At 39.7% G+C, this 144,179-nt stretch overlaps 3 protein-coding genes and 2 long non-coding RNA genes across 9 annotated transcripts; 2 read left to right on the plus strand and 3 right to left on the minus strand.

Moving 5' to 3' along the window:
* Positions 1-17,712: 17,712 nt before the first annotated feature.
* On the minus strand, positions 17,713-26,899 carry LOC122001832 (DNA-3-methyladenine glycosylase 1-like). Of its 5 annotated transcripts, none has more exons than XR_006117498.1 (4): positions 25,708-26,898; positions 21,458-21,550; positions 18,525-18,721; positions 17,713-18,253 (listed from the first exon to the last, which is right to left on the minus strand). XR_006117498.1 is itself a non-coding variant. In XM_042556789.1 (2 exons), the coding sequence occupies exon 1, from the start codon at positions 26,808-26,810 to the stop codon at positions 25,713-25,715; it is 1,098 nt and encodes a 365-aa protein (XP_042412723.1). In that variant the 5' UTR covers positions 26,811-26,899; the 3' UTR covers positions 18,995-19,297; positions 25,708-25,712. The 5 variants fall into 5 exon arrangements, 2 of the variants coding, with proteins under 2 accessions (XP_042412723.1, XP_042412722.1); XR_006117499.1 differs by having other exon boundaries at positions 17,728-17,927; XR_006117500.1 differs by lacking the exon at positions 21,458-21,550 and having other exon boundaries at positions 17,717-18,253; positions 25,708-26,899.
* Positions 26,900-50,821: 23,922 nt separating this feature from the next.
* LOC122001833 (putative pentatricopeptide repeat-containing protein At1g02420) lies at positions 50,822-52,701 on the minus strand. Its single transcript, XM_042556790.1, has one exon. The coding sequence runs from the start codon at positions 52,621-52,623 to the stop codon at positions 51,109-51,111; it is 1,515 nt and encodes a 504-aa protein (XP_042412724.1). The 5' UTR covers positions 52,624-52,701; the 3' UTR covers positions 50,822-51,108.
* Positions 52,702-59,157: 6,456 nt separating this feature from the next.
* Positions 59,158-61,213, minus strand: LOC122001834. The gene is made up of 2 exons (XR_006117501.1): positions 60,933-61,213; positions 59,158-59,447 (listed from the first exon to the last, which is right to left on the minus strand). It is a non-coding gene; the product is annotated as an uncharacterized LOC122001834 (long non-coding RNA).
* A 5,627-nt stretch (positions 61,214-66,840) lies between these two features.
* LOC122000286 lies at positions 66,841-69,497 on the plus strand. Its single transcript, XR_006117059.1, has 4 exons — positions 66,841-67,400; positions 67,462-67,573; positions 67,946-68,009; positions 69,439-69,497. It is a non-coding gene; the product is annotated as an uncharacterized LOC122000286 (long non-coding RNA).
* An 8,803-nt stretch (positions 69,498-78,300) lies between these two features.
* Positions 78,301-106,213, plus strand: LOC121999545 (probable glycosyltransferase At5g03795). Its single transcript, XM_042554210.1, has 6 exons — positions 78,301-78,384; positions 78,495-78,551; positions 103,558-104,040; positions 104,138-104,268; positions 104,702-105,050; positions 105,144-106,213. The coding sequence occupies exons 1-6, from the start codon at positions 78,301-78,303 to the stop codon at positions 105,831-105,833; spliced, it is 1,794 nt and encodes a 597-aa protein (XP_042410144.1). The 3' UTR covers positions 105,834-106,213.
* The last annotated feature ends 37,966 nt before the right edge of the window (positions 106,214-144,179 follow it).

Genomic DNA, 144,179 nt, shown 5'->3' on the forward strand with positions numbered 1-144,179 from the left:
TATTGTCTGTTGGTGCGGGAAGCATCCGACGATCGAACCTAAGTTTTGATAATGGCAAAGGATTCAAAGTTAAGGTGCTTTGTTTTCTGACAGCCTTTGCTGAGTGTTTCAGGAAAGTCCTAACTGCGGTTAGGCAAAGTAAAACCCTAGGGGGTCGTAACCCTAGGTCATAGGGGGTGGTAACCCTATGCGGAAAGTCTTGGCAGGTCGATGGCTTCAGGCAAAAGTCCTAGGGGGTGGTAACCCTAGGTGGAAAGCCCTGGTGTCGCGAACCAGGTGAAAGTCTGAACTGGCCGGTGAAGCGGATGTTCAGCAGAAAGTCCGGAAGCATCGAGTGTCGAGCAAAAGTCCAGTCGATCTGGAGGATCATACTGGCAACAGGTAAATCTCCTGAGTGGAGTAGGTGAGGACGCGTTCCCCGTAGAGGGAACAGTAGGCGTCGGGTCGACCTGAAGTCAGACTCGAACAGTCAAGAGACTGTTAAATATTTCAATAGTTATATCATTGTTTTGTGCTAACTTTGTGCTGCAGGGTATTTTTGGGATTAACATATCTTGCGGGACCAAAGTACAAAAAAGACCTCGGATGAACAGTGCCGAGGTGCCTCCATGGAGCTTGGAGGCGCCTCGGGTGCGAGTCAGGAAAAGGCCAGCGCAGCAGATTGGAGGCGCCTTGAATGGAGTTCAAGGCGCCTTGGACCGGAGGTGGAAGGCGCCCTGGATAGGCTGAAGGCGCCTTGAACCAGATAGAGTTCGACCAGGTCCGTGCTGATCCACGCGGGTGACTCGGCTCGTTCAAGGTGCCTTGGTGAACAGTATAAGGCGCCTTGAACTCCCTTTATAAGGGGTCTCGACCAGCAGCTTTGAAACACAACTTTTCAAGTGATCTCACTGCTACAAGCTGCTCACGAGACGATTCCGAAGTGCTGTTGCGAGACATCGACGACCCGGAGCCCTGAATCTTCAGATTACGATATTGTCATCGGTATAACTGTATTCTTTTCAATACTTAACTGTAATACTTGTACTCTTGTCGAGCTTATAGTTGTTGCCCACGGAAAGCGATCAAGGATCGCGGGCCTTCGAGTAGGAGTCGATCAAGGCTCCAAACGAAGTAAAATCGACCTGTCTCTGTGTGATTATTTCTTTTATTCCGCTGCATATTTAACTCCGATAGTTTTCCGATACGAACGATTTAGCCACGAGCGCTATTCACCCCCCCTCTAGCGCGTCTCGATCCAACAATTTGTATCAGAGCGGGGTCGTTTTGAATTGGTGCAACCACCTTTCAAAACAAATTTTTCGCAGTTTTTTCCGTTTTCGGAGTCGAATTAGAATTTAGCCTTATAGCTATATTCTAATTTTTTTCCCTCGAATCGATTTTTGCTCGAAGTAGGTGCAACACCACTCAAGTTCGTATTTTTATTATTCTTTATTCCAGCACTACTAATCCAAGACTTAGTCTTGGAACATATTCTGTCGTTTTCTTTTGTTACATAATGGTCCAACAAGAGGGTTTCAGCACTGTACGTCCCTCGCTATTCTCCGGAGAGGATTTTGGCTACTGGAAGGGAGGAATGGAAACGTATCTAAAGATACAATTCGAAACGTGGATGATCATAAAGACGGGATTGAAACTGCCAATCGATGACGACGGCAAAACTACACCCTGCGAGAAGTGGGACGCTTCTTTAATAAAAAAGGTGGAAGCCGACGCCAAAGCTACCTGCACCCTCCAGTGTGGTCTTACCAAGGAAGAACTCAACAGAGTTGGCCCGTTCTCCTTTGCAAAGGAGCTCTGGGAAAAGCTAATCGAACTCCACGAAGGCACTGACGACACCAAGGTAAGTAAAAGAGATCTTTTACTTAATAAATTATATAATCTAAAAATGAAGGAAGGCGAAACGGCGAGTTCTCTTCACGCGAGAATACAAGACATCCTTAACTCTCTTCACGGAATTGGCCAGAAGATAGAAAATCGGGACGTAATAAGGTATGCCCTAAACTCGTTTCCAAGGAATACATTGTGGGCATCAATGGTAGATGCCTACAAAGTTTCCAAGGATTTATCTTCTTTAAAACTAGATGAACTTTTTAGTGAATTTGAACTTCATGAGCAGACTAATGCACAGCCTACCGAGAAAGGTATTGCGTTGGTTGCAGGTACAAGTCGAACCCGGGAACCGAGACCACGACGGAGAACCGAACCAGCATCGGAAGCTGAACCAGACTCTGACGATGAAGAAGGTGACATTACAACCGAGCTGGTAAACCTCGTGAAGAAGCTCTACAAGACGAAAGGATTCGACAAAAGAGATCTAAAGAAGGCAGTAAAATCAAAGGAAGGCCCACAAAATACAAAGATGAAGTTTGAAGTTACATGCTACGGGTGTAACAAAAAAGGGCACATCAAAACCAACTGCCCTAACCTGAAGGAGGTCAAAAAGCAAAGAAGGAAAAAGGTCCTTAAGGCAACATGGGACGAATCTTCATCGGAGGACGACGACGACGAGCTCGAACAAACGAGTCTACTCGCATTAATGGCCCGGGACCAAGTCGTCGAATACGGATGCGAGAGCGAGTCTGAGGCAGAGTCCGAGCAAAGCCACGGATCCGTATCCGTTTCCGAAGGACCAGACCCCGCTGTAAGTATCTCCCGGTTGAACATTTTAGTTAGCTATTTATTGCGCAAATTAGCTAAGTCAAACCTGAAAGTTAAGTCACTTCTAAAGGAAGTAAGTGTCCTTAAAGAAGTGGCTAACACCAAACCCTTACCTGACCAGAGTCAGACTGAATTTCCAACTCAAGTTCAAAAACTTGAGGAAGAAAATTCAAGTCTAACAAATCAGGTTAAAGATTTAGAAAATACCTTAGAACGGTTTACTTTGGGCTCCAAGAATTTGAACTTGATTCTTGGGACACAAAGAGCCGTCTACAACAGAACTGGGCTGGGATACAAAAGTAAATATAGATCTTATTTATCATTAATAAACAAACAAAGTATTAAATCAGTCCAAGCATGGGTCTCCAAGTCTAACTTGGTCAATCAAGTTGGACTTGACCAATACTGGGTTCCGAAGGATCAAATATACTACCTCGATAGACCATATCGAGGCCATGATCCAGGGGGAGCAAAAAGAAAAACAATCCTAAAAATTTAAAATTCAAAATTCAAAATTAAATTCAAAATTCAAAATTCGAAATTGAAATTCAAAATTAAATTCAAAATTCAAAATTCGAAATTGAAATTAAAAATTAAATTCAAAATTCAAAATTCGAAATTGAAATTAAAAATTAAATTCAAAATTCAAAATTCGAAATTGAAATTAAAAAAAAAAATAAACTCAAAATTCAAAATTAAAAGCAACTTCAAAATTTAAAATTAAGTTATAAATTCAAGATTCAATTAAAACTCAAAATGAAGATAGAGGATCCAGACTCGCTGGCACCCCCAACTAAACTACCCGGCAGGGTAACTGAACCTAATCTACCCGAAATGGGTAAAACAAGAGTAGACCACCCGGCAGGGTAATCAAGGTTAGATTAAAACGGACTAAGGTTAACTTGAACCACAGTACTGATGAAGTTTTTGGATGATAGTACGTTAGGGAAGCTTGGGCATCGCATGTCTAGGAAGATATGGCTTCGACCTGGTGCATTTGGCCAAGTGGAACTACCGAAGCTACCCTTAAATGGATCCTAACTAGTTAGACCAAGGTTTAGTACTAAGCTCAATGGGTAGGACTATTTGGAAAACCTCGAAGGCATGGTTACTTTAATGAGTTCCTTGTGACTCACCATAGCCCAGAAGTTTATCCAAAGAATGCTTACTTGTTGAACCCAAAACTAAACCTGAATCTAACACAAAGTTAACCCAAACCTTAAAATTGAATTATAATTCATCTCACAACAATTATAGGATTCCCTGATTGAAAATTTAGGTCGGGTGAGATGATTAAGAAATTTAAAATTCAAATTCAAAATTATTTTAAAATCAAATTTCAAAATTATTTCAAAACTAAATTTCAAAACTCTTTCAAAATTTATCTCTAACAAGTTTACTTCAATTTAACTATCGTGAAATCCATTAAAACAATTCAACCACTTCCTATGTAGGAATTGGATCAATGGATGTTGGATAGTGGCTGCTCCAGACACATGACTGGAGATAAATTGAAGTTTACTAAACTCACGTACAAGAACTTAGGATCAGTTGCATTCGGTAACGAAGGTCAACTTAAGGTAATCGGAAGAGGTAATATCGAACTCAACTCCGATTTTATTATTCGAAAAGTCCTTTTAGTTGAAAATTTCAAGTTTAATTTACTAAGTATAAGTCAATTGTGTGATAGCGGATACTTAGTAACTTTTGACAAAACCAGGTGTTTAGTTAAAAACATTGAAAATCCTGAAATCTTACTTAAGGGACTTAGGATAAATAATATGTATTCAATTAATCTACCGACATCCTCAACAAAGTGTTTTCTAACACAAGAAGAGGAAACTGATTTGTGGCACAGAAGATTGTGTCACACTCACACTAGACTCATTTCAAAAATGAGTCATAATGGTTTAGTTAAAGGTTTACCAAAACTAAAATTCATTGAAAATTCTATCTGTAATGCTTGTCAACAGGGAAAATAAACTAAGTCAACACACAAATCAACAAATCTTGAAAGAACCAGCTCCTTACTTGAGCTCCTTCACCTTGACTTATTTGATTCACATGGAGCTAAGTCACTAAGCAAGAACCAGTATTGCTTAGTAATAATTGATGACTACTCTAGATTTTCATGGGTAAAATTCCTAAAAACTAAAGATGAAACCTATGAAATATTTAGTAACTTCTGTAAATTAATAGAAAATGAAAAAGATACTAAAATTAAAAGAATAAGAAGTGATCACGGAGGGGAATTTGAAAATCATAAATTGACCCAATTTTGTAAAATAAATGGATATCAACATGAATTTTCATGTCCTAGAACCCCCCAACAAAATGGTCTGGTGGAATGTAAAAATAGAACTCTACAAGAAGCCGCTAGAACCATGTTAAATGAATATAATTTAAATCACCAATTTTGGGCAGAAGCAATAAATACTGCAAACCATATTCAAAATCGAATCTTGATCAACAAATTTCACAAGAAAACCCCTTATGAACTATATTACCATAAAATTCCTAACTTAAATTATTTAAAAGTATTTGGATGTAAAGTTCACATTTTAAATACTAAAAATTATTTAAGAAAATTCACACCCAAATCTAACAAAGGAATATTTTTAGGATACTCCTCAAACAGTCGAGCCTATAGAGTCTACAATCAAAACACCCTAAAAGTTGAAGAAACAACTAATATAATATTTGATGAAGAAAATAATCTACCAAATATAAATGAGAATGTTGAAATTGATCCAAGAAATATAGAAGATGATGAAATTCAACCAAATCTTAATAAACCAGAGGAACCAGCCCCTGACCCACTTATCAGACCATCTAGGGCCAGTACCTCTCACCCATTTGATCAAATTTTGGGTGATCCAAATCTAGGAGTCAGAACTAGATCCTCCTATAGAATCCACAGTCAGATTGCCCTAATTTCTAAAATCAAACCAAAAACAATAGAAGAAGCACTACCTGACCCGGACTGGATCATAGCTATACAGGAAGAGTTAGCCCAATTTGAGAGAAATCAAGTCTGGGAACTTGTATCTAAACCCTCAAATAAATCAATAATCGATACAAAATGGGTATTTAGAAACAAGCTAGATGATCAAGGCGAAATAATTAGAAATAAGGCTAGGCTTGTAGCTAAAGGATTTAGCCAAGTTGAAGGTTTGGACTATGATGAAACCTATGCCCCAGTAGATAGACTCGAATCCATTAGAATGTTGTTAGCCTATGCAGCAAACAAAGGATTTAAACTATACCAAATGGATGTCAAGTCAGCATTCTTAAATGGATTTATTAAGGAGGAAGTATATGTAAGCCAACCCCCAGGATTTGAGGACTTAGGATATCCTAATCATGTATTTAAGTTAAAAAAGGCCTTGTACGGACTTAAACAAGCCCCTAGGGCATGGTATGAACGATTATCAAATCACTTAATATCCAAAGGTTTCAACCAAGGTCAAATAGATCTAACTCTATTTGTAAAAACTGTAGAAAAAGACATCTTCATAGCTCAAATTTATGTTGATGATATAATTTTTGGATCAAATAACTCTAAATTTTTAAAAGAATTTATTAAATTAATGGAAAATGAATTTGAAATGAGTATGGTTGGTGAACTTAATTTTTTCTTAGGCTTACAAATAAAACAAACTAAAGATGGAATATAAATTTATCAAACTAAATATGCAAAGGAATTAATTAAAAAATTCTGCATGGAAAATTCAAAAATAATAAATACTCCAATGGCAACCAACATTAACATAGACTCTGACCCTGAAGGAAAACCAGTAGATCCAAAGTACTATAGGAGTGCCATAGGAAGCTTGCTTTACCTAACTGCAAGCCGACCCGACATATTATTTGCGGTTGGTATGTGCGCAAGATACCAATCTTGTGCAAAAGAGTCACATTTAACCTATGTTAAAAGAATACTTAGGTACATTAAAGGTACTCTAAATATAGGACTCTGGTACCCTAGAACTTGCACCTTTGACCTTCTTGGCTATTCTGACTCGGATTACGCCGGATGCAAGTTAGATAGAAAAAGCACAAGTGGTAGTTGTCAATTTCTAGGACAATGCCTAGTAAGTTGGTCAAGTAGAAAGCAACATTGTGTGGCTTTGTCTACCACTGAAGCTGAATATATAGCCTTAGGTGAATGCACATCTCAATTGCTTTGGATGATGCACACTCTTAAAGACTATCAACTGAACTATCATAACACAAAAATCTCAATTGATAATATAAGTTCCATAAATTTAACAAAAAACCCAATTCATCACTCAAGGACTAAAGATATAGAAGTGAAACACCATTTTGTAAGGGATCATGTAGCTAAGGGTGATATTATACTCAACTATGTTAAGTCAAAATCAAATCTAGCTGACATCTTCACAAAACCCTTACCTGAACTTGAGTTCAGCTCACTTAGAAGACAAATAGGAATGTGTTGGGTAGAATAGACAATGTTTTAAAAAAAAAAAAAAATTGGTTATGATTTGCTTTTAAAATTTCTAGGAAAATACTTATTTCAAAATTCCAATTTCTTAGAATTTTCAAAAATTCTGGATTTAGCTTAGGTTTTCCCCTAGATATCATGTACCCCTAGATTAAAGCCAGAGCATCTCACAATCACCTAGGTATACCTTGCTTGTGTTTGACAAACTTAGAATGGCGTGAGGTGCATAGGGTACAGCCTGGACTCAGGAATGCTTATATTTGTGCATCAATATGAGTCTGGGCGTTAAACACATCATAAATAATAATCAAGTCAAGTCTTCCAGCTCTAGCCAACTCTAGCTGGACCAAATGGACTTAATTTGACTAACCATGTGAAAGCTACTGCCCTCTAGGCAATCAGCAAGTAGCTAAAGGTTAGACAATTGGGAAAAGTGTGTTTCAATTTTTTTTAAGGCCCTAATCAAATTACTTTACCTGATTATTTTAAGGCTCTGATACTTAATCAAATTAAACTCAGTAATTTAATTTGACTCATGCTTGGACTAGAAAACAAACTACTGCTACTCCCTGTGTCCTAAAACTAAATATTTTTTTAATATCAAAGTTTCTTCAAAATGCATATTCAAAACTTAATTACAGTTTTTTCGAAACTTGTCCATGTAATTGAGTATTCAAATACTTTCAAATCTAGTCAACTTTTTTTTCAAGTGACCTCATATTTTATAACTTCTAAGCAAATCCCTTTATTGAAAATTCAAATACTCATATTTTCAAACTTAGTTAATTTTAAGACTATTTTAACTAGACTTAGTTAGATTGTACTCTAAACTTAGCTATTTGGCAAAATATTTTCTCAATACAAATCATTTCGAAGCTAAATATATAGCTAAGTATTTTCAAATTTGGCAATCTAAGAAGAAAATTTATTGTTATCTCTCTTTGAAAATTTTCCTTCGGAAAAATACAAATCTACTTTCAAACTGGTTTATTTTTTATATATGGCAAAGGGGGAGAGTAGGTAAATTAAAGTTAAAAGAAAATTCAAAATATTTAATAAAAGGAGGGCTTTTATTAAGGGGGAGTCTAATATTACCAAGTTAAAAGTTTCCAGCTTAACTGTTATTGCATTTGAAGTTTATTTACTTAAGCTTGGTTAACTTTATGCATATGTTGTTTTTCTTAACTTTGAATTATGTATTGCCATAATCAAAAAGGGGGAGATTGTTGGTGCGGGAAGCATCCGACGATCGAACCTAAGTTTTGATAATGGCAAAGGATTCAAAGTTAAGGTGCTTTGTTTTCTGACAGCCTTTGCTGAGTGTTTCAGGAAAGTCCTAACTGCGGTTAGGCAAGGTAAAACCCAAGGGGGTGGTAACCCTAGGTCATAGGGGGTGGTAACCCTAGGTCATAGGGGGTGGTAACCCTATGCGGAAAGTCTTGGCAGGTCGATGGCTTCAGGCAAAAGTCCTAGGGGGTGGTAACCCTAGGTGGAAAGCCCTGGTGTCGCGATCTGAACCGGCCGGTGAAGCGGATGTTCAGAAGTCCGAAGCATCGAGTGTCGAGCAAAGTCCAATCGATCCGGAGGATCGCACTGGCAATAAATCTCCCGAGTGGAGTAGGTGAGGACGCGTTCCCGTAGAGGGAACGTAGGCGTCGAGTCGACCTAGGGTTTCCGGTAGGAAACCTGAAGTTCGACCAGAGACTGTTAAATATTTCAATAGTTATATCATTGTTTTGTGCTAACTTTGTGCTGCAGGGTATTTTTGGGATTAACATATCTTGCAGGGACCAAAGTACAAAAAAGACCTCGGATGAACAGTGCCGAGGCACCTCCATGGAGCTTGGAGGCGCCTCGAGTGCGAGTCAGGAAAAGGCCAGCGCAGCAGACTGGAGGCGCCTTGAATGGAGTTCAAGGCGCCTTGGACCGGAGGTTGAAGGCGCCCTGGATAGGCTGAAGGCGCCTTGAACCAGATAGAGTTCGACCAGGTCCGTGCTGATCCACGCGGGTGACTCGGCTCGTTCAAGGCGCCTTGGTGAACAGTATAAGGCGCCTTGAACCCCCTTTATAAGGGGTCTCGACCAGCAGCTTCGAAACACAACTTTTCAAGTGATCTCACTGCTACAAGCTGCTCACGAGACGATTCTGAAGTGCTGTTGCGAGACATCGACGACCCGGAGCCCTGAATCTTCAGATTACGATATTGTCATCGGTATAACTGTATTCTTTTCAATACTTAACTGTAATACTTGTACTCTTGTCGAGCTTATAGTTGTTGCCCACGGAAAGCGATCAAGGATCGTGGGCCTTCGAGTAGGAGTCGATCAAGGCTCCGAACGAAGTAAAATCGACCTGTCTCTGTGTGATTATTTCTTTTATTCCGCTGCATATTTAACTCCGATAATTTTCCGATACGAACGATTTAGCTACGAGCACTATTCACCCCCCTCTAGCGCGTCTCGATCCAACATTGTCGACCAACGAAACCAAGCTCTGAGTAGAAAGTACAATCAAAGCTAAGACAATCTCTGACCTGACATAAAAATCACCCCGTTGGAGGAACTCAAGGTTGCTCATGCCTCGGGATCAACTGAGCACACTAAAGAACTGTCGACCCAAGATCTATTAATATTAGAGCAGCAGAGAAACTTAGACACACAGGAAGCATGAATGGACTTGATGCAGGCCGAACTAGAGTTCGTTAAATTAGAGTTGGCAGCTTACAAGACCAGAAAGGACAAGTGTTTTGAGATTAGGTGGAAATCCTATCTCGAATCTTGCGAGTTTAACCTGAAATTTGCCTCATCACTGTAAGGATGCTCACTATTGGAGATGAATGGGTGGTCCAACAACTATGTGAGGGTGGCTACCTATCGACAAAATCACCCAAACAATTCATAGATCGCCAATGACTCCTAAAATATCTCTTAAATAAACTTGGTTGAACATATACTATGCTTATCTTTGTGCCTTGTGATCGCTGAAGGGAGGAAATGGAACTTAAATACAACATATGTATTGACCGTTATTAAATCATACTTGTCTTTGTGCATTTTTTACAATTTGTTAATACCTCCTTTGTAAGATGAAATCCAAATGAATGCTTCCCCATAAGAAAGGTACAATAAATGAAGATTCAGAGGTTAGGCGCGTAAGTGATCACAATCATAATTAAGCCAAGCTGAATAATAGGTTGGTGGGATAATTACGTTGAGTGGAATAATCAAACCGACAATAATAATAAGCCCAGGTGGAAAAATTATTCTGACTGCAGTAGGAGTTTGATATTTAGACCGTAGGCTAGCCCGCTTGTAATTTGATCAACAACATAATTAAGCTGGGAGAAATAATTTCTCTGCTCTCCAAGTGGCATAACCGAGCCAAGTGAGAAATTAACCTGAGTGGAATATGAATATGATACATACGAGAACAAGCTCACTTATAATCTAGCTAAATGGCTCAAGAGTCTAAAAAATATAGGTATGAGAGTCTGCTCACTTATAATATGACTAAGTGGCTCAAGAGTCTAGAATATATAGGCACGAGAGTAAGCTCACTTATAACCCAACTGAACGACTTAGGAGTCTGGAATAGATAGGTATGAGAGAAAGCTCACTTATCACCCGATCAGATGGCTCAGGAGTCTGGAATAGATAGGCTTGAGAGCATGCTCATTTATAACCTAATCGAACGGCTCAAGAGTCTGGAATACATCAGCGTGAGAGCATGTTGGCTTATAATCCAGTCGGACAACTCAAGAGTCTGAAATATATAGGCATTAGAGAAAAAATTCTTATAATCCAGCCGAATGGCTTGGGAGTCTAGAATATACAAGCATGAGAGCATACTCGGTTATAATCCGATTGGACGACTCAGGAGTCTGAAATATATAGTCACGAGAGCATGCTCGCTTATAATCGACTGAACGACTCGGGAGTGTAGAATATATAAGCACAAGAGCATGCTCACTTATAACCCGATCGAACAGCTCAGAAATCTGGAATATATAGGCACAAAAACATACTCTCTTATAACCTGTCTGGACAGCTTGAGAGTCTGGAATATATAGGTGTGAGAGTAAGCTCGTTTATAGCTCGACCAAATAACTCAGGAGTCTGGAATATATAGGCGCGAGAATATGCTCGCTTATAACCCGACCAGATGACTCGGAAGTCTAGAATATATAGGCATGAGAGTATGCTTGCTTATAACCTTGCCAAATGGCTCTAGAGTCTAGAATATATAGGCTTGAGAGCAAGCTCACTTATAACCCGGCCGAACAACTCAGGATTCTGGAATATATAGGTGCAAGAGCATACTTTCTTATAACCCGGCCAAACGGCTCAGGAGTCTGGAATATATAGGCACAAGATCATGCTCGCTTATAATTTGATCGAACGGCTTGGGAGTCTGGATATATATAAGCACGAGAGCAAGCTCGCTTATAACCCGGTCGAACGACTTAAGAGTCTGAAATATATAAGCACGAGAGCATGTTTGCTTATAACCCGGTCGAAAGCGAGAGTATTCTCACTTATAACCCAGCCGAACAACTTAGGAGTATGGAATATATAAGTGTTATAGCATGCTTACTTATAACTTGGACAAATAGCTCAAGAGTCCAAAATATATAGGCACGAGAGCATATTCTCTTATAACTCGGCCAAACAGCTCAAAAATCTGAGACATGGTGCAAGAACATGCTTGCTTATAACCTAGTTGGACAGCTTGAGAGTTTAGGACATGGCACGAGAGCATGCTTGCTTATAATCTGGCCGAACAACTCGGGAGTCTAAAATAGATAGGCTTTTTTAAGATAAATTTGTCTGCATTTTTATTAAGTGCAAATATTTATGATAAACTAATTCATTATAGTCGTACTCTTGAATTCAGAGGCTCCTCCAGCATGGCGCCCACTTCCATCTATTAGGTTTTCAGTACTGCTCGAGCCTCAATTTTGATAATATCAACATAGCACTTACGCGGCACCAGTTAGTTTCCTTTAGCTTTCCCTATTTGATCATCCACAAGGAATTTTATTTTCTGGCAATAGGTTGATATAACCGCTTGGAACTCATTTAAGGCTGGTCGGCCTAAGATCACATTGTATACAGAGAGCGTGTCAACCACAATGAAGGTCGATCGACGCGTCCTCATCAAGGTATCTTCTCCCAAATATATGACCATTTTAATCTATCTGAGCGGTTGAACTTCATTGTTTGTGAATCCGTATAGTGGCGTCATCATGGGCCAGAGTTCTCTCTTATCAATCTACAGCTACTCGAACACCTTCTTGAAAATAATGTTGACCGAGCTATCTGAGTCAACAAAAGTATGATATATGTTATAATTTTCTATGATAGCCTTAATAATTAAAGCATGATTATTGGGTACTTTGACCCCTCCTAATCCTTGGGCCCAAAACTAATCTTGGGCCCTTGTGCTTGCTTTTGGCTACAGCCGATTGCATGGATCTCCAGTCGATGGGCGTATGACTTTCTTGGCTAGATGGAATCTCCATCGGTCGAATCTCCTGCGATCATGCCAATATCCCCCAAAGCGGCGTTATTGTAGTTTTACTCTTACCGAGTCGAGGGATGCTCCTACTGCACTAGGGTGGGGGCTTGGGCCCGGTTCTCTTGCTGCTGGGGGATCTTTAGCGATGCTTGGCACCCTGGTATTCTCTTCGAGGCGGGCTGTTTGGCCACTGATAGTGCTAGAGGTTAGGAGATGGCGAGCATCAGTGGAACCCTTGGTTACCCGCCTGGTGCTTCTCTAAATTGTAATGATAGCAATCTTGAGTGTTGTGTGTCTCTAATTGGTGGTATGTATAAAATTTGGGTGGAGCTCATCTAGGGGCTCATGGAAGCTCCTCCGTTCGACCTCCACATATTGTACATCTGGACGTCACAATTCTTGGTTATGAGGCTGAGGGTCCGCTCGGGGTCCTTTATGAGGAAGAGGCGGGGGAGGAGCACAGTGCTCTGGATTAGGTGCTAGAGCAGGCATGGTAATTTCCTTCTTCTGGGCAGACTACGCCTCTTCAACATTAGTGTACTTGGTCGCTCGGTCAAGTAGATGATCAAAGTTCCTTGGGGGGTTCTTAATTAGGGAGTGAAAAAGCTCACTGTCTGCCAACTCTTGAGAAAAGACACTTACTAGATCTCAAGGATGGCTGAGGAGATATCCATGGCCACCTGGTTGAATTTTTTAATATAGACCCTGAACCTCTCCTTGGACCCCTGTTTGAGAGAAAAGAAGCTCAGGGTGGTTTTATGGTAATAGCGGCTGTTAGCCAAATGGTGAAGAAAAACCTTGCAAAAATTCTTAAAACTGTAGATTGATTCGACTGGTAGTAGGTTGAACCACCTCTATGCCGAGCCAAAGAGTGTGGTGAGGAACACTTTGCACTTTACGCCATCCATGTACTGATGAAAGATGACAATATTTTTAAACTTGAGGAGGTGGTCTTCTATGTCAGTTGCCCCTCCATATTCCCCTATTATCAAGGGTCAGAAGTATCTTAGCAGCTTATCCTCCAATATTTCATGGGAGAATGATATGTTTATTCTCTCGGGAGAACCGCTACTCATCGAGGCCTTCCCTTTGTGCAAATCTCGCACGGGCGCATCTCTAGAAGACGATACTTGAGGCCTTTATTCTCGACCCATCTCCTCGAAAGGAGTGTGGAATAGTGATCGATGATGTGCTATCGGGGATGGTGGCACAAGCGGTAGGGTGATTGATTGGATGGGCGGTTGTACAAAACTAGTCGCTGGTGGAGGAGGAACTGGCTGAAACCCAGTTGGGCCTTCTACTCGGGTTCCTCTTCTAGTATGAGGACCCGTCCTTGACGAGGCTGAATCGTGCAGCAACCTACCGGTGGCAATCTCTTGTTGCTGTAGCATTAACCTTTATGCTTGGGCAACTACCAACAATTCAAAATCCTCTTGAGACTGGGTGACAGTGATGAATCATCCAGTTTCTTCCATCTCTATATTTCAGATTCAGGTAAAAGTTTCCACAGACGATGCCAAATTTGATCTTATCTGAAAGTTGAGGAGATGGTGTGCAGGGAAAGGTGACTCTCACGTTGACTTGGAGAAGAAGACTTAGTTACGAAGAAATGATGGCATCTAGCGTTCCTTTTGGCTCCTTTTTGCGCACAGTCGAAAGAGCCAATAGAACATTAAGGAAAAAATCAAAGAAAGGGTCCCTGACATAGATCCTCCGACGCTCAAGTCAGTATAGTGGTCGAGGGAAATATGAAGGAGAAGAGCAGTAAAATTAAGTGAGCATAGTAAAGAGTAATGTTGCAAGGTGGAAATAACTCCCTTTTTATATCACCTTTCATAACTCTACAATAATGAAGTGACAAGAAATATTCGATGTCAGAAGATGTCGGATAATGAAAGGTATATAATCTTGAATTTTTATAGTTATCCTCCGAGAAATCTTCTGTTATATGTATATGAATAGTCTCATGTAACCTCCACAATAATGATAGAAGTTCTATAGTCACATTCGTAAGAAGGTTCCATTGAATGCATATGTTGTAACTGAACAATATTTTCCGACAAATGGTGGTTACTCTCTGATAGGTGGTTGTGATTCTCGGACAATGTTGGCCCCTAAATATATTTCGGTCGGACCTTTAGCCGACCGACTATATATTATGCTAGCATATCGATATGTAAGTAGGGTATTGAGTCCCATAAGACCATTCAGCCTCTGGGCTATATATATTGTGTGATGCCAAGTCCCCTAGGTCTGGTCAGTCCTATAATAGGAGACTTACCTTTGAAAGACGGGGAACTGAGTCCCGAAAGATCCGATCGATACATTTATCCAATCGAATTTGTAATGAGAATTGCTTGGCGTTTGTCTTGCGTATATATATGAGACAAGAATGTTGAGCTATATAAACCTGATTGACATTGTGATCAATTGGCTATATGAAGGAGGGTCTTATGCTTGTCTGGAGTAAGGCTGTTCAGGTTATGTGTATGTATTGGTATTGATTATCCTAAGTTTGATCGGTTTAAGGGCCACCCGACCATACACTGTATTATGAAAATGGGAAGCTGGGTCCTCTAAATCCAGCCTAACTTATGACAAACCGGATTTGTGGTAGGTCGACCATCCCTTAAACTTGATCGACTATTAGTTGATTGGATATATAATAGGTGTCTTAGCACATGAATGGAGCACTAGGTCCCTTGGGTCCGACCGGCTCTTTGGTCGGTCGTCCTCATACTGAAGGCCTTAGCGCTGGACGAGGAGCAAAAGCCCTATTAAGAGTGACCCACTGGCTACCACCTCCCCTTGATTTTGACCGTCACCTCACTTTGACTTTGACTGTCATATCATATCTAGATCTGCTCGTAACATCTCGATCACTAGATAAATCAAGAAGTATTCACGGAGGGTCATTCAAATGGTTAGTCTTCTTAAACTTGTTATCGTACTATTGAAAAAACCCTATTATACATTGCAACTGAAATTTGATTCTTAATGTCTGATTAATCATTTGGAGAGTCTACTAGTTACACCTTAGTCTTGGGCAAAAAAACTCTCTCCTCTTACTATAGATGTGGCAAAAGGTGATTCGTTCACTTTCAACGGTCTATCAACCCATTCCTAGGCTAACACAGAGGAAGTAAATTATAAATGAATACTAACCATTAGTGTAATGACTAAAGCATGAGAAAAGGTATGATGGGGCATTCCGAATTTTAACCCTATAACCTAGTATACCATCGTACCGAGAGGACCTCCTATCACTATAGATGGTGGCAAAAGACGAATACGCTCGCCCCCAGCGTCCTCGCCAACCTGTCCCAAGGCCAATACGGAGGAGGTAAATCACGGACGGTTACTAGCCTTTGGAATAGTGACTAACACATAAGGAAGGTATTTATCTTGACTTTGTCAAAATTCGAACTTTAGATGTCATGATGATAATATTTCATGTACTAACAATTAGATCATCATGAGAAGACCCTCCTCTCACTGTAGATGAGTCATGAGAAGCAGGTCCACATCCACAATAATTCTCTGCTCAATGAATTTTCCTTGTTGGCAATAAACAGATGAAATCCAGTAATAATCGTTCAGTGAATTTAAGATTTTGATGCTCAGAATTGTAAAGGCAATTAAGGATTTTTTTTATATAAATAATTCAGGTTTTCAGATTGATTAATTTTCAAATGCTTGATTCAATCTTACGCAAATTTTCCATCTATCATAAATTAAAAATTAAATCAAAAAATATTTATATCGAACACCACTAACAGCTAATCTTTACAATTGACCAATAGTTGTAGGCCGCTATGCTCCACCAAGTATTAGAACTGTGGGTCTTAAATACGATCGCTCTGTCAAGTGGAGGCTACTCAACTCCACCTGAGTAATCATACTTTATGTTATTTCTAATAATTTTTCCTCCAAATAAAATTATGTATGTTTCGATCGAGAATCGGACCGTAGTATTCTCAATATCCACCAAGCACTTTATCGTTGCACCGTCTCTCGAGATAAAAGATTAAGGATCTTGATCAAGGTAAAGGAACATATGTTTCAACTAAAATTAAAAAGTAATTTTTTACACTTTTAAATTTATCCTAATAACCAATAAAATTTTTTTATATAATCAAATAAGTCATCTTTGACATTAATCGATTGGACGAGTGATATTTGCTCTAACTACACAATGTCAAATGGTTTAACTAAATGAAAGATGTCACTGTGAAGTGATCGAAAGTTTGTATGCGAAAAGAGTGATATTTGTAAGCTACTTTGTACAGGAGTAAATGGATCTAGAGTGGGAGTAACAACATAAAAATAAAAGGAAGGCCTTCACTTTTTTTTTTTAGAATATTAAAAGGATGTTTTTTTATATATTTATTATCAAAAGGTATACCCTTGACTCTTTGTCCATTGAATTAATTACCTAGGTAGTCAAATTTGACTAATTCGTAGGACAGCATCTCCTGCGCATGTGAAAGGGTGAGATTAGCCCGCGGCGGAGTATCTTTTGTAATGTTTTAGATATTTAAAAATTGAACGTCAGTCTTAATAAATTAATAGATTTTTTTTAATAAAGAGGTATCTAAGAATATTAAATTAATAGACCACAAATTATAAACACTTTACAATTTATAACCAGTAAAAATTTTATATAAAACTAAATTGATCATCCAAAATTAATTAATGTAAATTGAATATTCGATACTAATAAAAAAATAAAATTAATTGAATATTCTGAAAGTTAATTTTTAAGTGTACATAAATCTTCTCAAATTCACATTTAGTTTATAAATATAGCTCAAACTTTTGCAAATCCTCACGTTAGCATTGTATCAACATAGTATATATATCCTCGATAATCGCTTCTCTCAAAAAAAAAAAAAAAAAAGACGAAGAAAAAAAACAAAGGTGGTCCCAATAGCCTTAATGGAGACTAGACAATTCGAAACTGCATAGATTTTGGTTAAATTGTCCAATGTCATAATTCTACGCATAATTATAGTTCAAACTTTCATAGATCCTCGTTCTAGCATCCACTTACGATAATGTAAGCGTTGCCGACGATTTGTATTTGAGAAATTTGTTTACGATAAAACTGGGACAGTTTTGATGAAACTGTTCACTTTTGTTTAAAAGAGATTGAGACACCCTCTCATGTTTCCCTAAAGTATTGTGCCTAGTTCATTCCTACCTTCTGTAATACAGTGGAGGTCGCTGCAAGACCATTAATTCTGAAGATAACCGGTCTCCCTCCTTGCACAGGATAAATCTGAAGAACTGACACACAATCAGAAGTCAACTTCTAAAAATGTCTCATTTTGAGCTCATCTGACTATATTCTCACTGCATCACACCCCCACCCAAGCAATTCTCACTTTGTTTGCATCAACCTGGAACTTATTTAATCCCAGCAACATGCTTGTCGGATGAATACAATTCAGAGCTGCACTAGAACTGAACTCCTGTAGCTCATGTGCATGATGATTGTCATATTTTGTTTGACATGTTGGCAAAGTGAACATTTCACTGGTTTTTTGGATGCAGAGTTCAGTTTTAGGTAGCATCCATGTTGATTGATTTGCTTAATCTCCAATGCTGATTAAGATATTTAGTAATGGAAATCAATCAGTATGATACATAATGCACACATTTTCTCCCCCATTTTTTCCTTTTAGTAACAGGAAAATCTCTTTGTTAACAACTGTTCTAGTTGAAATTTGGATATACAAGTCCATATAATACTTTTGGCATTATAGGTCATTTGAGAAATGCTTTGAACAAATCTTTTTACATAATCATTTAGTTATTTTGAACTTGAATATATAAATGCATTTTAAAAAGGACACGGGGATGAATGAGAGAGTACCTGGAAGGTTACCATCCTCCTAATCATGCACGCTCACCGTCTCTTCAGCCATTGACAAGGATCACCTGGAAACTTTGCTCATTTGTTTTACATGTCCACTAAAGTGAGTCATACTCTTTAGTTTAACAATAGCTACATGTCTGATTCACAGGAAGACCGGCTTATCGACTATGTGATACTGCTTCCTCATTCTGCAACTAGTTACAGAAATGCCACATGATAAATGCAATTAGTTTAAACCATTATTTCAAAGTTTCAATCAGTATTGTTCAGTACAGCCAAAGTCGTATATACAATTTCAGTTGTACCAATTGGGTAATGCTTATCCCAATTGTACACCCAGTAACATCCTTCAACTCTGTTTTGTTGATCAGTCACAGAAAGGAGATGAAACACTATCAAAAGTGACTCAATTGAAAAGTCAAAATGCAGCTATATTCTTTGCCTATGTTTGTTTTTCAATTGGCCAAGTCAAAGTCACAGTTCACATTACAAACCAAATTGCTTACAGGTGATTACTATTCATTTGGATAGTTAAGCAGCCATACTTAGCATCAATATGGACCGTCAACTATCTATTGAATCTCATGTTTTCAAATAACCATATGATAATCTAAAAGAACCAACCCCTGGATATCTTCATAGTGCATGCATAACATCGGTGCCAGAGGCAACATGATAGTTTCACTCGAACATCACTTCAAAGCTGACACAAAAGCTAGGAACCTACCAGTTCTGAAACAGATCTCAACCACTAAACTCGACCAGTGTACCTATATGATAGGAACACTGGATTATTCAAATTTATTAAGCTCGAAATAAATATTAATGTACTCATCTAAATCTACAGATATCCTGCCTTAATGCACAACTCCAGTGAGGTTAAACTCAATCATGGTGGCATAACCTTGGCCAACTCCAAGCATCATTATTGCCGAGAGAAGCTAATTCTCAAAACAGAAAACAGCACTTGTCTCTCTTACTAGAGATGTTCAGTAGAGTCACCAGGAAAGAGATTCTTCTCTTTGAAGACGCATGCAAGCAAGTAATATGGATCATATCGAGTTAGTGCAAGATTCTTGTGATTCTTCTCTTGGAAGACAGATGCATGCGACTAGTGTGGGTCGGATCAATTAAAGAAAAAATGTTACCCAGATGGATTTTTTTTGCTTATAGTCAATATGTCAAAACGTCTCAAATAAATGCAAGTTATGTGATAGAAATCTAAATGGTTGTCCAAGTCACATCTTGTGGATTTCATTAGAGTTTAAGAAATATTCAGCAAAAATGATAACAAAGATCATCAAGCAAACTAGTAGAACTAAAATTAATAGTTGAATGAACACATAAATGAAACTTTTTATCAACATCTTCGAATTTTAGCAACTGATTAACATCCAGGAAGCTGAAACAAGCAATGTGCTGATATTTAGCAGGTAATTTATCTTATAATGCTCACTAAAATATTTTTCATGAGGATGAATTAGGCTTGTTTTGGAAAGAAATAAAACAATGGAAGAACAAACAAAAACATTAGTGAATCAGATCAACTTAGTTAACTGTTTCCACGTAATCAATTAATTAATTCATTGCCTCTTCTCCAAAACCAAAACTAAGTGCCATGGGGTCATAAAATGGTCCAATGTTAACCTATAAATTTCTGACATTGGAACCTGCAGAAGCTAAATTCAAAAAATGTGGTTGAATCCTAGGATTTCGGTTTTGCGACTTCAATCTTGCAATTGCTCAAATTGTTTCCTTGCCTGTAATCTTACTTCAAAATGTGGCAATTTAACAACCTTTGAAATGTCATCAATCTACAATTGGTACATAGAAGGGTGAAGCTCTGTCATTGGCATAGGATTGTGGGTCCAAGAACCGATACATGAAATCTAGTCAGAGTATCACTGCAGGTACATGCAGCAGAACCTGGTCCATAGGTAGCAGACAATGTTACCTCATTTATGTGTCTTAATTTCAATTGTAGCAAAAGGTGATTATGCTCACCCAGGCACCTCTCACAGTCCGTCCCCAGATTATTCAAGAGTGATAGCAGAGTGGGTTGAATTAGGTAAATGTTGCATGGTAATGCAAATAACCATTTTATGACTACAACAAAATTTCTACAAATGGTCAAGTAATTGGTTAGAACTCTAGAAGAGAAAGATTGTGCTGAACATAGTCAAAAGGTGTTGCTGCTATAACATAATTAGCCTCAGGTCAGCTAGTGTTATTTACATAGGCTAAAATGCTCTAGAAAAAAAAACTAAATCAATGTTATGCAAATAAAACTCAAAGTGGATCCAAGTAATAAGAAGCCGATTCCTGGCAAATCTAGTCAAGCATCAACATTTGTAGATATGGCCTTATTGTCCCGCATATTCAGATAAATAAACCACCAACGTTTGATATGTATTAGCTTGATAGGTGTATTGACCCAGGAAGTTAGAGATATGGAGCTTTGACCCCACAACTCTATGTACTTATTCATTCAACTACTACTAGATACATATGTCATTGTCATTAGTCTCGACTATCTGGGGTTTGCTATATGAATCTTATTTTGCATTAAACTTTATGTAGTCAAGGTCTGAAATTTCATATTTCAGTCTCCAACTGAAACAATATGCGCTGTTGGTACAGATAGCATGCTAAGATGATGTTGGTCAGCACTGATCAGTAGGAGGAATCGATGACAGATGAAGAAGAAATGAGGGAAGACATCGTGGAAGACCTCACAAAAGAAGCATTGAGGAAGCATCTAATGAAACCCAAGCTCACGGACGATCTCACAGACAACCTCCAGCTCGCATATGCCTCACAGGTTCCCCTAATGTAACCCTATCTCGTAGAAGTTTTGCAAATGTAGTGCTACTCCGAGCAAGCCTTGTGAACCAACAACAACATAAACAAGGCTTAGAATGGAAACTTACCTTCTTTTTTTCCTCCCAAGAAAAGACAAACTAGGAAATCATTTCTCTCTCCTGGATTCTTTTCCCTATGCTCTTTCTTTCCTCAATTGTTCCCTGCATTAATAGGAAAACCAACCTGGTTGATTCACTTAGCTAACTAAAAAATTTTCATATTTAAACATGTTCATTTTGTCTAAATATTCTCTCTTTTCTTATTATCTATTAGTGTTGCACCTAATTGCTCTTGGGTAGTAGGTTGTTTTAAATTAACTTTTCTATGAGTCTCATATATCTTAGCATTTCATCTTTGTTATATTAACTATTAACTTATTGTACGTATCCCAAAGTTGTTTAATGCTATGATCCATAAAGCATGAAGTTGTACCACAGTCATAACAAATAAAAATAAATAAAACCAAAGGGCCTACAACAATCACAAGACTTAACAAAAGCTCCTCTCCATCATAAACAAAGCATACACGTTTTTTTTTTAATACAACCTATAAACGAGGGGGATATTTAGGGAATTGATTGTTATCGTCGTTAATATCAACGTCATCTAATATTATTCCTTAGAAGAAATCATGAGACCCATGGTCAATGCTGCTTTGTTAATACTTTTGAAATTGTTCGCAAGGATGTCCTCATCCACTTTTGGAGTAGATTTAGTAACTTAACATTTTGGAACCAACAAAGAAGACCCATAATGCTTAAGAGACTAGATGACCAAAATTGTTCAAAAAGTGATCCAGGCATCACCTATGTGGTTTGCTCCAGCCCTTGAATCAGTGAAATCCAGTTGCTGATTCAAGTGCTGCCAAAGAGGCCAAACAGGATCAACTACAACAGTGAACAGGCTTAGCCAACAAGGCTTGAAGAAAAAACCAAGGGCCTTCACTCAGTGAAGCCAAAGGTGGCTCTAATGCCTTCATAGAGGGTGAAGGCATTCAGCTGTTACATTGTACAATAATTCATGTTTGCTATGAATCCCCTTCCTCACCTCTCTACTTGCAAGAAAAAGGAAGAAAACTGAGTAACAGAACAAGGCAAAGAGAGGCGAAGAAGATGAGGAAAGGGTCAAGAGATAGAGAGAGGATTGAAGAGTGGACCTCACCCAAGGGGATTACCTATATTTAAAAAACCCTAACTTTTTAGAATAGGTGATTTAATGTATGTAGAATTAGGGAAAACAAAAAATTGTATTGCTTATCATTATTGAGATAATTATTTCTCGGGTATATATAGACATGATAAATCCCAACTTAAAATACCAATACAAGATTCAACCCACTACACATTAATACTCCTATCAATCTAATACCTCTAACAATCCCAACAAGGCCCCTCACCTCTATGCCATTCTTATCTTCTACCTCATATTCCCTACTGCTCCTTCATTGATCCTCCAACAATTTAAGATCCAACCACCAGTACCCAAGGTTTAGTTGTTAAACCAACCCAAACATGTCGCTTTGAACTACCACTTTTCACGGCAAAGTCTCTCCCTCCTAGCAAAGTATCTATCTCTTTCTCTCATCTATTTGTCCAAAGTACTATCAAATTTTAAATGTTGCCATAATTTTTGTCTTCCATTTTTGTATCCAATTTTTTTCCCTTCAAAGCAGATATTGCAATTATAATCTCAGAGTAGATGTTGTAAGTATAGCATCCTCTTTCTCTTGAATAGATGGCATCATAGTTATTTAAGGCATGAGACGTCAAAAGTGCATATGTGTTATGAGGCCTAAGACGCATGTCTTACCGAAGTAAGGCGCTCTAGGTATAAATTTTTACAATTCAAACATATAATTTCTTCCAAAATATTTCACTAACAAAATTATAGTATATAAAATACAACAACAACAACCAAGCCTCATCTGACTAGGTGAGATCAACTATATAGATCCTTCTATGCCATTGGTCTCTATCCCCCTCCTATATCACCATCATCTATATTTAAATAAATTTTATCTTGTTTTATTGTTGCTAGTCAAGTCTTTTTTGATCTTCCTTGTTTGATGTGTATATTTGTTATAGATTCACATTGTCTAACAGGGGCATTTATTGACCATGTACATGTCAGTACCATTTTAAACGTGTCTCTCGAATTATAGTACATAAAATATTAAACAATAATGTAAATATAAAATTTATTAGCAAATAAATAAATTATACGCATAATTTAAATTTTAAAAAAAAACTTTAAATATCTAAATCATCAAAATCTTCATCATCTTCTTCAATCATATCATCAATTTCCTCAAGACCGATTTCTTCCTCCTCTTCATAATAAGTTGACTTGTAGAAGATCTACTCTTAGTTCCTTTTGATGTAGTTACTCTTTCTTCTTTTGAAAAAGATGAAACTCAATATCTAAAACTATAGGCATCTTCATCAACTCTAAAAGCTCGTGCAACTTCACTTCAAATTGACATCATGAAATACTAAATCATTTTCTTCATCAGTGTTATCATTCAATCCCATCATCAATCATTCATTGCTATCGTCTATCTCATCCAAAGAAATAGGATCGATAGTATCACACATATTATATCGGCATCTCAAAACCTATTATATTTAATAAAAACTAAATCATTTAGTTTTTTTTGTTCAGCATGTTTCTTCTTTTGGAATGAAGCTTCACACAAAACAAAAAATATTTTAATTTTATTTTTTTATAATAAATTAATTTAATATTTTCTTAAATATTTATACTTACATGTCCAGAAACGCTCTAGTTTCATTCACAAGCAAAGAAATAAGTGTCGCAAGCATTCTTACGTAATTAATTAAAGGGTAATTAAAGATATGGACCAGACTTTAAAAAGTCTTTTTTTTAAGCCTCATTTGCATCTATACGTCTCGCTTCAATAAGGCGAGAAAAAATGCATCTGTAGCCACTCACATAATGCTCGCTTAAGGTGACAAGGCGCAAGAGGCTCGCCTTGTTGCGCCTTGCACCTAGGCACAGCCAGGCAAGTGCCTTTAATAACTATAGATGACATAACTTTACCCTATCACATCTCTAATAATTTATCCTCGTCTCTCAAAGTAATATTAGACTATCTTAGTTTCTTTTGGTATTGATTCGCTGTCTCAAGAGTAAATATCAAAGCCTTAATCCTCCTTCGCTCAATAACCTTTCATAAATCCACTTTCACAAACCTCACAAACTATGACACCTTCGGTTTGAGAAAATATTAAGAATATTATAATAAAGAAGCTTTATATATTTGAAGATTTGAATATCGTATCAACCCAACAAAGGTTCTTTTAACATTCACCATCAAATTCAGTTAATTGTTAACTCTTCTAAAGATCAATTTAGAACAATATGTCATCAAATTTCTCAACCATTGCACTAGTGATTCAAATTTGGCATCTTAATTTAGTGCATTTTCACTTTATTTTTATTTGTGATGTTTTTATTATATGCAAAACATAGGATAGATAATATATATTTTGTACCTTGAGGGGAATCGTCAAAATTAGGCTATATTTGCAATTAGTTAACTAGTGGTATTGTTAGAAATGGTACGTTACATCTTTGATTGATTATTTAGACCTAGAGGTTACATACATAGGCTAGAATCTCTTCTTGTATATAAAATGAAATATTAATTTATACCTCTCAACTAAGGGTCACATAGCAATTACAAAAAACTCCTAAAATTTTTATCCATTTATCTATTCGATCTTTATACTAGTAATGATATCTTCACAAGATCACCTTGTTGATACAAATCAATGTAGCAAATATACTGAAAAGCACTAAGGAAACATAAAATCTACAAAAACTAACAATGCAACACCTCGATAAGTTCATTTTCACTGAGATTCAGTTGTTTGTGGTATATGTTGAGGAAATTTAAACTTCTTGATTCCTTATTTCTGATTTAGCACAAGATTAACATGACATCATTGAAAGGTAGATGCAAATCAATGATAACAAGCAACTGTCTCTTATTTAACCAATATTATTTTATCACCAATTTTCGCTAGGGTTCAAGTGTGGACATAAAGTACAAATGTAAAGTTGCATAAACATATTAACATAAATATGAAAGGGTATAAGAAATCCAACACCAAGGTGGTGGAGATTGATGAGTCAATGAGCAAACATAAAATAGGCATAATGTAAATTACACAATAAGAAAGTTGAGAATTTCAGTACAGACGACAGCTCAGCTTACTGAACATAAGAAAGGATAAATGACTGTTCTAATAAGCTAGATTCAGGGAAAAATCAAAAATATTAGAAGACAGCGTACAGTTTTCATCCAAGACCAGGAAGCATCTGAACTGGATCAATTAGCTGTGGTTGCTGCATCGTTCCACCTCCCATGTCAGCCATATCAAGTGTTCCACCTTCAGCACTTGATGAAGCCAGAGTGGGTGTGCCCTTCGCCTCCACAAGGCGCCACATGTACCAAGACCCAACAGAGCGATACGGTCTCCAGTGCTCACAAAGCTGCTCCATTTGCGAAGGCCGTGGAACCTCCTCGAGACCATAAAGCATCTGCACTCCCTTTCGAACACCAAGGTCTCCGACAGGAAGGACATCCGGCCGGTGGAGTGAGAAGATCATGAACATGTGAACGGACCAGGCGCCAATGCCCTTGACCATGGTGAGCATGGTGAAGAGGGACTTGTCATCCATGGATACAATGGCAGCGTCGGAAAGGATGCCGCTGTGGTACTTTCGGGCGAGGTCGTGGAGGTAGGAGGCCTTGCGGGCGGAGACACCGATCTGGCGCAGTTGATGCGGGGTGAGGGCGAGGACAGCCTCAGGGACAACGCTTTCCTCTCCGCCACAAAGGGACAGAAAGCGGGTATACACGGACGATCCGGCCTTGAAGGCGAGCTGCTGGTAGAGGATGCTGCGTGTGAGGGCGTGGAAGGGCGGATGGAGACACTGGAGGGAGGGAGGCTCATGCGAGTCGATGACGGGGGCGAGGTGGGGGTCAGCTGCGCGTAGGTGGCGGAAGGCGACGTCGATTTCGCCGTCGGCGGAGAGCGGACGGGGGATGACGCGGATGGGGAGGCGGGGAGCGGAAGAGGGTGTTTTCCTGGAAGCGTCGTCGGAGGAAACCCTTCGGGCCTTTCGGGGGCGGGTGGAGATTGCGGAGTCTGTGACGGTAGGGTTGGTGATTGTTAGGGCTGAAGAGGCGGCGGCGGCGGATGGGTCGGATGACAGTAGGTGGTTAGGGGAAGAGGAAGAGGGCGATGTAGATTGGGCGGAACGGCGAGGCACGTCTTCCATGGGAGTGGTGAAGGCGGAGAGGAAGCGATCGGCAGCGGAAGAAGCAGAGGCGGAGGCGGAGGCGGAGGAGTTTGGGAATCGGGTTGCAGGCGGCGGCGACGGTGGGGGCATCTTGATTCTTCCAAGGAAATCAACCAGATCCGTGGTTCCACGTAATCGCACACTCCCTGTTTTTAACTTTTTCACCCATTCAACACCCACCCGTAACCACTTGACACGCGACGTGCCCGTTCGAAAATATCAATTTAGCTCGACCGACAACACTGATTAAGTTTAACCTGTTCGAGCCAAATGAACCAACTATAAAATCACAAGTCGACAGCTTCAGGGACAAATTTATCATATATTTTTAAAAATAATAAATCTATTATGTACTATAACTATAAATAAAATAAAATAAAATAAAAAAGTTACTAGACAGTATGCCTTTAGAAAAATCTACAAGGAAAATTGAAAACTCTGCACCAAAAAAAAAATGCACTAAAGAAGGTTACAGAAAATATAGTTCATATAAAAATCGCTTTGTTCTGGTCTATATCTAAACGACCCAGTTAGAACAAATCACAAGTCGAACCAACTTAAATCTAGACGACTAAAATCAGTGGAGGATCTAGGGTGTGCTTAACCATACAAGATTGGACTCAACTCTCACAGGCGAAGAAATTATCAACCGAACCCCTCGATGAACCATCCTTATCATAATTTGCACTCCGGATGTGATAGGATTTCAACCAGATTTATAGTCTGCAATCTTGCATTTTTCATGGCACTTTACAAGTTCAATGCTACAGTACCTTAACAAGAAAAGTAAAAAGGAAAATATTATATGATCGTGTCTGAAATTTGCGAAGACGTGTGTTAGTTTCGGTGAACGACGATCTTTGATGAAGATAATTTTTAAAAGACCTGAAAGAACCTCTTTACGATCCTACGCACAGTGTGACAGACCAATAAAACGTTAGATATACATTATTGATGGAAATCCATGTATAATTTTGTTATCTCGTCTCTCCACTATTTGACTTTCCATTGAATTAAACAGACTTAAAGATCAAAAAAAAAAAAAAAAAAAAAAAAAAATTGAAAAAACAGATTTAAACAGTAGACTGATTTTTTTTTCCCAAAACCTACTAACTGTAATCTTAATATTTATTTATTTACAGTTTTGTGCAAAATATAAATGGTCACATATGTATGTTATTTTCACATTTTTAGTTTTCAAATTTAGTTTCATTAGTAAATAGATTTGAAGATCTATAAATGTTATTTCAATATTACTTATTATTAAGCTGAATAATTTAGAGTATCTTTTTCCAAAAATATATGGTTTGTTTAGTTGATCCAGGTCTATCAAATTAGATGCTCAATCATGTAGATGTCTCAATTGCCATGTGTAGAATGAACTACTCTAAGCTGGAACTTGATTAGTTGATATCCATTTTGATAAATGTGGTACAAACAACTAATTTACACACTCTCATTGGGTATTGCCAATCAATTGACAGACATTATGCAGGTATATCTAGATGTCCAACCCTTCTGGCTTAACTTCCAATTGCCTGACTAGACAAAAGGCAAGGATAGAAAGAAAATTGGCAGATATATTTCTCCAGGAAGTGTGAAATTATGACAGATTTCTCTGTGTTCCATGGTTCCATAACCTAGAATCTTGGGCAGACATCACAATGAGTTTGTATCAGACTATCCAATCCAAAATAGTGTAGATAGATAATAACATTTGTTTCACGAAAAATTGTCTATTGATCCTTAAATTAATTTGACAGATAAAACTAATGCATCTAAATCGTGACAAACAGTTGTAACCTCAGCATCGAAGTAACTTGTTCATTCCTGAATTAAAAACCATCTATTGATTTCTTGCTCTCATATCAGTCACAATTTTATTGTAGTTGTATTCCAAATGAATGGTCAAAGAAACATGTAGTAAATATGTTCTAAATGCATATAGACGAATTAATTAAATGCGATAAAAACTTACAGCGATCTCCCGCAGATCCCCAATCGGCAATGACGAAGCTCGCTATCGGAAGAGCGATCATAGGATCGGAAAGCCCTCCGCAATTCCACAAACCAAATCCCGCCGCCTTGGATGTTTTCCTTTGACTCTCGTCGCACGCTTGCGATTTCCACACACCCCAGAGCCTTGGACGTACCCCCTTTATATAGGGAAATCCACTAGGGGTATAATGGACCTTTCCATTATGTGTAGTGGGGAACATGGGCCACGTTCCCCACTATTCCCATTTCCAACATCTCCCACTCGTCCAAGGTAAGTCACTAAGACTAGTTCATTCAGGTAAGTCACAAAGACTTAATAAGTCACATAGACTATTAGAGAGTTTGGTCACATAGACTATATGAGAACATTCAATCCATACTTAGAGAAAATGGTTGGTTCGTGCGACAGCAAGCACACTGAGCGATAGTTGCTAAGAAGATTGTTACACCTTGACTTAGCCGCTCTTTGAGTAATCAATGCTAATAAAGTTGTTATACTTTACTTAGCTACTCAAATAAATTAGAGACACACTCTTTATGGCACTTAGCCACTTTCCAGGTGGCACATAGCTTTTATCCAGGATTCATCCAATCTTCAAGTGACACATAGCCATTATCTTGAAGATATCCATGTCTTGCTATTTACCCAGATTAAATAATTTTCATTTACATCGATATGAACATCTCTAATCCCTTATAATGACCATTATGTCATGAGCATGTTCCATATCCAATATTCACATTCATTTCCGTACATAACAGAAATGGGTCGACCAGTGAATAACAACAAAAAGATGTAAATATATTTAATCTTCCTTTTTAGCTAGAATCAATTCATTTTAATCAGTCGCTTTCCTAGTTATGCTCCATAGACTGAATCATCCATAGCCATAGGATACACGCTAAAGTAGCAGACACTGATTAAAACTTCAAGTAGACAGCTAAATAGTCACTAAGGCAAAAATTGATATTAACATATAATCTAAAAGGTCTCACATAGTAGAGAAATAGGGATTCATTCTCCTACTACCTTTATTGTCGCAATAGCACATGTGGTATGAATCACATGCTACGATGTTATTCTCTTTACTAAAAAGAGTGCATGTTGTCTTCAAAATTAGCATCGTACAGATTTTGATCTAGACATACCTAACGTCTAATCCTGAATTCAACGTATGAATTCTAATCTGGCTTTCAACAGGTTTAGTAAATGGTGGGTTCATTTACTTCGATCATTATTTACACATAAATGATCTCATCTTGACACAATTATCAAGGCGACCTCAACTTATGAATCTGTCTCTAATTTCATAATTTCAGCTACGTAAGCTGTTTCATAAGTAACGGTCTTACCCCTATTTGTACTTAACAAACAGAGATGATTGTCCATGTGAGTGGACCAATCTCCACCTGCCAACATGCTCACCGAGATCTTACATGAATGTAACAAATACAACATATACACTGAATAAATTATGGCAAATTACACAATCATAACACAAAGTTTGATTGTTATTTCAATATTGTTACATTCTACGAAGTCCCAAAGACTTTACATGTTCTTTAAATGACTCTTTAGTCATTGGCTTAGTAAAAGGATCTGCAAGCATAACACGTGTAGGGACATACTCAAGAATGACTTTTCTTTTAGCCACAATATCCCTTACAAAATTATATTTAATTTCTATATGCTTGCCTTTGCTATGATATTTGGGATCCTTGGAAAAAACTATTGCAGCTTGATTGTCACAGTAGACAGTTACTGGACTCCCACTATCCTCAGTAATTTTCAGATGCTTCAGAAACCTGCTGAACATGCCACATATTCAGCTTCCATAGTCGACAAAGCTACACAAGCTTGTTTCTTGCTGTTCCAGGAGATGGCGCCACCATTCAGCAAGAATGCATAACCTGATGTGGATTTTCTATCATCCAGGTCTCCAGCCCAATCTGCATCTGAATAACCTTTCAGACTCATATCTGATCCTTGAAAACAGAGACAATAATCTGTTGTCGCCTTCAGATATCCGAATATCCTTTTTACTGCCTTCCAGTGTCTCGGTCCTGGGTTTGACTGGAAGCGACTGACCAAGCCCACAACATAGCTGATATCGGGACGTGTACACAACATAGTGTACATCAAACTACTAATAGCACTGACATATGGTTTTTTATTCATCTCAGCTATTTCCTCTGGAGTTTTAGGACACATACTTTTGCTTAACACAGTACCTTTCACAATAGGTGTATGTTCTATGTTGCAATTAGACATGCTGAAATGATGTAACATCTTATTTATATAAGACTCTTGTGACAGACCCAAAAGTCTTTTAGGGCGATCTCTTATAATCTTCACCCCTAAGATATATTCAGCTTCTCCCATATCTGTTGTATCAAATTGTGATGACAGCCACTTCTTGACTTCATTTACATATCCTATGTCATTTCCAGCTATCAGCATATCATCAACATATAATGATAAAATGACATACTTTCCTTTTTCCTGTTTCAGGAAAACACAATGATCCTCATTGATCATCTCGAAACCATAAGATAAAACGACTTCGTTAAATCTTATGTTCCATTGTCTTGACGCTTGTTTTAGCCCATATATAGACTTTCTAAGTCTACATACTTTTTGCTCTTGGCCTTCAGCAATGAAACCTTCTAGTTGAACCATATAGATTTCTTCGTCAAGATCACCGTTAAGGAAAGCGGTTTTTACATCCATTTGATGTAATTCTAAGTCATAATGTGCCACAAAGGCCAAAATAACTCTTATTCATACAAATTTCACTACGGGAGAAAATGTCTTTTCAAAGTCAATATCCTCCATTTGGGTATATCCTTTTGCAACTAAACGAGCTTTGTATCTGTTAATCGATCCATCTGCTTTCCTCTTTATTTTGAGAATCCATTTATTCCCAATAGCCCTTTGGCCCGGAGGAAGATCGACTAAGTCCCAAACATGATTTTGAATCATGGACTCCATCTCTTCAACCATTGCAGCTTTCCATTTTTCTCTAACTCTACATCCCAATGCTTCCTCAATGGATTGAGGCTCGTCGTCGTCAATTGGAAGTGTAACCAATGCCTCATTCTCAATATCAAACCTCTTCTTAGGTTTGATCTTACGAACACTTCTCCGTAAGTTGGGCTGTTGAGAAGTCAACTCATGACTCGGCATATCACTCCCACTCGGTTGACTAGACTCAAGTATCCCTTTTGACACCTCTCTTGTTGATAATATCTCATCCTCCTCAAATAGAGGAACATTTTTATCAACATCACCTCTGATTGGAAACTCTGTTTCGAGAAAAGTCGCATCTCTCGAGTCTATTTCGGAGATGGTTCCATCTAGTTGCTCACCTATGAAAACATAACCTTTGGAGGTCTCATGATATCTTATAAAGATACATTTCTTACCTCTAGGCCCCAGTTTTCCATACTTGTGAGAACTATCATGAACATAAGCAGCTGACCCCCAGGGTCTCAGATTACTCAAATCTGGTTTTTCGCCTGTCCAACGTTCATATGGGGTAGATGGTACTGACTTTGAAGGCACTTTGTTAAGTATATAGGCTGCAGTTAATAATGCATCTCCCCAATAGGAGATTGGCAAATTAGCTTGCGCCATCATAGACCTAACCATTTCAAGAAGAGTCATATTTCTTCTTTCAGCTACCCCATTTTGCTGTGGAGTTCCAGGGATTGTCAGCTGTCTAATAATCCCTCTATCATTACATATTGTCTTGAACATATCAGACAAATACTCCCCACCACGGTCAGTGCGTAAAGTCTTAACTTTACGTTCCGTTTGATTTTCAACTTCGTTCATATAACGAATGAAGCAATCTAATGCTTCGGATTTGTGAGAAATCAAATACACATGACCGAACCTAGAGAAATCATCAATAAATGTAATGAAATAGGAAGCTCCATGTCTAGCCTTCACATTCATTGGACCACAAATATCCGAATGAATTAACTGCAATGTTGATTCAGATCTAATAGCCTTACCAAATGGTTTCCTAGTTGCTTTTCCAGCAAGACAATGCTCACATATAGACAATTGAATCTTAGCTCGAGTGCCCAATAAACCCTCTTTAGCTAATCGATTCATACGTTCTTGTCCTATGTGTCCTAATCTAGCATGCCAAACCTCATCAGTTATATCTGCATCACTAGTTAAAGCAATGTTTGAAAAACAACCATCAATAGCATAATTGACATCTGGTTCTACATCAAGAACCATAAAACCATTTGTTAAATAACCATATCCGATTGACACTGAGTCAATCTTAAGTTCAACAGACCGACTGTAAAAATTAATATAATGCCCTAAATCAAGAAGACACATAACGGAAACAAGATTCCGTAGAATTTCAGGAGCATACAGGACATCATGTAGAAATAAAACTCTACCACCACGTAGGTTGAGTTTGCAAGTGCCGACTCCTTTGACTTCAACTCTTGCATTATTTCCTACATAGATCCACTTGTTGCCAGCTGGTACCCGACGGTACTCAACAAATGTAACTCGTTCCCGAGCTACATGGTTGGTTGCTCCCGAATCTATAATCCACAAAGGATAAGAATCAGCTAACAACACTGAACTAGCAACAAAATGCTCTTGAAAAGAAGACACACTTGGATTTACCTTTTTCGGCTCAGTGCACTCCCGAGCAAAGTGGCCCTTTTTGCCACAGTTAAAACAAGTCAACTTGTTTTTAGGTTTCTTTCCAGTCTTCTTGACTATCTTCTTGATTGGGCCCTGTCCCACACCAGCAGCTTCCTTCTTCTTTCCCTTCCCTTTCTTGAACCATTTCTTTTTCTTGGATCCATATGATCCTGCAGAACCTACAGCTACATAGGCTTGTCCAGAAATCCTTGCGGATTCAACTCTCTCCGCCTCCAATTCTACATGGCGTGAGACATCAGTGAAAGTCTTGATACTCTCACTGTGAGTTAAGGTCTGCTTCATGGTTTCCCAAGAATCTGGAAGTGAACGTATAACTGCTTGAACCTGTTGTTCATCAGTCAACTCATGACCAGCAGTTTTAAGCTCCCGAATCATGTTCGACATCTCCCTGAGGTGTTGAACCATTGACACATTCGGACGCTTTTTGTAGCTGTCAAATTTAATTGTCAGCTGTCGAAGTTTGCTCAGACTTACTCCACTGTATTTTTCTTTAAGGGCAACCCAGACTTCATGAGCCGTAAGATATGACTCATATTCAAAAGCTAGGTCATCTACCATTGAACTAATCAATATACCCTTTGCAGTGGAGTCCTTTTTCTTCCATGCCTTATAGGCATCAAGATCTCGTCTGTGTTGTGCAGTGGGACCATCTACAGGTACTTCCATAACCTGATTTACAGCCTCTAGAACTTCTTGTTCCTCAAGTACATATTGTATCCTGAGGTGCCAGATCTTGTAGTTATCCCCATTAAGTTTTTCACCTTTGTTGAGTTCAGCTATTATGTTTTTGGTTGCCATAATCTATCATAAATAAACACATTATTTAGTATTCAGTGTATATCATATGTATGCAATTTATGATTGACTTAATATTGTTTTGAGTTGGTTTACAAAATCAAGTGAAAACTATGTTTTCACTCATCATTCGTATGATCAATCAAATTAATATTAATCAATTCTATTACATACATCCCAACAAATGAACTAATCATTTATAATATCATGAATTCATTAATTAAATGAACTAATCATTTAATATATCATGTTTTTTTTTAATTAAATGAACTAATCATTTAATACATCATGAACTAATCATGTATCATGTCAAGCAAATAGCATAAATAAATGAACATATCATTAATATAAAATTATGCTGTAAATTGTAAACATATAACCAATTGACATGAATGAAATGGACTAACTATTGTTCATACAAAATGACAATAAAAATAACAGAACTCTAATAAACTAGATAGGCAACTACCACTCCCACTAGGACAGACACTAGTGCAGTGACCAAAATAATCCCTCTCAGCCTGGACTCTTTTAGAGTAATCCCAGGCAGGACAGCTTCAAGATTTTCAATTGGTTCCCACACACACTCTCCCAGATCCTCTGGATCTTCCTCTGGATCTTCAGGCTCTTCTGAATGCTCTTCAGATTCTTCTGGATCCTCCTCTGGAGGATCTTCAGGATCTTCTGAATCCTCTTCAGATTCATCTGGATCCTCCTCTGGGTCTTCAGGACCCCAATAGAGATGAAGCAACTGTCTGCACATCTCTGAATATGAGATGTGTCCATCATAATCATCCCAAAGTTGGAATGCTATCTGCCTAAGGTTTTCTGGCAGTGAATAGACTAGAGCAAATCTTCTGTGTGTGTCTTCTACTGGAAATTCTTCTCGCTCGAGTTTCCAGAACAACCGATCGAGCCGACCAATAAGCCATCCGAGTCCTTGAACAGGGTCGAAATCAAGCTCCTTAATCTCCTCCCAAAGCTCATGTTGTCGTAAATCATGACTAGCCATCTGAAAAATTGAAAATAAATAAGTCAGTACAAAACCGACTAACCACTACAAAACCGGCTTATTTCAATTTATACAGACATAGTACCAACATAATAAATCAAGAAAAACAAATCTTCTCGATTTTCAGGAGTTAAGTCGACAATTAGAACTAATCTAATTGGTCAGATCCATTGGATCGGTTGATTAGGGATCCAGATCCTAAGCTTGGTCCATTGTCCTTAATTAGAACTAATCTAATTGGACAGGGATTTTTGTACCTATGTTCTGTTAATTTTTCTCTAAGTCCATTTCAACCAATTTCAGACTTATTGATCAAACTCAGATCCGTTTGATCAAACCAATGCCATTGGTTTAAGTCTGACCAATTAGAACAAATCTAATTGTTTTGATCAAATCTAACCCATTAGAACAAATCTGGTCATTTGATCATATTTGGTCCAAGTCCAATTAATCAACCCAAATTAATTTCGGGTTTGGACCAAATTGATTCAGTTAAACCAACTAATGATTTATACTTAAACCGGGTCTAAATGGACCAAAATTTATTTTGATCACTTATCATTAATGATAAAATTAATTGAACTTATTTTCAATTAATTACTGTATGCACCCAAATTGAAATTAATGCTACGGTAGGCATACATCCAAATTAAAAAAAAATGCTACAGTAGGCATACATTAGCATGAAACAATAAGCATGCATTAGCATATTTCAACGATGCATCATTTGGCAAACAAAAAATTAAACTTTAATTAAAAAACATAAGCATATTATGTTTCTTAATTTCATATGCATGCTGTATTTTCGTTCAGGGTTTTTTTTTTATTATTTGATTTTTCAAAATCAAACTTTATCTCACACGAAGCACTATGCTTCGTTATTCTGCCGAATTCTCCGCAACTGCCCACGTTGCACAGGCCGCTCAAGCCACGCACGCCGCTCACAGCGACGAACGCTGGTCACGGCACATCACCTCCCCTCTGCAGCCAGCCTCACAACGACGAACACTGTACAGAAAATTCAAAGGCAGCCTCGAGTACGCCGTTGGCCAACACACAGAGACAAACTCCATGATTGTTCATTCGAGACCTTTCAACAGACGTTGATTACGGCTGCTTTTGATGCCGACGACTGTAGCAGATTGCAACATGAACGCAATATGCTTGGCTACGGCAAAACTAGACGGAGACGGACTCCGTTCACGGCAGCAATTTTAAACAGGAGATCGCACATACATTTAGAACAAACTTGGCTCTGATACCATTGTAGTAAATATGTTCTAAATGCATATAGACGAATTAATTAAATGCGATAAAAACTTACAGCGATCTCCCGCAGATCCCCAATCGGCAATGACGAAGCTCGCTATCGGAAGAGCGATCACAGGATCGGAAAGCCCTCCGCAATTCCACAAACCAAATCCCGCCGCCTTGGATGTTTTCCTTTGACTCTCGTCGCACGCTTGTGATTTCCACACACCCCAGAGCCTTGGACGTACCCCCTTTATATAGGGAAATCCACTAGGGGTATAATGGACCTTTCCATTATGTGTAGTGGGGAACATGGGCCACGTTCCCCACTATCCCCATTTCCAACAAAACACTCATAGACTTGTATGTTATTTGTTATTGCATATACTTCAAGCCAAACAACACCACTTCAACTCGGAATAAGGTTTTATGAAGCACGGAGAAAAAAATAATTTAATCAAACATAAGTTCTTATAGAAAGTAAGAGGCAAATAAGTGTTAAAATTAGCACTCTGGAATTTAAGAACAAATGATAAGAGAAAGACTAGGTAACAGCTATCTTGAATTTTCAACATAAACAGTCCAGTACTTGAAATAGATATAAAAGCATTACTCGTCAAGATGCAGAGTATAGGAACCAAGAGACATTTCTCTGTCAAAGCTGTGAACCACATTGTCTTCATCCTCTAACCAAATAGCCCTTTTTGTTCTTAAACCAAATGTAGACTTGATGGCTTCCTTGATCGCGTCTGCAATGCCATCAACACCAATTTTTCTCGAAAAATCACCCCATTTGACTAAAATGACTCTTCCAATAGAAGAGGCACTATTATCTACATATTAAAAAAATTTAACAGACTAAGCATATTGTGAGAAAGAAGATACTTGCTTGCCCTTTATAAGATAATAATAATATGTTTAGGTTAGCAACACAAATAAAATGTTTTGAAGCGGACAATAGATGCAATATTTCCATTTTCGAGATGGGCATTCAAGATGGAATCAAAAAATATCCAAGAAAATATTTCTAATATGGTTAAAAAGTTCATTACCATTCACAGACGCATCTCTCCAGTGCCATGGGGAAACACTATTAGCAGCAACATCATCCGCTGCTGTTATAGCAAGTGGATGTCCTCTAGTGTTCTGACAAGGTTGAGCGGTGACCTACCAACTGTTAGAAGATTACTCAGAATCTTACATTTTATTGCAACAAGCTTGGATAAGAAAATTTACTTAGGCACATGTAGGTAAACATTCAATTTCAATCCATAGGATGACAAGGAAGCTTATCACTATTAAATATATTAAGAAAAAATTAAAGGGTGATTCCACACTCTAACAAGAAATTTGAACCTAACATATTTTCCCTCTAAAGAAGAGGCTAATTCTGAAAAATCTCTTCTCCCTAAAGAACACATCTACTTATCCCATTCCCTAAAGAACACATCTACTTATCCCATATGAAGAAGAGAGAAACAATAGGGCAAGAGATGCCAAAAACCAACCTGGTTGACGAGATGTTGCGGCTACAGGACCAGATCGATTACAGACGACAACCTCAAGGTCGAACTCCTAGAAAGCACTTGCCTCTTCTTCTCGTGACCAAGAAACCTTAAAGAGGACGGTTGGTGTAGGAAGTACTAGAATCGAACTTATGTTTTGATGTTATCAAATGTTCAAGTTAAATTTTATTATGATCTAATGAATTGATCAAGTGTGCAAGATGCTCAACTTGGAAAGTTTTAGTAGGTTAGTTGGACACAATACTAGGCAAAGTCTCAATAGGTCATGGAACCAAATAGGTTGATTCGATAGGTCTGGAGGATATGATATCAAATCAAGTTAAAACCCTGGTAGGCCCATCCGATGCTAAGCAGTTAAAGTCTAGACATGTCTTGAGGATCCGATGTTTGATAGGTGAGTTGAGGTAAACTCTTGGAGGGAATGCAGTGAGGTCGTGTCCCGAAAGGGACAACACCTTAAATGCTAATCCAACTAAAGAAACCAATAGTGATTTTTATGCTGAGATCATGACAGTCCTTACTGTCCTACTTATACATTTGTATAACTATTTAACTTTATTTTCTAGGATAACTATTATTATATTGTTATTGTGCTAACTATATTTTACAAATTGAACAAAATTTGAGTTGATCGATGGTTCAGTCGATTGAACAAGCAATTCATTCAACCGATCAAGCTAGTGTGGCACAGACACAAGCCAATTTTGTAAACTTAGCAACACAGTGTTATCAATCGACAAAAATCATGGATCAGTCAACTGATCCAATTTTGGAAACAATAAAAATTATATCGAATCAACGCAGAAAAGGTAGATTTAGGTTCAGACAACTAATCAACTGGATCAGTTGACTAAATTGAATGACTTACGGGATCAAACGGATCAAATCAGAGCAAAGAAGGAAAGGCGCGGAGGTTCAGTTGTCGGATTGTTGGTTCAATCAACCGAACCGTGCTACTATAAAAACCTCAGGATCCGAGCCGAGAAGCAACTCATTCATTTTTCATTTCATTGCACTCACTACTTCGTCTCTGTTGTTGCTATATGTGTAAGTTTTGCCATTACTACCCCAAGAGGCCATCCGACAATCTACGCCTAAGACCTAATCTTCGTTGTCGGTATATTTTATATCTGTACTTGCATTGTAACTGCTCATCTCATATATCTATATATTCAATCATTTAGTGGATTGCCCAATGAAATTAATCAAGGATCATGGGCCTTGAAGTAATAGTCGTTGGACTACAAACCAAGTAAAAAGAAATTATCTTTTTGTGTTTGTCTTCTCTCTTTTCCGCTACACTGTGATTGGTTTTTTAAAAAAAAAGGTTTTAAATGATCAAGATTCACCCCCTCCCCTCTCTCTTATCTACTATGATCCAACAGGACGACCTATCAAAGGTTAATTCCCTTGGCGGCGCTACAGAGAGGAAGAACCTTAACGTCACAGAAGAAGGAGGTAGGAGAGGGAAGAAACCTAGCATTACAGAGAGGAAAGGAAAAGAAGACGTCTTAAAATGAAGGTTGTGTGTCGAGGAAAACGCAAAGGTTGTGCATCGAGTGCTTTCGCCAAAAAAAAAAGATTACTTAGGGTTTTAGCAAAGGATAGGTGAAAAAATTATAAATTGGTTCAACATGGAACAATATTTTAACCAGTTCAAATGTATTTACTTCAGCGCTTAGACATTTAAGTTTTATTTTGTGACTTATTATTTCATCAAATATATATTATGAAGAAAAATATCAGATAAAATTAGAAGTGAGACCCATATTTTTTAACCTAAGAAGTCTAAAATGGTATTAACTACATCAAATTTATTATCAAAATTGATTATCATATATTACTTCATAATTATTAATTGCATAAGGTAACAATGACGAACTCTATTACCATTTTCACATAGTGAATATATAAAATTACCTGACAATAACTATCAAACCATTAATTTTCACATGTTATTTTTTTCTCCACATCATTCCATTGACATTCACTTTGCCTACATATGTCATTAATAATATGAAATCTTCTCTTTAACCACTTGATTTTTTACTCAAGATGAGGTGTAACTTGTTTTTGTAAGAGAAGGGATCTTGCTTAGCATTCTCATATGCACCTCAGCCATGTAATTGCTTTTAAAACCACCATCTGTCTTCCATGAAGGATCACAAGTCATATCTTGAAGAGTTGCAATTAATACTTGGACCTCATTCTCTATCCAAAAGCATTTATTTCTCCCACGTTCTCAAACTCTTTGATCTTGCTCCATCCTAATATATAATAATGTCAAATCATTAAAAGTAATGAGTAAAAAGGACCATGGTTACAGGAAACGATAACATGTGATACCAAATTTATCAGGAAAAAAAATTATTCTATCATAAATAATATATAAACCAAAATAAAACAATTAACAGTTAAGTTCACAAAATAGGCATCTTCTTAAACATGACAAACATGTTAAAACATTCATGAAAATGCAATAACAACATCATTAACATATCCCCTTCACCCTTGCCCCATAAATGATCAAGGGTATGATCTTTCTCTCCAATGATTAAACATTTCAAGTGCTAACATATTTCTAAAGTTGGTTCATTCTTCTATTGGGGGTGATACATGTCATATATTCATCATCTTCAAAGTCTTCATATTCCATTTCATCTTCTTCAAGTGCTTCCAACTCTTGTGGATCAAAACTTATGTACTTTCGAATCAGATTGTGTAAAAGACAACATGCTAAAATAATGCACACTGAAGTTTCAATTGGGTAAAATGAGAGGGAAGCTAATATTTTCCATCACCCTTTAGCAAGCCAAACCATCTCTCAATCACATTTCTGGCCTTAGAATATTTCATATTATACTCTTCCACTATATGTGGTCTGTGACCGTGAAACTCATTTAGATGTACTGTTGCCCTCGAAAAGAAGCTAAAAATCCATTCAAGTCACAATATCTAGAATCCACCAAATAATAACAACCTTCAAGAATACAAAAAAATGCTTTACATTAATTATAAGTTTGAATGAAATTTTACATTGAAAAATCTAACTAGCTAGTCCATGATCAATTGTACCCTGAGGAACTTTAAGCCCATCAGGATTAACTATAGCATCTCTAAGCACACGACCATCATATGCAGAACCCTCCCATCCAGATAAAACATATATAAACTACATGTTTGGACAACATACACCCAATATATTCGAAGCTAAATTTACTTTTCTAGTGTGATATTGGGATTTTTTATCAGAAGGAGGTGCGACTTTGATTAATCTAAAGCACCTAAACAATCCTATTATTTAAATATTTTGAAAAAAGAAATAATAAATAAGGTAGTTTTTTTTGTTTCCAATAAGTTACAATGTCAAGAAATACAAATACAAATGATCCTGTCCATAATCTAAGTCATACGGAGGCCGGCGGAGATGGTGTTGGTGTTGACGGAGAGGCGACTTTGATGCACCCGTGTATACACGTCCGAAAAGCCAACCCTCACGTGGAACTCCCTGATCTATAGTACGAGAACTGGTAGTAAGCGAACTCTACACACACTCAGATAAACACCCAGAATGTTAGAGATCAGAAACTAAGGAAAAAGTCTTCGGCACAGACCCTCCGACACTCAAGTCAGGTCTTTTTTCCCCAGAAGAACAGTGTACGATGGAAAAAGAACTGTTGAAGATGAGTGCATACGTGCACGTACCTGGCTAAGGAAGAGGACCTCCCCTTTTTATATGATGTTGTGTACCTTCAGAGCCTACCTGTTGTCAGAGAATGTCGGGTGTTAGGGTATGTTGGGTGAGAGAGGATGTACGGTGGCCTCCTATTGGTGGGAGGAAAGTTCCATTCACAGGTGATAGCAGACCACTGGAATATTCCCTGACATATGGTAGTTATTCTCTGACAGGATGTTACGATTCCTTGACATTGTTGTCGCTTAGCGCTTTCCGTCCCGCCCGAGTTTAGCTACAGACAGCTCGGGATGACTGTTCAGATGTACCACTCGACTTGAGTCTTGATGAGGAGGATGAGCTGTAACGAAGGACCCATCTTTCACACCTTGATCGCTAAAGGGCCGGCCAGGAGTTGTCTTAGTGAAATTACCAGGCCTGTCTACACAGCCCGAGCTGGGGAAGTCCGATCAGTCGGAGGCAGGTCAGGAACTAGTACGATCTCCATCTTATATTTCAGATCTGGGGGACCTGCCTTAGCTGTGACCATCCAGGAAATATACCGCTGATGGCGTTAGGTAGTCCAACTCCCTCTTTCTTTTGACTGTTGACTACCACGTCCCCTTGAATTTTGACTGTCACACCCCCTTGACTTTTAATTGCCACGTCCCCTTAACTATTGACTATCTGGCCTTATCAGACCCCACCTTCATGCACTATATCACAAGCCTCCCCTCCAAATCTAGTCAAAGGAGGCTCAAGTCTAACTGACTAGACCCTAGCACATTTGTGACTCCACCTGCGTACAAGGGACTAGTGTGTAGTTGATTATCTCTACAAAGACTGAAATCTATATCCTTGTTACAGTGCTACTATCGGCCTAGTGAAGGTGGCGAGTCATAGTATTGCCATTGGCCCGATGATGTTGGAACAGATGGAGATGATCCAAACAGTCAGGTTGTTGACAAGTGTTCACAAGAACAATGCTAGCTCATACCTTGCATTGGGGTGGGAGTCAGTAGCCCCACCGAGAGGTCGTTGATTGCGAGAGCATGCTCGCGTATAACTCATGCTGAGGTGAGAGTCTGGAAAACCGACCAAGAGGTCGTTGGTCGTGAGAGCATGCTCACTTATAACTCGCGCTGGGGTAAGAGTCTAGAACGTCAATCAAGAGATCGTTGGTCATGAGAGCATGCTCACTTATAACTTGCACTGGGTTGAGAGTCTGGAATGCCGATCGAGAGGTCGTTGGTCGTGAGAACATGCTCACTTATAACTCACGTTGGGACGAGAGTCTAGAGAACCGACCAAGAGGTCATTGGTCGTGAGAGTATGCTCACTTATAACTCGCACTGGGGCGAGAGTCTAGAAAGCCGACCGGGAGGTTGTTGGTCATGAGAACATGCTCACTTATAACTCGCGCTGAGGTGAGAGTCTGGAATGCCAACTGAAAGGTTGTTGGTCGTGAGAGCATGCTCACTTATAACTCGTGCTGGGGCAAGAGTCTAGAATGTCAACTAAGAGGTCGTTGGTTGTGAGAGCATGCTCACTTATAACTCACATTGGGGCGAGAGTCTTGGAAATCCAACCGAGAGGTCATTGGTCATGAGAGCATGCTCACTTATAACTCGCGCTAGGACGAGAGTCTGGAACGTCGACCGAGAGGCCACTGGTCGTGAGAGCATGTTCGCTTATAACTCGCGTTGGGGTGAGAGCCTGGAATGCTGACTAGGAGGTCGTTGGTCGTGAGAGCATGCTCAGTTATAACTCGCGTTAGGGCAAGAGTCTAGAATACCGATCGAGAGATTGTTGGTCGTGAGAACATGCCCACTTATAACTCACACTAGGGTGAAAGTCTAGAAAGCTAACCGAGAGGTCGTTGGTCATGAGAGCATGCTCACTTATAACTCGCTCTGGGGCAAGAGTCTAGAACACATACCGAGAGGTCGTTGGTCGTGAGAGCATGCTCACTTACAACTCGCGCTGGGGCGAGAGTCTGGAAAGCCGACTAAAAGGTCATTGGTCGTGAGAGTCTGCTCACTTATAACTCGCACTGGGATGAGAGTCTGGAATGCCGACCGAAAGGTCATTGGTCGTAAGAGCATGCTCACTTATAACTCGCACTGGGACAAGAGTATGGAATGTCGACTAAGAGGCTGTTGGTCGTGAGAGCATGCTCACTTATAACTCACGCTGGGGTGAGAGTCTGGAAAGCTGACCAAGAGGTTGTTGGTCGTGAGAGAATGCTCACTTATAACTTGTGCTAGGGCGACAGTCTGAAAAATGGACCAAGAGATCGTTGGTCGTGAGAGCATACCTACTTATAACTCGCACTGAGGCGAGAGTCTGGAACCGACCAGGAGGTCCTTGGTCATGAGAGCATGCTCACTTATAACTCGCGTTGAGGCAAGAGTCTGGAAAGCCGACTGAGAGGTTGTTGGTCGTGAGAGCATGCTCTCTTATAACTCGCTCTAGGGTGAAAGTCTGGAACGCCAACCAAGAGGTCGTTGGTCGCTCGTGGACTTATCTTCTGTGGCTCTTGGAGCAACCTATAGTCATAGCTCCCCCTCAGTCATCAACCCTTAGCCAAATATGAATCTTACTGTGATTTCGAGATTGGGGCGAAACGTCAAATTATGATCAACGTTTCCTGCAGCCTTCTACTCCTATTTCCAAGGTAACCACATGGAATTCTTGGTCTTCGAGGCATCACACCAGTTTCACCAAATCAGCCTCACGGTTTCCCTATCTTTTCTATTATAAATGTCATTTCATAGGAAAATGGCACATGTCTGACTAGTTTCCTTTGATATGATGGCTGACGTACGCTTTTCGCACGAGACTTGATAGTGCTCCCCCTCTGGTGATCCGACGGTTATCCTTCGCAACGTCATTTTGATTGTCTGGCTCGCATCCCTATGGCCCTTAGTGGTTTTAGTTTTAAAACTCTAAAGGCATCGAGCACCTGTTCATCGATACTTCTTCTTCCCTGCTTGCTTGTCTTAGCATTCGTGCATTTCTTTCGTAAGTGTTCCTTTTCCTTTGCTCTTGCTTCTGCATTTTTCAGATTATGGCTAGAGAAACTTTATTCCCATGGTATGCCTTCTTTCGCTCCAATTTTGATAGGAGTGATCTTAAGTCGATGCAGGCTAGGTTGAAACTTTTTGATGACTACACCTTACGCATTCCTAGGTCTGATGATCATCCCTATCATCCTCCTCCTGGTTGTGTGACCTTCTTTAGGGATCAACTTCTTGGTAGTCTGCATTTCCCTATTCCCTCTTTCTTTTTCAGAGTTAAGTTGGTATTTTTGTATCCTCTTATCCTAGTTTGCTCTCAATGCCTTTTATTCTATGTGCGGGATGGTAATTATATGTCGTCTATATGACCTTCCTTTGACTCCTCCCTGATGACAATGACCTTCCCCTTCTTCGAATCTCTGAGTGGGGAACTTTTGGCCGTGGAGGCTTGGAGTTGCTCTTTCTTGTTATAATACTCCAGGCAAGGATGGCAATAGAAAACTGGGGGAAAAATCCTTAGGTTGTTTCCTCTTAGACCCCTTATCCGAAGCGTGGGTCTAGTCCTTTGAAACTACAAGCATCTTGTGTGGTTGTGAAGCGATGGTGTGCCTTTCGGAAGTCGCTCGCTTTTTGGCTTCCTTGAACAGTTCATACTCTCCGACTGTCATGGTGACGTTGATCTTACTATTGTCCTCCATCGTCACATTCTAGAACAAGTGAAGGAGATTCCCAGAGACGGCGTCAAATTGATTCTGTCCAGAATCTGAGTCAGACGAAGGCCGACAGAGATGGTGTTAGTGTTGATGGAGAGGCGACTTTGATGCATCCGGTATATACACGTTCGAAAAGTCAACCCCCACGTGAAACTCCCTAATTTATAGTACGAGAACTGGTGGTAAGCGAACTTTGCACACATTCAGACAAGCACCCAGAATGTTAGAGATCAAAAATCAGGGAAAAAGTCTCCGGCGCAGACCCTCTGACACTCAAGTTAGGTCATTTTCCCCAGAAGAATAGTGTACGATAGAAAAAGAACTATTGAAGACGAGGGTGTATGTATGCGTACTTGACTAAGGAAGAGGACCTCCCCTTTTTATATAACGCTGCGTAGCTTCAAAGCCTGCCTGCCATCAAAGAATGTTGAGCGTCAGAGCTTGTCGAGTGAGAGAGGATGTACGGTAGCCTCCTATTGGTGGAAGGAAGGTTCCATTTGCAGGTGATAGCAGATCACTGGAATATTCCCTGACGTATGACAGTTATTCTCTGACAGGAAGTTACAATTCCCTGACATTATTATCGCTTAGCACTTTCTGTCCTGCCCAGGTTTAGTTATAGATAGCTCGAGATGACCGTTCAGATGTACCACCTAGCTTGAGTCTTGATGAGGAGGATGAGCTGTGGCGGGAACCCATCTTTCATGCCTTGATCACTAAAGGGTCGGCCAGGAGTTGTCTTAGTGAAAGTACCATGTCTCGCTACATGGCCTAAGCTAGGGAAGTCCGATCAATCGAGGGTAGGTCAAGAACTAGTATGATCTCCATCTTATGTTTTAGATCTAGGGGATCTACCCTAGCTATGACCATCTAAGAAATATATGGCTGATGACGTGAGGCGGTCCAACTCCCTCTTTCTCTTAACTGTTGATTGTCACGTTCCCTTGACTTTTGACTGTCACGTTCCCTTGACTTTTGATTGTCACGTTCCCTTGACTATTGACTGCCTCGCCTTATCAAGCCCCACCTTTATGCACCGTATCAACAAAGTACCTTGAAATATCGCTAAAGATTATTTTAACAATCTTCAGTAACAGGATCTAGTTTTTTAAGCAAAATGGAATATAATTTCAAGATTGCCAGAAGGCAACTATTAAAATAACGACTGATAGTTTTTCCACTTCGTAAAAATAGTAAACTCATTATCCTTTTTCTTTATGGTGAGTCAAAACATACACAAAAACATCAACTACTTCTTGTAGAGACATATTTTTGGTATCTTTTAAATCTCTAATATCTCTTACCATCTCACATAATATTCTAAAAGTGTGTCTATCTATTCGAAGCTCAGTAATACAAGTAGTCAGATTCTTCAGTGAGTTTAAACACCCAATTCATTCTCTGAAACCTTTTCTCTTCTTTGGTTTTAAGTGGAGGTCTCATAATATACAAATGTAGCAACAATAAGCGGTACACATAACATATACAACACTAAACATGTTCACTATTGATGCTATAATTTGAATGTTTCGAATTATTTTACGTATTCTACTAGCACTAGTAATACATGTCATTATCTTCTACATGGCAATAAAGAAAAATTAACTTAAAGGGTTACATACAGAATTATTAATTAAGCTCATGCAAAAGTTTGAAAAACCAAATAAAATGTTATAGAATCTAAACAAGGTAGGATTATTAAACTCACATATATTGGAAGAGACGATATCGCTAACATAAGTTTCTTAACAAAAATAAAACTCATGTGTATTGGAAAAATAACTACTAAAAAAATAAATATTCATCCTTAAAAACCCAAATAACCCACTTAATTCAACCCCAATCCCATTAATCTTAAATTCATCCATTATGTATAAGATAACATTAGAAAAAATATAATCTTTAATGATAGTGGCATAAATTACTCACAAACAAAATAAGAAAAAGAAAAGAAAAGAAAGAAACATGCTTGAGATTTCGCTGAAGATGGATCTTGATGCAAGCTACGAAGGAGATGGCTTACAATTGGAAACAAAAATGAAAAACTGAAAAAAAAAATGGGTATACTGAAAACAACAACCACTTAAAAAAAATCTTGAAATCATACACATCCTAAAACACTATGAAAACTCACTTAATCCAATCCCAATCCCACAAACCATACACCTTGTAAAGGTAATTACATCGGGGATCACTCCCCTAAAAATTCCTAAGGTTAAGTTCAAAAATTAAACTTTCCTAAATTCAGCAATGAACTTCTCCTTAACCAAATAAAAAAAATAAAACAGAGGTATGTCAAAAACAATCATGGCTATACTAAAGCTTAATCTCCAAATTGGAAAAAAAAAACAGTAAAATTTCAAGCAGAGCATATCGGTATACATAAATTAATAACTGAAGCTATTAATCCATATCCAAAATCTACCCAAAAGAATATTGTAAATAGAGAGAGGTTAATTTCTGATCTAACTGAAATTGTGCGAGGATAGATATGCCAGTTAAAACAAGATTTGGAATCTAGAAAATAAGAGAGAAGGTATAGAAAGATGTAATAAGATAAAATTAGGAAAAAATACAGTCTTTTAAAGAAAAAATACAAAATATTTTTATAAGATGGGAAATATGAAAGAAAAAAAAACAAACCCTATTTGAGATTTGAAGATGGAGCAAATGTAGAAACGAGATTGCTTCTTGGTAACTATTGTAAGAGAGAAATCGGTTTTCGAGTAACGAGATGAGATGATAGAGATGATAAAGAGCACTAAAATGAATTAGGGCAATAAAAAAAGACGCATAAAGAGATGGAAATGAATTCTAAACCCGTCACTTTAATTGGGTTTTATCTATTTTAGATTATTTAGGAATGATTCCAAAATTGTTATTCACAAATTTGTTAATCAAACACTTTATATTTTTATTATTCAATTTTCTCATTTCCAAACTCCTAAATTAAACGTCACCTAAGAGTGTGAGAAGATCAATCCAGATGTGACAGGAAACTCTATCTAGTTTTCAAAAAGGATAAGCGGTTAGAGTTTTGACTTATTAAATAAGTATATAAATTGATAAACATGTTATCATAGAACAACTCAAGAAACTTGAACCTAACTCATTGATTTGCAAGCTATAATTGTATTAATCAGTTTATGAACCAACCCGTTTAATTTAAACTCAAAATCTGCAAGTTTGTGTTGAGTCATGTTGTGTAAATTTGTTGTGTCATCTTTTACTACCCCTGTGATTGGCCTTTGCTGTAATTGTTTAGGGTCCCAGAATGCCCTCATGTTGTCCATCTGTAGCTATGAAAATTTGTAGCCAACTGTTTTAGGGCTCCAGTTTTGATCAACAGTTGAGTTAACCAACTCCATCAAATCTGCCCAAAGATTCAGGATTCTCTAAAATAAGATAGTTTCCTCCCTTATGTATTACCATTTGATAATCATCATTTTATCACGATATTTAGACTTCTATTTTCATGTTTTTCATCCTCTCATATGATAAATTCGTATTTATACTACATTTCACGAGTTAGATTCATTATTGGACTTTACTGTAATTTATCTTTTATTTGTGAAATTATAATTAATTATTTGAATGTGATTTTTATAGACAATCAAAGGGCCATAGACTTAATCGGATCGATCCAAATTGAGCTTAAATCTTGGGCTAAAGGAGGAAAACTAATCTGAATTAATATGGATCGTTCATGTAAGATCCAAAAGAATCTGAGTCATCAATCAAGATTTGGTTCATCCAACTCAAAGGAGAGTAGATCACGCCATTAATCAAGATCTGGAGCCTTGAATTAAGATTTGAATTGATTCTAGACTTAGATCAAGTTCTGAAGAGTTCTCAGCTATTGATACGGATATGATCAGATTTAAAAGAGTGCTCAGTTGGGAGATCGTCAAAAAATAGATTGGGCACGAAAGCGAAAATAAAGTTGCAACCTCCTCCATCAACGCCGACCACCGGAGCTTCCTTCCGCCTTCATCCATCAAGGTAAAGGGGAATTCCCTTCCTCATTCATCCACCTTCATCCATCCACCAGCGAAGAAGCAAAGTGATTCCCTACTTCATCCATGCGCCACCATCGAGCTCCGACCACCTACCTTCATCTACATCCCGAGATGCCAAGATCTCCTTCATCATCAGAGCTATTTGAGAAGAATGGGGATTCCCTCTCTATTCATTTCCAGCACCGGTCATTCCTTTTCCGTACATTATCTGCCGCCACCGTGATCCGCCAAGTTCAACCCGAAGCTGACAAGCCTTTTGAAAAAGAAAGGGGATTCCCTACCTCTTTAGAAGACTCAATTCTACCTTCCTCTCACACAATCTGCCATCAATTCTACTCTGATTGAAGTTTCTGCCAATCGACACCAACACCAAGTCTTCTTCTTTGATTTTGGAATGCCTTGTTCATTCAGTGAGCATTAATTTGGTTGTCAAATTTTCCTTTCTTTTTGTTGTTTCGAATAATTCCTTGGTAACTCTACTGATTGTAGCAAGTTGTTTGAACTCGTTTGTTTCCACATATTGGACTAATCATTCAGATGAGTAGTTATTCACATGCCATTGCTTCAGGTGGATTGTTGTTGCCCTTTGTTACATTAGTGTAGTAGCTAGGGTTAGTGTAGATTGATTGTTTTATTTGAGTTCTATGAATTGAATTGAATTGCAATTGTAGTGTAGGTTTGAATTTCCCTTAAGAGCATACACTAAGATCCCTTGTTTTGATTGTATGTTTAATTGTTTAGAAAAACCTTCATTTAAAACATAAAAAACCTAAAACCCCATTGAATTCACCATCTACATTCCTATGAGAGACGATCCAGCCATTCCCTATACTACATTAGTGTAGTTCAGGGTTTGGTAATTAATTTGATTGAAATCGTGTCACAGCAACATGCTTATCAAAACTATCCTTGCTCTATTTTAACAACTATGTATTTTCCTATTTATGATACAGATAAGAGCTAGGCTTTCGGCCTTCATTTCCTCAAAAAATATTGAATACTTTGGAGGGTGTGACAGAGAATACAGTTATAGATCAACCACAACTGAGAAAGCACTTGTTTCTAGCCCACGAGAGTGCATTATAAACGAACGCCAAGTTGACATAGATTATACAATTTTTCTCAACATATCAATGCATAATTATATATGTTAAAAATAGTCTCCATTAAATGACTTAGTACAACATTTTGCACAAGCTGCACTATGTCAGATCAAAGTTCTGTAAAATCTAACCAAAAAGGTAAATTCATCTACCTTTTAGAATATTGAAGTGCCATAATTCTTATTAAACAATAACCGTAGGCTGGTAAAGAGTGGAGAAAAACTCAATACCAGAGACCCAATGCTAACTGGAGAAAACCTTTTGGCTTCATGCCCCTTTTTGCTTGAAGTTGAAGCATCTTCTTTCATGAACATGTTTACATTGGCATAAATTGTCCTAGTACAAGAGTTCAAATGATCGGAAGAATGTTGGAGCCTCAGATCGAGTATAGCTCTGTACCTAACTGCATCACACTTTCAAGAATTTCACTGATCAATAATTAAGGTATCAAAAGTAATTTTTCTTTCAAATTGTGATTGTCACTAAATATTGAGTGGTTACTTCTCCAACGCTTGATCCTAGGTAACTGATAACTTTTAACCAGAGTGCAAAGTGACAGATCCTAAGTCACATAAATTAACAGGGGTTGGGCACATCATTTCTTTCAAGTCCATGTGGAATTTTATGTTCGAACATGGCCATCTTGTTTGATAGATTCATTATAGAATGTTTCCTGTTTGTCAGTTCCATCAAAACCTTAATCCTTCGGAAGGACAAATTGCTTGGCTTCTGCCCTTTCTCAACCATCTGAATGAAGCACTGCTCAGCCTCATCTAATTTTCCTGTGTCGCATAGTAGATCAATCAATACATCAGAGACCAACGTGAATGAACCAAAACCGTGATTCACCATATCATTCCAAAGCTCAAGAGCCATCTCCACATTCTCCTGCCTGCGGCATAACCTTATGAGAAACATGCAAGACTGCGTGTTGGGCAAGCATCCATTTATCTTCATCCTCTTGTAAAGCTTCCAGGAATTCCCTAGGTCATTAGCCCAATAGAAGATTCTGAAGAATAGATTATAGCTTGTGGCATTTGGAGATAAACCTCTCTCCGTCATCTCAGTCATCAAAGAAAAGGCATTCTCAAGCCTTTTTGCAATGCAGAAATTTCGAATAGATGCATTGTATGCAGCAACATCAGGGTAACATCCATACTCTCTCATTTCCTTTAGAACATCTTTAGCTTTATCAGGTTGACCTACCAATCCTAATCCACCAATCAAACTAGTATATGTGATCACATCAGGGTAGATCTCCTCTTCCCTCATCTTATCTATCGTCTTATATGCTTTCTCCACATCACGGTTCTTACAATAGACATCTACCATGCAATTGTATGAAACCAAATCCGGCTTCACCCCAAGCTCAGCCATCTCCCTGAAGAATCCTTCAGCCTCCTCAGTTGACTTCCAACCTGACAACAATATGTTAAACGTCTGAATGTTAGGCCGAAAATCGTGTTTCAGGCTATGATACACATTTCGGGCATCGGCCATGCTCTTCTCCTGGCACAGGGTCCTCAAAAGAGCATTGAAACAATTGGTATCGAACTCAATGGAGAGTCTACGAAACTTGCGGAAGCTCTCAACCGTCTGCTGGACGGAACAAACCTTGGCAATCCGCGCAAGGACGATTTGAATGGTGCGGATGGTGATCAAGGTTCGATCTTTCTGCCGCATCTCGACAAGCAGGTTCCATGCGTCCTCAAATCGCCTGCTCCGACCCAGGATATAGAGCATGGTGTCATAAGAGAAGCCGGTGTGGAAGAACCCTTTGCGTTTGCCGGTAAGCTCGAAGAACTCCAGAGCCCGGGAGGGGTCCCCGTGACCGAAACGAAATCTTTTGAGGACGCCATCGATGAGATCATTGGAAATAAAGACTTTTGACTGCTTAAGAGACCTTTCCATCAAATCGATGGAGGAGGAGTTGATGATGATGTGGAAGACGGTATTGATGCTGTCGGCGTTGGCCGCTGCTGCCTCATCTGCTTCAATCGCAACGTGCCCAGTAGAAAGGAGGAGCTTCTGGAGCGGAAGGACATCGCAGCCGCGACGGTAGGGTTTGACAAGGATGCGATTCAAGAGCATTTCGCCTTGGGGTTTTCTCGAACAGATGTGAGGTACAAGGAAAACGAACGGAATTAGGGTTCTTGAGTTCTGCTCCTGTGGAGGTTTTGAATGATTATCATATCGGACACGCGAGTACAAGGTTCCTGCCGTTATATTCTCTATAACGGGAAAACCATAAGTCCGCACATATGTGGAATTGATATTGTCCCTTCAGGAAGATCTAGTGGCTAACGTATGAAATATTATCACCATGAGATTTGAATTTCGAATCTTGATAAAATCGAGATAAATATCTCTCTTATGTGTTTGTAACTATTCTAAAAATTAATAGTCATCCGTGTTGATGAATAATGTCAGCTTCATCTTTTTTATCGAATCACATAACTCACTTTAACAAATATCCAATTCACCTATATTACTTTGAAAATTATCAAATCATGTATTGCTGTTGCAATAACTCTGTTTTTTTCAATGACATACATGTTCTTGGGCATCTATCGCCTAAAGAAACCAAAATGTAAGAATTTTAAATATTATTTAACAGTATCTATATTTATTTTTTGTTTACATTTGTTTTATTTTTCTTTTCAACGGCTATCTTAAGTTTTTGTCTATTGATATTTTGATTGATCAAAAAACCGTTAGTACAATGAACATTTTGGTCTTCGATGATAAAAAGTGTGCTTATATGCATTTTCCTTTGAGGTTATCCACGTTACGTTTGTTCTCATCCGAAATAAGGGTGAAAATTGAATCCTCCCCGAGCCATCTTGATCCGAACAACTTTTTCATTTTCCCATTTAAAAAAACTCCCAACGAAATCGTGAAATCTCAAAATCACAAAACCTCTTCATTGTCAAAACCACAAAACCCTAACTAGTCCCTACATTTCCTTCCGTCGCGTGGTCTTCGGGCTAAAGCTCGTGCAACACCAGCTTCTTCACCTCCATTGACATCTTCATCAGCTTCTTCACCTTCATCAATGTCTTTGTTTTCCGACATTTTGAAAGTCCGATTCTTATCCTTCACTGGCTACTATGTTCATAATCCAACTACAATGTCCAAGCATTCAACTTCATCTTGAAAGGTAATAATTTTTTATTATAAATTGTTTTCCCTTTGTGTTTTTAAAATTTTCATTTATTTTAATACTCTCATTATAATAATTTAACTTTATTTTACTTAGTTCATAACTTAGTTTTATGAATATTATCTCATCGAATTGTCTTACGCATTGCCATTCAGCTATTTCATCAAACTTTATTTATGAAAACACATCAATTTAGTTGTTTAGATTTGTAAAATCATCTAATATATGCATAGTTCAGTTGTGATATATTATATGTAACTATGTTAATACTATCTAGATGAATTGACTAAGACATAATCTAAATAGCGTATTTAGTTTTATTCTATGTAAAATTTCCATTAGCTACAATATAATAAGGATCTCTTAATCTAAATAGGTTATATCATCTCTAATCTCATATATGTGTATAAACCTCATCGTGTTGTTTTACTTTCTTCATCAACTTAGTTTACTTTATCTCTAAATTTAATATTTTTTAGATTATATGTTATTTATTTTTTCCTCCTTTGTAATTCTCTAATTATTCTATTAAGTAAATTTAGTTTAGCTTAGTTTAAAAAAAGATATTTAATTGAATTTTACAAAAGCTTGATTGTTTGTTGTTATATGATAGAAAATTAAAAGAATTACATCCAGTTCTGCAACTAAAATCCAATTATCAACTATGGAGAAAAAGTTACATTGGATGAGTAAGTTGGGACATTTTACGAAATTTTATTCTGAAACTTCCACAAAGGAAAAGGCAAGGGGAGAAAAGGGTCATTTAGGAGTTATTCTCCATAAAAAACACATGTATTATAGGAGTAACTCATTTGAGTCAATTTGACATCTTAGAAGATTACTGATGAACATATTTGAGAATTAGGATATGGAAATAAAGATATTCAAATTCTCCAACGTGGTTATGTCTTTCACAACCAAAGATGTAGCATTATTGTTTGGAATCCCAAATAGAGGAAGACATGTCCAGATGGATTCCAATATTACTTCTGGTACATTATTCAAAAGATTTTTTGGCAAGGAAAGAATTAAATCGATTTAGATTGAAAAAATCTATTAAGGGCATATTATCTCTGAGTGGATTCAGATACAAATGTTTTGCTATTTTATAAATTTTGTATTTTTTTTCTTCTATTTTTTTTTGCCTTTAGTATATATAAGCTACCTTTAAGGATTATCGATATTGTCGAGGACTTTAATAGTCTGGAAAGTTATAATTGGGTTAAGGCAATATATATTTATATGGCTCCTCAACTCTCAATGTTTAGGGATGCTTTTGCATCGAAGACTTCTATCCTTATCCTCTCACTACCTTATATGAAGGGATTTACCAGTCTACTTACAGTAAGTTTTGATTAGTTAGTTAATTTATTTCAAAAATATGTAATAGTATCTAATTGTTGAATTATTACACATGTTTGATTTCTTGAGCATGTTTCTATTCAATTGGCAAGCAACATGGTAACACCAAGGATAAATAAGTGGTCGACAGTTTACTTATTCTCATAGAAATAAAGTAAGGGCTAAGTTAGCAAAAGTTTTATCTACCCAGGTAACCATTATGTGTATTTCCACCCATGTTAAATGCATGTTATATAGTTACATGTTTTAAATTAATTATGAAATATTATTAATTTTGTAGATTATTGTTGATATTCTCCCTACCACTAGGAAAGTTCATTTACTTGAGACCCCCTCCTTATTGAATACGAGTCTATATCACAATCGGATTAGACATCAACTGTACAATATTATATAGACTCAGAGGAAAAAGCTGAATGTTCACATTGCATTGCAAAGTAAAAACAAATCCAAAAGCTTGCCTTTGAAAATGAAAGTTCAGTTAAAATTAACAAGAATTAGTTGTCATATTGGAAAGGGAAGGTTTTTCTTATCCAACTAGCCACCTTATAGAAAATCCTCATCCTAATCTTGTTTCAACTAATGTGATGAGGAGAGGATGTGACAGAAGTCGTTATAACCTCAGGGTCACTCCTAAAAATATACCTAATTGGCTACTATTGGTTCCAAGTAGGAAGAGGATCAGGGGAGAAATAAAGGTGGATGAAGGGGGTAACTTGGAGATAAAGTCTAGGGTGGATGATTTTGATATGCAAGAAGAGGATAAAACTATATTATTCGCCGATGAAACTAATGAAGAAGAAGAGGCTCATAGAATAAAAGGAAGGGAGAAGGAAATTAACAAGTTGAACGCTATTAAAGTAAGTTAACATTTATGTAGTAATATTTAGGTTTGTTATTAATTGTATTTTCTTTAATTTGACTTTTCTTTTGTTAAATACATTGAGTTGGATTTATTTGCAGTATCACAAAGAAAAATTCAAATAACAAAAAAAATGAAAAAAAGATGTAGCCTATTTGATAGAAGATGACCTAGTTTTGAGTTTCTATAGGAGGAAGGCTACTACTCATTGACAATACATGTCTTCCTCACATGTGTATTAGGCAGCATATTTACCAATAGGGATATAATTGATGCTTATATTTTATTACTCTTCAGGGAAGTGTCCTCATTTGGTAGATCATATAATAAATCCATATATTGCTCGATCAAATTCATGGTAAATTTTTGACTTCATATTATAAATTTATATTTTTTTGTGATATTATTACACTAATTTACGATTATATATTGAATCTTGCAGTTATCATATGAATATATATATATATATATAGGAAATAATTTTATATCAGATTATCAAAATCAATTCGGCTGATTAAGAAGTTAGGTATATATTTTTATACCTATAAATACTAATCGTGCACATTATCATTTAATGATTATGGACACCGATGCAAAAACATTCTATCATTATAATTCATTGTCCTATAACTATAAATATGATCAACATTTTACAGAGTTGGTTAGTATTAATTATTAAATATTTATATTCTAGCATTATGATAGTTATTATATATTTTTATATTTTTTTATCTATCCAATGCTCACAGGTCTCTAGATTTAAAATGTTTCCCCATGATAAACTAAAGGAAATGCAAGATGGATTACAAGTTTATCATCTTTTAGACGAATGAGCCTTTACTAAAGTTGATTATTCTCAACAAATATTATCATAAGTAAATTATTACATTATTAGTAAATTTATTGGTACTTTAACATTATATTTTGTGATATTGTAGAAATGACTATGGGTTCTTTGTTATGCAATATATCAAACATCTTTTGTATAATATGAATACGGAATTCACACAAAGAGACATTGATAAATTTAAAGTAAAGGTTGTGATATCCATCATTAAGGATAATTTCTGTAAATTCAAAATAGAATGAATCATCAATCTTGCTGTTGATGTGTTTTCGTATATTTTTATTTCTTGTATATCAAATGATGTTGTACATATGTTTGTTGTAAATTGATACTTCATCTACTTGAACAATGTGATGTTGTGTTATATTTGAGAGATATCTTAAGACAATCACCTTATGGAATGTACTATTTATTGGATAACTAGAAATTCACTATTTGAGTGCACATTCTCTATGTGTTTGATTGGATTTTAACTCATTTACTGAATGTCCATAATACGATTCATATCATAAAAGAACTTGTGATTGGATCACGACTAGTGAGCATCTCTACATGTATAATTATGAATGTATTAAAATCTTTCCTAGTCGATGAATTGATGTGTTTGGACATCATTAATTCTGTGATACTAGCATGGTTATACTCCTTGGTCTAACTAAGTAGTTATTTCTCACTGGCTGAATACATTGAGATATCGAGTTAAACGTGGATGCTAGTTATGACAACTAGTTCATTGAAGTGACCTGCTATAAGACTTCATATAATTCTCTACATATATGGATATGTTAATGAAGCTCTTACTGTAGCTTGAGTACAAGTTTCTTTCGACTTGAGGGGTTCAAGTCACCTTGGTCATGGAAACTTATACTTTGACATCTTAAATAAGCATATTCGAAGAGGTGTGGACCTGGGATGATTGAATATAAGCCAAAGTGCCTGTAGGTGTTTGAATAACCAATAAAGGATTCACCACTCCTTACAAGTAGATGTATACCCTATAACTACTTGTTAGGATTGTTACTCAAAATATTTAGCCAAAGCATCACATGTTAAGAGTGTTGTACTCTTGGACACATATACGACTAACTTAAATCCGCAGGACAAGGAAGTATTATTTAAGCTAGGTGTGATATAGTCAACCTAATATAAACTAACACAAAAACTATGTCCTGAACTAAGTGGGTATAAGATAAGTGAAAGGAACGAGACACGACTTATTGTAGCAAATGAAGGGTTCAGAAGTGGTTTTGGAATCAACTATAATTTTTCGGTTAATTGGGAATCATAATGTATTACTAGGTGTCACACATGATCATTCCATAATTAATGGTTAATTATGAACGACTAACATAATTGAGAACCCATAAGGTCACATGCACTATAAGTTTATCTTAAAAACTTAAAATGAGTTTGAGAATTGAATTATCAAATAGATAGAGAGATAGAGTTTGGTTGGACCAAATGAAAAGGATAAATATGGAAAAATATTTGTCAGAACAAAAGCGCGGATGAGTCATGACTACTGTAGGAGATATGGATTCATTATGATTTGATAATAGACCAAAAGGGATTTAGTTTAGTTATGAAACAACTTGGTTTAATAATAAACCAAAAGGGTTTGGTTTAATTATGAACCAAGATGGTTTAGTTTTAAACCAAACTTAATCTTAATGGTAATGGATTGGATTGACTTTGCTTATTCGGTTTGGGAGATGACTTGCTCCCCAAATCATGTAGAGGTGTATAAATAATCCTCTATGAGGAGAAGAGAGTAGTGATTTTATTTTTTGAGAGAAAACTCTAATATGATTAAGACTTCTTCTCATCCTCTTCTCCCTCTCCCTCTCTCTAGTTGCCCGCAGCCCAAGCTCTTGCCGCTCAAGAGTTACCACCGGCCATCTCTAGCCGTAGAATTTGGTGTCAATGAATTCGGTGCTGACGAATTTAGTGCCAATGACTTTGGTGCCAACGAATTTAATGCCAACGATTTTGATGCCGACGAATTCAACGTCGATAATTTCGATGCCTCACAGCCCACCAAATCGTGTTGTGAGAGTTATCTCAAATTTCTTCACCTTCACGCTGGGCTAGTATCGATCAGAGACGAACGACTTATGGCTTCGTGAAGCCGTCTCAATGACAACTCGGCATGGATATGAGTAGAGGCAAACTCCACTAGGCTTACTAGTTGATGCCCTTTCCACTTAGCATCATCCATCAAGTATACCTAGAGTAAAAGTTATTTTAAGAAATTTTATTTTATGATTATGTCTTACTGTGTTGAAAAGACCCTTGACTTCCCTCACCTTCATGGAACCCATAACATAAATTACAGCATTTATGAATCAAATAATAACCCATCAACCAGTCAAATAGCATAACTCTAAACCATTGGAATGGAAAACTATAATAGAAATCCCACTAGATAAGAACCACCATTATTCGACATACATGGAAACATCATAACTCAAGAAATTTTAGATAAAGGAAAAATGGAAACACCAACACTCCATCCCATACATATCAAGAAAGGTCACAGAAACAAAAGTCTTTACGACACTCCTAAAGGTCCTCGGGCAGTGTGTCGTAGTACCATCTCGCCTCCTCGTCTGCTCCGTATGCATGTCCTCCATAATATCCTAGGAGGCGTCTCCCTCACCTCCATCATGTACATCATAAGTCTATAGACCCAACAAGAACATCCCAGTATAAAAAAATATGACATCCATAAAGAGAAAGGATCAGTAGCTAAAGCATGGAATGCAAATTCGAATATGACATAAAGGAAAACACATGAAGCAGGAAAAGTAATCTCCACCACTAGTAAAGATAAATATGTCACACATGTGGTAACCACCATTTAAGCTAGTCATTCAGTCTATAATCATGATCCTAGAGGTACCTCCTAGGAGAATATGCAATCACATAGCCAAAGCCAACATTATCAGTTATTATCAGTCAAGTTTGGAAGGGCCCTCCCTGAGCTCATCTCAGGGCACTCATCCCGTACTGTCACCACACCTGCACATATTCATCTATAACCATCCCTATGCAATGAATCATGGCCTACTCATATCTTTCTTTGCAAACACACATAAACAATACTTGAACATGACCTTTCCATAAAAAGCATGACCTTATTCATTCCATAATCCCACACATCTTAAGAAAATAAAAGGGAAACCTCTACATTAACCACAGAACATGCATACACATGGAGGAGCTAAAATTGAATCCAACACCTATACATACTTGCATTCAATTCCAAAATCAACATGGCATTACCCTTTCACAGGAGAATAGGAACACCATACGAAGAAACCATCACAAAATCCACATTTATGTTCATGGAATCCGAGACCATCACAAGGAGCAAGAACCACCTCAAATTCACATTACTAGCAACTAGATCATTCACAAGAATCATGGCTAAATCGAAAGAAACCACGGACACCTTCGCATAGTTCTCTAATCAATCCACTCTATTCCGGAATTTCAAACCCACAGAGAAGCTCGGAACCACCATGGAAACACTTTGAAATCTACCAAAACAAACCCAAAACTCACAGCTATTCGAAGAGCAGAACAAGTTCGAGTTAAATCTACACAAAATCCACTAACTCACAGCCAATCGAAGTGCAGAACAAGTTCAAGTTAAATTTACACAAAATCCACTACAAATCAGTGAAGCAGAATAATATCGAATTGAATCCACATTCCAAATCAAACTAGCATTACCGAAGCAATAGGATATAATGAAAACATCTCTAATCAAGGCTAACACACCTACAATCTATCCTAAACCTACAGAATCACTAAGGAATTGTGAAGCATCATCCAGAACCAACTGAAACCACCTAGAACTTAGTCCAGGCTCAAATCATCAAGAAAGTCAAACCAAAAACAAATCCAATTCACGAACACCCAAAACCACTGTGGAAATTCGGAGCGATTCACAAGAATAACAAGAACAGCATGAACAACAAGAACATCATAGAAACCTCAAATCACAGCTCATCCGAGTAGACAGAACAACAAGAACATCACAGAAACCTTAAATCGTAGCTCATTTGAGTAGGCAATCATCATAAGCAAGCTTATCTGCTCCTCCTAGCACTTAATCCTTACCTCCCTGATCTCCTACCCATATAATAGAGAGTACTTACCTTCCCTTCTTCGTTCTACCGACGAAAGCCCTCGCCCAGTCATTCCGTGCCACCGATGAGATGGCTAAAGACCACTGCGTCTGATCATGATGCCCTCAGAGGAAATCGCCCACGCGAGGTGGCGTTTCATTGGGTTCTGGATACCGGTGGAGAGGAAATCAACGATTTTAGGGCTACAGTGAGAATCGGGCGGAAAATTCAGGATTTATATCTAGGTTAATTACTCTAACTTAGGATAATTAGATCTATCAACTCCTAACTTATTCGGTATTATTCTTAGGCTTCCCTCAATCTTAATTGCTTTATCCTCTTAAAACATGCGTACAAGTTCATTTTAAATCCAAAAAAATCCTAAAAATTTGTAGAAATTTTTCTGTGAATTAATTTCTTATTTACCGCTCGTGGGACCTTACAATTCTCCCCTCCTTATAAAAATTTTGTCCTCAAAATTTGACTTATCAAATAGTTCAGAGTAGTGGTTATGCATATCCAGTTCAGTCTCCCAACTAGCTTCCTCCATAAGTTGATTCCCCTATAGAACCTTCACCATTTTAATCTCCTTGTTCCTCATCTTCCACACTTGGAGATCAAGGATTTGTTTCGGCAACTCCTCATAGGACAGATCCGGCGTTCACTGTATAGACTCATGACCAATCACATGAGAAGAGTTAGAAATGTACCTCCAAAGCATAGATATGTGAAACACATTATGAACTCCTGACAGATTCAGAGGCAGCGCAACTCGGTATGCTCTAGTTCCTATCCAATCTAAAATCTCAAAAGGCCCAATATACCTTGGGCTGAGCTTCTCCTTCTTTTCGAACCTCAGCACCCCCTTCATCAGTGACACCTTAAGAAATACATGGTCCCCCACTACAAACTCCAAATCTCTTCGACGTTGATTGACATAACTCTTCTGGAGACTTTGCGCTGATTACATCCTATCCCGGATCTTAGCCACCAGATTCACTATGTGAGTCACCATGTCCGGACCCAAAATTGCCCTCTCACCTACTTCGTCCCAATGCAATGGTGCCCTACACTATCTTCCATACAATGTTTCATACAGAGTCATACCTATAGTGGCTTGATAGCTATTATTGTAAGTAAACTCTACCAGTGGCAATTTTGACTCCCAGCTTCCCTTGAAATCTATCATATAGGCCCGCAGTATATCCTCCAGAATCGGAATCACCCATTCGGATTGACCATTAGTCTGCGGATGAAAAGCGATACTAAAAGTGAGCTTTGTACCTAATCCATGATGCAAACTTTCCTAAAAGTGAGCTTTGGATCTCTATCTGACACGATCCAAGCTAGAATTCCATGTAACCATATTATCTCTCGTATATATAGTTTTGCATATTACATTATAGTAAAGGTGGTTTTTACTGGCAGATAGTGTGCCAACTTTGTCAGTTGATCCATAATAACCCATACAGCATTTTATCCCTAGGTGAGGTTGGTAATCCCATCACAAAGTCCATAGCCACGTCTTCCCACTTCCAAGTGGGAATCGGAAGCAGCTCTAATAGTCTTGCTGGCCTCTGATGTTCAGCCTTCACCTGCTGACAAGTAAGGCACTCGTGAACCGCTTTGATTATGTCTCTTTTCATGCCCGACCACTAGTACAATAGTTGCATATCCTTGTACATTTTTGTACTTCTTGGGTGGATAGAATACGGAGTGATATGTGCCTCAATCAGGAGGTCCTCCTTGAGCGACCCACCTTTAGGCACCCAAATGCGGCCCCTGTATCACACAACCCCATCAACAGTCGAGTAGATAGCATGACCCCTTGCTTCATCCCTGCATTTCCATTCCATTAACTATTGATCATATGCTTGTTCTACTCGGATCCGATCCAGTAGGTTTGATCTAACAATTAGTGTTGACAAACTAATCTGCTCATTAGGTGTTAACACCTCCAACATCATCTGTTGGAATTCTGTTATCAATTGTTGCTAGTGGTTAATTGCGACAGCGTTGCGGACTTGCGACTCAGAGCGTCTGCCACCACATTAGCCTTACCAAGATGATAATTAATGTGACAGTTGTAGTCTTTCACCAACTCCAACATGGTCTCTGTCTCATATGTAATTCCTTTTGGGTGAAAATATATTTCAAGCTTTTATAGTCAGTGAAAATCTCACAACGCTCCCCATAAAGATAATGCCTCCAAATCTTTAGAGCAAAAACGACTGCCGCTAATTCTAGGTCATGTGTGGGATAGTTTTACTCATGCACCTTCAACTTATAAATGCCCTAATATGGTTTTGATGTGATCAATCAAGTCAGGTTAGGTCATGTTGGTATTTAACCGCTGTGTCTAAGTGTGCAGGAACTTAGGAGCACAAAAAGTCGAGCGAAATACGCAACTAGCGAGAAGGACGACATGGAAGAGAGCCGACAGGCTCGGTGCATCGAAGGGACGAGGTACTACGGAAACGTACACGGGCGGACGAGAAGAAGGCATGCGACGTTTCCGAGGGACGAGAAGCCGGAGCGGAAGATTGCTCAAGAAGGCTGGAAGTTGGGTTCGGGTGAGCCATATTCGGGATGACCGAGATCATCCAAGCGAGCGGAGCTGGAGCGGAAGACCCCGACCAATGCAAGAAGAGTCAAAGACGAAGACCAGGACCAAGGCAAGTGTAAATAGAGCGGAAGACCAGGACTGAAAAATCAACAAAAATTGATTTTTCTATTCGGGGTTCCCTGAGCTAGTCTGGGGCTCCTGGACCTATTTGGGGCACCCAGACCTAGTACGAGTGCCCAGACTATGAGCCCCCAGAGTAAAAAATTATTTGGAACACAACGTGGCACATTTCATTATGACGGGGATAAAAGTTTATCCCCTCCCAGGCACCTGGAACCCTTTCAGGCACCCTGACCAGGGCTATAAATACAGTCCTGGTCCCAATGGTTCAGAACAATACTTGTAAACACTTTTAGTTTGTTCTATTATTTGTTTACGAGCCATCAACACTGTAAGAGGCTTCTCTGCCTAAAGGAGACCGTTTACTGATCTTTCAGCTTTCTTGGATTAACAACCTCTCCGGTTGTAACCAAGTAACTCCTTCGTGCCTCTACTCTTAGTTTACTTCTTTTTCAGTCTGTTATTTTGTTTATCCAAGTGTTAGTTAAATTAAGTTGCAAAAGTTTGAGTAAGGTTCGTTTTATTTTGCAGGGCTATTTAGCCCCCCTCTAGCTGGCTGCCAATGGTCCTACAATTGGTATCAGAGCCAGGTTCACTTCAGAAGGACTAATCGCCGACCGAAGCAAAATCAATGGCCGAACCAAGCATCTACCTACCAACGTTTGAGGGGGAGTTCTCATTCTGGAAACAAAAAATGGAGGTATTTTTTTAAACTAATTTTGATAAAATACTTTCTATGAAATTTGGTTTTGATGTCCTCAAAAGAAAAGATGGAAAAGAACTCGAGGAGTATCTTTGGACTAAGACATAATGCGACAAATTTATAGCAAATGGTAAGGCAGAGTTCCACCTACTAAGGTTCTTCCTACTCAAGAACTCGACAAAATCCACAACTAGCAATGCACAAAAGAACTTTAGGAAAAGTTCTTGAAGCTCTATGAAAAACTAAAAGAATTTGAATCCAACTCCTTGATGGACATCGAGTCATCAACGGAAGAATCCAAGATCGAGGAATCTGCCAAAATAGCACACATAGCCGAATATCTACCAGAAGATAAAGAAAGTACCTCGAAAATGAGCATTGATGAAGGGATAGACACTACAAAAGAAAGAAACAACGAAGTGGGAGAGTCTATCGATGAATATATGATAAGTTAGGTAAGTAAACTTCCTCTAGAGAAATTATTTAAAATTATGCAAATACTAAGTAAATCATTATATAAAAATAAAACAAAGTATGTAAAAATAAAGAAAGAATATGCATGTTTGAAAGAAGAATTTTAGAAATTATTAGATGAAAAATATAAAATTAAAATGTAGAATAGAAATGCTAGAAAATAAAAATTCATGTTCTAATGTTTCGCATGCTCTAGAAAGAAATTACAAACATCATCGAAAGCTTAACTGGTATTTTAAATATCATAAGGGCCAGATTACAAAAGTTGATAGAAAATATATTCCTAAAAAATTCTTGATTAATCTTGTATAAAGGAATCTATTTTGGGTTCCAAAATTATATTTAGACGGATTTTTTTAATTAGGGCTTTCAGAGAAAAAAATTGAATATTTAATTTCTTTAAAAGACTTTGTCTAGAAAGTAGTTGTTGTTCCAATAACCAGGAAGGTCTTGTGTCTAGCCACAGTTTAGAAGCCAATTATGGAATAAGTATTTAATTGACTAACTATTAAACAATTAGTTACTATAAAAATAAGTTTTCAAAAATTGTATTAGAAATTATTTAGAAGTTAATTTTTCGTGAAAAATAAAGTACTTTATCTATAAGAAAATTTTCAAATATTAAATTTTTCTGAATGTTGAATTTTTTTAAAAAAATTCCTTTTATGCTAATGTCAACTTTATATGAAATTATCTGACTTATAGATGTTAAATTTTTATTGATAAATCCAAATTTAAACTTTAATATTTTTCCCCATAGACATTAAAGTTAGTCTTTCCAAGGTCATGTTAAAAGTACCCCATTTTTAATGTGAACAAATGGGGGAGAAGTAAAGATTAAGTCTAGGGAGATGATAGTTATTGCAAAATTTTTTACTTTCAAAAAATATAACTGTTATTTATTTATAGTTTACCCTAACTTAACTTGGGTTTGCTTAGGGATGTAAATGAGCCGAACTGAGCCGAACAGTATTAGGCTCGAGCTCGACTCATTTAAGTTATATTCGAGCTCGAGCTCGGCTCGAGCTCAAATCAAGCTTTTATCACAAGGCTCGAGCTCAGCTCGTTTTAGAATTATCAAGCTCGCGAATAGTTTGAGCTCGACTTGTTATTAGCTCGATTATCAAAGTTAACGAGCCTAACTTGTTAAGCGAGCTCGGGCTCGTTTTCGGGCTCGTTTAGAGCTCATTTTTGGCTCATTTTAGAGCTCATTTTTGGCTCAGTTTAAAGCTCATTTTAAGGCTCGTTTTAGAGCTCTTTTTTTTTTGCTCGTTTTAGAGCTCATTTTTTGGCTCAGTTTAAGGCTCGTTTTAAGGCTCATTTTTTGGCTCGCGAGCCTATAAACGAACATGTTCACGAGCTCATGAGTCGAATATCCTTAAGCTCGAGCACAGCTCGATAAAACTGTCGAGCTCGAAATCGAGCTCGAGCTCGACTCGATAAGATAAACGAACGAACTCGAACGAGTTTTTTACCGAATCAAACTCCGAATAGCTCGCGAACCGTTTGGTTCATTTACATCCCTAGGTTTGCTCACATCAAAAAGGGGGAGATTGTAAGTACTCCCAAGGTGATTTTGATGTGATCAACCAAGTCAAGTTAGGTTCTATTGGTATTTAATCCCTGTGTCTAAGTGTGCAGGAACTTAGGAGCACAGGAAGTCGAGCGAAAGATGCAGCTAGCGAGGACTGCATGGAAGAGAGCCGACGGGCTCGGTGCGTCTAAGGGACAAGGTGCTGCGGAAGAGTATGCAAGTGGAAGAGGAGGCGTGCAACGTTTCCGAGGGCTGAGAAGCCGAAGTGGAAGATTGCTCGAGAAGACTGGAAGTTGGGTTCGGGTGAGCCCTATTCGTTATGGCTGAGATCACACAAGCGAGCGGAGCCGCGGAAGACCCGGACTAAAGCGTGTAAAATACCGAAAAAATGGCGAATATTAATAAGAGAATTTTTTGGAATTTTTGGAGATTTTCCGGGAATTTTTCGGAGACCGTATGGACGAGTTTACGGGGATAAAAATAGGGCCCGGGAAGGCCTGTTTGGGCTACCCTATTTTAAAGAGGAAATGTTTATTTTCTTTAAATCATTTCCTTTTTCTTTTATATATCTTTTCTTTTTATTTTCTTCTCCTCTCCCACGCCGCTTCCCTCTCCCGATTTCCCCGACCCCGTGTCCTAACCGATGCGATGCCAACGGTTCTGCCTTCCTCCATTCACTCTCCGCCGCGCCGATCTCAGATCGCCAGCCACCCGAGCAGCGCCGTCGACCACCAATGGCGTGAAGCAAGATGCCGGCGTTGACAACCGACAGTCGGTCACCGCGAGCCCTCTCCTTCAGTCGCCGAGCAGAGCCGCTCCTTCTCTGCCCTAGTGCCGGCGCCACCGCCGGGCACCCAGTGCCCTAGCCTCTCGCCACCGGCCACTGCCGCCGTCGATCCTATGGATCCTCGTGCCCTAGTTTTGCCATGTTCTCATTTTTCTTCCATCAGAAGACAAGGCTTCCTTCATCTTTGTGGTGGGACATCGGGATGTCGTCGATCACCATAATGCTAGATCTTAGCTGTTGATGGCAAGTTAGTCGGCTAGCAACACCTCTCCAATGATCACGGCGGTGCTCTACTGCCTGCTGCCACTATAGAGGTAAACAATTAAACCTAGCAAAGGATTTGGGTACTGGATCTAAAATGTGGTGTTGGTTTAGGGCAACTGTGTTGGATGACGATCGTCCAATTTCCTTTCGGATTTGATAAGAGATGCTTTACTTCATCACAACTGCACTGGAACTATCCACCGAGATGTGTAAATCTGATTTGGTGAGATTCGGTTTGTTAATTTCTCATATGTTTGATAAATTGATGCTTACTAATATGAGATGTTTAAGAATGAACTAGTCTTAGAGTTGGCTAAGTTTGGATTGATTTTGTGTGAAGTAAAATCCTCATTGGAAGGTAAAATGGTTTAAGATTTGCTTAATCTACTTGATTATGGGTTACAATTTTATTTATTGGTTGACATCTCTAGTTGATTAGTTCAAAGATATCAACTATGAAAGAAGACTAAGATTATCAAATAGAAGTGAACCATAACTTTCTAATTTGATGTGGATTTAGGTTGGCTTCTCGGAGATTTGATCTAACTAATTAATTTATATGTAATTAGCTAAATCGGTATACCATGTATTACAGGACTTTAACACGAGACGAGCATCTCGACGTTGGATTTGAATCGGATTGGACCCTTCTGTTGGAGGTGGGTACCTCTTGACTTATCTTTTATGATATTGTCATTGGATATGCATAGTATTTTATAACTATAAGCAATGAATATGTTTGCCTTTGGTATGTCACTGTTTGATATCCATAGCATGTTAGATTTGTCACCTGTGAAGTATCCGTACTTATATCTCGTGATTTGTTGCCATGAGTACCTTATTGCCATGAGTATCTTAGTTTCTAGAGTGACATACCATGCTTTACTGAGGTTATGGTTAGACTCTGGATTTTTGTTTCTGACATGTATATCCAAATTATCTGATACTTAGGTTTTTATGCCATGCTTGGATTGTGTATTTCTATTGGTATATCATATATGATTCGTGTACCTAGATCTTGTGGTTTTGATCTGTGCATATTGTAGGTACATATGCTATGGAAGGGGGATATGTTTAGGATCTAGGTTGTTATACCATAGAGGACCAATATACCCTAGATCCGTGGATTTGACATACTGATACTGTGGTACCCATATTATGTATATATGGATTTTTCTTTATGCTGATCAGGACATTCCATACTTATTATGTTCAGGACATAGGTTTTTGATATTCTATCTGACCTGTGTACTCTAGATCTTGGTATGTGACCATCGATTTTACCGTACTCATTTTATACATATGGATATGGTTATGTTGATCGGTTATGACCATGCTTAGTGTCATGCATCATGATTGCATCTTCTTGTGATTATCTCTATTATGGTTGAGGACATTGATTCATATCTTCTGCACCACTCGTGGATTAGTGGTATATCGAACAGTGTGTGGCGGTTCTTGTTTAGCTCCGTTGGTCGAGGACTCGGTAGTGGCCGTGATCGATTCCTTCTGTTTAGCTCGTGGCATTTAGTGTAGCAGTAGTGGCCGTGACAGTGGACTCTGTTTGGCTCCGTTGGTCGGTGACTCGGCGTGGTGGCCGTGAGATACCTCCCGTCATCGTGTCTGGGAGATGAGGCATTGAGCTCCCCATTTATGATTTGGGGTCACAGGACGAGTACGACAGCATCCCATCCACTCGGTCACTCATCGGGAGTAGTGACGCAGTGCGTGGTTGTCTACCCACCTCGGTCTCACCATTTGTGTGTGAGATGGCGTCGGGGGTGACCAGGACGCATCATTAGCATCATATGCGTTGATGATTTATATTTTATGATTGTGTTTGCTGCATTTTGGTTGGATCATACTTTGACCTGCATATAGGACACTTTCGGTTTGACGACCCTTTTGTCTGGATAGGAGTTCCTGGTGAGTACAGTTTCCTCAGTTACCTTTCAGTTTTGCGTATTCCCTATATATGATTAGGAAGCTGTATTCCATGTTTGTTGCTGTTAGATATATCTTACTACTCATGTCCATTGGTATTCGTTGAGTGGTTGAACTCACCCCCGTTGATACTATCTTTTTCAGGTACCAGGTTGGTTTTGGTGTCGCTTGGAATATCCTGTCTGCTGGTCCCCACGTCACATCAGAAGACTTATCAGTTTCACGTATGTTTTGTTTGTTTATGTATCAGTTTGTTTAGCTCTGTACTCCGGTTTTATTTTTGGAGTGTTGATGTTGATATTTGGTATTTTGTATTTGTTATTGGTTGTGTAAGCCTAGCTGGCTAGCAGTCTTTATGTTTTGGTTTTGTTCCAGCCGAGTGGGCTGATGATATATATATAACTGCGTGGTTGTGTGTATATATTCCAGCCGCCTGGGGCTAATGTATATTGTGTATGTAGAAAGTTTCAGATTGTCCGCCGTACAGAGGAGGTGCTGCCGAAATTTCTTCGGACAGGGACTCCTCCGGGGCGTGACAATTTAGTGGTATCAGAGCCAAGTTATACGATACTTGCTATGTGTTCTGGATTTTCGAGATTTATCTGATATCAATTTATTTGGTATCAGGGATCGACTTACGTGTCTTATTTTTCCGGTGTTTCGGATTTTGTGTTTTGGTCTTCTCGATGTGACTTTTCGGATTTTGGGACCTGGCAGCAGCAGGACATCTCCAAGCTATAGGAGGTATGTTGGTATACTGTTATCCTACTATTTAGTTAGAGTATGTATTTTTGACTGTGATAGTTATGACACTTTGTATCTGGTATCTGTCTGATGTTGTAGCCATATTACATATGAGGGGTTAGCCACTGACGATGATCGACCTTAATAGAGATTGAGGGATTACAGTTTCTGGCGATTTTCCATATCATACACCAGTAGTTTTAGTTTCTGTTATTATTAGTTGGATAACGGATTGAGGTATATACCAGTCTCTGCTATTATTAGTTGGGTAATGGATAATATCTATATCTTTAGGTTGACCTAGCCAGTGGTGTACCATTTTATTTTAGTAAATTTCATCAGTAAATATTTATTTACTCATGTTAGATCGGTCAGTAGAAGACTGATTTACGTTTGTCGATTTGAGTTGTCATGGATCGATATACCTTTATAATTGTGGAGGATCATTTGTGGGTTACTTGTGCTTAGTTATGTATCTATAGCACATTTAAGTACATGACTTGTACTGACGTGGAAAGGACTGAAATAATAGTATATCGTTGTCGGCTCGACCAGGTATAGAGGATCGATGTATCCTATTCCATGGGTACTTTAATTTTAGACTGCATGTACCTAATTGGATAACTTAGAAGATGGCATAGGGTTTGTGTGGTAGATTGGATTAATTGTGCTGATTATGCATAACTATGAAGTGTACATATGATTGTTATGAGTTGAAGGAGTTCTATGATGGATAGTTCATTTGCTGATAGTGTGAGTATTCACATTTAGATATGGTTATTGTAGGTTTCTTGTGGATTATAGCTATGTAGTTAGCTGTACGTGTCTGATTGTATCTTATCGATTTAAATCTGTGACGTGATATGTGCACTTGTGTTTGGTGTAGTATTTGAGGTATTATGTTGATTATATATGATTAGTGAGTGCACTCGTGTCTATCTTGATCTGTTGGAAGTATTATGTTGATCATACTCAAGGTGTATGTATATATGGGGTGAGTATTATTGGAGGTATATTGTCGATTATACCTACGTTGATTTAAGCACACGTGTACGGTATGTATTGTTGGAGATATCACGGTGGTTTATACCTTTGTTATGAGTATGTTTTGTGTATACAAAATGGAGGATTATGTCGATCATACATATGTTGTGTGTGCACGTGTGCCGGGTGTATGGTTGGTAGCATCATGATGATTCTACCTATGTTAAATGTAGAATATTAAATGTCTACATTATGATATTAGTTATTTTACCCTGTCAACTAATTCTCTCATTAGTGGGTGACCGACCCACTAGGAGGATGATAGAGTTGACTATGGATTTGATTTCTGGGTGGTTATACCTAGGCTACCCACATTGATCGTGGTAGAGAGATCTCGTGCGATCTCTAGTGTGATGGTTAGGTGCCTTGGACATTTATGTATTGTTTGTGGTGGGCGTAGCTCCCATATTTTGTTTGTTTGTGGTAGGCGTGGCTCCCACGTATTTAGATGGTTGTGGTGGGCGTAGCTCCACATGTCTGGATTATTTGTGGTAGGCGTTGCTCCACGTATATGTAGTATTCGTGTGATGGAGCATTGCTCTCACTGGAGGAGCTATTCTTTGGTGATTATATATCGTTGGTGATTAGATCTGTTTATTGTTGTGGATCTTATGGTTAGGAATGTCTGTGATACGGACATTATGTGTCTTGGTTTTACCATTCGTGCTTGCGGTGCCCTAGATGTTATCATGGACTCGATGATATGGGTATTCCTAGGATGTTTAGATTGGTTTCCATTGTCTTTGTTGACGATGTGGTGATCTATTTCGGATCCGAGGTGAGTCACGTGCACCACCTTTGCATAGATCTAGAGATGATTCGACGAGAATATCTATATGTGATTATCAGTAGTGCTGATTTGGATTGTCTTATGTGATGATGTTTGGGACACACGGTCACCAGTAGGAGTGTACCGTGGTTCCACAGGAGATAGAGGTTGTTACCGTTGGGAGAAGAGGATCGCAACTTCCTTGGTATGGCAGGATATTTCCGGAGATACATCGAGGGTTTCTTTCGCATAGTTATGCTACTTACACGCCTGACCAGGAAAGGCGTGAAGTTCACTTGGACTGAGGATTGCAAGACCAGCTTCTAGGAGCTGAAGCGGAGACCAGTGTCGGCTCCGATTTTGGTTTTTCCTTGTGGAGAGGACGGATTCGTGCTTTATATCGATGCATCTCTACAGGATTTGGCGCTGTTCTGATGCAGCACGACACGATAGTCTTCTATGTTTCTCGGTGGTTGAAGGAGCATGAGAAGAACTACCCTGTATATGATCTGGAGCTAGTCTCCATTATTTTTGTCATGAAGATTTGGCGACAATGTTTATATGACGTTACATTTGAGATTCTCACTGACCATAAGAGTCTCAAATATCGGTTTACTTAGAAGGAATCTAATCTCCGACAGGGAAGATGGATAGTGTTCCTAAAAGATTTTGATTGTACCATTAGCTATCACCCAGGAAAAAGCTAATGTGGTTGTCGACACACTTAGCCGGAAGTCTAGAGTGACTTTGGCTTGCCACCGAGTTGTGGCTACAGACAGAGCAGGGTATTCTTGTTACCATGGCTGCTTAGTTGTCGATCAGGACGAGGATCCGAGAGCCCTAGGCTGATCGATGTTGCGGTTTATTTGCCTAGATAGCTTGAGCAGGAGTTCACACGAGGCGAGGAGGTGTTATACACTTTTGAGACAGATTTTTGCGTATTTGGTCTCATCAGGTCTTATAGAAGTTACTTAGGAGCTCATCGCTCATGATTGTCCACCACGGTGGTACCGTATGTACCAATTTGAGGTGTTTATTGGTGGAGCGACATGAAGAAAGACATCGTGAATTTCATAGTTGGATGTCTTGTTTGTCGGTGAAGGTGAGCACGAGACTGCGAGGATTAATTCGATGGATTCTATTCACGAGTGGAAGTGGGATCACATTACCATGAACTTTGTGGTAGGGTTGCCGAGGACACGATGAGGACATGACGCGATTTGGGTAATTGTTGATCGATTAACCAAATCCGCGCACTTCTTAGCGATCCAGAGGACTGATCCTCTGGATCGATTGTCAGAGTCTGCAGTAGACCTTGGGTACACAGCAGCCTTCCATCCACAGACAGATGGACAGCCAGAGTGGACCATTCAGACTTTAGAGGACCTGCTGAGGTCATGTGTTATGGATTTCGGAGGCAGTTGGGAGGACCATTTGCCGTTGGTAGAGTTTGTCTACAACAACGGTTTGCATTCGGTTATCCAAATGCCACCGTTGAAGCGTTGTAAGGTAGGCCTTGTCGGACACCCATCCTCTGGGATGAGGTTGGGGAGGCCCAGTAATTAGGACCTCATAGAGCTTAGCTTGAGACAGAGTTGGTCCATACTATCGGACGGAGGATGTTAGAGGCATAAGACTGCCAGAAGAGTTATGCTGACCGGAGTCAGAGACTTTTAAAGTTCTCCATTTGCGACCAGGTATTTCTGTGAATTTCACCCACGAAAGGGGTGAAGAAATTGGCCTCAGAGGTAAGTTAGCCTGCGATACATTGGACCTTTCCAGATCTTGGAAAGGGTTGGAGGGGTAGCTTATCGTTTAGTGCTACCACCAGCGTTGGCGGGCGATCACGACGTATTCCAGGTGTCTATGCTGAGGAGGTATATATCCGACTCGACAGATTTGTTGACAGATATTTCAGTTCCTATTCAGCCTGACGTTACCTATGAGGAGGTTCCGGTACGGATTCTAGACCGGGAAGAGCGTCAGTTGCGGAACAAGACTATCCGACTGGATAAAGTCGGATGACAGTATCATTTGGACGAGGAGGTTACTTGGGAGCTCGAGGATACTATCCGAGCTCGATACCCCATTTTTCATTTGAGATATGTGATTTTATTTACCGTTCAGCATTTATACTCGTTACCTGTTGTTAGTATTTGCTGATGGTAGATAACGAAATTTGGGGACCAAATTTTTATTAGTGGGGAAGAATGTAAAATATCGAAAAAATGACGAATATTAATAAGAGAATTTTTCAGAATTTTTTGGAGATTTTTCGGGAATTTTTCGGAGATCGTATGGACGAGTTTACGGGGATAAAAATAGGGCCCGGGAAGGCCTGTTTGGGCTACCCTATTTTAAAGAGGAAATGTTTATTTTCTTTAAATCATTTCCTTTTTCTTTTATATATCTTTTCTTTTTATTTTCTTCTCCTCTCCCACGCCGCTTCCCTCTCCCGATTTCCCCGACCCCGTGTCCTAACCGATGCGATGCCAACGGTTCTGCCTTCCTCCATTCACTCTCCGCCGCGCCGATCTCAGATCGCCAGCCACCCGAGCAGCGCCGTCGACCACCAATGGCGTGAAGCAAGATGCCGGCGTTGACAACCGACAGTCGGTCACCGCGAGCCCTCTCCTTCAGTCGCCGAGCAGAGCCGCTCCTTCTCTGCCCTAGTGCCGGCGCCACCGCCGGGCACCCAGTGCCCTAGCCTCTCGCCACCGGCCACTGCCGCCGTCGATCCTATGGATCCTCGTGCCCTAGTTTTGCCATGTTCTCATTTTTCTTCCATCAGAAGACAAGGATTCCTTCATCTTTGTGGTGGGACATCGGGATGTCGTCGATCACCATAATGCTAGATCTTAGCTGTTGATGGCAAGTTAGTCGGCTAGCAACACCTCTCCAATGATCACGGCGGTGCTCTACTGCCTGCTGCCACTATAGAGGTAAACAATTAAACCTAGCAAAGGATTTGGGTACTGGATCTAAAATGTGGTGTTGGTTTAGGGCAACTGTGTTGGATGACGATCGTCCAATTTCCTTTCGGATTTGATAAGAGATGCTTTACTTCATCACAACTGCACTGGAACTATCCACCGAGATATGCAAATCTGATTTGGTGAGATTCGGTTTGTTAATTTCTCATATGTTTGATAAATTGATGCTTACTAATATGAGATGTTTAAGAATGAACTAGTCTTAGAGTTGGCTAAGTTTGGATTGATTTTGTGTGAAGAAAAATCCTCATTGGAAGGTAAAATGGTTTAAGATTTGCTTAATCTACTTGATTATGGGTTACAGTTTTATTTATTGGTTGACATCTCTAGTTGATTAGTTCAAAGATATCAACTATGAAAGAAGACTAAGATTATCAAATAGAAGTGAACCATAACTTTCTAATTTGATGTGGATTTAGGTTGGCTTCTCGGAGATTTGATCTAGCTAATTAATTTATATGTAATTAGCTAAATCGATATACCATGTATTACAGGACTTTAACACGAGACGAGCATCTCGACGTTGGATTTGAATCGGATTGGACCCTTCTATTGGAGGCGGGTACCTCTTGACTTATCTTTTATGATATTGTCATTGGATATGCATAGTATTTTATAACTACAAGCAATGAATATGTTTGCCTTTGGTATGTCACTGTTTGATATCCATAGCATGTTAGATTTGTCACCTGTGAAATATCCGTACATATATCTCGTGATTTGTTGCCATGAGTACCTTATTGCCATGAGTATCTTAGTTTCTAGAGTGACATACCATGCTTTACTGAGGTTATGGTTAGACTCTGGATTTTTGTTTCTGACATGTATATCCAAATTATCTGATACTTAGGTTTTTATGCCATGCTTGGATTGTGTATTTCTATTGGTATATCATATATGATTCGTGTACCTAGATCTTGTGGTTTTGATCTGTGCATATTGTAGGTACATATCTTTATGGAAGGGGATATGTTTAGGATCTAGGTTGTTATACCGTAGAGGACCAGTATACCCTAGATCAGTGGATATGACATCACGATCTTGTGGTACCCGTATTATATATATGGATTTTTTTATCTTTGATCGGGACATTCCATACTTATTATGTTCGGGACATAGGTTTTTGATATTCTATCGACCTGTGTACTCTAGATCTTGGTATGTGACCATCGATTTTACCGTACTCATTTTATACGTATGGATATGGTTATGTTGATCGACTCTTGGTGAACGTCCTGTTAAGATTGCGATCCACTGAATCACATCTCTGCGCGGGAACAAGCTATGATTTCTGGTAAGCGATCGCCCCGATGGATTGATCGATCGATCCGAGTTACGCGGGTGAACTGGGAATTGGTAGTGGATCAGATTCGCCGGGTAAGCTCCACCAACGACTATTGTAGCTGGTCGTAAGCGTAGATCGGGGAAACTCCCTCCGTTCAACGCTCGATGGTGGACTGCAGTACTCAGAATCGCAATGCGGATACCTCCTCGTCGTCGTGTTCTATTGCTCGTCTTATGATCGCCGACACTCCTTGAGCTCACCGCTCGATGAAGTATCATGAGTCTTGGAGTTGGAGTGAATCGGTCTCCATTGTGTGTCGAGAAGTAGTGGCATGATGAACCGTAGTGAAGTCATTATCACCATGCTGGCTTTATATTTTATGATTGTGCATCGAACCGGTGCACATCAATTTGGTTTGAGTTCAACAACTGCTAAATTGGTTGGGCCAACTTGACTTGATTCGACGTGGATAGGGTTGGTGAGTCAGACTTCCTCAGTTACCTTTCAGTTTTGCGTATTCCCTATATATGATTAGGAAGCTATATTCCATGTTTGTTGCTGTTAGATATATCTTACTACTCATGTCCATTGGTATTCGCTGAGTTGTTGAACTCACCCTCGTTGATACTATCTTTTTCAGGTACCAGGTTGGTTTTGGTGTCGCTTGGAATATCCTGTCTGCTGGTCCCCACATCACATCAGAAGACTTATCAGTTTCACGTATGTTTTGTTTGTTTATGTATCAGTTTGTTTAGCTCTGTACTCCAGTTTTATTTTTGGAGTGTTGATGTTGATATTTGGTATTTTGTATTTGTTATTGGTTGTGTAAGCCTAGCCGGCTAGCAGTCTTTATGTTTTGGTTTTGTTCCAGCCGAGTGGGCTGATGATATATATATAACTGCGTGGTTGTGTGTATATATTCCAGCCGCCTGGGGCTGATGTATATTGTGTATGTAGAAAGTTTCAGATTGCCCGTCGTACAGGGGAGGTGCTGCCGAAATTTCTTCGGACAGGGACTCCTCCGGGGCGTGATAATGCGAGCAAAGCCGGAGCAGAAAACCAAGACCAAGGCAAGCATAAATGGAGCAGAAGACCAGGATCGAAAAATCAACAAAAGCTGATTTTTCGGTCTAGGGTGCCCCGAGCTAGTCCGGGGCGCTTGGACCTGTCCAGGGCGCCCGGACCTGGTCCGGGTGCCCAGACTCCAAGCGCTAGAAACCTTTCCGGGCGCCTGGAGCAAAAAATTATCCAGAATGTGATGTTGCACGTTCCGTTGCGATGGGAATAAAAGTTTATCCCCTCCGGGGCACCTAGAAGGGTTCCAGGCACCCCGACCAGGGCTATAAATACAACCCTGGTTCCAATGGTTCAGAACAACACTTGTACACACTTTTAGTTTGTTCTACTATTTGTTTGAGTCATCAACACTGTAAGAGGCTTCTCCGCCTAAAGGAGATCATTTTCTGAGCTTCTAACTTCCTTGGATTAACAACCTCTCCGGTTGTAACTAAGTAACCCCTTCGTGCCTCTACCCTTAGTTTATTTCTTTTTCAGTCTTTTATTTTGTTTATGCAAGTATTAGTTTAATTAAGTTACAAAAGTTCAAGGAAAGTTCATTTTATTTTGCAGGGCTATTCACCCCCTCTAGCCAGCTGCCAAGGGTCCTACAATTGGTATCAAAGCCAGGTTCACTTCAAAAGGACTAATCGCCGACCAAAGCAAAATCGATGGTTGGACTAAGCATCTACCCGCCAATATTTGAGGGGGAGTTCTCATTCTGAAAATGAAAAATAGAGGTATTTTTGTGAACTGGTTTTGATATAATGCTTTCTATAAAATTTGGTTTTGATGTCCCCAAAAGAAAAGATGGAAAAGAACTCGAGGAGCATCTTTGGACTCAGACGCAACACAACAAATTTATAGCAAATGGAAAGGTTGTGCTCCACCTACTGAGTGTTCTTCCTGATCAAGAACCCAAAAAAATTCGCAACTACTAATGTACAAAAGAACTTTGGGAAAAATCCTTGAAGCTCTATGAAAAACTAAAAGACGTCGAATCCAACTCCTCGATGGACACCGAGTCATCGACGAAAGAATCCGAGATCTAGGAATCTACCGAAACATCACATATAGCCGAATATCTACCAGAAGATAAAGAAAGTACCTCGGAAATGAGCATCGATAAAGGGGGAGACACTACAGAAGAAAGCAACAATGAAGAGGGAGTGTCTACCGACGAATATATGGTAAGTCAGGTAAGTAAACTGTTGGACACAAACAATCTAATGCCGGAGATTTATGGGTATTAGTTGAATTTAAGTTACACTGAATTAAATTCAACTTACAATCGAAATGACCTGAGCAGATAATCTCAGGCTGTCAGCAGAGGCTGGTTTCTGAAAAGTGCAGAGCGAAAGACCAGGTCTGCAGAGCGGAAGACCAGGTCAGCAGAGCGGAAGACCAGGGCAGGTCTGCAGAGCGGCAGAACAGAGCGGTAGGGCAGGTCTGCAGAGCGGCGGACCAGAGCAGCAGACCAGAGCTATAGTGTGGAAGACTAGAGCAGCAGGGCAGGTCTGCAGAGCAGCAAATCAGAGAGGCAGCAGAGGTCTGCAGAGCGGAAGACCAGAGCGGTAGATCAGAGAGGCAGCGCAGGTCTGCAGAACGGAAGACCAGAGCTGCAGGGCAGGTCTACAGAGCGGTAGATCAGAGAGGCAGCGCAGGTCTGCAGAGCGGAAGACCAGAGCTGCAGGGCAGGTCTACAGAGCGACAGACCAGAGCATCAGTACAAGTCTGCAGAGCGGAAGACAAGAAAGGTAGAGCAGGTCTGCAGAGCGCCAGACCAGATCTGCAGAGTGAAAGACCAGGTCTGCAGAACGGAATGACAGGGCTGGTCTGCAGAGCGAAAGACTAGGTCTGCACTTGATCTGGCAAAAAGACAGATTGGGCGAGGAGACTGGTTGACCAGGAAAACTGACCGAGGCCTGCGAGAGTCGCTGTTTCCTTGAAACAGATTCGCCCACCTCCGGCTCTGCTTTGAGGCTTACAAGGGTCGTCTGTTTCCCAGGATACAAAGGTAGACTATGAATCCGACCAAGCACTGGTGGTCACGGCGAACTGAGTGGCACCCGATTGCTATCACGGGCACTCTGCTGAGCAGGAGTTGCACGACAGAGGAGCAAAAAGGTTTACGTGGCAAAATGTTGATTGTTCCACTTGGGCGAATTTTGCCCCGACCGATCCGCAGGTCGCACTCGCACATGAGTCAACTTGGTTCAGTGCAAATTCGGGCCCTGGATTTGCACCCCCCCCTGCGCACCCACGCGTAAGAGAGAGCCTCTCCCCATGCATTTGTTCACAACCTCAATGTATGTGAATCAATATAAACCAACAAAAGTACCTTGAAACTTCCAATGTGGGACTAAAGTCTCATTCACAATGGAGCCTCTTTCCTATTCCATTTCTTCTCCATTCACTTATTCAACATAAACTTCCTCTAGAGCAATTATTTAAAATTGTTCAAATGCTAAGTAAATTATTTTATAAAAAGATAACAAAGTGTGTAAAAATAAAGAAAGAATATGCATGCTTGAAAGAAGAATTTTAGAAATTATTAGATGAAAATGTAAAATTAAAAGATAAATAAAAATGTTAGAAAAGAAAAATTCATGTTCTAATGTTTCGCATTCTCTAGAAAGAAATTACAAACATCATCGAAAGCTTAAGTAGTATTTTAAATATCATAAGGGTTAGATTACAAGAGTTGATAGAAAATATATTCTTAAAAAATTCTTGATTAATCTTGGAGAAAGGAATCTATTTTGGTTTCCAAAATCATATTTAGACGGATTTTTTTTTAATTTGGGCTTTCAAAGAGAAAATTGAATATTTAATTTCTTTAAAAGACTTTGTCTAGAAAGTGGTTGTTGTTCCAATAACAAGAAGGTCTAGTGTCTCACCATAGTTTGGAAGCTAATTATTGGAATAAGTATTTAATTGTCTAACTATTAAGCAATTAGTTGATATAAAAATACTTTTTCAAAAATTGTGTTAGAAATTATTTAGAAGTTAATTTTTCATGAAAAATAACTTTATCGGTAAGAAAATTTTCAAATATTAAATTTTTCTTAATGTTGAATTTTTTTAAAAATTCCTTTTATGATAATGTCAACTTTATATGAAATTATTTGGCTTATAGATGTTAAATTTTTATTGATAAATCCAAATTTAAACTTTAATATTTTTTCCCATAGACATTAAAGTTAGTCTTTCCAAGGATATTTTAAAAGTACCCCATTTTTAATGTGAACAAAAGGGAGAGAAGTAAAGATTAAATCTAGGGGGAGGATAGTTAGTGTATTTTTTTTTTTTTACTTTCAAAAATTATAACGGTTATTTGTTTATAGTTTACCTAACTTAACTTAGGTTTGCTCACATCAAAAAGGGGGAGATTGTAAGTACCCTCAAGGTGATTTTGATGTGATCAACCAAGTCATGTTAGGTCTTATTAGTATTTAACCCCTGTGTCTAAGTGTGGAGGAACTTAGGAGCACAGGAAGTCGAACGAAAGACGCAGCTAACGAGAAGGACGGAATGGAAGAGAGCCAACAGGCTCGGTGCATCTAAGAGACGAGGTGCTGTGGAAGAGTACCCAGGCAGATGAGAAGGAGGTGCGTGACGTTTCTGAGAGGAGAGAAGCCGGAGCGGAAGATTGCTCAAGAAGGTTGGAAGTTGGGTTCGGGTGAGCCTTATTCCGGATGGCCAAGATCACCCATGCAAGCGGAGCTGGAGTGGAAGACTTGGACCAATGCAAGAAGAGCCAGAGCGGAAGACCTGAACCAAGGCGAGCGTAAACGGAGCGGAAGACCGGGACCAAAAAAACAACAAAAGCTTATTTTTTGGTTCGGGGTGCCCCAAGCTAGTCTGTGGCGCCCGGAGCAGAAATTATCTAGAATGTGACGTAGCGCATTCTGTTGCGACAGGGATAAATGTTTATCCCCTCTAAGGTGCCTGGAACCCTTCCAGGCGCCCTGATCAGGGCTATAAATATAGCTCTATTCCCAATGGTTCAGAACAACACTTGTAAACACTTTTAGTTTGTTCTACTATTTGTTTGTGAGTTATCAACGCTGTAAGAGGCTTCTCCGCCTGAAGGAGGCCATTTACTGAGCTTTCAACTTCTTTGGATTAACAACCTCCCCGGTTGTAACCAAGTAACCCCTTCATGCCTCTACTCTTAGTTTACTTCTTTTTCTATCTTTTATTTTGTTTATGCAAGTGTTAGTTTAATTAAGCTGCAAAAGTTTGAGGAAGGTTCATTTTATTTTACAAGACTATTCACCCCCTCTAGTCGGCTGCCAAGGGTCCTACAATTGGTATCAGAGTAGGTTCACTTCAGAAGGATTAACCGCCAACCGAAGCAAAATCGATGGTCGGACCAAGCATCTACCGGCCAATGTTTGAAGGGGAGTTCTCATTCTGGAAATGAAAAATGGAGGTATTTTTTCAAACTGATTTTGATATAATGCTTTCTTTGAAATTTGGCTTTGATGTCCCCAAAAGAAAAGATGAAAAAGAACTCGAGGAGCATCTTTGGACTCAAACGCAATGCGACAAATTTATAGCAAATGGTAAGGTTGAGTTCCACCTGCTGAGTGTTCTTCCTGCTCAAGAACTCGACAAAATCTACAACTACCAATGCACAAAAGAACTTTGGAAAAAGCCCTTGAAGCTCTATAAAAAACTAAAAGAAGTCGAATCCAACACCTCAATGGACATCGAGTCATCAGAATCTAAGATCGAGGAATCTGCCAAAACAACACACATAGCCGAATATCTACCAGAAGATAATGAAATTACCTCAAAAATGAGCATCGATGAAGGGGTAGATACTACAGAAGAAAGAAACAATGAAGTGGGAGAGCCTACCGATGAATATATGATAAGTTAGGTAAGTAAACTTCCTCTAGCGTAATTATTTAAAATTATACAAATGCTAAGTAAATCATTATATAAAAAGAGAACAAAGTATGTAAAAATAAAGAAAGAATATGCATGCCTGAAAGAAGAATTTTAGAAATTATTAGATGAAAATGTAAAATTAAAAGGTAAAATAGAAATGTTAGAAATGAAAAATTCATGTTCTAATGTTTCGCATGCTCCAGAAAGAAATTACAAGCATCATCAAAAGATTAACTGGTATTTTAAATTTCATAAGCGCCAGATTGCAAAAAGTTGATAGAAAATATATTCCTAAAAAATTTTTGATTAATCCTATAAGAAGGAATCTATTTTGAGTTCCAAAATCATATTTAGACTGATTTTTTTACTTAGGGCTTTCAGACAGAAAATTGAATATTTAATTTCTTTAAAAGACTTTGTCTAGAAAGTGATTGTTGTTCCAATAAGAAAGAAGGTTTAGTGTCTTCCCATAGCCTGGAGGCCAATTATTGAAATAAGTATTTAATTGACTAATTGTTAAGCAATTAGTTGCTATAAAAATATTTTTTCAAAAATTGTGTTAGAAATTATTTTGAAGTTAATTTTTTGTGACAAATAACTTTATCTGTAAGAAAATTTTCAAATATTAATTTTTTCTGAATGTTGAATTTTTTAAAACATTTCTTTTATGATAATGTCAACTTTATATGAAATTATCTGACTTATAGATGTTAAATTTTTATTGATAAATCTAAATTTAAACTTTAATATTCTTTCCCTTAAACTTTAAAGTTAGTCTTTCCAAAGTCATTTTAAAAGCACCTTATTTTTAATTTGAACAAAAGGGTAGTAGTAAAAATTAAGTCTACGGGTATGGTAGCTAGTGCAAAAAAAAGTTTTACTTTCAAAAATTATAACTGTTATTTATTTATGGTTTACCCTAACTTAACTTGGGTTTGCTCATATCAAAAAGGGAGAGATTGTAAGTACTCTCAAGGCGATTTTGATATGATCAACCAAGTCAAGTTAGGTCCTATTGGTATTTAACCCCTGTGTCTAAGTGTGCAGGAACTTATGAGCACAGGAAGTCGATCAAAAGACGCAGCTAACGAGAAAGATGGCATGGAAAAAATTCAACGGGCTCGATTCGTCTAAGGGATGAGGTGATGCGGAAGAGTACATAAGCGGACGAGAAGGAGGCGCGCGACATTTTCGAGGGAGGAGAAGCTAGAGCGGAAGATTGCTCGAGAAGGCTGGAAGTTAGGTTCGGGTGAGCCCTATTCCGGATGGCCGAGATCACCCAAGCAAGCGGAGCCGAAGCAGAAGACCCGGACCATGGCGAGCGGAAGACCGGGACCAAAAAATCAACAAAAGCTGATTTTTCGATCCGGGGTACTTCGAGCTGGTTCGGGGCGTCTCGAGTTGTTTCGGGTGCCTGGACCTCTCCGAGGCACCCGGACCTGGTCCGGGCGCCCAGACTCTGGGTGTCCGGAGCGAAAAATTATCCAGAACGCGATGTGACGCGTTCCATTGTGACGGGGATAAATGTTTATCCCCTCTCAGGCACCTGGAACCCTTCCAGATACCCCGACCGGGGATATAAATACAATCCTGATCCCAATGGTTCAGAACAACACTTGTAAACACTTTTAGTTTGTTCTATTATTTGTTTGTGAGCCATCAATGTTGTAAGAGGCTTCTCCGCCTAAAGGAGACTGTTTATTAAGCTTTCAACTTCCTTGGATTAACAACTTCCCCGGTTGTAACCAAGTAACCCCTTCGTGCCTCTACTCATAGTTTACTTCTTTTTCTATCTTTTATTTTATTTATGCAAGTGTTAATTTAATTAAGCTACAAAAGTTGTATGGTAAGTCAGGTAAGTAAACTTCCTCTAGAGCAATTATTTAAAATTGTACAAATGCTAAGTAAATCATTATATAAAAAGAGAACAAATTATGTAAAAATAAAGAAAGAATATGCATGCTTGAAAGAAGAATTTTAGAAATTATTAGATGAAATTGTAAAATTAAAAGATAAAATAGAAATGTTAGAAAAGAAAAATTCATGTTTGAATGTTTCGCATGCTCCAAAAAGAAATTACAAGCATAATCGAAAGCTTAACTGGTATTTTAAATGTCATAAGGGCTAGATTACAAAAGTTGATAGAAAATATATTCCTAAAAAATTCTTGATTAATCCTGTAGGAAAGAATCTATTTTGGGTTCCAAAATCATATTTAGACTGATTGTTTTACTTAGGGATTTCAAAGAGAAAATTGAATATTTAATTTCTTTAAAAGGCTTTGTCTAGAAAGTGGTTGTTGTTCCAATAACTAAGAAGGTCTAGTGTCTCACCACAACCTGAAAGCTAATTATTGAAATAAGTATTTAATTGACTAACTATTAAGCAATTAGTTGCTATAAAAATACTTTTTCAAAATTGTGTTAGAAATTATTTAGAAGTTAATTTTTCATAAAAATAACTTTATCTGTAAGAAAATTTTCAAATATTAAATTTTTTTGAATGTTGAATTTTTTTTAAAAAATTTGTTTATGATAATGTCAACTTTATATGAAATTATCTGACTTATAGATGTTAAATTTTTATTGATAAATCCAAATTTAAACTTTAATATTTTTTCCTTAGACGTTAAAGTTAGTCTTTCCGAAGTCATTTTAAAAGTACCCCATTTTTAATGTCAACAAAAGGGGAGTAATAAGGATTAAATCTATGGGGAGGGTAGTTAGTGCAAAAAAAGATTTTACTTTCAAAAATTATAAATATTATTTGTTTATGGTTTACCCTAACTTAACTTGGGTTTGCTCACATAAAAAAGGGGGAGATTGTAAGTACCCCCAAGGTAGTTTTGATTTGATCAACCAAGTCAGGTTATGTCCTATTGGTATTCAACCCCTATGTCCAAGTGTGTAGGAACTTAGGAGCACAGGAAGTAGAGCGAAAGACGCAACTAGCGAGAAGGATGGCATGGAAGAAAGCCAACGGGCTCGATGCGTCTAAGGGATGAGGTGCTGCGGAAGAGTACACAGGTGGACAAGGAGGCGCGTGTTGTTTCCGAGGGACGAGAAGTTGTAGCTGAAGATTGCTCGAGCAGGCTTGAAGTTGGGTTCAGGTGAGCCCTATTCCAAATGGCTGAGATCACCCAAGCGAGCAAAGCCAGAGGGGAATACTAGGACCAATGCTAGCGGAGTCGGAGAGAAAGACCCGGACCAAGGCAAGCAGAAATGGAGCAAAAGACCAGGACAAAAAAAATCAATAAAAGCTGATTTTTTTGTCCGGGGTGCGCCAAGCTGGTTCGAGACACCTGTACCTGTCCGAGGCACCCAGACCTAGTTCGGGCGCTGGACTTCGAGCACTCGAAACCCTTCCAGGCACCTGGAGCAAAAAATTATCCGTAACGCGACGTTGCACGTTCCGTTGCGATGGGGATAAAAGTTTATCCCCTTCCAGCCGCCTGGAACCCTTCCAGGCACCTCGATCAGGGCTATAAATACAGCTCTGGTTTCAATGGTTCAGAACAACACTTGTAAATAGTTTTAGTTTGTTCTACTATTTGTTTGTGAGCCATCAATGTTGTAAGAGGCTTCTCCGCCTAAAGGAGACTTTTATTGAGCTTTCAACTTCCTTGGATTAACAATATGCTCGGTTGTAAGCAAGTAACCCCTTTGTGCCCCTACTCTTAGTCTATTTCTTTTTCAGTCTTTTATTTTGTTTATGCAAGTGTTAGTTTAATTAAGTTGCAAAAGTTTGAGGAAGGTTTGTTTTATTTTATAGGATTATTCATACCCCTCTAGCCAGTCGCCTAGGGTCCTACACAACTGACATGATGCATAGGTAATGACCTTCCCATTCTGCATCACCACTACCCCTAAACCATTCTTGGAGGCATCTGTGTACACCATGAACCATCCAGTACTGCCTGGAATTGTAAGCACTTGTGTTGTCATCAATCTTCATTTAGCTCCTCGAAACTCCTCTCACACTAGTCCATCCATTCATACTTTACCCCCTTTTTGGTCAGCGAAGTCAAGGGTAGGACAATCCGTGAGAAATTCTGGATGAACCTTCGATAGTAGCCTGCCAGCCCTAAGAAGCTTCAGATTTCAGCAACATTTCTTGGTGCAACCCAATTCCTGATTGCCTCTACTTTAGTTGGATCCACCTCTATACCCTTCTCTGAAACTATATATCCTGGGAATGGAATCTGCCCCAACCAGAAGTCACATTTGATGAACTTCACGTATAATCATCTATCCTTCAGAGTCTGTAGCACCACAGTCAGGTGTCGATGGTGTTCTTCTCGATGAGAGTAAATTAATATATCATCAATGAAGATGATAACAAACTGGTCTAAAGACGACTGGAAGATTCGATTCATCAAATCCATAAAAATTGCTAGGGCATTAGTAAGCCCAAACAACATAACTAGAAACTGATATTTACGGTAACAAGTTCTGAATAAAGTTTTATGGATGTTCTCCTCTTTCACCTTTACTTGATGGTAACCCGACCTCAAGTCGATTTTTGAGAATACCAATGCCCCTTGTAGTTGATCGAATAGATCATCAATCCTGGGTAATGAGTATTTATTCTTAACTATAACTCGATTTAGCTCTCGGTAGTCTATACACAAACGCAGTGTCCCATCCTTTTTGCGCACAAACAACACTGACGCTCCCCATGGTGACACACTCGGTTAGATGAAACCCTTGTCCAATAGCTCCTACAATTGCTCTTTCAATTCTTTCATTTCTATGGACGACAATCAGTATGGTGCTTTAGACACTGGAGTGGCTCCAATTCTATCCCAAACTCCACCTCTCTAACAGGGGCAATCCTGTGATGTCATCTGGGAATACTTCTGGAAAGTCTTGTGCCACCTCCACCTCCTCCAAACTTGGTCTACACATCTTAGCTTTAACATTGATATTGACTAGGAATCTGTTACACCCCTTACTTAACATGCGTTGGCCCTTATACGCTGTGATGATATGAGGGAGATTTGGTCTTAGAGTTACATTAAAAATGAAGGATTCCTCATTTGGTAGCTTCTGACTGCCCATTTCTTATAATCAATAATAGCCTCGTGCCGAGTCAACCAATCCATTCGTAGGATCACATCGAAATCTATCATTTCCAGAACTATAAATTTTGCATACACCGTATGATTTGCATCAACAACTAACAATTCATTACTATACTATTGCTATGCAGTTCTTCCCCAGATGGTAAAAAAATGTTGTATCCCATAACCATTCGATCGGGTGTAATGCCCAGTTTTGCAGTATAGGCCATAGATATAAAAGAATGAGTAGCTTCAAAATCTATTAATGCATGGGTAGGTAGACTACAATAGAGATCATACCTGTGATAATAGCAGAATCCGAATCCACCTGCTCTTGTGTCATCGCAAATACCCTTCCCTTGGTCAGCTCCTTGAGCTAGGAGCAGTCTCTAGCAAAATGCCCCGTCTTCTTGCACATATAGCAAACATTTGAACCCATCAGACACTGGCATGCATGAACCTTCTCACACTTGGAACACTAGACCTTGTCATCAGCCTTGGGGATAGTGCCTTCAATAGATCGAGATCCCTGGCGTCGCTGTTGGGGCTATGTCAGTTTCTGCTACTGCTTACCTTGAAACTGAACATGAACAGGCTTCTTCCCACTTGGCCCTTGCTATTCCCTCCCTGGGTAACTTGTTCTCCTGTTCTGTGCTTCCCTGATCATATCATTCCTGTCCCTTTCTGTCATCAGAGATTACTCCAGCACCTCTCTGAATGTAGTAACCCAACTCAACCTGACATCATGTCGAATTGTAGCTCTTAGCCCCTCGGTGAAATGTTTTAGCTCCTCTGTCAGTTTTCCTGTAAACATAGATACAAAGTATCACCCCCTCTCAAACTTCTTGACATACTCAGCCACTGTCATGTCTCCTTGCTGAAGCTCTAGGAATTCTCTTGCCAGTCGAGTTCTATTGTCGGTGGTGAAATACTTCCCATAGAATACCTCTTTGAAGCCATCACAAGTCAAGGTAGTCAGATCTACCACAGAGCGTGCACCTTCCCACCATATTCAAGCATCATCATGCAGCATGAATATGGCACACCTAACCTTGTCAGTATCCGTGAGTTGCATGAAGTCATAGAGCATTTCTAGTGACCGAATCTATCCTTCCGCAATGATCGGGTCTATAGTGCCCTTGAACTCTACCGACCCAAGCTCCCTGAACTGTCTGTAAACTGGGTTCACACTGGCTGTGGGCATTTTCATCTCCCCAAGCTCTCAACAATTGCTGGATCTATTCTCCATGAATGCGGTTCTTCTCTTGTAGGAGCCCGGTAAGCCCTGATAAGAACTAGTTGTTCTGACCATCAATCTCACCATTGTTCCTTCTGGCAGTCATAACCTGTACATCCCAACATAAGCTCATCATTACTTCACACAAGCATATTCATATTCTATTCATATCATAGCCAAATTATCAAGTCAATTTCAGTACTATAGTAAAGAAAATCTTACAAACTTGAAGGCAGAAGTAGCCAAGTTCTTGACGAGATAGCATGCACACACTGACCTTTAGAGGCGACTGCTCTGATACTAACTGAAAAGACCCTTGACTTCTCTCACCTTCATGGAACCCATAACATAAATTGCAACATTTATGAATCAAATAGTAACATCAACCAGTCAAATAGCATAACTCTAAAACCATTGGAATGGAAAACTATAGTAGAAATCTCACTGGATAAGAACCACCACATTCAACATACATGGAAACATCATGACTCAAGGAATTTTAGATAAAGGAAAAATGGAAACACAACACCCTATCCCATACATATCAAGAAAGGTCACAAAAACAAAAGTCTTCATGGCACTCCTAAAGGTCCTTGGGCAGTGTGTCGTAGTACCATCTCGCCTCCTCGTCTACTCCGTGTGCATGCCCTCCATAATATCTTGGGAGGTATCTCCCTCACCTCCATCATGTACATCATGAGTCTATAGACCCAACAAGAACATCCCAGTATAAAAAATATGACATCCATAAAGAGAAAGGATCAGTAGCTAAAGCATGGAATGCAAATTCGAATACGACATAAAGGAAAACACATGAAGCAGGAAAAGTAATCTCCACCACTAGTAAAGATGAATATGTCACACATATGGTAACTACCATTTGAGCCAGTCATTCAGTCCATAATCATGACCCTAGAGGTACCTCCTAGGAGAACATGCAGTCACATAGCCGAAGCCAATATTATCAGTCATTATCAGTCAAGTTAGAAAGGGCCCTCCCTAGAGCTCATCCCGGGGCACTTATCCCGTATTGTCACCACACCTGCACATATTCATCTATAATCATCCCTATGCAATGAATCATGGCCTACTCATATCTTGCTTTGCAAACACACATAAACAATACTTTAACAAGACCTTTCCATAAAAAGCATGACCTTATTCATTCCATAATCCCACACATCTTAAGAAAATAAAAGGGAAACCTCTACATTAACCACAGAACATGCATACACATGGAGGAGCTAAAATTAAATCGATCACCTATACATACTTGCATTCAATTCCAAAATCAACACGGTATTACCCTTTCATAGGAGAATAGGAACACCATACGAAGAAACCATCAGAAAATCCACAATGATGTTTATAGAATCTGAGACCATCACAAGGAGCAGGAACCACCTCGAATTCACATTACTAGCAACTAGATCATTCACAAGAATCACGGCTAAATCGAAAGAAACCACGAACACCTTCGCATAGTTCTCCAATCAATCCACTCTATTCCGGAATTCCGAACCCATAGAGAAACTCGGAACCACCATGGAAACACTTTGAAATCTACCAAAACAATCCCAAAACTCACAGATATTCGAAGAGCATAACAAGTTCAAGTTAAATCCACACAAAATCTACTAACTCACAGCTAATCGAAGTGTAGAACAAGTTCAAGTTAAATTAACACAAAATCCACTGCAAATCAGTGAAGTAGAATAATACCGAATTGAATCCACATTCCAAATCAAACCAACATTATCGAAGCAATATGATATAATGAAAACATCTCTGATCAAGGCTTAATGGACCTACAGTCTATCCAAAACCTACAGAATCACTAAGGAAGTGTGGAGTAACATCCAGAACCAACTGAAACTACCTAGAACTTAGTCTAGGCTCAAATCGTCAAGAAAGCCCAACCAAAAACAAATTCAATTCATTAACACCCAAAATCATTGTGGAAATTCGGAGCGATTCACAAGAATAACAAGAACAGCATGAACAATAATAACATCATAGAAACCTCAAATCTAGCTCATCCGAGTAGACAGAACATCAAGAACAGTAAGAACATCATAGAAACCTCAAATCACAACTCATCTGAGTAGGTAATCATCATAAGCAAGCTTATATACTCCTTCTAGCACTTAATCATTATCTCTCTGATCTCATACCCACATAATAGAGAGTACTTGTCTTCCCTTCTTCGTTCTACCGACGGAACCCCTTGCCAGTCATTCCGTGCCGCTGGTGAGATGGCTAATGACCACTGTGTCTGATCGTGACACCCTCAGAGGAAATCACCCACATGAGGTGGTGCTTTGTCGAGTTCCAGATACCGGTGGAGAGGAAATTGGTGATTTTAGGGCTGTAGTGAGAATTGGGTGGAAAATTTAGGATTTATACCTAGGCTAATTACTCTAACTTAGGGTAATTAGATCTATCAACTCGTAACTTACTTGGTATTATTCTTAGGCTTCCCTCAATCTTAATTGCTTTATCCCCTTAAAACACACGTACGAGTTCATTTTAAATCCAAAAAAAATCTAAAAATTCATTGAAAATTTTCTGTGAATTAATTTCTTATTTACCGTTCGTGGGACCTTACAATGTTGTATCCTTGCATGCGTATGGTGTGTATGATGTAATAATTAGGAATTATTATATTTTTATTTCCGTTGTGTATGTTTTCTGAAATATATTTTAGCACCCACTATATCAAGCTCCCCAACATGTTGTATGTACATATATTTGCTGTAAATTGTTATGTTGTGTTGTTTTGGTATTAGATTGTGTAAAATTGATGTTTTGTTCTGGTATTGATTTGTGTAAAGTTGATATTTTGTTCTTGTTTTGGATTGTGCAAATTTATTATGTTGTGTTGTTCTAAATGTTTGTATATTTGATTGGTAAGTGGATTGTATAAAATTCTTGTGTTGTTCTTGTATTGGATTGTTAAGTGGATTGTATAAAATTCTTGTCTTGTGTTGTTATAAATTGTTGTGTTGAGTTGTGTTGTTCTTATATTCGATTGTTATTAGATTGTTTATAATTGTTGCGTTGTTCTTGTATTAGATTGTTGTCATTGGATTGTGTAAAATTGTTATGTTGTTATTGTATTGGATTATTATTGGATTGTATTAAATTGTCGTGTTGTTCTTGTATTGGATTGTTTAATGGATTCTATGGAAATTATTTTATCTTAATATATGTTGGTATTGAATAGATTTTATTAGATGAGTACTTTTGTAAAATGATCTTCGTATTTGATCAAAATGATACATATATCAAATTGTTATAAAAGTGCCCGAATCATATTTAAAAAATTATTGCTCCTGTCATGATCTCATGATCTTCGTATTTGATCAAAATGATATATATATATATATATATATATAGGAACTGGTTCCATGTCAATCCGATATTGTTTGGTCCAAAAGCCGATTTTGGTCAAAATTTGATGATAGAGCTTAACAACTCTAAAAGAAAGAAATTTCATATCTTAAAAAAGAGGGGAGATCAAGGATCTTATATATGGTGTGGATGAGTGATCATCATTACCATATCATTTATATTTAGCTTCCAATATCATTTCTCGTGCCCAAATTGTGTTTACAAAATCATTGCTCTTGGTATGGTGGTATCACAATAATGTTTTAGGGTATGAATATATTCAAGACACTAGCTTGAGTACATAGGAATTATTCTTTGTCAATCCAATGTCATTTGATCCATCAACTAGTTTTGGTCAAAATCAATTGATAGATCTAAGCAACTTTAAAAATTAGAAATTTTATATCTTAAGAAAGAGGGGAGATCAAGGATCTCAATGTGGTGTGGATGAGTAATAATCATCACTATATCATTTATATTTAGCTTCTAATATCATTTATCGTGCTTGAATCATGTTCAAAAAATCGTTGCTCTCTGTATGGTATATCGTAATGATGTTTAAGGGTATGTATACATTCAAGACACCAGGTCGAGCACATAGGAACTAGTCTCATATTAATCCGATGTTGTTTTATCCATTAGCCGATTTTGGTCAAAATTGGTTGATGGACTTTAGCAACTCCAAAAATCAAAATTTTCATAACTTAAGAAGGATGGAAAATCAAGATCTCAAATATGGTGTGGATGAGTTATAATCATCAGTTTGGATCCTCTATCCTGAAATCATGTGCCCCCGTACCCCCTTGTCGATTAGACAGTCATGACATCATTGAGGTGTGTGCAACATCTTTAAGATATGATTTGGTCCATCTAATTGGCGAGCGGGACAGAGGGGACACATAATTTTGGGACAGAGGATCCAAAGTTGATAATCATCGTCGTATCATTTGTATTCACCTTTCGATATCATTTCTCATGCCCGAATCATGTTTAAAAAATCATTGCTCTCGATATAATGTATCGCAATGATTGTAGGATTAAAAGAAGCACTAGAGGGGTGAGTGAATATCGCTTGTCACTTTTTCAAAAAAACTCCAAAGATAATGTAATGAAAATAAAATAGAACAGAAGCAATGCTAAGATAATTTCTTTTTACTTGATTCATAGCCTGACGACTACTAGTTTAAGGCTTACACTCGCTTAGTGCTTTCGTTCGACAATTCACTAATAACATGAAAGTTTACAAAAGATATTGAATTGAAAATACAATTAAATAAACCAAGTATACTGACAACTTAGAGTAGAATCTTGAGCGTAGTTGTCGGGGCAATGTATTGGTGTGGAATTTTGGTGTAGCATAGAAGTTGTTTGGGAGTAGAAAGTGATGTTCTTGAGCTGTTGGTCGAAGGTGCTTATATAGCTCATTCCAGGGGCTAGACCAATCCAAGGCGCCTCCATTGAGACCTACCTGATCCACCTTCATCACTAAGATTATCCACCTCTGAGTGCCTAGATCCCTTCCGGGCACTCGGATCACTGACGTGATAGCACCTCGACGAAGCTCTATCTAAGTTGCCTTTATCCCTTCCCGGGTGCCTAGAAGCTGACTTGCATCGGCCAATCAGAGCATGCTATCTTAGCTGCATACGTGTCTGTGTTTGAATCTATCTAGGCGCTTGGTCCTGGTCTAGGCACTTGAACCTACAGGCACCTAGAACCTTCTAAAGTTTGAAAACTTTTCTAGGTCACTTGCTTTGTTTGCCTACACTACAGAGTTAGTACACAAGCATAATATGAAAGTAAACATAAAATAATTTGATAGTCTTGGGACTGTCTAGTCATAACTTTTGGATTTTATTGAAAGCCTAAGTCAGACCGATGGCTATTATTCCCTTCAAGGGAATGCATCCTCATCTACTCCTCTCAGGAGAGATTATATGTTTGCCAAACATCTAGTTTCCAGACCTATTTGGACTTTTGATCAGCATCTGATCTTGACCTTTAGGACTTCCCACTAGGCATCCAGTCCTCAACCCATCTAAATTTTTACCTGGTGTCCTTGACCCCTAGGGCTTCTCGCCTAGTGTCCTCGACCCCTAGGAGTTTTGTCTAATGTCCTCGATTTGCCAAGACTTCTACCCAGTCCACTTGATCGGGGCTTCTTTGTCTAATCCACTCAATCAGGATTTCTTACCTAGTCTACTTGACCAAGACTTCTTTGCTTAGACTCAATTAAGATTTTCCTGCACACTTAGTCAAACCCATTAGAACAACAATAAGTCTTAAATTTGAACCTTTACCAACATCAAAATCAGATTTGATTATCTGGTGCTCCCAGCACCAATAATGATATTTTAGGACATTTATACATTCAAGATGCCAGCTTGAGCACATAGAAATTGATCACATGTCAATCTGATATCGTTTAATCCAAACCCGCTAATGGACCTTAGTGACTCTAAAAATTAGAAATGTCATATCTTAAAAAAAGAGGGGAGATCAAGGATCTCAAATATAGTATGGATGAGTGATAATTATCATCGTATCATTTATATTTAGCTTTTTACATCATTTCTCATGCCTGAATTGTGTTTAAAAAATTGTTGCTCCACAATGATATTTGAAGGTATAGATACATTCATGACACCAGTTCGAGCAAATAGGAACTGGTCCTATGTCAATATATGTCATTTGGTCTATTATTCGATTTTTTCTAAAATCGACTGATATGCACAATATCGTATTTGTATTAATCGATTTGAAAGAATATTCATGGTCACATAAGGTATTTTAATTGATTGCTACAGTATAGCAATCAATTGAACCTACTATTCTTGTCTACAAAAGGTTTTTGTACAGTGTAGTAATCCACTAAATTAACTTACTATTCTTGTTCACAGTTGGTATTCTAATTGATTACTACACTATAGCAATTGATTATGGATGTTCTAATTATTCATAGTAGGTATTCTAATCGATTGCTACACTGTAGCATTTGATTAAGAATACTGTTCTCATTCATAGCAATCGACTTGGGATAGTGATCAAGAGCACTAAATGAGTTTTAATCGATTACAATTATTGTTCATCGACACAAAGTGTTTCTTAACCAATTGCTTTTGTAGCAATCGATTAAGGATACTGATTAGGAGCACAAAAGGTATTTTAATAGAGTATTTAAATGTAGCAAAAGATTAAAACTAATGTTGATGGTCACAATAGGTATGCTAATCAAATGCTATAGTAGAAATCGATTCAGGTAGGGCCTATATAAACAAAGCCGAGCAATCAATTCACCTAAACATGATTTTTATAGGTGTCACCTTCTCTGCATTCATCACCATCCTACTCCGCCTTCTCCGACAAACTCACGGTGCATTAAGCCCTAGATCTTCTACTTTTGTTGTGCAATTGTTGCTGGCATTCCACTTATAACCCCAGATTTTGTCTTTTTTAGGTATCTCCATTTCCTCTTTGTGCTATTCCGATGACTTTGGATTATGGCGACTTTTAGGGATCTTTAGGAACCTACACTGATTGCTAATCATATGGGACCAACGTAAACCCTAATACCAACTTTTGTTGTTACCTCTGTTACTTTTCATTTAGTCACTAATTGGTTGTCATTTGTTTTGCATTCATACATCATTTTGGCATTGTAAAAATTGCATTTATTATTTATGCATAAATAGGCGAAAATGTAAAAAAATTGAGTCCGGTGATGTCTCATCAGGTACACAAAAATTGGGTCCTAATAAAAAACTTGTCCAACTACTACTTTTAATCTTGTTATAGCTCAGTCGCTGGATGCACAATTCTTTCATGACAATTGCTTTGATGTTGTCCAAATCATTCAGCATTATCCATTAGAAAATATTGTCTATTGTGAACGAGATATCAATGTTGAGTTAGACGATGGTCTTAAATACTAGACCCGCGTTGTTTGTCGCAACTTGGAATTTACTCTTGCCATTCTCCAGGACTTCTTAGGGTGTCAAGCTTCTGCCAATGATTTTGTGTTCTACTCCTTGTTGAATGAGCTTCTGCCTATGCCCTTTGAGCATATATTATTGTCTTCCATATATCTACACTTTTTTCACAAACCTCGCCCCGATGACCTCAATCTATTTAAATATAAAGAAATAGTCACCCCTAATAATGTACTATATAAAGTTATTGTCAATTGCATTCTACATATGGTGAGTCGTGTGCTGGCTAGTATTAGATCACCCACCACATATCTATGTTATATGCATTTCTCCATACTCTTGACATAAATGTGGCATTGAATATGTTTCATTGCATCATCCGCTTCATCAAGCTGAGCTAGGGCAAAGTTCACATGTCTTTTGGTCACATTATTATCACAAGCTGGCTAGAATCCGTCAGCATAAATGTCTCTATAGGCCAGGTGTGTTGGGAGCCCAAGACTGTGAAATACGACAGGATCACTTCGAGGAGCTTTTCCTTGGTGGGGATGAAACAAGCACTTGGAGAAATGGTGTGGATTGATAATTAACAAGTGGCTGAGGAACAGAGATCTGAGGGTGGGCATGCAACAAGTGGATGAGGCTAAGATCAGTTTATATGATCGATTTGACCACCTTGAGTCTCAGTTTGTTGAGCTCTAAGAGTCCATCAATGCATGCTTTGAGTACTTAGTATGGAGAATCAACAATTTCAATCCTCGGTTGCTCAAGAGTTGTCACAGTTAAAAGAACGTATCAATGTCATTTGACAACAGCAGCTCGAGATGTTTGAGTTCTTGTGCATTCTTGCTTTCCAAGGGAGCAGGCTCCTCCCCTCGCCCCTTGCTGATGGAGATGGCGATGATTTCATCTTATTGTTTAATGTGTTCACCTTGTTCTGCTGTTATTATTATATACTTTGCTAAACATATTGTATTTAATTTGTTGGTGTGGATGTTACATGACAATTTATCGACTATCATATGTTTAATCTTATGTTGATTACATTTTTCATAAACTTGATGGTCCTCTTGAGAAATGATGTAGATTTTAGATGAATTGGTCATGAGAATGCTTTTCCAATGACCGATACACCATAGTTATTGACATATATATGAACAGTAATAATCGATTAAAACTCATTATGTACTCCTGGTCAGTTATTTTAATTGATTGCTACATTAACAATCAATTAAAATACCTTCTATGTACAAAAATAGTAATTTTAATTTATTGCTAAGTGCAGTGTAGAAATCAATTAAAATAACTTCTATGAACATGAACAATTTCCTTAATTGATTGTTGTAGTCTCTATTGATTCAAATACCTTCCGTGGACAAAAACATTAAGTTATTCTAATCGATTGTTACAGATTGATGAAAACCTACTGTAAACAAGAATAGTAAGTTTAATCAATTGCTATAATGTGACAATCGATTAAAATATCTTTTCTGACTGTGAATACTCTTTCAAATAGTATGAATCAATTGATACGATTTGTGTTTTGACCAAAATTAGTTGAACGACCAAATGAAATCGGAATGACATGAGATCAGTTCCTATGTATTCAGATTGGTGTCTTGAATGAATCCATGCCCTCAAATATTATTATGATACAACATACCAAGAGCAGCGATTTTTTGAACACGATTTAGGCATGAGAAATAATGTTAGAAGATAAATCTAAATGATACAACAATGATGATCACTCATCCACATCATATTGGAGAAACTTGATCTCCCCTCTTTCTTAAGATATCAAATTTTCAATTTTTAAAGTTACTAAGATCCATCAATCAGTTTTGACCAAATTGGTTGATGGACCAAATGATATCGGATTGATATGAGACCAGTTCCTATGTGTTCGGATTGGTGTCCTGAATGTATACATGCCTTCAAGCATCATTGTGATACACCATATCAAGAGAAGCAATTTTTTGAACATGATTCAGGTACAAGAAATGATGTTGAAGGCTAAATATAAATGATACGACAATGATTATCAATCACCCACACCATATTTGAGATCCTTGATCTCCCCTCTTTCTTTAGATATAAAATTTTTAATTTTTAGAGTTGCTAATATCCATCAGTCAGTTTTGACTAAAATCGACTGATGGACCAAATGACATTAAATTGACATGGGACCAATTCTTATATGCTTGGGTTGGTGTCCTAAATATATACATGCCCTCAAACATCATTGTGATGCACCAAATCGAGAGTAGCGACTTTTTTGAACATGATTCAGCATGAGAAATGATGTCAGAAGCTAAATATAAATGATACGACGATAATGATTACTCATTCACACTATATTTGAGATCCTTGATCTCCCCTCTTTCTTAAAATATGCAATGTCTGATTTTTAAAGTTGTTAAGGTCCATCGGTCGATTTTGACCAAAACCAGCTAATAGACCAAATAACATTGGATTGACATGAGACCAGTTCCTGTGTGCTCGGACTGATATTTTGAATGTATTCATACCCTCAAACATCATTGTGATACATTATACCAAGAGTAGAGATTTTTTGAACATGATTTGGGCACGAGAAATGATGCCAGAAGCTAAATATAAATGATACGGCGATGATGATTACTCATCCACACCATATTTGAGATCTTCCATCTTTCTTAAGATATGAAATTCCAATTTTTAGAGTTACTAAGGTCCATCACCGGTTTTGACCAAAATCAAGTGATATACCAAATGATATCGGATTGACATAAGATCAGTTCCTATGTGCTTGGGCTAGTGTCCTGAATGTATCCATGTCCCCAAACATCATTGTGATACATTGTAGCGAGAGAAGCGATTTTTTAAATATGATTCGGCATGAGAAATGATGGCGTAAGCTAAATATAAATGATACAGCGATGATGATCACTCATCCACACCATATTTGAGATCCTTGATCTCCCCTCTTTCTTAAGATATGAAATTTCTTATTTTTAGAGTTGCTAAGATCCATCAGCCGGGTTTGACCAAAATCAGTTGATGAACCAAATAACATCGGATTATTATAAAATCAATTTCTATGTGTTTGGCTGGTGTCCTAAATGTATACATGCCCTTAAACATCATTGCGATACACCATATTGGGAGCAATAATTTTTTAAACATAATTTGGGCACAAGAAATGATATCGGAAGCTAAATATAAATGATGTGACAGTGATGATGATCACTCATCCATGCCATATTTGAAATCCATGATCTCCCCTCTTTCTTAAGATATGAAATTTTTAATTTTTAGAATTGCTAAGGTCCATCAGCCGATTTTGATTAAATGATATCGGATTGAGAATCAGTTCCTATATGCTCGGGCTAGTGTCCTGAATATATCCATGCCCTTAAACATCATTGTAATACACCATATCAAGAGCAGTAAATTTTTGAACACTACTTACATAACACAAAAATTTTACACATATTTTATACAATACAAAAACAATTTAGAACAACACAACACAACAATTTTACACAATCTAATAACAATCCACTAGATTGTCTAAATGATGAATGTCTATCATCCATTTTTCAAACAATGCATATAAAACATTCTAATTGCACATACCAACACACAATTTATATCTCTACATAAAGAACATATGAATATAGGAACATAACATAGATAACATTACATTGAGATATTTAAATGTAAATCAACCATTTTAAAATTAATGTTATGTTAATCAAAATATACATCTAAATATATTTAGCAAAATACACTTATATGTTTATTCATTACAATAATAAACCTTGTGTGCCAAATACTTGCAAAAGTTGAGCAATATCACTAGGTATCAACTTACCTTTTTCGTGTGCTTGGATAGGAACGTCGCATTCTTCCTTCTTCCAGGTTGCACAAGGCTATGCATTCTTCCTTCTTCCAGGTTGCACAAGGCTACTAGATGGTAAACAATATATTCTTGTCCACCTATTGGCCATATGTTAACTATATAGGATGATGATGAAGTTTGTACCTCCATTTCTATCATGCTATGTGGATAACCATATAGTACTTGTTATATCCAAAGGATGTCCACATATCTCCACAATGACATTATATTATCCACTTTGGGCCTAGACCCTCATAGCTTTGCTTTTGAACTCTCCCCAAAAGATTTCATACCAATGAAGATATCCTGCATCCTTTTAAACTCATGATCTTTATCAAATATTTCCAATGTGGGACTTTGATTGAATCCCAACAATCCTCCCTTGGGACTTTGATTGAATCCCAACAATCCTCCCTTCGAACGAAGGACCACAATTCCTCTCGTGGTCTGGGCCTCCCCGCGAGCATCCGATCACCCTGGCCTGCTCTGGGCCTCCCCACAAGCATCTACTTCCAGTCACCTTGACCTACTCCAGGCCTCCCCACAAGCATTCGGTCACCTTTGACTTACTTCGGCCCTCCCTACGAGCATCCGGTCACCCTTACATACTCACCTCCCCACAAGTATCCGATCACCCCGACTTGCTCCAGATCTCCTCGTAAGTATCCAGTCATCCTAACCTACTCTGCGCCTCCCCGCGAGTATTCGGTCATCTTGACCTGGTTCGGGACGTTCCTGCAAGCATCCAGTCAACCTGACATACCTGGGCCTACCCTCAACTTCGTCCAAGGTCACCCCACATGACATCTAGTCTGGACCATGACTTTGATACCATTTGTTGTGCCTAAAGGATGTCCACATATCTCCACAATGACATGATATTGTCTACTTTGGGCCTAGGCCCTCATGACTTTGCTCTTGGGCTCTCCCCAAAAGGCCTAATGTCAATAGAAATATCCTACATCCTTTTAAACTCATGATTTTTATCAAATCTTTCCAATGTGAAACTTTGATTAAATCCCAACAACAACTAATTTTTTGTCTCCTAGTGGCAATATCCTTCATTGCTAATGACATCAATACTCCTACAGAATTATACACTTGCTCCCTATGATTATAAAACCATTGAGCAATCTTCCTCCTTGTATTGTTTGTTAGTACTGTAATTGAGAGTTCTCGAGTCTTCTTGAACATGTTTTTAGAATAATTAGTTGTTAACATTGAGTACTTTCTACTAGAAAAATGTGCATTTGCTCATTTTATAGTTTCTATATTTTGAAGTCATTTATAAGCATCTATATGTGTATTTGACATAGCATGCATGATTCAATCATATTATGGAATTGTATTTGCTCTAGCTGCAGTCCAAAACAATTCTAATGTAGGTCTATCATGAGTATCTATAACCATATTATAAGATAGTGATGACAACACAATTCATGATAAATAGTAGAATAAACTTAATCATTGTAGATAATATTCCATGATGTTTATTAGATATAATTGTCATATTTGATGGATCAACTATAAGAAATATCTTTAGATGATTTAAAAACCACTCCTATGTAGAGCTACAGTCAATCTTAGCAATTGCAAAGCCAACTGGAAGAAGATTTTCATTACCATCTCCTGTTGTAACCATCAATAATACCCTGACCCAAGATACTTACCTCTTAGGTGTGTTGCATAAATTTCAATTAATTTACGAAAATATATTTGAAAAACTCTTCTACATGCACCAAAAGCCCAAAAATAACATTGTAATTTATCACAATTTCTTTTCAATACAACATATGTATCTGAGTCTCTATATTTTAGCTCATGAAATAGTCTAGAGATATCACCATAATGCTTATTGAAATTACCTACCATCTTATTTATAGCTTTCACACATGCATAGTATGTCTTTCAATGTGATATATTCACTCCAAATCATAATTTTATCTTATTATGAATGTTTATGGGTCTATAATCATTTGATGTCACAAAATAACTTTCAATCTGAGAAGCTATATATGAAGATATGCATGCAAGATGATCAGTTGTTGCCATAATAAGACCCTATTGATGATACTCTAAATATTTTGTAATAATGCACTCAATATCCCAACTTGCAATTATTATTCATGTGTAATTTTTTTATCACAAATTGCTTTAACTATATTCTTCTTGGTGTCCTTGATTTTGTATTGTGTAAACCTATAATAAGAATTGATATATATATATATATATATATATATATATATATATATATATATATATTTATTTTAGTACTATTGAAATTGAATTGAGTTAACATTATGAAAGTTAAAAAAAATACATTACCTAACCAACACAAAATTCATCAAAAGAGTCACCTAGATCTTCCAATAGCAATGGAACAAGACTTGTGTTCATTTCATAAGTATCTTTAGCTAATGGAAACTACTCTTTAAGGTTGCTATATTCATTAGTGTTGACTAGCTTATCTAATAAATAGTGCATATCATTTGCTAAGAAATCATCATCGGAGACATCCATTTCAATTTCCACTTCCATATATTGTCATTATATTCTTATTTAGTCCACGTTTCCTCAAAAAGTTCTTCCAATCTTGTACTCGTATGACCGGTCATCCTCAAAACTAGGAACTTATTCATTCAAATTGAAATTATAATTAATAATCTCTCAAGTAACCATAACACTAGAGGAAGTTAAAAATGACATCTTGTCGGTACTCATATTTATATTTGGACTAATGGATTTATTTTGATTCTCTATTTGTGAATCTATAAATTGCATCAGAACTATAAGCACCTCATCAAAAATTTAATCTTCCCTGTATTGATACAATCAAAAATTAACCATACTATGAACAAAAATTTTATAAAGATTATGAATATTTAAAAAAGACAATAGCTAAGTAGAAGAAGTCAATAAATCATTAAATGGGTATCTTGCTAAAATTATATTTAAAACGTTTAAGGATTTATTATTTTAGAAACAATTATCTTTTAGATAAAAACAAAATTATGGTTTTATTTAAAGAGTTAAATAAAAGCATCTAAAAATTGAATGTTAATCTTCTTACAAATTGATAATGCTAATCTAAAAAAACAAAAAAGACAACTAACAATTGGTAGAAAAAAAATATACATGTCTCAATTGATCCCAATCAAAAGCTTTATCCTCGATAGGATTTTAGATGTTGCTGGTGCTTTGAAGTTTTTCTAGAATGTTTGGAATTTTGAAATATTTTTTCTGTGTCAAAAGTTTTAGAGCTGCCGAAGCAGTGACTTACATCAAACCAAAGCTTGACAACTCACTTTTAAGGATGCTTCACCCTACAACAAGACTTTAGCGCCCAAAAAAAAAGAACAGATCTGAGTTTCGCTCGACCATTATAGTCAGAGCAGGTTGGGAGGAAGGTTGCGTTCTACCGATTAGGACTTCGATGGTCAAAAAAGGAGGGTCGTTTGTTTTCGTTGAGTTGTTGTTTCATGTTGCAAATCGTCAGAAACACGCCGATGTCAGAAATGGTGTGGTGTTTAAGTTTAGATTTAGTTTTCTTGTTGGTCCTTTTGACGAAGAAGTTGCACCGTTGTTAATCATCAGTGTTGGTTCAAATGCACATCACAAAGAAAAATTGAACGTGGTTTAGATTTCTCTTTCAGTTTGGATGCATGTAATAGACTAATAGTTACTAGAGAAAATATGGAGGGTAAAATTGATATCCCATCCGTGATTTGATAATTTTCAAAGTAACGTACGTTTATTAGATATTTAGTAAAGTTAGTTACGTGATTTGGTAAAAAGTTGGATCTATTTGCTCCAATATAGATGATTTAACTGACTGAATATTTATTATGAGCAAGAAAACAAGAAACACCATGTTTCATCGATGAGCCCCACAGAATTTGGCCAATCCTCATTTCTGGAGGCCGGAGTGCTCTGCTAATTCCCCGTTCCCTGCCTTGACAATTACAGCGGAACAGAACTCTGGCCCGCACCAACGGCCAGGGCAACCTTCAATTTGGAGCCTCCCCTCCGCCCTTTTCTCACCATTTCCTCTTCTTCTTCTTCTTCGCCTCGCCAGTCACCATGAGGCCATCGTCCATGGCGGCGGCCATGGAATCAAGGTCACTAACCCTCCGGCGCCACCGCCACGGCCGATCGATTTCCACCTGCTGCTGTCGCCGCGTCGCCACCGTCGCCCTCCTCACTGCCTCCGCCACCGTCTTCCTTGCCTTCCCCATCTCTTGCCCCCTCTTCGGCCTCTTCTCATCGGACCCATCTCTCCCTCATCCTTCCTCCTTCCTCCTCCGCCTCGAACAAATCCGACCTACCAATGCTTCATTCCCTCCTCCTCGTGCTCCATCATCAACAACGACTCAGAGCCCTACGAATTCGGCTTCGGCGGGGTTGAACCCTAACCAAGCCGATACAAAGCCCCGACCTTTGCGCCATGAGGTGAAACATAAATTGAGATTTTTTTTTTTTTAAATATCAATGTCGATGAGGATTAATTGTGTTGGCGTTTGAGCACTGTGTTATTGAGTTCGTGTAGGTGGCTTATTGGAGGATGACGCCGGAGGAGGCACTCCGGCGTGTCAAGAAGGAAATTAACGAAGCCCCAGCAGTTTCAGATGATCCAGAATTGTACACACTGCTATTCCGCAATGTGTCGGTTTTCAAGAGGTTAGAGATCATGCCGTCTCCCTTTGTTCTTACCCAACATTAATTGGTGATCTGATTATTTAGAAGGAACATAGACCTGTTTTCTTCTCCATAAAGTCTTTGAATTCATAAATGTTTTAGATGACTTAAATTTCATTGCTTCTAGAAATCACAGGTATTTAAAATTCTATTTTGTTGATATGAACAAAATGCTACGAATCAAACTTCATTTGATAAAAATCACAAGTAATGATCTTATAACTTACCGATAATTGCTTGGTTTAGTGGTTAGTAAGCTAAATCTGGAGAGCTTCTGCTCATATGACTTACCTTGTTGCTCCTGCTGTAAACCAAAAATGCAGCTTGATCATATGACTTATTGTACTTAATAGTTCTATATAGAAAGCACCTAGCAAACAAGGCTTAACATCTGAAACAATGCTATATTTTTCAGGAGCTATGAACTAATGGAGAAAATACTTAAAGTTTATATCTATGAAGATGGTCCGAGACCCATTTTCCACACACCAGAGCTCCAAGGTATTTATGCTTCTGAAGGATGGTTTATGAAATTATTGGAGGAGAACAAGGGATTTGTTACCAAGGATCCAAGCAAAGCTCACTTGTTCTATCTACCATACAGCATCCGCCAGTTGAAGCTTGCCCTTTATGTCCCTAACTCGCATAACATGAGGTCCTTATCATTGTTTCTGAGGGACTATGTGAATACCATTGCCGCGAAGTATCCATTTTGGAATAGGACTCGAGGGAGGGATCATTTTTTGGTGGCTTGTCATGACTGGGTAAATATACACAACTGTTTAGGCTCTTAAAGTTCAGTATTCAAGTTTGTGTAATAACATTGAAGGGGCTTACTTCCATTGAATCTCCTACAGGGACCTTACACAACGACCCTACATGAAGAACTTTGTAAAAACACCATCAAAGCTATGTGCAATGCTGATGCCTCAGAAGGCATATTTGTTCGTGGCAAAGACATATCTCTCCCCGAAACCACTATCAAAGTGCCAAAGATGCCTCGTAAGTATGTTGGCGGGGGGCACGTTTCTGGGCGTTCGATTCTTGCCTTCTATGCTGGAAATATGCATGGAAGGGTTAGACCACTCCTCAACAAGTACTGGGGTGATGATAAAGATGAAGACATGAGAATCTATAGACGCCTTCCAAATAGGGTCTCAAGGACAATGTCCTACGTCGAGCATATGAGAGCTAGCAAGTTCTGCATCTGTCCCATGGGTTATGAAGTTAACAGTCCAAGGATAGTGGAGGCCATATATGCCGAGTGTATTCCAGTGATAATAGCAGACAATTTTGTTCTCCCTTTCGAGGAACTGTTGGATTGGTCTGCGTTTTCCGTAGTTGTTGCTGAGAAAGATATACTGAATCTGAAGAATATATTGTTAGGGATTTCTCATAGAAGATACATTAGAATGTACAATTGTGTGAGGAGGTTGCAGAAGCACTTTCTGTGGCATGCCAAGCCACTCAAGTATGACATCTTTCACATGATTCTTCATTCGATATGGTTCAACAGGTTAAATCAGATACAACAATATCAGGAATAGCTCTTGGAACAATGGATAGGGGTCTTTGCCACTGGTTGAACTGTTTGTAGTTCGGGATTCAGAAGAGTAGCTTGCAAATCTGATGGAAAAATATATAACATTTCTTGTTGCTAATGTACAGTGAAGCAAGAATCGTCAGTAAATTCTCGTATACTTACATATTGACTATGCACATTCTGGATACGTGCAATGATCATAAATCGTGGAATAGCACAAATTTGGCCTAGTTGGAAAACACCTTGAGAAATTTGCAAAACTGTGGCCAATGCAAGGCTCCACCAAAATAGTTTTATATCTGCTGGTTGATTCCATGTTATAGCAACAAAAAAGTTCTGTTGACCTTTTCTCAGCTTTTGTTCCTTATGAGATTTTACTCAACTATGAGACTGCAGGTCGTGACACTAAACAGATAAATACATTAAGTGTAAATGTTTGTATTGACATTTGGAGGATTTATTTGCTTGTAATAGAACCATCGGCCTTTATAAGAAACTACTTTTTTATTTACTTTATCTTTTATACATAAGTTTTAGTTGCAGTTGTGCAACTACTCATTTCATATAGTGGCTCTTTCATGGGATATCGATACTATGAAGCAATAATTTAGTTAATAATTTTTTTTATTATATACTTATTAAGATATATGTTAAAGTAGCAAACCATGATTAAAAATGCAAGTAGACAACTAAAAAGTTATTGAGGGAAAAACTGAGATTATCTTATAATCTCAAGGGTTTTACATAGTAAAAAAGCAGAGATATATTCTTCTACTACCATTATTGTCACTATAGCTCATGTGATATGAATCACATGTTATGATGTTATTCTCTTTAATAATAAAGAGCACATATTTTTTACAAATTTAACATCGTATAGATTTTGATCTAAACATACACAATACGTAATCATGAAATTCAATTTATGAATTCTTATATGACTTCCAACAAGTTTGGTAAATAGTTGGCACATTTGTTCCGATCATTATCAATTTACAAATGATCTCATTTTGATACTACTGTTAAGGCAACCCCAGCTTATAGGTGTGTCTCCATTCACATCTTCATTAGTTGTCCCATATGAATTCTTATCTGACTTCCTACAAGTTTGATAAATGGTGGGCACATGTACTCCAATCATTAGCAATTTACAAATGATCTCATCTTAATACTACTGTCAAGGCGACTCCAGCTTATAGGTGCATTTCCATTCACATCTTCATTAGTTGTCCCATAAGTAATGATCTTACTTCTATTTACACTTAACAAATAGAGATCATTGTCCATGTGAGAGGACCAATCTCAACTTGTCAACATGCTCATTAAGACTTATCTAAATTTAACAATAATATATACATTGAATAGATTATGACATTCCACAATCAAGCATCTTACAATACATTACATTTTATAAAGTCCCCAAAACTACATATGTCCTTAAAATGACTCTTTAGTCAATAGCTTAATAAAAGGATCAACAAGCATATCACGTATAGAGATATACTCAAGAATTACCTCTTTCTTATCAACTATATTCTTAACAAAATTATACTTAATAGATATATGCTCTCTCTTATTGTGATATTTGAGATCCTTAGAAAAATTTATGGTAGCTTAATTGACATAGTAAGTTGTAATAGGACTCTCATTGTCCTTAGCACTCTTTAGATGTTTTTTGAACCTTCCTAGCTAGATGGCTTCTTGCACTGTTGCTGAACAAGCTGCATACTCAGCTTTTATTGTTGATAATGTTATATAAGTTTGTTTTTGTTGTTCCACGAGATGACTCCACCATTCAGAGAGAAGGTTGTTGGATCGAGAAGCGCTAGAGGGGGGGTGAATAGTGCTCGTGGCTATTTCATTCGGTTTCGTAAAGAATGCAAGTAACGCAGCGGGAAATAAAACAATCACCACGCGAACACAAGTGATTTACTTGGTTCGGAGCCTATGGTGACTCCTACTCCAAGGCCCGCGATCGTTGATCGCTTTCGGTGGGCAACAACTATAATATCGTAAATGAGAGTACAACTTTGAAATACAATATTAAAACTGGAATACAAATTATACCGAAGATGAAAATCACTATCTTGAAGCTTTGAGTCATCGGGGTCTTGCCGTAGCTCAGCCGGATCGGCTTGTTAGCAGCACACAGGAGAAAGAGCTCTAGAGGATTGATTGTTGAAGGAGCTGCTCGAACTCCTCTTTTATATAGTATTGGAGGCGCCTCCAACACCATCCAAGGTGCCTCTAGGCCTCCGAGTCAGCCGCGTGGATCACTGCTGAACTCGTCGCACCTTATCAGCTTGAAGGCGCCTCCATGGTCGTCTAAGGCGCCTCCAATTCCTGGTCCAAGGCGCCTCCAGCTACGTTCGAGGCGCCTCCAGCCCTCGATCGTAGCCGGCTCCTGCTTTGCACCCGAGGCACCTCCAAGCTCCATGGAGGCGCCTCGGACACTGTTCATCCGAGGCTTATGGTTGGTTTTTTGCACCTGCAAGATGTGTTAGTCCCAAAACAACAGCATACCCTGCAAGACAATGTTGGCACACATAAAATATAGTAAGAATAGTAATTGTCAGTCTCTGGACTGTCCGGATCTGACTTCATATTTCCGACTGGAAATCCTAGGTCGACTCGACGTCTACTGTTCCCTCTACGGGGAACGCATCCTCACCTACTCCCCTCAAGAGAGATTACCTGGTGCCAGTCAGGTCCTCCAGACCGACTGAACTTTCTGCCTAGGGTTACCACCCCCTACGACCTAGGGTTACCGCCTCCTAAGGTTTTTCTCCACCTAGGGTTACCACCCCCTAGGACCTAGGGTTACCGCGCCCTAGGGCTTTCCTTCACCTAGGGTTATCACCCCTAGGACCTAGGGTTACCGCGCCCTAGGGTTTTCCTCCACCTAGGGTTACCACCCCCTAGGACCTAAGGTTCCCCCCCCCCCCCCCCCCCCTTAGGATTTTCCTCCACCTAGGTTTGCCGCCCCCTAGGACCTAAGGTTATCACCCCTTAGGATTTTCCACCTGCCTAACCGCAGTTAGGACTTTCCTGAAACCTCATTCAAGCATGTTAGAAAACAAGTAATCTTAACTTTGAATTCCTTTGCCATTATCAAAACTTGGGTTCGATCGTCGGATGCTTCCCGCACCAACAAAGGCATAGCTATATATGAATTTTTTATCATTAAGGTCCCTAGCCCAATCTGCATTCATGTTGTCTTTCTAGCTCATATCAGATTCTTGAAAATATAGACAATAATTTGTTGTTCCTTTAATATATCTGAATATCCTCTTCACCGCTTTCCAATGTCTCAGTCTTGGATTTGATTGGAAACGACTAACTAAGCTAAAAATATAGTTGATATCAAGATGTGTATACAATATAGTGTTCATTAAACTACCAATGACACAAGCATATGATCTTTTTCTTCATCTGAGCTATTTTCTCAAGAGTCTTGGGACACACACTTTTACTCAGAATAGTACCTTTCGCTACAAGTGTCTATTCAATATTGCAATTTACATATTGAAGTGTTACCGCATCATCGTAATATAAGCCTATTGAGATAAATCCAAAAATTATGTTTGATCAATCTCTTATGATTTTTACTCCTAAGATGTACTCGGTTTTTCTCATATATTTTATGTTAAATTTTGATGAAAGTCATGTTTTGACTTCTATCATAAACTCTGTGCCACTTTCAACTATTAACATATCATTAACCTATAATGATAATATGATAAACTTTCCTTTTTTCCCCCTTTTTTTAAATAGACATGATGATCTTCATTGATCATTTCAAAATTATAAGATAAAATTATTTCATTAAATATTATGTTTCATTATCTTGATGATTGCTTTAGACCATAAATAGACTTTTTAAGTCTACACACTTTGTCCTCTTGGTTTTCAGTAATGCAACCTTCTAGTTGTGTCATATAGATTTCGTCATCAAACTCGCCATTTAAGAAAGCTATTTTTGCCTTCATCTGATGTAATCCTAAATCAAAATGTACTACTATAGCTAAAATGATATGAATTGACACAAATTTTATGACAGGAGAAAGCGCTTTTTCAAAATCAATACCCTCTTGTTGGGTATAACCTTCTGCAACTAAACGAGCCTTGTATCGATCAATCGATTTATTTGCTTTTCTGTTAATTTTGAGAATATACTTATTTTCAATAGGCTTTCAATCTAGAGGAAGATCGACTAATTTTCAAACTTGATTCTTTTTATTGACTCTATTTCTTTATCCATCGCAACTTTCTATTTTTCTCTAGCTGAGCATCTCAGTGCTTCTTCAATAGTTTGAAGTTTTCCATTTTCAACTGGAAGAACCATTAAGATTTCATTCTCAATGTCAAATATTTTTTGAAGAATAATCTTATGATTAAAATTCATAAGTTAGACTGTTGAGAAATAAACTCATTAATTGATAAATCACTCCCACTAGTTTAAGTAGACTCAGACATCTCTTGTGATACCTTGTGCGTTAACAAAGTATCATCCTCCTCATCTATTGCAAATAGCAGAATAGTTTTATCAACGTCACCTCTCATTGAGAACTCAGTTTTGAGAAAGGTTGCATCTCTCGACTCTATTTCGGAGATGGTTCCATCTTGTTGCTCACCAATGAAAACATAACCATTAGAGGTATCAAAATATCTTATAAAGATACACTTTTTACCACTAGTTCCTAATTTTTCATATTTGTGAATCTTATTATGAACATAGGTAGCAGACCTCCAAGGTCATAAATGACTCAAATTGAATTTTCTGTCAGTCCAACATTCATATGGGATAGATGGAATGTACTTAGAAGACACTCGGTTAAGTATATAAGTTGTTGCTCATAATGCATCTTCCCAATAGGAAATTAGTAAATTAGTTTGAGTCATCATAGACCTAATCATATCTAAAAGAGTTTGAATTCTTCTTTCAGCCCATTTTATTAAAGAGTTATTGAGATCGTTAGTTGTCTAATAATTCTTTTATCATTATATATTGTCTTGAACTGATCGCACAAATATTCACCACAAGATCAGTGCATAAAATTTAAACCTTTTGATCTAGTTGATTCTCGATTTTGTTCAAATAACGTCTAAAGCAATCTAATGCTTCAGATTTATGAAAATCAAATGCACATGACTAAAATGCATGAAATCATCAATAAATGTAATAAACTAGGAAGCTCCATGTCTAGCCCTTATATTCATTGGACCACAAATGTATGAATGGATTAACTGTAATGATGATTCAGTTTGTAATAGTCTTATCAAATGGTTTTCTACTTGCCTTTCCAACAAGACAATATTCACACATAAACAAGTTAATCTTAGAATAAACGTCTAACAAGCTCTCTTTAACTAATCTATTCATCTAGTTTTATCTGATATGTCCTACTCTAGGATGTCAAACTTGAACATTAATATCAACATTACTAGTAAGAGTAATATTTGAAAAACAACCATCGATTCTATAATTAGTATCCAGTCTACATCAAGAATCATAAAATCATTCATTAAAAAATCATATCCAATTAACATAAAGTTAATAAAAAGTTCCACACACCTAGTGTAAAAGTTCAAACAATATCTCAATTCAAGAAGACAAGTAACAAAAATCAAATTTCGTCGAATTTCAAGAGTATAAAGGGCATCATGTTGAAACAAGGTACGACCATCACATACGTTGAGTTTATATGTGCCAACTCCTTTGAGTTTAATTTTTTACATTATTTCCCACATATACCCACATATTGTCGGCTAATACCTGACAATACTCCATGAATGTAGCTTATTCATGAGCTACATGGTTAGTTGCTCCCAAATCTATAATCTATAAAGGATAAACAATCAATTAACAACACCATACTAGTAACATGATGCTCCTGACTAGAAGACAAACATGTATCTACCTTTTTTTTGTCTCGATACATTCCTGAGCAAAGTGACCCATCTTGCCACAGTCATAGTAGGTTAGCTTACTTTTAGGTTGCTATTCATGCTTCTTCCCTTTGAATTTCTTCTTGTTTGGGCTAGCCCAATAATAGTAGTGTCAGCTTTCTTTCCATTTCCCTTTCTCTTGTTGAACCATTTCAACAGAACCTTTAGCTATAAAAGTTTGCCCATAAATCCTTTAGACTCTATTCTCTCTGCCTCCAATTCAACATGACATGAGACATCAGTGAAAGTTTTGATACTTTCAGTGTAAGATTCTATTTCATTTTCTCCCAAGAAAAGGGAATGGATTATTGTCTGAAACTATTATTCATTAGTCAACTCATGACCAACAACCTTTATACCTCGAGTCATATTTGTCATTTTCCTTAGATGTTGGGTCATTGTGACATTGGGCATTTCTTGTAGATGTCAACTTAATAGTCAACTGTTAAAGTTTGCTTAGGCTCACTTCACTGTATTCTCTCTAAGGGCAAGACAGACAGCATTGTAGGTCCCCTGGCAGCCGGCTAGAGGGGGTGAATAGCCCTGCATAAAAATAAAAGAAAAACTTCTCAAATTTTACAGCTTTATTAAACTAACACTTGCATATTTTGTAATTAACAAACTGATTAGAAAAAATAGGCATAAAAAGAGTTACTTGATATACAATCAACGGATTGCTAATCCAAGAAAATCAAAGCACACTAAAATCTCCTCTGATGGAGAAGCCTCTTACAGCAGTCAAATCTTACAACTACAAAGCTAACTGAATTAGAATTGATTACAAGTGTTGATTTTAGCTTTTAGGACCAGAACTGTATTTATAATCCTGATGGGGACTCCTGGAAGGATTCCAGGTAGAGTTGGTTGGTTGGGAAATTTCTAACCCAACCCAATCCAAGGCAAGTTGCCGATTTGACGGGCCAACCCGTGGGCCCATCAAAATTTTTTAAAAAAAAAATAAAAAATGTTTCATATTTTCAAAGTTTTACTTCGAAAAGGTTTCATCAATCAAATATATCCATAAACATGTGATCCTGTCCGAACGATGAGTCGACGGACCCTGGGGACGTGGCGCTTTCCTCTATCTCCAACCAGCCGCACAGATCTCCGGCGAACCTACAAGGAAGTAGGGCCGGGAGGAGTTTCCCGGCGACGACCCTCCGACGCTCAAGTCAGGCAAGAGGAAAACGATGAAGTGGCTTCAAGAATCAGAGATCGCATACCTCCGGTGAAGTCTGTGGGCTCTTATATAGAGCTGTGGGGAGGCTTATGCACACCTACCGAGGTGTACACGTGTCCTTTACCATACCTTAGTATGGACTTGCCAAAGGAGCATGCCTGACACTATACTGCTACAGTCTGAGCACCTCTCTGATGGGACAGCGGAACCTTCCGTCGTAGGATTCTATGTATGGCTTGGTCATCGAACATGCCTGTTGTCAGAAGATGTTCCTCAATGTCCCCTTGTCCTTGTCTCCTTTTTCCCCGAGCCGAGCGTCCATCCGCTCAGCAAGCATTGGTCCGACCGGGCATAGGTATCGGTCCGACTGGGAAGATTCCACTCCCTCGCGTGCTCGGCTGAGACTGTTCCTTCACAGCATTGCTGCTTTACTCCTAGGCCGAGCGGGCTACCCGCTCGGCCAGACGACCTTGTTCACCATGAGCGTCGGAAACCCGACTCCCCGTTGGGTTGTCTTTGATTCCGCTCGGTCCCGTTCGGCCGATCGACCCACCCCTCACCCGATCGGCCAGAACTCATGCTGACCATTTTGACTTTTGACCTCCACGTGGCGTTGACTCCCCTCCAGAGGGGGTCCCCCGACCTTACTGCCGGATCACTTGCCTCCCCTTCAAGTCTAGTCGAAGGAGGCGATTAGTCCGACTGACTGGACCGCCAGTCACGCCAAGCGGCGTCTCTGTGCAATTATCCTCCGCTTGACCCCCACGGGGGTAGCTATAATGTCAGTCAACGCCAACATTCCTCGGATCTCTTCGAAATTTGCGCCAATCTTCGACATTAAGGTCGGGCATGCACTCATTAAATGCACTCCAGTGACCGAATGCCACGTGGCGTTGCTGCCATCATCGTACGGCGGCGCCGCCGCGGGTGACGAGACCGAGGCGGTTTAAAATGGACGGCCCGATGCGTGCTCCGGTTCCCGTAACCTGCATCCGACGGTGGAGGCCGCTCGGGCTCAACCCTATAAAGCCTTCGCCTTCTTCCTTCGCCGCATTTCTGCTTTCGCGTGCCCAGAAGCTTCCTTTGGCGTTTCAGTGCTCTGGCAGCTTCGGTTCTCCTTTTTCCGATGATTCCGTGTTCCTCGTCGATCCTCATTCTTCTCTGTAAGGTTCTTCTTCTTTTCTATCTTTGGTTCTTGTGTTTTTTTGTGTTTCTTTCCCGAGTTTTGGTCCTCTGGGCACTGTTTCGTTTGTCATCTTCTTCCTTCTATCATCTGCTTTTCTTTACCTTTTGTGGTTTCGTCCGTTCGGACAATGGCCAGTTCATCTTAGCCTCACGACCCAGCCCTCGGCCCGTGGTATACCACCATGGAGTCGCACTTCGATCGGCGCGACGCCGATATTCTGATGGACAATTTTGACATCCCCTCTGATTTTGAACTTATCTTACCCTCCCCCTCCGCTCGGCCACACAAACCGCCGCGCGGAGCTTTCTGTGTTTTCCGTGACCAGTTCATAGCCGGTCTGCGCTTTCCAATCCATCCCTTTATCGTAGAAGTTTGTAATTTTTTCGGCATTCCGCTCGGAAGCTTAGTCCCTAACACCTTCCGCCTTCTATGCGGCGTTGTTGTCTTGTTCAAAATCCACAACATTCCCCTCCGATCGGAGGTCTTCTACTATTTTTATTACCCTAAACAGTCCGAGCTGGGTACTTACATGTTCCAGGCTCGGCCCGGTTTAGTCTTCTTTAATAAACTGTCCTCTTCCAATAAACATTGGAAAGAGTACTACTTCTATCTTCGTCTTCCCGAACGGGCCTCCTTCCGAACCCAGTGCCAGGTCGGACCGCCAATCTCCCCTGAGCTAAAGAGGTTCAAGACCCGACCGGACTATCTTCACGCTGCCAACATGCTAGCTGGTCTGAAGTTCGACATCAATAAGTTCTTACCCGAAGGGGTGATGTATATATTTGGCCTGAGTCTGATCCGGACCCCCCTCCCGAGCGGCTTCGGTAAGAATTTTACTTGTACATTTGCCTTGATTGCTAACTGATTTTCTCCTTTTTCCTTTACAGCGGACATTGTCATGGAGTCCGTGATGGCCGGAATTTTGAAGAGAAAAGCGGCGGCGCTCGAGGCCGCAGCTGCCAAAGAGATGGAGCAATTGGGCATCACCCCGGTCGGCTCTAACGAAGGGGAGAGCGGGACTCACGAGGAGTCGGCTGCTCAAGCCTCCACCCGTGATGTGGCCAGAGGCGCCACCCCTAGCAGGGGGTCAACTGTCCAGGAGGAAGGCTCTGCTCAGGAGGAAGAGTGCCCTCTCCGACAAAAGAGGCGCCGAACGGAGACACTGCTTCGCTCGGCCACTTCCGCGGTCCAGCCGTCCGAACGGACCACCACCGATTCTCGCGGCAAAGCCCCAACGGTTGAGGCTATTTCGTCCGATCGGACCCCATCCGAGCTGGATGCGTCCGCGGACCCCCTCGAGGCCATTCCTGTCAGCGCTCTTCCGCCCGCTCCTCGCCAAGTCCAACGTTCGGCCATTTTGTCCCAGTTTTCTACTCCGGCCTCCGATCCTTCCCCAGCTTCCGCTCAAACGACTCTCGGTCGGCACCGTACCATCAGAGTCTCCCTGCATCTCCCCACCAAAGAGTTGATGCCGGAGTCCGATCGGCCAACTGCGCCCGAGCACATGATCACAATGAAGGGGCCTCTAGCTGAAATGTGGGCCGACGCTCGGGCACATGTCGCTATGATTCCACTCAGCAATCTGGCCAACAACCACATGTAGCAGGCCACTGGGGTAAGCGTATTTCCTCAAGTCCTTTACGCATTCTTTCCGATCGGCCATTAACAATCTTGCTTATGCCAGAGATGGGTGGAGGAGATCGCTGTCTCCAACCGCCTGGCCATGGTGGACGAGGAGCTAAAGAGGCTCAGGAGTTCGGGCGACGCGCCTTCCCAGGGTCCATCATATGCCGAGCTACAGAAAGAGCTCAAGAAGACCCAAGACCTGTTGGCGGCTGAGCAAAAGAAGATGGCCGGCCAGGCCCATACTTTGGCCGAACTTGAACGACAGGTCAAATCACTGGACCACAAAATAAGCCTGGCAACCGAGCGGAAGAAAACGGCTATCTCCGATCTGGAGAAGAAAAACGTCGAGGCTTGGGGCCTGGAGCAATGAGTCAAAGAGCTGATGGAGCAGCTGGACGGCGAGAAGGCGAGCCGCTCGGCCGAGGCGATTAAACAGAAGGATGACCTGAAGACTTTGCAGGAGTTTCTCGAAGCTTCTCAAGTTGCCTTCAGGGAATATCAAGAGGCGGAACCCGGCCGAGTCGCAGCCCTGAGGATGAAGCACATCCGCTCGACCGAATTTTCAGAAAAAGTGTGCGAGCGGATGTATAATGCCTTTGAGCTTGCCATCACCGCCACGACGGACTACCTGAAGTCCAAGGGTCAGCTCCCTGACTCCGCCAGCATCCCGGCCCAAGACTACGCGGCGCTCCTCAGCACCATCCCTAAGGACCTTTATGATTTTCTAGAATAGAAGTCTTTATGTAATTCGGTCGTTCGGTCAAAAAAACTTCTCTTTTTTGTGATTTGGCTGCTCGGCCTTAATTTCTTGAACTTCAATGAAAGTTTATCTTTGTGCAACTTTGTTTTTACTTTGCATGCTTGTGGGTGCTTGGTCGGGGCCTATGACACACAACTCGGCCAACTAGGCCTCCCGAGCGGGCGTGGGTGGCATACGACTTGCCACTACTTTCCCTTGCCGCTTATCTTAAAGCGTCTTTCGTTCCGGCCGGAGGGTTTATAGTCGCTGGTCCGACTCTCGATATTTAACGTCGGAGCTCGACGGTCTTCCGGTCGGAGGGTTTATAGTCGCCGGTCCGACTCTGGATATTTAACGTTGGAGCTCGACGGTCTTCCAGCCGGAGGGTTTATAGTCGCCGGTCCGACTCTCGATATTTAACGTCGGAGTTCGACGGTCTTCCGGCCGGAGGGTTTATAGTCGCCGGTTCGACTCTCGATATTTAACGTCGGAGCTCGACGGTCTTCCGGCCGGAGGGTTTATAGTCGCCGGTTCGACTCTCGATATTTAACGTCGGAGCTCGACGGTCTTCCGGCCGGAGGGTTTATAGTCGCCGGTTCGACTCTCGATATTTAACGTCGGAGCTCGACGGTCTTTCGGCCGGAGGGTTTATAGTCGCCGGTCCGACTCTCGATATTTAACGTCGGAGCTCGACGGTCTTCCGGCCGGAGGGTTTATAGTCGCCGGTTCGACTCTCGATATTTAACGTCGGAGCTCGACGGTCTTTCGGCCGGAGGGTTTATAGTCGCCGGTTCGACTCTCGATATTTAACGTCGGAGCTCGACGGTCTTCTGTCCGGAGGGTTTATAATTGCCTCTCGATATTTAACGTCGGAGCTCGACGGTCTTCCGGCCAGAGGGTTTATAGTCGCCGGTTCGACTCTGGATTTTTAACGTCGGAGCTCGACGACCTTCAAGGCTAACTTCAACACGGATGATATATGCCCTGCCTAGCGGCACGGGGTCTTCATGTAGTCGGTCGTTCGGCGAATAATGCCAAATGCGTTTTATCACTTTGCTTCCTGTATTAAAAGGACACAGGAGACCAAGACATACATAAAATGAATTACATTGGCGCACCTCTCACCCAGCTCGGTACGGCTGGAGGTGGTTAGCGCTCAGTGGTGCTTCCTCTTGAATGCCGACCGGATTTTTGTCTCGGCCCCATGCTGAGATGTTCTCCGGTCGGACTCTGCTGCCGCTCGGCCTCCTGACGCTGATGTCGCTTGTTGCTCCAGTCGCTGGGCTTGCGCCCGCTGTTTCTGTTGCTCCACGAGCCTAGCTACTCTTGCCTCGATTAGAGCGTTGAGCTCCTCTTGGGAGAGCATCACGGTGTGATGTCGTCCAGCTTCGTCCATCACTTCCGCTCGGATGCAAGTGCTTTCCCACAGATGACGCCAATTTGATCCTGTCCGAACGATGAGTCGACGGACGCTGGGGACGTGGCGCTCTCCTCTATCTCCAACCAGCCGCACAAATCTCCAACGAACCTACAAGGAAGTCGGGCCAGGAGGAGTTTCCCGGCGACGACCCTCCGACGCTCAAGTCAGGCAAGAGGAAAACGATGAAGTGGCTTCAAGAATAAGAGATCGCATACATCCGGTGAAGTCTGTGACCTCTTATATAGAGCTGTGGGGAGGCTTATGTACACCTACCGAGGTGTACACGTGTCCTTTACCATACCTTAGTATGGACTTGCCAGAGGAGCATGCCTGACACCATACTGATACAGTCTGAGCACCTCTCTGATGCGACAGCGGAACCTTCCGTCGTAGGATTCTGCGTATGGCCTGGTCGTCGAACATGCCTATTGTCAGAAGATATTCCTCAATGTCCCCTTGTCCTTGTCTCCTTTTTCCCCGAGCCGAGCGTCCATCCGCTCGGCAAGCATTGGTCCGACCGGGCGTAGGTATTGGTCCGACCGGGAAGATTCCACTCCCTCTCGTGCTCGGCTGAGACTGTTCCTTCACAGCATTGCTGCTTTACGCCTACGCCGAGCGAGCTACCCGCTCGGCCAGGCGACCTTGTTCACCATGAGCGTCGGAAACCCGCCTCCCCGTCGGGCTGTCTTTGATTCCGCTCGGTCCCGTTCGGCCGATCGACCCACCCCTTCTGACACAAACAGTACTTATGTGGGAACTCATGGTGACCATTTTGACTTTTGACCTCCACGTGGCGTTGACTCCCCTCCAGAGGGGGTCCCCCGACCTTACTGCCGGATCAACATGTATTTTAAATATAACTAGACATAAACAGTACTTATGTGGGATGAAATTGGCATAAAACTTAACTTACATGTGTTTCTCAACCCGCGGGCTGACCCACGGGGGTCGCGGGGCTAGGCGGGTCGGCCCGCGGCGGGCTTGGGTTGATAAAATCCAACCCAACCCACTTAAATTGTTTGGCGGGGTAGGCCAACCCGATAGGCCCAACCTAAATTAACGACTCTAGTTCCAGGTGTCTGGAGGGGGATAAATTTTATCCCCATTGTAATGGTTCATAACAACTGCCATTTCCATAACTTTTCTAGTTCGGGTGCCTAGACCCAGTTCGGGTGCCCGGACCAGGTTGGTTCAACCCGCGACCAAGGCACTCGCAGGGCGCCCTAGGTCTAGGTGCCTGACCCGATTCGGATGCTTGAAGCGCAGTCAACTTCTAGTTGACTTTTTCTCCAGGTCTTCCACTCCAGCTCCGCTCTCTTGGGTGATTTTGATCATCCGGAATGGGGCTCACCCGAACCCATTTTTCGGCCTTTTCGAGCAAACTTCCGCTCTGGCTTCTCGTCTCTTGGAAAATACTGCATGCCTCCTCATCCTCCAGCGTACTCTTCGACAACACCTCATCTCTCTAACATACCGAGTCCATCGACTCTCTTCCGTGTCGTCCTTCTCGTTAGCTGCATCTTTCGCTCAACTTCTTGTACTCCTAAGTTCCTGCACACTTAGACACATGCATCAAAACATAACAGGTCCTAACTTGACTTAGTTGATCACATTAAAACTACCACGAGGTACTTACAATCTCCCCCTTTTTGATATAAGCAACTCAAGTTAAGTTAGGGTAAATCAAGAAACAAATAATAGTAAGGTAATAAATTTTGCAAGTATAAAATGTGCAAAAATTAGAAAATTACCCTCCCCTAGACTTAATCTCTGTTGGAGTCTGGGTGGCCGGCTAGAAGGGGGGTTGAATAGCCCTGCACAAATTAAAAGAGATACCCTTCTCGGACTTATAAGTTAAACAAACACTTGTATAAATAATTAAATAAATGAACTAAAGATGAGACTCACAGGATTTATTTGATTACAATCTGAGAGGTTGTTAATCCAAGGAAGTTAATGCACTAACGATCTCCTTCAGACGGAGAAGCCTCTTACAGCAGTGACAACACAGAAAATGAGAAGCTAAACTAACAATGAAGAGCGCACAAGTGTTGTATTACAAAATGCTTGTTATTATTTAGCTTCTGGACCAAGGCTATATTTATAGCCTTGGTCGGGGCGCCTGGAAGGGTTCTAGGCACCTGGAGTGGGATAAAATCTTATCTCTGACGCAATGGTTAACATCCACGTCAAGTGGATAGAAACTCGATTTCGGGCGCTCGGAAGGGTTTCGGGCTCCCGGAGTCTAGGCACCCGGACCCTTAAAGTCAACCTCGTTGACTTTTTCGATTCGGGCCCTCTGCTTTGGTTCATCTCACCTTGGTCCGGGTCTTCCGCTTCGGCTCTGCTTGCTTGGGTGATCTCGGCCATCCGGAATAGGGCTCACTACAACCTAACTTCCGACCTTCTCGAGCAGGTTTCCACTTCGGCTTCTCATTCCTCGGAATCGTCGTGTGCTTCCTTCTTGTCCGCCAGTGTACTCATCCGCAGCTCTTCGTCACTCAGGCGCACCTAGCCCGTCGGCTCTCTCCTGTGCCGACCTTCTCGTTGGCTGCGTCTCTTGCTCCTCGAGTAATCTTCCGCTTCGGCTTCTCGTCCTTCGGAAACACCGGACGCTCCCTTCTCATCCGCCGGTGTACTTGATAATTGGCTAAATGGGTGTTATATTTTGATTCAAATTGATCGACTTTTGGGTTTATTTGGTTTAATTAATTGACTTTGGAGTTAGATGTTGCTATCCAAGATATATTTTGAGATAATTCAATTTGATATTTCTTACTCATGATTTGTGCCTTACATATTTCTATTAATTTTGGTTGTAGGTGAAGACTGGAGCTCATTGCTCACACTTGTATGCACTCAAGTTATTAGCTTGGACATGGGTTCAACCCGCGCCAATGCGCTGTTGAACTTGGTGGATCAAATCGGACTGCTGCTGCACTTGAATCGAACCCACGCACCAAGTTGTTGTTGTGCCTGCACTGAACCCATGGTGGAACCATTTTTTTTTTTGCAACTGAGATAAAAACCCAGGAGTGGCACGATGAACAGTGGCTTGTGCTACTGTTCATCGTGCCACGACTTCTTCCTCCGCGTACGATCGCAAGTTCCATTCACCATCTCCAGATCTCATATTTTAATTCTAACTTCAACCACGAATTCGGGATTTCTTGCCAATCAGTGAGCGAAGAGCAGATCGCGATCAGAAGGGCGTTCCCTAGGTCGCGACAATTCTCCTCCGCGATCAATTCCTCCACAGATTGAAGGGCGTTCTCTTGATCTGTGGCTTACAGGCGTCTACAAAGTTTATTTAGAGTTTTCCTGAAGCTTTTGTATTCGTTCCGCTTCCATATAAGCTCGCAAGTTTGGGATCGAACTGATCCTTCGGTTTTGGGCTGCGATCATCATCTCCTTCCTCTATTCTTCACGCATCAAGATAGCAAGCCAGAAGGGCGTTCTCTGCGGCTTGGCGATTCTTACTTACATGGCTGAAGATTCCAAATGCAGTGATTGAGAGCTAGAAGGGCGTTCTCTGCGGCTCCTTCGCAAATCAACGAAGAGGATAGATAGGATCTAGGATTTGGAGTTTGTGAATGTTTCTTAACCTAGATCTAGATTCAGTTTACATATATTTGTTGCTTTAGTTTTCCTTATCGAACAACACATCCCATTTCTGAGTTGTTAGTGTAGATGAGAAGATTTCTTTTAGAACTTTGTTTTGATTCTGTCATAGGTGCAGTTATAATTGATACGTTTTTAGTTTTCTGCAATAGATTTGAGATTGGAAGTTCTGTATGTTCATGTCTACTTGCACTTTAGATCAGCTGTTAAATTGAACTAGGATTGCAATTGTCCATAGTTTTGGTTTTAGTGAGCAGCTTTTCATTTTACAGCAAATCCGTAATAGTTAATTTAGGTGTCTTAGTGGGTTTAGATGATCTATATTGGTTTTAAGTTTACTTGTTATGGAATGCAGTAGTTAGGCTAATTGTTGAGCTCAAGTTAGTAGGCTTTTGGGATAGAATTTATTCCTGAATTGTTATTCCTGCCCATTCTGATTTCTAAAGTTTTATAGTGAATTTTATAGTGAAAATTCAGTTAGATCTGTTCTAGATTTCATTTGCTTCATTCGGTTCGATTTAAATTCAGAATTGTAGTGTGAGTTGCTCAAGTACCATTAGTGTAAGTGATTTTAAGTTTTAGGGTTTTTTTAGTTAGTTCTTACGGTTTAGTATAAGTTTGGTTTTCTGTGATTTAAACTCGTGTAGTGTAGTTATGTGGTCAATTAAGATCGAGATCTGAATTCCTTTTGTTTCCTTTCATTGCATTAACGGGTCAGCTTTAGTTAAGTGATTTCTGGACAGCAGTGTGATTTTGATTTAATTTTAGATTTCAGAACTTTGTTTGAGACTTCAATACAATCACACACTCATTAGTTATCATTAGAAAAATACGACTTGGGACTCCTTACTACACAAATTTTATTTAATTAGTTGAGTTCATAATCTTTATTAATTTGATGTGCCACGTGACATGTGAAAAAGGCCGACATCAGTACTTTTCCGCAGCACCTGTCCCTCAGACACATCAAGCCCGTCGACTCTCTCTCCCGTGCCGTCCTTCTCGCTACGTCTTCCGCTTGACTTTCTGTGCTCCTAAATTCCTGCATACTTAGACACAGGGTCAAAATACCACAGGACCTAACTTAACTTGTTTGATCATATCAAAACAACCTGGGGTTCCAACAATCTCCACTTCTCCCCTTTTGATCACACTAAAAATAGGGGTTGATCAAGAAAAATAACTTGAAATGAAATAGAGTCCAAGGGTTAAACAAAAATTGACTATTATCCAGAAGAGATTAGGAAGTTTAAGTTTCACTGATCTAGATTTTGTAAAAACAAATTTAGACTTAGAAAAATTATAAAAAATATTTATAACAGATGAACAGCCATATATAAAACAGATATAATTTTTTTTAAATGTATATTATTTTAAACAGAAATAAATTCTTTTCAACATAAAGACATATTTTTTAAAAAATACTTAAAAATAGTTATTAACCTCGAAAAATCTTGAAATAATTTTTGAAAAATGTAACAGAGCATGTATTTTTACAAAAAAATAAATTTTCAAGAATTACAATTTTGAAAAATTTTAATATTAAAAATTTACATTTAGATAAATAATTTATAGAAAATTTACTAGCGGTCAAAAAATTTCAAAAAACAATTCTTAAATAGAGAAAATGATTAAGTTTCATAAAAAAATAAATTTTATAAAAAAAATAGCACTACAAGTTATTTTTAAGTCAAAGAATACAAATTTTGTTAAAAAATTCATAGAAAAATAATACAATGGTCAAAAAAATTTGAAATTATTTTTATAGATGAGTAATGAAATTTTATTTCTCAAAAAATTAAAATAAAATTAATTTTAACTAGAAATTATATGAGACAATTAAGAAAAAAATTAGACAATTCTTAAAAAAAATTAAATAAGAAAATAAGATATGCATAAAAATTACTTTAGACATGATTTTGGAACCCAATATAAGTTCCTTCCTATCGAATTTATCAAAAATTTCCTCAAAATATATTTTTGTGATATTTTTCTAAATTAGCCCTTATGATATCTAAAGTGTCAATTTAGTCCATTATATTTTCTAACTTGTTGAACCTATGAGTCTGCACAATTTTTCAAATCTTCTATTTCTAATTTTAATTTTTTATTTTCTATTTTTATCTTGTTGAAATCTTCCAATCAACAAAATGTTGATAATATTCCCATTAATTCATTATTTTCTTTTAATAACATCTTATTCTGTAATTCTAATTGACAAGAATTCTTTGAAAATTTTTTAATAAATTTAAATAACTGGTCAGAAGGTAGAGATCGTACCTGACTCGCCTCTCCTTTGTCTGAAGCTCCCCCTGTAGTGTTGCTTCCTTCTGATGTTGCTCCCCCTTCATCAACGCTCTCGATACACATTTTGGATGCGCTTGCTTCATCTTCTTCTTCTTGGTAACTTGCTACTAGCGCAAGTCCGGCGAGGGCTTCGATCTCCAACTTGGACGACGTTTCATCCCACGTTGCCTTTAGATTTCGATGCTTCATCTTGACTGACTTCTTATTCTTTTCCTTGTTCTTGAACTTTGGACAATTGTTTTTGATGTGCCCTTCTTTGTCGTAGTGATAGCATTTTATCTTTCTTTTTTTTCTTTTACCCTACACTTGATTAAATTTATTAGTTTTAAATAACTTTTTAAATTTCCTTACCATGAACGTCATTTCGTCATCGTCGAGGAATGTTTCAGAATCTGGTTCATCCATTTTTACCTTTAGGGCAATATTGTGCTTGGGCTCCTTCTTTAGATTTGCACATATTGTTTTATGTACTTCAAATAAAAAAATTCTTCTAAAGTACTTATCTCTAGATTCTTAGAGATGTAATAAGCATCTACTAAGGATACTCATTCAGAAGTCCTAGGAAAGACGTTAAACGTGTACCTTAACGAATCTCGGTTGGTTACCTTTTCTCCGAGATTCGTGAGTTCGGTGATGAGCTCCTTGATCCTTGAGTGAAGGTGTGCAACGGTTTCACCTTCTTCTAATCGGAGGTTGCTGATCTAGTTCCGAAGCAGGTCCCGTTTCATGAGTTTGGCTTCGGGCATACCTTCGTGTAGCTCAAGGAACTTCTCCCAAAGCTCCTTTGTTGATTCGTAGGTGCCGATTCTGTTGACTTCTTACAGAGATAGCACACTTAGTAGATGGAATTCGACTCATCCATTTGCTACGAAGTTTGCTTGCTCCTTCTTTATTCTTTGGAGCTACAAAACCATACTTCAACATTAGTAATAAATCAAAGTCAATTTTGAAGAATACCTCCATTTTTATTTTCCAAATCACGAATTCTCCCTTGAACTTAGGTGGATAGATGCTCGGTTCGACCATCTCTTGGGCTTCGATCGATGGTTAGTCCTCTTGAAGCATCCTTGCTCTCATGTTAATCGCAGGTCCTCTAGTGATTAGCTAGAGGGGAGTGAATAATCCTACACACAAATAAAAGGAAACCTTATCAAACTTTACAGATTTATTAAACTAACACTTGCATATTTTGCAATTAACAAACTGATTAGAAAGAAGAGGCACAAAAAGAGTTACTTGGTTTGCAATCAGTGGATTGCTAATCCAAGGAAATAAAAGCTCACTAAAATCTCTTCTGGCCGAAGAAGCCTCTTACAGCAATCAAATCTCACAACTACAAAACTAAATTGAATTAGAATTGATTACAAGTGTTGATTTTTTTCTGACCTTCTTGAGCAAGACTTCTACTCTGGCTTCTCATCCCTCGAGAAACGTCGCACACCTCCTTCTCATCCTCCAACGTACTCTTCGTCAGCAACTCATCTCTCGAATGCACCGAGTCCGTCGACTCTCTCTCGTGTCATCCTTCTCACTATCTGCATCTTTCACTCGACTTCATGTGCTCCTAAGTTCCTACATACTTAGACACAAGGCATCAAAACATAACATGACCTAAATTTACTTGGTTGATCACATTAAAACTACCACGGGGTACTTACAATCTCTCCCTTTTTGATGTGAGCAACTCAAGTTAAATTAGGATAAATCAAGAAACAAATAACAGTAAGGTAATAAATTTTGCAAGTATAAAATGTGCAAAAATTAGACAAGATGTTGTCCTCCAACAAACATTGGAAGGACTACTACTTTTTTGTTCAATTTCCCGAGTGGCCCGATTTCCCGACCGACTGTCGGCTGGAAGTGGCGAACTAACTGGGACTCAAGAAGTATAAGAGCCGATCGAACTACCTCCATGCAACTTCACAATTAGCTGGGCAAAAATACCATATCCACAAATTACTGCATGAGGGAGTCCTCTACGTGTTCAGCTTGAGCTCGATCCGCACAAAGCTCCCAACCAGCTTAGGTATGCTTCTTCTGTCACACCCCGGAGGAGTCCCTATCCGAAGAAATTTCGGCAGCATCTCCCCTGTACAGCGGACAATCTGAAACTTTCTACATCTCATATACCTCAGCCACATGCGGCTGGAATAATAACAGAAATAAAATATAACACACAGACATTCCACGCAGTTTAATAGATAACAAACTGAAACAGAAATAAGACTCAAACAACCCTACTCAACTACTGTCACGCCCCAGAGGAGTCCCTGTCCGAGAAAATTTCGACAGCATCTCCCCTGTACGGTAGACAATCTGAAACTTTTCTACATCCTCATATACCTCAGCCACAGGCGGCTGGAATAATAAAACAATAAAATACAACCACACATACATCCACGCAGTTTATATATAAGTAAACAGAAAGATAATACCCTGACTCGAAATCAACCCTACTCCACTACACTCGTAAAGCTCAAATCCGATGAACTCACCTCTTTTACCGTCCAGGCAGGCATGTAGTAGAATAAATCCAAATCCAAATCCATCGATATAATAAAATCCATACAATGTCCATAAGTAAAATAATCCAAAACATAACAAGTTCAAAACAGTCTAGAACAGAAAAGAAGTCAAAAGAAAACCAATCATATCCTCGAGGTCTGCAGGGACCAGCAACTGGAACTCTCTCCTGACAGCATCAACCTGAAAATATCAACAATGGAGGCGGGGTGAGTCCAACACTCAGCAGGTACAATTGATATGCAAAGTAAGGAAATAACACCTAGCACTAATCATGCGTACAGTCTCCTGATAAAATAAAGGTAAATGCAAACCGAAGTAAAACAGGAGAGAAACTGTACTAACCAGGACCTGGGTATCAGGACAAACAGTCCGAGTGGTATAGATATCCTGTATGCATGTCAAACATAGGTATCCAAACAATATGCAGCATATAAATGCAGCAAACACAAACACAATCAATAAATGCATCATGCATATGATGCCAATGTCATGGTCACCCCTGACGCCAATCAGCCAACTCACAACAAAAGTGGGACCAAGTGGGTAGGGTTGTGACGACCGTGCACTCTGCATCACTACTCCTGATGAGTGACCGAGTGGACGGGATGTTGTCGGAGTACATACATACTCCTATCCCAAATCATAAATGGGGGAGCGCAATGCTCTCATCTCCCGGTACACTATGACGGGGAGGGATCCCTGACGTGCTACCACGCTGCGTCACACTACCCATGAGTAGATCAACGGAGCACCGAACAGAGCAAACTGACGTGCTACCACGCTGCGTCACGCTACCCATGAGCGTCAACAACGGAGCACCGAACAGTGATGAAACTGGCGATGTGCTCGACAATAATGGAGCAATTTATCACACAGCATGCAATCATGCGAATGGTGCATGACACTAAGTATGGTAATATACTGAACCAAATCTATATACATACATGATGTGCACCATAATCAATAAATCATATCAAGAGTTCACAGATCAGATAGGGTATCACACTTAGGTCCTGAACATGGTAAAACATGGTTATATCACTACCCCTAAGCATGTGTAATCAGGTAAGTAATAACATGAGATGCAAAACAAACAAACAACCAAACATGTAACAGGTATCGGGTAGTGACTAACCGAAACAATTAAGAAACATAATTGTTGCTATTTATTAAATTCACTACTATGCATATCAAAGACATAAAGTCAAAAGTACCCGCCTCCAATAAAATGGTCCAAATCTGACTCCGAGATACTCGTCTCGCGTCAAAGTCCTGTGTCACCAATAAATATATATTTTATTTTTTATTTAGCTACAACTCAATGAATAGCTAAATAAAATCCCCTAAACTAATTTAGGGTAAAAACTCTAATCATATAACATTAACCCTTCCTAATTCATCATGTACCTAATCATCTAACAAGATTTAATACACATGATCTACAAAACAAAAACTCACTTGTTGGAACACTTACACTGATCAGATCAAGATGAAAATCAAGAAAACAACCAGGCGTTCAGTGCTGTAGTGGTTGGAAATCCAGCAACTTCACACCACTGTCCACTGGCAATTGGACCAAAATTTCCAAATCTATCAAATAGGAAATCTTTACAGTAGCATACAAAAAAAAATTCTACATCACTGTTGTAGTTAACAAAACCATCACCTGTCCTTCTTCTCCGACGATGGTAGCAAGCAGCAGTGGCTGGGATGCTCTTCTATCAGCCCACTGCTGAAACCCTAAGTCAGTGCTGGAGAAGAGAGCCCAATTAGAAATCAATATATCCTCAATTGTGCCGATCTGAGATCAAACTGGTCACAGAGGATAAACTCACTAAAGATAGAGGTCTAGGGCACCACCACATGCCCTTGTTCGAACCTGCAGAATGCAGACTCGAGTTGGATCGGCGGCAGCCGGCTGGAGGGATCTAGAGCACAGCCAAGTGGAGGCTCGGATGAGGCATCGACGCTAGGGCAGCGGCAAGGGATCGACTGTGTCGCGAGCCCAAAGGGGAGGAGGAAGGGGGTCCCGATGTGCGGCGAGGAAGAGCGGCGGTGGTGGCTCGCGGCTCGCTAGGGCATAACAGAAGAGGGTCGGCGTCGGCAGAGGAGAAGAAGAAGAAGAGGTTGTGCGCGCTCGGGAAGGAAGAAGAGGTAATGGCCGAGGCTTATACGCGAGGGAGGGAGAAGGAAAACGGCTCGACGGTTAGGGCTCGGAGGAGGGCGTCGGGTGCGCGGGGGAGGAAGAAACGGCGAGGGGGCTCGGGCACGGGGGTTTCGGCGAGGCAGAGAAGAAAAAAAAATAAAGAAAATCAAGAAAATAAAAGAAAAAAGAAATGTAAATATAAACATTTCCTCACTTAAATGGGGTAGCCTAAACAGACTTTTCCGAACCCCGTTTTTATCCCCGTTAACTTGTCCATACGAGCTCTGGAAAATTCCCGAAAAATTTCCAAAAATTTCAAAAAATTTCATTATTATTATTCTCTACTTTTTCGGTATTTTACATCTTCTTGGTCTAACTTTTGAATCTAACTGATTTTTCTTTTTCTTTTATAGCCCAAGTCATGTTGCGTGCATGTCTGACCGGCAAAGCCAAACTCGCGGACGCTGAAATCAATGCGGCGACCATAGATGAGTTGGAGAGTCACGGTTTACAGCTGATCGGATCACAAGAAGACCCACTTGGAGAGAGCGAGGGAGCGTCAGCCTTAGGGAGCGAAGGGATAGCTAGCAGGATGGCCAGCGGTGGAGCAGTTGGTGCATCAAATCCTCCCTCTTCATGGCTGCCAATGATTTTGATCGAGGGGGCATCTGACTCGGCCTCTTCTAGGGAACCACTGATAAGTCGCAAGAGGCGCCAGATCGATATCGCATCATGATCTGCTTCCTCTGTGGTGCGAACACCCACCAGAACTACCCGCGCCTTCCTTCCGCCGAGCGAGTTGAAACTTTGATGCCAACTCCTGCCACGGCGATCATTCCCCCTACATCATCTGATCGGACACCATCCCTATCCGGCCTGCCACAGGGAACTATTTACGCGCTGCTAGTTGCTTTCATTGCCGCCGCCAAAGGTTCAAAAGTCTGGTATCCGGCCGGCGTCAACATCTTTACTGTCCGGTAGAGCGACTTCGACCCAATCAGCCTCGAGCGGCCAGCGCCACATAACGGCGGTTATCCATCTTCCGACTGAGGAGTGGCGTGAGTCGAAAATCACTTAATCCCGAGCCCCCGAGCACCAGATAATCATTTAAGGGTCGCTTGCACAGATATGGGCTGACGCCCTAGCCCGTGAGCGATCATGCCTCCGAGAGTGCTTGCGGACAGCCATACCTAGATGTCCATTAGGGTAAGTTTTTAATGTTTCTTAATTTTCTCCGGTTGACTCTTATAATTTCCTGGTTCCTCAAGTATTGGGTAGAGAGTCTGTCCATGTGCCAAAGACTTGCTTTTTTGGAGCATAAAGTTAAGCAGCCGAGGGCGCCGAGTGGCTAATCATCCGCTTCACAGGTGCAGCTGGAGCAGGTGAATGCTGAGATGGCTCAACTAAGAGTCGATCTAACTAAAAGCGTCGAGCAGCTAGAGGCGGAGAAGGGAAAAAATGCCAAGCAGGCCACCCAATTAGCTCAGCTTAATAAATAGGCCAACACCTTTGAATCTAAAATCAATTCAGCCAACACCAGGAAGCTCCAGGCTATTGAAGATCTAGAGATCAAAAATAAAGAATTTCGGGTGTTAGCCCAGAACTTGAAGGAAGCTGAGGCTACCCTAAAGGTAGAGTGGGACGGACGTTCGGTCGAGCAGACGACTGCGAAAACTCAACTCACTGCAAAAGATGAGGAGCTGGCGGCACTGAAGGCAAAGTTGGAAGCCTCCCATACGACCTTAGAGACTTATCAGGAGGTCGAGTCAAGTAGCTTCGAGCTCATGAAGCCATCCTACATCCGATCGAATGCTTTTAATGATAAGGTCACCGATCGGGCACTTCGTTTATTCGACCTTACAATTGACAGGACGCTCAACCAACTCAAGGAAGGCAGGTACCTCCCCACTACTCTGACAAGCAAGGTTATCAGTCAGGACAAGCTAACTGAGTCGCTGTCCGATGATGTCTTAGATATTTGGAGTGAGTTGAGAGTTCTGCCTCTGTAAAAAATTTGAGGTATCAATGAATGCTTATCCGTCCGACTAACCTTTATATTCTTCTAGTATTTTAACTTTTTGACTCATTTTTCGAGCATCACGTAAACTCAAATGTGGCCTTACTGATCGACAGTGAGTTTATCTATTTATCCGACTAATCAGTTTCGAGTTTAAGTTTGTTGTTTGAATGATAATGAAGTCATGGGTTTAAGGTCGTCGCTCGACCTTTGGTGAAGACAAGAGTTTAAGGTCGCCGCTCGACCGTTGATGGAGACAAGAGTTTAAGGTCGCCGCTCGACCATTGATGGGGATAGGGGTTTAAGGTCGTCGCTCGACCGTTGATGAGGACAGAGGTTTAAGGTTGTCGCTCGATCATTGATGATGACAGAGGTTTAAGGTCACCGCTCGATCGTTGATGACGATAGGGATTTAAGGTCGTCGCTCGACCGTTGATGACGACAGGAGTTTAAGATCGTCGCTCGACCGTGGTTTAAGATCGCTGCTCTACCGTTGATGACAACTAGGATTTAAGGTCGCCGCTCGATAGTTGATGGAGACAGGAGTTTATAGTCACCGCTCGACTTTTAACTTGGCTTGGTTAGCCCAAGAGTCTGGAAAGCTTAGTTTTTATTTATATCGGCCCTGCATCTAGAAGGCATATACACGAATATATTTATATTTACTCACGCACCTCTCACACGGGCCTCTAGGATTGGAGATGATTTGCGCTTCACGGCCGCTCAAGTCATCTCCCATTTTCGTCTTCCAAATAATAGGCCCCCAAGCGAAGTTTTTATATGACCTTGTACGACCCCACCCATGGTGCCTCGAGTTTGGTGATGTCACCGACCGGCTTGATTTTCTTCCACACTAGATCACCGACCTGGAAGGACCTCGGGATCACCCTCCTGTAGTAGTTCTGCCTCATCCACTGTCGGTAAGCCATTAGTCGAACAATCGCTTTATCCTGCGCTTCATCCACCAAGTCAAGCTCCATTAACCTTCGCTCTCCATTTCCCTTGTCGTAGAGTCGTACCCGGTCAGATTCTACTCCAACCTCTACATGAACCACCGCTTCTCGTCCATTCACCAGCTGGAATGGTGTTATGCTGGTCGCCTCCTTTGGAGTTGTGTGAAGTGCCCACAAGATGCTTGAGAGCTCGTTGACTCAGCTACCTTCTGCGTGGTTGAGCCGAGTTCGTAAGCCTCTGAGGATCTCCCGGTTAGGGACCTCCGCCTAGCCGTTACTCTAGGTGTGGGCAACTAAGGTGAATGTCTGCTGGATGCCATAGCCTTCGCACCACTTCCTGAGCTTCTGACCCGCGAACTGCCTCCCATTATCTGAGATGAGTCGGTGAGGGATGCCAAACCGATAGAGCATGTTTCGCCAGATGAACTTGATGACCATCTGTTCACTTATTTTTCCAGGGGCTCAACCTCCACCCATTTTAAAAAGTAGTCCATAGCAACGAGCAGAACCTTCGTTGACCTGTCGCCATGGGAAATGATCCCACAATGTCCATGCCCCATTGGTCGAATGGGCAAGACACCATTGATGACTTCATTTCTTCGATTGGTCGGTGTGAAATATTGTGATACTTTTGGTAGGACATGCATGTGATTGTCGTCCAAGCGGCATCCTCTTGGAGAGTTGGCCAGAAGTATCCAGCCAGGAGAATCTTTCGAGCTAGCGAACGTTCACCTGGATGGCTACCACAGGAGTCTTGGTACACTTCTTGCAAGATGTACGCTGCGTCCTCTGGTCCAACACACTTAAGCAAGGCCCTATAGAAATCTCTTTTATATAGCTGATCTCCAACCAAGGTGAATTGTCCGACCCTCTTCTTTAATAGATGCGCCGCTTCCTGATAGGCCGGCATACTACCCGATCAGAGAAATTCGATTAATGGTGTTCTCTAGTCGTTCGAAAAGACAACTCCCTCCATCCGGTCAATATGCGCCACCAAAGAAACATGTTCGATCGGCTGGTTGATCACGATCAGTGATAATGAACTAGCTAACTTAGCCAGTTAATCTGGTGTTTGATTGTCTGATTAAGGGATCTTCTGTACAACGACTTCTTACAAAGTTGTTTTTAGCTTCTCGAATGCTTCTTCATATAACTTGAGTTGGGGGTTGCTAATTTTGAATGCCCCCACCAGTTGTTGAGAGGTCAACTGGGAGTCCGAGTGAATGAGGACCTTTGTGGCTCCGACGTGCCGCACTACTTGCAAACCGGCTATCAAAGCTTCATATTCAGCCTCATTGTTGGTGGCACGATAATCTAGTTAAACGAAAAGTTGCATTCGGTCTTCCCTTTGGTAAATGAGCGGGATGCCGACCCCGCTGCCTTGTCAGGTGGAGGAGCTATCAACATATATTCTCCAAGTTGCTTCTAGCTCGTCGTTCTAGATTTCTGTGACAAAATCAGCCAAGCCTTGAGCTTTTATCGTCGTTCGGGGCTGGTATTGGATGTCGAACTCACTTAGTTCAGTTGTCCACTTGATTAGCTGATCATATGCTTCTGGATTGAGGAGGACTCTTCCCAAGGTACTGTTGGTCATCACGATGATTGGATAGGAGAGGACATACAGGCGAAGTCTCCGAGCGGCTAATACCAAAGCGCAAGCTAACTTTTCTAGACCGGTGTAGTGAGATTCAGCGTCTTTCAATATATGACTTAAAAAATGCACAGGTTGTTCTTGCCCATTCTTCTTAACTAATGCCGAGTCGACCACATTCTCGGTGGATGACAGATAGATCCATAGTGGCTCTCCTACACTCGGCTTAGCTAATATAGGCAAGGAGTTGAGATAATCTTTGAGCTCTTCAAACGCCCAGTCGCACTCTGCTTCCTAGTGGAATTTTGTCGGCCGACGCAGCACTTTGAAGAATGGTAGACTCCGGTCGGACAATTTGGATATGAATCTAGATAGAGTGGTAATACGTTCGGTCAGCCGCTGGGCTTCCTTCAAGTTGTGTAGCAGTGACATATCTTGCAGAACCTTGACCTTGCTCGAATTCACCTCGATCCACTGCTCAATGACGATGTATCCTAGGAATCGGCTGCTCTTGGCACCGAACAGAGACTTATTCAGGTTCCACTTTATTCCACAAGCCCTCAAAGTTTGGCAGGTCTCCTCGATGTTTGTGTAAAGATCAATACCTCTTGGAGATTTTATTAATTAGTCATCGACATATACCTCTATGTTATGGCCGATCTGCTGCCGAAACACCTTGTTCATGAGCCTTTGGTAGGTGGCATCAATATTCTTTAGTCCGAACGACATGACATTATAGCAAAATGTTCCGTCGACCGTGATAAAACTAACATTTTCTTTATCTTCTCGGGTGAGAGACACTTAGTGATAACTTTGATATGCGTCGAGCATACAGATCAGCTCACAACCTGTCGTAGAGTCCATCATCTGGTCTATCCGGGGTAGTGGATAGAAATCCTTCGGGCACGCTTTATTCAAGTCTCAGAAGTCTATGCAGACCCTCCATTTGTTACCTGTCTTGGGAACTAGTACGATATTAGCAAGCCAGCTCGAAAATTATACCTCCTGTATGTGGTCAGCCTCCAGCAATTTCTTTATCTCCACTTGGATGATCAAGTTTTGTTTCGTACTAAAGTCTCTTTTCTTCTATTTTATTGGCCGAGCGTTCGATCGGACGTGTAGCTTGTGCTGAGCCACACTTGGTGAAATGCCAGAAAGCTCGTGTGTCATCCAAGCGAGCATATTATGATTTTGTCTAAGGCAGGCTACCAACTCCACCTTTTTCTCACTCTCTAAATTGGCAGTGATGAAGGTAGTTGTTAGGGTGGATCTGAACTTCTTCTTTTTTTTTTTTGTAAACCAGCGTGGGGGGAAGGGGGGGTTCAAGGATGGTGTTTACCTCTAGACATGTGTTTTTCTGAGCGACTCTTGCTTCAGACTTGATCCTCTCGACGTAGCATCATCGAGAGGCCAATTGATCTCATTTGACTTCTTCTACCTTACCATCCACCAGGAATTTAATCTTCTAGCAATAGGTGGGCACCACCGCTCGGAACTCATTGAGTGTCGGTTAGCCCAAAATGACATTGTAGGTCGAGGGCGTATTTACCACTATGAAATTCGTGGTCCTTGTCCGTTTTAGGAGTTCTTCTCTGAGTGAGATGGCCAACTTGATCTGGCCGACCGACAACACTTCATTGCCCATGAAGCTATAGAGCGGAGTTGTCATTGGTAACAATTCACTTTGGTCAATTTGTAATTGATCGAATGTCTTCCTGTATATGATATTTACCGAGCTCCCTGTAACAATAAAAGTTCGGTGAACTATATAATTGGCAATTACCACTCAGATGATTAATGCATAATCGTGGGGGACCTCCACTCCCTCCAAATTCTTAGGACTAAAGCTAATATCGGGTCCCTCAACTTTCTCCTTGCTGCAGCCAACATCGTGGATCTCGAGCCACCGCGCATGCAATTTCCTTGCTCGGTTAGAATCTCCATCGATCGACCCACCGACGATCATTCCTATATCCCCTCGAGCGACATTACTCAAGTTCTCTTCTTCCCTTATGAATGGTCTGGTCCATTCGGAAGAGGCTCGGGTAGGGATTCGATCCCTTTGTAGTTGGCGATGGCATGGCTCGGTCATCCTTTCCTCCTCCCTATTGGATCATGATCGTACGATAGAGGGGGGGGGGTGAATATCGATTACAAAAATTCTTTCGAAAAGAGTAAGCGCAGTGGAAAAGAAAGAACACTGCTAACACAGAGCCTTTTTACTTGGTTCAGAGCCTGTGTCGACTCCTACTCCAAGGCCCGTACTCGTTGAGTACTTTCGTTGGCCAATCACTATCAATTCGAATGATGATTACAAAAGAATTAAGTACAAGAATTGACAGAAAAGAAAATACCGACAAAATGAAAAGAATTAAATTGAAGAGAGCGCTTTTGTTGGAGTGGCCTCGCGGCGTTGCAGGAGCACAATAGAGCAGTCTAAGAGTTTTTTTGAGTTGTTGTTGAAGCTCCACCCCTGACCCTTCTTTTATATGAGGCTTGGGGCGCCCTGGTGTAACGCCCGAAAATTCTCAAAACTATTTTAGAAATATTCTATGATTTTTCTGGAATTTTAGGATATTTTTACAGAATTTTTAGAGTAGCGAAAGTAGCAAAAATAAATAGGACCATAAAATAGCCTACGCGGGAATTGAACCCGAGATCTATTGGGTCCTATGACTTATGGTGAACCATGGTAACCAAGTGAACCCAGCAGAGCCGTGCTGAAAGGAAAGGGAAACATTTATATTTAAGTTTAAGTAGGGCCGAATACCCACATGATATAAATAGGGAATTAATCAGTGAGGAGATAATTTTTAACGAGACTTCTCTTCTCCTCAACCTAATCCCGCCGACCCCTCTCCCTTCCTCTTTTTCTCTCGGCGCCAACCACAAGTAAAGGCTAGGGTTCCGTCCCCTAGGCTAGGAGCACCTTCCGGCGACGACTTCGACACGAGGACGCTTCCCTCCACGAGAGGAACGCATAAACGCGAGAAGATCGTCGAAAGGATCATCTCCTCCGGAGATCTAGCGATTAGAATCATAAGAAAATCCGAATAGGAGGTAAGAAACCCCTCACCTGCAGTATAAGTAGCTAATCGTGTGGTTTTTATGCATTAGTTAGTCGTATGCAAACTTGGCACGTAGGGTGTGCACCAGCGCACACCAAGTGCTCGATAGAATGTTTAGTGCAGTCAAAATGCAAACTAGGCATTTTATTAGCTTGGATAAATGCACTAGAAGCATTTACACAGCCTATTTAGTCTTGCTCCAGCTTTTACAGGACTAGATGTCCAATGGGTGGGCTCTCATAGTCGCCTCTAGGTTTAGACAACCTAGTTCTGGGTTTAGACAACCTAGTAAAAGCAAGACAAGGACTTATTAGCTTATGTTCAGTATTTTACTTTTCAGTGACACTGTACTGGATTAGATATCCTTTGGGTTGGGCTCCCACAGTCGTCCCTAGGTTTAGATAACCTAGTAACCCTACTAAATTCGGGACTTGCAAACCCGGGTCTAGTTAGGGGCGCGCGCATAACACGTACAGTTGTCGGGCCCAAACAGCAGCATGATTATTATTTTAACCTATTATGTTATTAGCTTTTCAAACTCACAAAGATTGGTTATGTTAGTTGAGTTGGAATTCAGCTCCAGTCTAACTCAGTTCATGTTGAGCTCAGTTCCTTCTTATTGATACACATGCTAGCTTATGATTCGCTTTGTATGCCATGCTTTAGTGTTCATGTTTAGTGATTTCAGTATGCCATGTTTCAACAAGTTTAATATATGTTTAATAGCATGTTTTAAAATCATAGATGCATCGTATGCATGTTTTAGTGAGGTAGATGGTTTCTTACTAAGCTCGCAAGCTTACAGATACTTTTTCCTTATACTGCAGATAATGGTAAAGGAAAAATGGACTAGCGGAGGTTGGAGGACAATGCGATGAGGATGTGTGTGGATGGAACTTGGAATAAGGATCTAGGGAACTTCAGCAAGCTTGTTTTAAGCATTGGAACTCTTAGCTTTTCGATATTTTGCACTTCAGTATCTTTAACGTTATGAATTAGTTAATCAGGCATCCTGTCATGTTTAGAACACTATTTTGTGATGTTAGAATGTTTTTATTTGGTTTAGAATTGTTATAGGTGATTTTGGCATGAACAAGTGCTGAAATCAGACCCTTGGTCGAAATCAGAAACTCGAATCGATCAGCTGATCGATTCGAGGGTTCCCAATCGATCAGCTGATCGATTGGGCAAGTTGTTCCGCGAACAGTAGGCTTCTGGATCGATCAGCCGATCAATCCAGCAATTTCTGTCGCGAACAGAAGGCTCTGGGATCGATCACTGGATCAATTGGCCAGTCTGGATCGATCAGCCGATCGATCCAGAATATCGTCCCGGGCACAGTAGCGTGCTGGATCGATCACTGGATCGATCCAACCTATGTCCCGCATACAGTAGCTGGTTGAATCGATCACTGGATCGATCCGACTATTCCAATCGATCTGTGGATCGATTGGGAGGTCTGATAACAGCTGGAAAATATTTATTTCAGTTCCGTGATCATAGGGGACGTAGTATATGCTAGGTATACTCTAGATGACACCCCTTAGCACATATAGAATAAAGAGACGATAATAGTTTAGCAAGATTTTAATTAGTACAGCTTCCGCAATTAGATTTAATGATGGTCATAGAATAGTTAGCATAGCATAATGTGACGATCGACCTCACAGCCTAGATAGTAGGAGGCGGGTTGTTACAGAGTGGTATCAGAGCAGAAAGTTCCATACTTCGTTCACACACATCAGCATTGAACCTGCAACTTCTAAGTAAGAATACCTCTCACTTTGTATGTTATTGCTTTCATGTTTGTAGATAACCAAAGTATACTTATCTGTGATAGTAACTAACATGATAGTATTAGCTATGTGGACGTGATAATTTAGTTATGTATGTCCTTTGTTCCTTTAGAAATGGCACGAGGACGCCCAGCTAGAAGGGCACCAGCTACTGAGCCCCAGCATGAGGCCGGCAGTTCAGTGCCTCCTCCAGACCTTACAGCATTAGTGGCTCAGTTACAGCAGCAGCTAGCTGAACAGCAACAGGAGATAGCCACCTTAAAGGCTAATCAGCAGAATACTCCCACAGTCACCCCGGAACCAAACTTAGCAACGCCAGTAGTCTTAGAGGTTCCACCAGTCCAGCCTACAGCACCAGTAGCCCCAGCAACAGAGACAAGAAGAGAAGCCTATCTGATCCAGTGGCAGATAGTCAAGCCAGAGAATTTCTCAGGCACCAGTGAACCATGGGATGCACAGGCCTGGTTCAAAATACTGGAGAGTGCGATGGAGCTTCTAGACTGGCCAGAACACGAGAAGGTGAAATGTGCCTCCTTCTGCTTGACAGGAGATGCACGCATGTGGTGGGAGAGAATTAGAGCGAAGCGCCCAGTAAACCAGATGACATGGGTTGACTTCGAGAAAGAATTCTTCGAGGAGTTCTTTCACATGCGGGTCACAAACCGCCACTACGACGAGTTCACTGAGTTTCGCCAGGGCAACCTTTCAGTGGAGGAAGCCGTGAAGAAATTCAACAGATTGACTCGTCTATGCCCTGAACTAGTCAGCACAGAAAAAGAACGAGTCTGGTTGATGCTCAAGATGCTGAGGCCGGAAATAGCAATGAACGTGGCTGGTGGCGTTCATAGGCCGCAAACCACTGAAGAACTAGTCAGCAGTGCTCTGACCACCGAGCACTACCAGAATAATATCAAGCAGCAGAAGCAAGTTCTCTCAGAGTCCAAGGGACAAGGAGGCTCGGGTACTCAGAAACACCAGGGCCACAACTCCCATGGCTCTAACTGGAAAGGGAACTCCAACAACAAGCGCAAACCAGGGAGTTACCCAAAAGGAGGACCAGCTAGTAAACAGCCTAGTTATCCCAAATGTGCTACTTGTGGGAAATTCCACCCTGGAGTTTGTTGTAAGGGCACACGAGGATGCTTTGAGTGTGGACAAGAAGGGCACATGGCCAAGCAGTGTCCGAACAAGGCCAGCTTTCCTCCACCACAGTCGATCCAGTACGAAGCCAAGCCAGCACAGTTGCATCAGATGCAGGCCGCTTTAGATGGTCCACACATCAGCCAGGGCAGACTAGAATCCCCTCCAGCTACGACCAATGCGAGCATCTACTCACTCACCAAAGAGGACGTAGCAAATGCCTCGACAGTTGTTACATGTCAGATTAGTATTTTACAGCAAAGTACAACTGTCTTATTCGATACTGGGGTAACCCATTCATATATATCCAGGGCAATTGCTGAGAAGTTAGCAATACCTCAAGAGGTACTCAATAGTCAGTTTTTGACGACATTACCTTCAGGAGAAATTATGACATCCACGCACTGGCTCAGAGCAGTGCCAGTCATTATAGCAGACAGAGAGTTCTTTTGTGATCTGATAGTGCTAAATATGACTGACTACGATGTCATCCTTGGAATGGACTTCTTGATCAGATACGGTGCCTCTATCGAGTGCCGTAAGCAGAAAGTCGTATTCCAACCTGAAGCAGAAGCACAGTTCGAGTTCGTTGGGGAACCAAGGAGAAAGCCCAAGAAATTTCTCTCAGCTATGAAGGCACAGAGATTAATGGATTCAGGATGTACGGGATTTGTAGCATATGTAGTCAGTACCAGTCAAGACAAGGACCAACAGCTAGCAGAGGTCCGAGTCGTATGTGACTACCCAGCAGTCTTCCCTGAAGAGTTAACAGGCTTAGCACCAGACAGGGAGATTGAATTCGAGATAGAGCTCATTCCTGGTACCAATCCTATTTCCAAAGCACCATACCGCATGGCTCCAGCAGAACTAAAGGAACTTCATGAGCAACTACAGGAGCTTCTTGACAAAGGCTTCATACGCCCTAGTCACTCACCATGGGGAGCGCCTGTACTGTTCGTGAAGAAGAAGGACGGGAGCATGCACCTGTGTATAGATTACCGGGCACTAAACCAAGTCACGATCAAGAATAGGTATCCTCTTCCCAGAATAGATGACTTGTTTGATCAGCTAAAGGGAGCAGCAGTGTTCTCAAAGATAGACCTCAGATCAGGTTATCATCAGGTGAAGGTCAAAGAAGGGGATATACCCAAGACAGCATTCAGGACTAGATGCGGACATTACGAGTTTGTAGTCATGCCCTTCGGCGTGACAAATGCTCTAGCTACTTTCATGGACCTCATGAACAGAGTATTCAGAGAATACTTAGATAGGTTCGTTATCGTATTCATCGATGACATCCTTATCTATTCAAGAACTCAGGAAGAACACGCAGAGCACCTGAGAATAGTACTACAGACCCTTCAGCAGAACCAGTTGTACGCCAAGTTCACAAAATGTGAATTTTGATTAGATCAGGTGTCTTTCCTGGGTCACATCATCTCAAAGGATGGTATCATGGTAGACCCCAGTAAGATAGAAGCTGTGAGTAACTGGAAAAGACCCAAGAACGCCAGTGAGATCAGAAGCTTTCTGGGATTAGCAGGTTACTACAGGAAATTCGTAGAGGACTTCTCCAGGATAGCCTCCCCACTGACAGCTCTCACCAGGAGGAACAGAAAATTTCAGTGGACAGAGGACTGTGAGAATAGTTTCAGCGAGCTGAAAAGAAGACTGACCAGTGCACCCATTCTAGCTCTACCCGAGAACATAGCCAGCTTTGATATTTATAGTGATGCCTCAAAGTTGGGACTAGGAGCAGTGCTGATGCAAGATGGCAAGGTAATCGCCTATGCCTCCAGACAACTCAAGGATTATGAGAGGAATTACTCCACTCATGACCTTGAGCTTGCAGCAGTGGTGTTCGCTCTCAAAATTTGGAGACATTACTTGTATAGAGCTCAGTGCAGAGTGTATACAGATCATCAGAGCCTGAAGTACTTCTTCACTCAGAAGGATCTGAATATGCGACAGTGCAGATGGCTAGAACTGGTTAAAGACTACGACATAGACATCCTCTACCACCCAGGAAAAGCAAATAGGGTAGCAGATGCACTTAGCAGAAAGTCCAGTGCTACCTTGTTATCTCTAGCAGCCATGTCACCACCCCTACAGAAAGAGATCACAGATTTCGGTCTCGAACTCGTAGTTGGACAGCTCTCTACTATGACTTTAGAGTCGACCTTGCTTGATGACATTCAGACAGCTCAGGAACAGGATCCTGAAATTCAAAAAATCAAGCAAGGGATAGTAGAAGCAGAAAGTGGAGAGTTTAGAGTGTCCGCTAGTGGGGTGTTGTACTTTGGCGACAGATTATGTGTTCCAGATCAGGAGGAACTACGAAGAAAGATTTTAGATGAGGCTCACAAGACTCCCTATCCGATGCATCTAGGCTCCACCAAAATGTACCAGGACTTGAAAAAATATTTTTGGTGGCCTGGGATGAAGAGAGACATCGCTCGATATGTCAGCACCTGCCAACCTGTCAGAGGGTTAAGGAAGAACACCATAAACCAGGAGGAGTTTTGCAGCCTATCCAGATTCCAGAATGGAAGTGGGAAGACATTTCTATGGATTTCATAGTGGGATTACCCAGAACCACGAATGGTTTTGATACCATCTGGGTAATAGTCGACAGGTTGACTAAATCAGCCCACTTCTTAGCTATCAGGATATCCTACTCCATGGAACAGCTAGCACAGTTGTATCTCAAGGAGATCGTTAGACTACATGAAGTTCCACGAACCATTATTTCAGACAGGGACAGCAGATTCACATCACACTTCTGGGAGTGTGTACAGTCAGCTTTGGGCACGAAGCTAAAGTTTAGCACAGCCTTCCATCCTCAGACAGATGGTCAGACGGAGCGAGTAAATCAGGTACTTGAAGATATGCTCCGAGCATGTGCCCTAGATTTCAAAGGAAGTTGGTGCAAATATCTGAGTCTAGCAGAATTTGCATACAACAACAGCTATCAGGCCACAATCGGTATGGCACCTTACGAGGCTCTCTATGGGCGGAGGTGTAGATCTCCAATCTGCTGGTATGAGAGTGGTGAACAGAAGGAACTAGAACTTCAGACAGATCTAGTGGCAGATACCACAGTAGCTATACAGCAGATCCGCCAGAGAATAGAGACAGCTCAGAGCCGCCAGAAAAGCTATGCTGATGCACGGCGCAGACCCTTAGAGTTTTCAGTTGGGGATTCAGTGTTCCTCAGAATAGCTCCCATGAAGGGGGTAATGCGTTTTGGGAAGAAGGGCAAACTAAGTCCCAGATATGTGGGACCATACCTTATCACTAGAAGAGTGGGAAAAGTAGCGTATGAGCTAGAGCTACCTCAGGAAATGTCAGCTGTCCACAATGTATTTCATGTCTCTATGCTGAAGAAGCATATCCCAGATGCCACCCAGGTGATTGAGCCCCAGCTGGTACAAGTCCGCGAAGACCTCAGCTATGACAGTCGGCCTACTCAGATAGTAGATCGAGCAGTTAAGAAATTGAAGAATAAGGAAGTACCATTAGTAAAGGTCATTTGGCAAAATCACACAGCAGAAGAGGCAACTTGGGAGACAGAAGCTAGTATGAGACAGAAGTACCCAGAGTTATTCTAAGTTCGAGGATGAACTTTTTATAAAGTATGGGGGATTGTAACACCCAAAAATTCTCAAAACTATTTTAGAAATATTCTATGATTTTTTTGGAATTTTAGGATATTTTTACAGAATTTTTAGAGTAGCGAAAGTAGCAAAAATAAATAGGACCGTAAAATAGCCTACGCGGGAATTGAACCCGAGATCTATTGGGTCCTATGACTTATGGTGAACCATGGTAACCAAGTGAACCCAGCAGGGCCGTGCTGAAAGGAAAGGAAAATATTTATATTTAAGTTTAAGTAGGGCTGAATACCCACTTGATATAAATAGGGAATTAATCAGTGTGGAGATAATTTTTAACGAGACTTCTCTTCTCCTCAACCTAATCCCGCCGACCCCTCTCCCTTCCTCTTTTTCTCTCGGCGCCAACCACAAGTAAAGGCTAGGGTTCCGTCCCCTAGGCTAGGAGCACCTTCCGGCGACGACTTTGACACGAGGACGCTTCCCTCCGCGAGAGGAACGCATAAACGCGAGAAGATCGTCGAAAGGATCGTCTCCTCCGGAGATCTAACGATTAGAACCGTAAGAAAATCCGAATAGGAGGTAAGAAACCCCTCACCTGCAGTATAAGTAGCTAATCATGTGGTTTTTATGCATTAGTTAGTCGTATGCAACCTTGGCACGTAGGGTGTGCAACAGCGCACACCAAGTGCTCGATAGAATGTTTAATGCAGTCAAAATGCAAACTAGGCATTTTATTAGCTTGGATAAATGCACTAGAAGCATTTACACAGCCTATTTAGTCTTGCTCCAGCTTTTACAGGACTAGATGTCCAATGGGTGGGCTCCCATAGTCGCCTATAGGTTTATACAACCTAGTTCTGGGTTTAGACAACCTAGTAAAAGCAAGACAAGGACTTATTAGCTTATGTTCAGTATTTTACTTTTCAGTGGCACTGTACTGGATTAGATATCCTTTGGGTTGGGCTCCCACAGTCGTCCCTAGGTTTAGATAACCTAGTAACCCTACTAAATTCGGGACTTGCAAACCCGGGTCTAGTTAGGGGCGCGCGCATAGCACGTACAGTTGCCGGGCCCAAACAGCAGCATGATTATTATTTTAACCTATTATGTTATTAGCTTTTCAAACTCACAAAGATTGGTTATGTTAGTTGAGTTGGAATTCAACTCCAGTCTAACTCAGTTCATGTTCAGCTCAGTTCCTTCTTATTGATACACATGCTAGCTTATGATTCGCTTTGTATGCCATGCTTTAGTGTTCATGTTCAGTGATTTCAGTATGCCATGTTTCAACAAGTTTAATATATGTTTAATAGCATGTTTTAAAATCATAGATGCATCGTATGCATGTTTTAGTGAGGTAGATGGTTTCTTACTAAGCTCGCAAGCTTACAGATACTTTTTCCTTATACTGCAGATAAAGGTAAAGGAAAAATGGACTAGTGGAGGCTGGAGGACAATGCGATGAGGA

This window comes from Zingiber officinale, chromosome 7A (assembly GCF_018446385.1).
Source record: "Zingiber officinale cultivar Zhangliang chromosome 7A, Zo_v1.1, whole genome shotgun sequence".
Lineage (NCBI taxonomy): Eukaryota > Viridiplantae > Streptophyta > Magnoliopsida > Zingiberales > Zingiberaceae > Zingiber > Zingiber officinale.

Bases quoted from the DNA above. Each gene is read 5' to 3' on its own strand.
- LOC122001832 (XM_042556789.1), bottom strand. From the start codon at position 26,810: ATGCCCCCACCGTCGCCGCCGCCTGCAACCCGATTCCCAAACTCCTCC.
- LOC122001833 (XM_042556790.1), bottom strand. From the start codon at position 52,623: ATGCTCTTGAATCGCATCCTTGTCAAACCCTACCGTCGCGGCTGCGAT.
- LOC121999545 (XM_042554210.1), top strand. From the start codon at position 78,301: ATGAGCATCGATAAAGGGGGAGACACTACAGAAGAAAGCAACAATGAA. The intron at 78,385-78,494 runs GTAAGTAAACTG...TGACCTGAGCAG, and splicing joins ACGAATATATGGTAAGTCAG to ATAATCTCAGGCTGTCAGCA. The intron at 104,269-104,701 runs GTTAGAGATCAT...TATATTTTTCAG, and splicing joins AATGTGTCGGTTTTCAAGAG to GAGCTATGAACTAATGGAGA.